The sequence below is a fragment of the Podarcis raffonei genome, chromosome 4 (assembly GCF_027172205.1).
Source record: "Podarcis raffonei isolate rPodRaf1 chromosome 4, rPodRaf1.pri, whole genome shotgun sequence".
Classification (NCBI taxonomy): domain Eukaryota; kingdom Metazoa; phylum Chordata; class Lepidosauria; order Squamata; family Lacertidae; genus Podarcis; species Podarcis raffonei.
In genome coordinates, this window is record NC_070605.1 from 48,373,998 (window position 1) to 48,518,176 (window position 144,179).

The 144,179-nt window shown below is 39.8% G+C and overlaps 1 protein-coding gene and 2 long non-coding RNA genes across 4 annotated transcripts; 1 reads left to right on the plus strand and 2 right to left on the minus strand.

The window, feature by feature from the left end:
- Positions 1-25,630: 25,630 nt before the first annotated feature.
- NRIP1 (nuclear receptor interacting protein 1) lies at positions 25,631-99,662 on the minus strand. 2 transcript variants are annotated; one of them, XM_053386501.1, is made up of 3 exons: positions 99,554-99,662; positions 41,574-41,758; positions 25,631-29,544 (listed from the first exon to the last, which is right to left on the minus strand). In XM_053386501.1, the coding sequence occupies exon 3, from the start codon at positions 29,190-29,192 to the stop codon at positions 25,683-25,685; it is 3,510 nt and encodes a 1,169-aa protein (XP_053242476.1). In that variant the 5' UTR covers positions 29,193-29,544; positions 41,574-41,758; positions 99,554-99,662; the 3' UTR covers positions 25,631-25,682. The 2 variants fall into 2 exon arrangements, with proteins under 2 accessions (XP_053242476.1, XP_053242477.1); XM_053386502.1 differs by lacking the exon at positions 99,554-99,662 and adding an exon at positions 99,215-99,300.
- A 4,287-nt stretch (positions 99,663-103,949) lies between these two features.
- On the plus strand, positions 103,950-137,935 carry LOC128412926 (uncharacterized). The gene is made up of 3 exons (XR_008330192.1): positions 103,950-104,883; positions 136,169-136,227; positions 136,636-137,935. It is a non-coding gene; the product is annotated as an uncharacterized LOC128412926 (long non-coding RNA).
- On the minus strand, positions 120,412-127,741 carry LOC128412925 (uncharacterized). Its single transcript, XR_008330191.1, has 3 exons — positions 127,687-127,741; positions 126,150-126,283; positions 120,412-120,511 (listed from the first exon to the last, which is right to left on the minus strand). It is a non-coding gene; the product is annotated as an uncharacterized LOC128412925 (long non-coding RNA).
- Positions 137,936-144,179: the final 6,244 nt, after the last annotated feature.

Sequence of the window (144,179 nt, forward strand, 5' to 3'; positions counted from 1 at the left end):
AATGAGTAACAGAAATATATTTATACTTTCCAAAACTTGGATATAAGCATAAGAGGAAATGGAAGTAGGCAACGATTCAAGCAGATGGGAGATCATACCAAAAAGGGTGTGGGCCGTCAGGAAACAGCAAGCAAAACCATGCTTGTTGACATTCGGTAATGCAACATAATACACAGTGCTCTGGAAAGAATTTTTTTAATATGGTGCCATACTATAGCCAAAACCATCTCCCTTGTCCTTGATGGATTACACAAATTTCCCTCTGTCTAAAAGCCCATAATTTCATTTCCTAGACCCCAGAGTGATGTGCTTCTTCAGCATGACATACTTTCCTATGGCCTTTTATTCTAATTTTCTATAATTATGATCATCATTACTCACTGTGACAAGGGTCACTACTGTCCTACTTCTGCCATTCTGCTCAGTTCAGACAGGGCATCCTTCTAATTTGCCATGGCCAGTGATGATATCACCCTGGTGTGCTGACTGTCAGGAGCCTATTCAAGGAGGGCATTGATGGATGGACAGCTGAAGCACAGGAGTGGATGAGCCAAGCCTGCTGTGGCATCCTCAGAAGAGCCCTTTTCAAGGAGGGCAGGAGAACCCTTCCTTCCACCTCAAGGAAGAAAAGGAAACTGGAGCCAAACAAGCTGTGTTAGCCAGGGAGGCTGACCCTGGTCACAGGACAGAGAAGCTTTCCAGGCTGCTCTGGCTTGGTCAGGGTAAGGCAAGCTGAATCCTACCTTGTCAATTATGTTAACTCCCTTGAAGTAACAAAGACTTGGTGAAGACAGAGAGCCTAAACCTTAGTGGTGTGTACTTCTCCTGGAGGAAACTCATCAATCCATATGAAGTAGAAATCTTCTCAGTTCCCAGCCCTCAGATCATGCTATCCCATAAATCAGGCTTCCTCAACCTCGGCCCTCCAGATGTTTTTGGCCTACAACTCGCATGATCCCTAGCTAGCAGGACCAGTGGTCAGAGGTGCTGGGAACTGTAGTCTCAAAACATCTGGAGGGCCGAGGTAGAGGAAGCCTGCCATAAATAATTCAGATGTTCCATGATCTATCTCCCGTAACCAGCAAGGAAAAACTATGAATGGATACTGGCCTCATTTGTATCAGCACATTGCAAAAGAGACTAGTGCTCAGTATGTCAGTTGACCCAGGCTGGTAATTGAGTTTAAAGGTGGGATGAAACTGCACTCATCCTCCAAGCGCCAAAGGATCAGAGTTGTGGCCTGAGCAACCTAGAAGAATACTGGATTGAAACCTAAATAACGCTGACAAGTGCAGGATCACAGAAAATGGATTTGCCTAAACAACAAAACCAAGAACTTACTTTCTCCATGCCTCCCAGAAACCCAGAGCAAGAGCATTTGTTTAAAAACAATGGCAACAGACAGCGCTTCAGTATATGGGAAAATAAGTGTTTGGACATACTGACAATAAACAGGACCAGATGCTATGCATCAGTTGCACCTGACAATCTTGGAAATGACTCCTGGGAGAACATTTCAAGTTAGTCAGAAGAAATACAAAATTGTTAGACACCAGATCAGTACTTCAACTTCTGCAGTGTTAGCACTTTAAGGTTGAGAAGCTGCATCCAGATTTATACCATTTGAAGATTTGGCAGGTAGCAGCCAAGAAATAGAATTCATCTTTACTGGGCATAATAATACGTCTAAAGATATCTTTCTATAGCAATTGTGCCATCTCATTATGATCCGTTATCCACTTTCATTTCTCATTCCATCTATTATTAAATTAGGTTGTTCAACAATGTAGCTATTACGAAGTTATGGACTTCCATGTCCCCTTTCAAGGCAAAAAGGCTCTCCAAGATTTTGCAATTTGGAATTTCAGGTCTGCCACTGCAGCTAAAGTGGATGATAACAAAATGCAGCTTGATTTACATTTCAAAGCTTTCACTGAATATAAAGCCGCTCTATTGGCCTTTAAGCACTATATCATCTGTGTCAGGCATATTTAAGCAAATTGTTGGCTCTCTTAATGCCATATTGAACACTGCAAACTGCTGATGTAGTCTTTATGGCTACATCGTAAGCTACATAAGCTGAAATTGTGTTAGTCTACATAGTGTTTAGCTATGCTCCTTAAAGAAATGGAGCTATCATTTCTACCTGGTTTTCAGCATTGTCCAGCTATCTTTGTCATCGTTTTGTCATTATCACATCTTTTCTGATGTACTTCTAGTCCAGCACTCTGTTCTCACAGTGGCCAACCAGTTGTCCATGGGAAGCCCATCAGCAGAATCTGCTATTATGGGCTGTGTCCGTAAGACACTGGACTCCTGATTAAGTAAAACACACAGTCCCAAAACCATAGAACTTTGCTATTTTTCTCCTTCTGTAAACATGGTTAGTTCTCTTGTCAATATTGATATGTATAAGTGTTGTCACATTTTGCCTGTGCTGAATGATTATCTAGGTGCTTCACCAAAGTGCATGTTTCTGCATGAAGACCTTTCACCTGCCGAACAGATGATCAGCTTTCACAGCACTGATGACTTGTTTGGGTTTAAGGAGCAGGTTGTCTCCCGAGACAGATGGATGCCAACAAACCAGGAACTTGCCACACCCTGACTCTTCAAACAGCTGATCAGCCCTTTCCAAGTGCCAACCATCTGTTCAACAATGCATAGAGTTCTGAATACAGGATTCTGCCCCCATCCCCGCTTTCCAATGCCGAATTCTTTAGTCTGTGCGAAATTCGATCAAGGGAGGTGATTTTCCAATAGAATTCTGTTAGCTCTCAGAAAGATCACTTTTTCTGGTTTGGAATGATTGCAGGCTTAGCAAAAATCTGTGACCATCACAAGCACTATATTGACATAGGGCTACATGGGAAATAATGCAACATTCAAACATGTAACAGTGTCTGATCACTATAGTAAAAATGGAGCAACTGCAATGAAAATATATATAATTTTCTTTCATATTCATAACCATATTCACACCTTGCCTGTGAGGAATGGACATTCATGTGTTAAGCAAAAACAGATAACAGTGAACACGTGTTGAGGTAATTGCCAAAAGAGGCTCTGGTCAACACAAGTAATCATGAAAATTTTTCAGAAGACAGGTTGCAGGCAGAGATATAAGAGCAGGCAACAATATAACAGGAGTCAAACTTTCCCCATCCATTGATATGCAAAATGGGAGAAGAAAGATTGGTTCTTAGCAGCAATCTAATAAATCCAGAAATAAGTAAAGTGGTAAAAATTCAATGATGTGTGAGTTAAATGTGTGAAAGAACATTTCTGTCATTTCAGGATTCTGTTCCCATTTGTTGCCAAACGCCTCATACATTTTGTGTTTTATTTGTTAAAATTTGATTTCTTCTCATTTGTTTTTGTTAAAATCCCATTTCCGTCATGTCTTGATACTTTTGTTTCCTGTTTATTTTTTGTTCCACTTTTTGTCACCTGTAGACATCCGTCCAAGGTCCAGGTTGGACAGGATCCTAAACACCAACAAAACAGCAGAATGCAACAGATGGGCATGATTTGACTTCTGTTTGTGCCTATTAGTTTCCCTCTGGGTTTGTTTTGGATCAAATAGAAATAGACACCATTCAATTCTATTTTCCATTTGTCAAATAAATACACACTCCCACTTTTTCTACTTTAGAAAGCATGGCTATTTCTCTGGTCAGTATTCATATTCATAACTGTGGTGACTGTGGTGGAAATGTGGATGTCCCACCAAAGTTAAACAGTAGTGTTTATGTGTTGAACTGGTACCAAAAGAAGCCAGGTACACTAAAGGGGAACTTGTGGCACTCTCAATGTTTCTGGGCTCCTACTTCAGTCAGACAGTAGGGCCAATGACCAGAAATGTCACACCTCTATCCGGACACAGTGGAGTCCATATGCTGTTGGAGGGCAACAGGTTCCCCATCCCTGGGGTAAAATAAACTTGCTGGAGATAATAGACCAAACACTAATTCATAAGTGTCTTTCTCTCTGTGTTGCCTGAGAAATGGAATTGTTGAATTGAAGAAAAGAAAAAAAACTTACTTCAAGTTGATTGATGTCTGTGTAACGACTTTCATCAGCAATGCTCTGAAACAAGATTAATGCTACTTTTCCCCTTTAGAGGTAGACAGGTGTTATCTTTTCCTATCAGATAGTCCTTGTTCATTCACACTGCTGGAACTAGGGAAATGATATGAATTTGACATACAAATTATGCATCAGTTTTTCAGAGGAAGCAGAAATCGTGTCGATAAAGGGAACTGCATATCAGTAACCAATAGGAAGTGAGGAAATACAGCCTGTAAGCTTGAGCCCCGAAGGAGGCTGATGGACAGAAGTATATGAGAAGCAGGAGAAGATTTTCATGTTATCAACTGTACCTAGAAGCACTGTTTTGTATCTAGCATAGTGGTGCCATGAGAGATGGCAGAGGAAAGGGAAGAATGGCCTTGGTGAGAGCTTGTTTGCAGTACCCCCTGTCCATGAACATCTAGAATCTTTGCCTATGTAGAAACAATAGCTGCCTGTGGTCACTTCTTTCCAGACTTGAAAGTGGAAGTGATTTCTTGTGCTGTTGTCGTTTTGTTCCTTATTCCAAAAAACCCAACTTCCTTTACTTTCTAACAACATCACAATGTTTGAGAGGAATGGTAGAATTTTTGGACAAAGATTTTGTGTTTTTCCCACACTGTCTGCAAAATGGTATAAACTACTTGCATTGTAACTTTCCTTGAATTCCCAGTGACTATGGAGTACCACAGTGACAAACGATAGTATCTGAGTTTGCAGCAGTAAATTGCAGATTGTAAGTGATGGCTCTGAACCTTCAGGAAGTGTAGCAGCATTCATTTATATGGGTCTTAGTAAATGTGACATAGGAGGACTGTCCGAAAGCTAATTGAAGTGGCACAACTATCACAGTGAAGCTGGTGAAAGCTCCATGATCTTGCTGTAAAAATATGATTATGTCTATGACTGCAAATGTAAAGTCATTGCTGCCCATTAATTATAAATTATAATGAAGATCACAGTTTGCAATTTTTGCAGAATGGAAACCTGAGCCAGCTCAGGTCATCATTAGATAGCATTTGACCAGGGAATTCATATGACATATGCCACAATGCCCTGCATATAATTTGAACTGATATGCTCTGGGGGTACAATTACTCTGTGATCCTGAAGTATATAACCTTGCACTGTAGAGAAGTGTTTCTCCAATGGAAATAAAGAGAAGAAATTCATCAGCAGTGACTTTGGAATGATGATTTGTATTTTAATGCACAACTCCCGCTGATAACTCTCATCAACACTGTTTGTCTCAGAAACATAAAAGGAAAAAAAATCACACTGATTTAAAAGTGATCATAGATCAGCAAAGAACATTATCTCTGAGAAAAGTTGCCAAATCAGAATCTATTCATACACCTGATTCTGAACAAGTTAAAGCTGAATAATTTCTCTAGCATCAGTCTCAATAACATATTCCATGCTGAGGAATTAGAAAAGACTTTTGCCAGAGCTACGAAGTCAAAGAGTTTGCTTTCAGCTAGACATGGGCCTTTAAAACATGCCTACAAACATTTTCAGCCAAGGCCTTCTGTTGGGGGGAAGACTCGTCATAAAGAGCTCTTGAGAGGCAATTACATTTGACACATGGTCATGACAGTCAGGCTTGGAACCATTTTAATCTGATTTCAGTTGAAAGTTTCTTCTTTCAGACCTGCCCTGAGCCACTGGGAAATGGGAACTAGAAATGGAAAGCTACGGATAAATAAATATTCCAATTTAGGTTGTCCAGCGGCATGACCACCAAGACATTCCCTCAGTCTCTTAGCCCAGTTCTGTGAACTGCCGCACCAGTCGTCATGACTGCAGCACAGCTAATGTTGAGACAGCACAAGAGAGCAGCCCATTCTGCTGTGCCAATATTGTGAACTGAAATGGTTCAGCCAGAAAAATAGGTGTTACCGTGACAGCCATGGAAAAATACGCAGGGATGATACACAAAGCATGTCTGTTATTTTCAGATCAAATGCCTATACATTCAACAAACCAAAGGCTTACTGCGTACAAGAGCAGGTATCTTTCTTGCTCAGATGAGCGAGCAAGCCTTCTTTAGAAGCTTTTGTGAGGGACCCACTAGGCTATTGGAAGAAAGGGCTATCCAGGCTGGTGTGGCTACTTGTGTGAACTTCTTATCTGACAAGCATGAAGACATGTGCCTCAAGTTCTACAGGTTCTGTAACACAGAAAAGGGGTTAGAATGACAGTCTAAGACAGCAAGCAGGTGGTTTATATAGAGTTTTAGCCACTGTCATTCAACTAGAGTGGGAATACTGATATTTACCAATTAAAAGGTTTGCTTCCAGTGTTCAGAACTGTTCACATATAGATCAACTCAGCAATTCTTACAACAGCAGTGGGAAGCAGACTAGAATTATGATCACCATGTTGCTGATTGTGGGAGGCTGATAGCAGATAATGGTTTGCTTAATACCGCATAGTAGTAGTGGGTTTGTGGCTGGTGTATGGTTTGAGATGTCATGGTTTCATATTATTTATTGAATTTATATACCACCCTGTACCCGCAGGTCTCAGGACGGTGCACAGGGTAAAACCAGAATATAAAGCCGCAAAGTACATAATCAAAATAAAAACAACAACCCAATGTCCCCCCAACACATTTTAAAATGGCATAGGATGTCAATCAAATCATCTCACTCACATATCTCACTCACTTACACAATATGCAAGCCCAACTCTTTGACCAAGAGCAAGGGTGGTACAGTGACAAGAGCCTAGCTCAGAGCGCAAGAAGAGGCTATAGTTACTTTAATTAGTGGCTACTTAAGCCATTCATGAGCCAACTATACTGGTGAACTTCTACTAATAGTTAGTAAGTCATTGGAGTATGAATGCTGCTGACACACAGCACAGAAAGGTGGATTTGTCATGTAAGACAGAGTGTAGCTGTAGCAACAACAGATAGCAACAACAAGTATGTTTCTAGGACTAGGATGCTGCTTGCTGTCCTCCTTATCCATGATTCTGTTCATTGGATTTATTCAGTGATATTCTTTGATGTTCTTTCTCAGCCACACAAAACCGTTTTCTTTTCCACAACACCTGTGCAGTGTATTTATTGGAGGCATAGGTTCAGTTCATATGCTACTGATACAGTACAGTAACTGCTAAAAAACAAACAACAACCAACCAACCAAACACTTGCTTCCATGGGGGTTAATCTCACTTCACAGGAGTAATGTCTGAAGCGCGCGCACACACACACACACACACCACACAAGAGGCAGTAGCCCCATTCCACTGTCCTGCTTCATTGCCAGTCTCCCTGGCCTCTAGGGCCAGAGAGGGACCAGTGGCAAAGCCCTGCAGAACATCCCCTCTCCTTCCAAGTCAGTAAGAAGGGAGGTGTTCCACCACCCAGTTTTGCTGCCAGATGAGAAGTAAGATTTCTCCTCCCGCCTGGTGGCATGGCAAGAATTGTAAGGTGGTTCACAACATGATTGAAAAAGTCAATCATAAAAATACATACTGTACATGTAATATCCACAAAGCAGTAAGTATTTTTTGTAATCAACAAATTATGAACATGGAAGCCTGATGGATCTGTGAGGAGAGAGTATTCCACAAAATGGATGTCACCACTGAGAAAGCCCTTCTCCATATCGTCATGAGATGTATTTCTGTAAGAAATGGCATCCTGTGTGGTAAGGAGGGCATCCTGTGATGTTTGAAATGGTTGGGCTCATCAATATGGGGCATTCTCTCAGACAGCCTAGTCCTGAGCTGTTTAGCATTTTGTAAGCTTAAACTTGGCTTGATAGCAAATTGGCAGCCAGTACAATTCCTTCAGCACAGGAGTGCTTAGCAGCACATGACCTTTTAAAGTAGTGAATCATTTTAGTTTAGCAGTTAAATATACAGTAAGTGGGAGGCATGAATCTTAAGTGACAACTACTAGGTGAGTATGTTAGCATAGTTGAGGCCTTTTCAGTGGTAGCACCTCAGTTTTGCAATGCCCTGTGTCAGGGGTGAGGATCTACGGTATTTTCAGGCTAAAGGCCACATTTTATCTTGGGCTGCCTTCTGCAAACTGAATGCTAGTGAATGGCAAGGCCAGCAGTAAAAAGTGGATAGAGTCACAGGTGAAAATGGATGGGGCAATATGTGTGAATCTTGCCTTTCTATATCCCTTCCACACACAAGTGAGAATTCTTTATACACACATGCACACACCTCCATCCAGTTAGATGAGATGTATTATCATAGTTCAATGATACATTCCATCCAGATAGAGGGACTCAAGGAGAACTTGGAATAGGCCAGGTAAGAGGTGTGGGCAAGGTAAAGTAGTGTGCCTTCAGCATTTGCTGAAAGCTATGAAAGCTATATAGTGAAGATAGCAGATATGCCTCTGTGAGGAGGGAATTCCACAAATTATGCCATTTCAGCACCATGGGAAGAACTCCTTATTTTCTCAGGCCTTTAAATTCATTCCTGATTTAAACACCTTTGTTTTTTATGGTGCTTTCATATGTTTTACTGATCTAATTGTGTATTCAAATGTGTTTTTCCCCTTTCCTGTAAACCACCCTGAGAACATGGTGAAAGGGTGGCATATGTATATTTTAAACAAACAAAATAAAAATAGATCCTGTGCTAATGACGACCAAACGAAGTCATTTAAAAAACAACAACAACTGAAAATCTGAGGCAGAATATATATTTGGCTACATAGTCCTTCAACATCCGTTCATTTTATCACAGGAACTCCAGTGTGAAATTTGAAGTGATTTTTGCTGGAGGCAGGGAGAGGCAATGCTAATTAATAAACAGTCCTAAATGACTGTTAACTTGCCCCACTCAGTAGCCTTATCAACAAACAGGCAGGGAAATGTTTTTAACCAAGATCACCTACAAACCACTTGCCTTTGAAAAGGGTTTCCTTTTCTCTTCCCCAGACAATTCTTCTTGCCCATTTTCCAGCTAGAACTGATATTGTACATGGCCCAATAATGTGCAAAGCAAATCAGACTAACAAGAAACAAAGGCAAGTCTTATTTTTTTGGGGAAATGAAATCATGGCCTAGTTCTATTTCCTGACCCCGGGCAAATGATTGACATTGGAGTAGACGGTGACCTGCTTAGAGTGGTTTAGTGTGTCAACTGCCACCTGGTTTTATGTCACTGGGCATGTAATGAAGCTGACTAAATAAGGCAGAGCTAACCTAGAAAAAGACATCAGACTTAAGTTATATTTTTAGGCTGATTTCTTTTCACATAAATTTAAATACCAACTGGAGTCATTCACTATGAAAGACCGTGCTGGCTTTCTTATGCTATCAGGAAAGATTAAGGGCTCAGGTTGGTTACGTGGTGCTCTGGCTTTGCCTGGCAGATCTCCTTGGTTGGAGCTTAAAATGTGTAGTAAACTAGGCTACTTTTCTTCTTAGATGCATAATGCAGCGGATGGGTCCCTTTTATGTGACATTTTGCTCCTGGAAAATGCAGGGGAAAGGTTGCCTTTCCAGGCAGCGTCAGCACCAATAACTAGGCAGACGGCAGCTTTTGACTGGCGACAGCAAATATTAAATCTATTTTTATTAATGTAATTGGAGTGGTTTCAGGATTTGGCAAACCTACTCCCTGCTTTTTGAAAGACATGGAGAAAGGCTGCATTTTATGGGGTGTGTCCTATATGAAAGGCTACGTTCTCTTCCTCAGCTTATATCATGGCTAGATTTTTCTGCACGACTCAGTCCTTATTACAGACTGAAAAGGGAATGCGGCGTTTGGGTTGAATTGTCCTGTGGCAATATATTGTCTCCTTGAATTCCTAACTGCACATAAAAGGCTGCGGCCGCTGTTTACCTTCTCCAAATAGTCCAAGCTCCAGAATATTTCACTCCTGAAACACACTACCTGGGTTTGTAGTATCCCATGAAGTTGATGTGAATTAATGGGGTTGCCTCCTTTTTCTTAGCCCCTGAAACTTATTTGTGTGCACCACAGAGACTAAATGGGGGTGGATACTCATTCAAGATTACTGGTCTCAAGCATTCCAGGTTGTCTGTTAGCTCCCCATCCCAACCAAGATAAATACGTACTGGGGAGTTTGGTACACTTTCAAAGCAACTTGCTAAGCTGCTCTCAGAAATGGAATATTGCATTATATTGTGGATAGCCAATTTGGTACCCTCCAGATGTTGTTGGAACCCAATTCTTATCAGCCCACCTTGCATGTCCAATGGATGATGGGAGTTGTAGTCCAACATTATCTGGTGGGCATGATGTTTGTTACCCCTGAGATATATGGACCATCCTTGCTTAGAATAAGTAGATGTAAAAGAAAAATAAGTATGAGCATTGAAGCCCACACATAACTAGGTGAGTGGTTATTCACAAGGCTTGCTTTGTGATTGTACTCAATGGTATGGAGCCCTGGTACCTCTTATTTTGCTGCCCATGGCAGCCATTTTCTGCTGGCACCCATCAGACTCAGTACCTCATTTTTAACAAAAATTAAAAGACTGACTATTTGTATGTCAGAACTCAGACTCATAACTCTTGGCTACCCTGTGCACAACCTTTTTCCAGAATGTGGTCCCATATGGGAAAGTCCCACTCGTGTTTTGAAGCCAAATTTCTGGATCTTGGCATGCAACAAAGGCAATTGCAGAAGCCCAGGCTTCGTTCTCACACCCTTCAATTTCAGTAAATGGTGAAGCTATGCACTGTGCAAACTGATGATGATGATGGGTTCCCAGCCGAATAGTAAAAACACGACAAAACATCAAATGTTAAAAACTTCCCTAAACAGGGTTGCCCTCAGATGTCTTCTAAACATCAGATAGTTGTTTATTTCTTTGACATCTGAAGGGAGGGTGTTCCACAGGGAGGGTGACACTACTGAGAAGGTCCTCTGTCTGGTTCCCTGTAACTTCACTTCTCACAGTGAGGAAATCACCAGAAGGCCCTTGGAGGAGGACCTCAGTGTCCGGGCTGAGTGATGGGAGTGGAGACACTTCTTCAAGTATCCTGGGCCGAGGCTGTTTAGAGGGCTTTAGAGGTTAGCTCCGACACTTTGAATTATGGTTCGAAACGCACTGGGAGCTAATAAAGATCCTTTAGGACCAGTGTTAAATTCCAGGTTCAATCCTTGGCATCTCCAAGTAGAGCTAGGAGAATCTTCTGCCTTAAATACTGCAGAGCAGCTACTGGTATTTATAGGCAATATTTAGCCAGATGGACCAATCAATGGTCTGATTCATCAAAAAGCAGCTTCCTACATCCTTATGCCCTAGACTTATTACTTTTGATTTTTTAGAAGCATTCTTAAGAAAACTAAGATTCTCTTCCAGATGCATGTACAGTGGGAAGAGGGTATTTATGAAGTTCACACACTGGCGTATGAAGGGGGCGGGGGAGCACACCACATTGGGTACCATTTGGGGGAAAGGTGCCATTGTGGCCGTGCCCCTGGGACATGTAACCCTGGGACATGCGCCATGCCCCCACGGGCAATGTGCCACGCTGATGCACCACACCCCCGGGACACACGCCAGGCCCCTGTAGGTGACACGCCACTCCCCGCCTGTTGTCCACTCCAGGGGCTGCAGCATGTTGCTGCACCACTAAGTTCACATATTACAAGGACTGGAAAATATGTGTGAATTTCTAAAGAGCCCAGTTGGCTGGATGTAGCAGGATAGACTGTACACAAAGTAAGAGCCAATGTACATAAATAAGTGATTATGTAGCTCTCACAATGTGAACTGCTGCAAACTTCCATTTGGAGATTAGCAGCATTACTACCCAATCCTACTTCCTCCAGTTTTCACTGAACACAAGTATACACAAACAGATTACTGGGGTTAGGGGGTGGGAGCAGAGAGGAGTTGAAAGCAGCCAGTGCTTGTTCATGTGCATCAGCAGAAGTCTTGGCTCACTCCTCTTTGGGTTACATGTGCCCACTGTAAACTGCCTGCTTAACCCATGATACAGATTCTGCTTTAGCCATATATACATTTTCCCCATAGAACAACAGTCCTATTCAGACAATGCTCAGCAAAAGAAGAACATGGATACAGTGAGGCTGTAGGGCCATATGTTTGGTACCTTATTTTTCCAGTGAGACTGAAATGATTAGATTACAAATTTTGCATTCACTTCCACTAAAAATCTGATTAACCTTGCAGTCTCAACCTTGCATTATTAAATGGTTTCTTTATTTTTCCTAATCCCTGTATGCATTGAAATATTGTCATGAAAAGAAAATATAAAAAAACATTAAAATAGGCATATTATACAAATAGACACAATCAAAAAAGTCTTACAACATTCTATTAATTAACAACTTAGATAATGGAAAATATGTTATTACAAAAGGTGGAGTTATGGTAAATATATTTTATGCCTACAGCATTGTTACTCTGAAAGTTCCTTGGCCGGCAGTATCTCCCCTGAGTTGGTGATTAAGCCGATTAAGGTTTTGAAAATGGTTACTTGAATGTCCCATTTTGCATGATTTTTCCCTGTAACTGTTAGCTCTCTATGCAAAAATAACTATTATGCCTTTCTTTCACTGTCAAAGATCTGGTTCAGTACACCAACCCAAATCCCATAGTGTTGTTTTTTTAAAACACACACACAAATACAAAGCACAGTAACAAAAAACCCATACCCCTCCCCCAGTTAAATGACCATAGATTGATTAATTGGCAAAGACCTGAGAGAAGAGGATTTATTTATTTATTGCCTGGCACCTAAAGCTATGTAATGAAGGCACCAGGTGAGTCTCCCTGGGGAAAGCATTCCACAAGCAGGGAGCCACCACAGAAAAGGCCCATTTTCATGTTGCCGCCCTCCAGACCTCTCACAGAGGAGGTATACAAAAATGGGTCTCAGCAGGGTCAGTTCATATGGGGAGGGATGGTCCTTGAGGTGTGTGGTCCTGAGCCATTTAAAGCTTTATAGGTCAAAAACAGCACTTTTAATTGGGTCCGGAAACTAGTTTGCAGCCAGCGCAGTTGGGTCAGGATTGGTGTAATATACTCAAACCGTCTTCCTGGTAAGCAACATGGTCGCTGAATTCTGCACTAGCTGAAGTTTCCAAGCTGTATTCAGAGGCAGCCCCACACAGAACATGTTGTCATGATTTAACCTAGAGGTTACCAGAGCATAGACAACAGAAGTTAGGCTTTCACTGTCTAGATAGGAACACAGCTGAGCCGCCACACCAGCTGCAGCTGATGGAAGGCACTCCACACCACTGAGTCCCCCTGAGCCTCAAGCAACAGTAATGGGTCCAGAAGTACCTCCAAACTCCCTCGTTCAGAGCAGGCCTCCTCTCACCCATCTGGTTTCGGGAACCACTACTAACAGTTGCTTAGTCTTATCTGCACTGAGCTTCAGTTTATTGACTCTTATCCAGCCAGACTCTGAAGCAAGACATTGGTCCAACACATCCACTGCCTTACCTGCAGATATAAAGGAAAGGTAGAACTGTGTGTCATCAGCATATTGCTGATCGTTGGGTGTAAAGCACCATTTGCCAAATCTGCTTTCAAAATATGACTTTTTTTCTGTTTCCAGTCCCGCTCTTTTAGTATAGTGTTGATCCCATTTTGAATTTGGAATAGGATTTATTACTTTTTCCAACATGCACAGGGTTAATTTTTGTTTGTTGTCAGTGCATGGCTTCATGATGCTGCCGCCACTCCCCTCTGGCGTCTTCCCATGTAATGCAGGTGGCTACGATCATATTACAAGGAGATTATGAAGGGCTGCACAATCTTTAAAACGTGTCTCTCGTTCTGTCCATCATGGTCATTTCAACAGCTCTAGCTGCTTCACAAAGTGGATGTTTCCAAATGATAAAATACAAAAATGACTGGAACCATTCCAAGAAGTTATTAAAATAATGGAAGTTCTCTAGGATCTCATCCCCATTATTGGCTGCTGTTACTTCTGAACTGAGGAGCTGAAAGAATTGAAGGACTTCAGAAGGTTTAACTTTTATCCTAGGCTACTAGTCTTTCCAGTGCACCATCATCATTTGCAGTCCAGTGCAAGAGAAAACCTTGGTTTTAACTAGCATAATGATATGAGATTGGGATACCTGGGTTTAAATTTATGCTGGCTCATGAATCTCATAGGGTTGTGTGGTCATGAGCAAAAACAGCATCACTCAATTGAAACTATCTTACAGATTTGTTGTTAGGAATTAATGGGTTAGAAATGTATGATAGGGCCAGGGTCCCCTCCTCCTTTGCATCCGTTTGTTTTTCTCAAAACTATTCCATTTTCATAATTCAATTTGGCAGCATCCAGTTATATTTGCACAGGCAAATCCTTGTGCGAAGCATGCTATCAGCACAGTAAGGAATTACTTGCCTAAGGTAGCAGATAATATATTCCAATTAAAATACAGCTAGAGCCAAATTCTAAAGAAGAGCTGATACATCAAATCCTTTATTAGATTGAATGCTGAACCCTGAATTTATTACACTGCACAAATTCCTAGGGTGGAAAAGGGAAATGAAATATAACATTAATGGCTTTGTTGGGCATTAATAATATAATATATGTTTTTTCCCTAATGTTTCCAGTTAGGACAAAGTCTTATTATGTGCCATTTTAAAAGAAGCTTCAAAATGTTGCCAATGTGCTCTTTCACTTTTTTTAAACATAAAACCCACTAATGCTGTTTAAAATTGGTTCACGATATTTCCGCAGGAAAAATGTATTGTAAAGGTTACATATTATAAGAAACCGAGGTTTGCCACTGAAAGAACTCCAATGGCAAGCTCACCCCTTCATAATATGTAGTATGACTCCATTGTGTTATGTATTTCTCTGGCAATGAAGCTTTGGATCATTGACTGCTACTGGTGCTTGCAGGAAAAAGTTAAAAATAGTCATGGCTGAACAGAAATTAGGGCCACATTCACACCATACGTTTAAAGCACTATGAGACCACTTCAAGTTGTCATGGACAAAGAATCCTGGGAGCTGCAGTATGTTAAGGATGCTGAGAGTCTTTAGGACACCACCCTCACAGAGCTACAATTGCCAGTTTCCTGTGAAGAGGTATTGATTGTTAAAGCACTTGAGAATTGTGGCTCAGTGAAGGGACCATATAACAGTGGTCCTAAAAGAATTACATTGGCTCCCATTTCTGAGCACAATTCAAACCGTTGGTGCTAGCCTTTAAAGCCCTAAATGACTTTGGCCCTGTATACCTGAAGGAGCGTTTCCACCCACATCGTACAGCCCAGACACTAAGATCCAGCTCCGAGGGCATTCTGGTGGTTCCCTCACTGAGAGAAATGAAGCTACAGGGAACCAGGCAGAGGGCCTTCTCTATAGTTGCACCCACTCTGTGGAACACCTTCCCATCAGATATCAAAGAAATAAATAATTATATGACCTTCCATAGACATCTGAAGGGAGCCCTATTCAAGGAAGTTTGTAGTGTGTGACATGTTGTGTTTTTACAATTTTTTGTTGGGAGCTGCCCAGAGTACCTGGGGCAACCCAGTCAGATGGGTAGCATATAAATATGTTGTTGTTGTTGTTATATTAGGGAATAGGGCTCTCCTCAGCACCCTTAAAAAACTACAACTCCTGGGAAGACGCAAGATCTATCCACTCTGGAAGAATGGCAGATGAAACTGATTGACTGTATGGGATTGGCAGAAATGACGAGCTGAATCCATGACCAGGGAGAAGAGTCGGCAGAAGAAGATTGGAAAAAATTTAAGGACTACTTACAGAAATATTGTAAAATTAAGGAATGCTGAATGATGTTGGATTGAAATTGAGTGGTTTCTAGCTGTAATGATATAAAGGAACATGGATGAAAAAAAGGGTTTGGATAGAAAACAAGGTGATATTATAAGCTGTAATGCTTTAAGTTAAGGATTTGCTGAACAAATAATCTGAAATGGAATACAAGAAGGGGAGGTATGAGGAGGTCAGAGAAATTTGTTATTGAAAAGTATGTTTTATGAACTATATGGTTTTTTTTAATCTCTTTGTTTGTTTTTTGTTTGTATAAAAAATTGGAAACTTTAATAAATATCTTTTTTTAAAAAAAAACTACAACTCCCAGAATTCTTTGGTGGAAACCTTACTGTTTAAGGCTGTTTAATACTGTTTAACTGCAACAGTAGCTAAATAATATGTGGGTGGATTTGCTGGTACGATGTCTTATTAACCATTCTTACTCTGCATAGTTATATAATAGCATGCAAAAACCATTTTTATTACTCTTCAACCATATTGTACTTTATAAATAATTAAATGTGACTTCCTTGTAACCAATCAATGGGGTTTCACAATTGTCTGCACAATTTCCAATCTCAGTAGAGGTGTGTCCGCAAAATCCTGCTTCCAAGGGCATGCAAGCTCTACCTATATTTAGGTGACACTTTTCAAGAAAAAGTATCCAGTTATGTTTAATATGTTTACGGATGACTGCCGGACCATATGTGATTGTTTTGGAATCCCTGGTACAGGGATTACAGTGGAGCTTTTTTGAGACTTTAGCTTCACCTCCTCCAAATAAATCAACATTTCCAGGCTCTGGTCTATTCTACTGGGAACTGGATAAACGAAAATGACAAGGTCAGTAGATATTTTAAGCATACACATCTAATTATACGAAAAACAGTATTAATGAAGACTGAAAGCAAAATTTATAAATATATTTCCCTGGAGAATTGCACATGGAGAAACTAATCTACAAAAATAATAAGCCAAGTCACTTCATTTGATATGAACCAGGATGTGATGCTGACATAGAATCATAGAATTGTAGGGTTCGAAGGGACCTCAAGGGTCATTTAGACCAACCTGCTGCAAAGCAGGAATCAACTAGATCATGAATGATCCAAAGCACTTTCACATTCATCAGAACTTTGTTATTTTGGAGCTATTCAGTTGCTTAATGTGTGCTTCATTCATTTAGATGTGGATATTCTATTCACAGGGCTTCATTACTTCTTCCAAGGAAACAGGAACAGATCCCATGCTGGGAGTCACTATTCACTGCAGAATGTACATAGAATTAGACTCACAGTATCTTGCATAGCAGGCAGGCACTTGTGGCAGGGGTTTTTCCGTAGTAGCCCCACAACTATGGAACTCAGTTTCTTCTGAGATTAGGCAAGCTTAATTACTAGTGAAGGACTCGTGGCTTCAGGATCTGGTGATGATTGCAGATTTCGAGATCTAAATGTGGAGGGAGGGGTTTTTAATGGGGGGGGAGGTTTACAGGGAGGAGGGGAGACTTAACTCATCCCCTCCACAGCTGTAGCACCCTGAAATCACCCTTGTGATGCCAATTAGGCCTTCTTTTCAGCCTAATTTTCCCTGCAGGCCCCAGGGAAAACCTTTTGTGTCTCCAGGCACCACATTGGTGACCCATGCGCTAGGCTATTGTTATTTCCTTCCCTTTTCTCATCCCTTCATCTTTCTTTGGTTTTTCTATTCCTGCTTTGCCAGAAGCAGAGATTTCTGAACTTGTTGATCTGCTATATTGGATTGGTAGGTATGTTTTTCTCTCTTTCAGACTTAATGCTAAAACACTAAGGATGCTTTTAAACTAGATGGGCTGGAGGAAATATCAGAAGGAGGTAATGTAAGACATGGCAATCAACCAACCAACCAACCAACCAGGCAGTCAATCAACTGACCATCTTAGCTGTGAGTCCTGAGGGACTTGCCCCCTGCCTTGCAGGCCTTTTCCCACCTGGCTTGGGGTGGCAGGGCTCTGACTGACTCCAGCTACAAAACCTGCACCTGTTGAAGAGGCCAGAGACCATCTTGGTTGTCTCTTAGTGCAGACCCAGGTCATCAAGCCTGAACTTCCACAGCCACTGCCCACCATGAACCACCATTGGCAGGTTGGGCAGCAACAGCAGCAGGTATGTTCTGTGCTTATGATGATATGTTATTCTCTTCTTAATTATGCTGTTTTACATCTGACATCCTTGAGTAATGTTTTCTTTTTAAACATTTAAGATAATTTTTGCTGTTAACTTGGCTGCGTTAGATGTGCATTCTAACCCTAACCCTAACCCTCCTTTGTAATGTTTTATTTTGAAATCTTTAAGATAATAGTTTAGTTTCCTGTTAATTATGCTATATAATTAATGCATATACTTAACTTTCTTCAGTAATGCTTTATTCTGGATTGTTTCACTGGATATTTTAATGTGTTGTAAAGCCCTTTGAGATATTTTTCGTAAAAATATAAAGTGGTATAGGAATGAAATAAATCACCACCACATTGCTTTATTATAGTTCTCATTCTTTATGCATATCAACACTTGATTCCTTTATAGTTTAGTCTTAGTGCTTTGCCTTGCATTGGAGTGCTTGGATTGAATTTGTTTTCTGTACTTCTGGAGTCATTTGGGCCACTAATTTTTATTATCTACTGTTTCTATATTATTTATCAATAAACTATTTAATTCATTTCAGTTATAATCTTTAGTCTATGGTCTTTCTGCTTTAATCTCTGGGGTGCAAATTTGAATGAAACTAGACCAATTATCTCCAGCTAAGATACCAGCATGCTTACAGAAATGGTTACACTTTACATTTGAGACATTATCACCTCACTCCACAGCTCAAGATTTCTGTTTTTGGGGAGCTGGGAGGGGAATAGTTGTGGCTGGGTGCCTTTCACTTCAGTGGTTAAACCAAATCTACTCTCAGTTGTGTTACAATATATACCAAAGAATTGTAACAGAAGTCTTTACCGTTCAAAACATTGAAGTCGGTAATCAAAAACAAACACTGCCTTTGGCTATTTTATTAAGCTTTCCTTGTAAAATGTTACTCTAGCTAGCATGAGAACTAAAGTTTACTCCATTTATTATAACATTCGTAGTAATACTGTGCAGTCAAGTGCAAATGATCTTCCGCCTTCTCAATTAAGAGAGTATTAAGACTTCCCTGAAGAGCAATAAACTCCTTTAATATGACAGGGGTACAAGTTCATTTATGCGCTTCTTCCAAGGTGCATTTCCAAATCTGTGTGAAATTCCCTAAGCTCCTTATTGATTGTCAAGGCGAATCAAAGCAGCTATGTTTTCCTCCGTTGGTGTTTAAATCATATCCCATAGGAGATAAACTAGGAGGAACTTTGTTGATACAATTCTTTAAAAATATTGCTGTTGCATCATTTCAGAAATGCTGTCTTGAGTGGCCTGTGAAGTAATATTCATGTATATCTGCTTCCTAGACACACATTTCTTCTCCTGTTCAGTATTTTACATAGCTACCCAACCAATGTGACGTGCCAAGAACAGAGTGTGCATGCTGGATTATCATATAAACGGACCACATGGTCACTTAAAACTAAAGGCTGTGCACGCTCATATTGCCCCTGCAACTATGTGCTCCAGAGAGGTGTCTGCTTAGGAGGGGAAGAAAATTGCTCACTTGCAGGCAGAAACGGGTTCCAGTTCAAGATTTCAGTAATATGATGTGCAGTGCTCCTATTCAGGGTTTCAGCAGGAGTGTTTCCCCAGAATTCTGCATTCCATTCATCCTCTTATGGTTTTCCATTCTTGCCCACTTCCAACAGTGAGCCAGCATTCCAAGGCATACTCTGTTCTCATCGGACTGTTTTGGGTTTTCCCCCAGCCAAAAAGGGTTTTCCCCTTGATTCCTTTCTTCTTCTTTTGGTTCTTGTGCAGACTTCAAGGTTTCCCCGAGTCTGCTGATGCCTCATTCTATTGTGTGGGTCATGCTGTTTTGGCTACGTAAGGATCAATATGAGCGTTGTCACAACTTGTGACAATGTATCTGTTTTTATTTTGCTTGAATATATTTTTCTTTAACTTTTAATTTCAGAAACCTGGTTGTTATTAAAATTCAATTAAAATATTTAGGTGGGAGGAAACACTCTTGAGCATTTCGTATCAGTATATAGATTAGCCAAAATTCAGTCTAGAATAAACCATGATTAAACCCCATTGATTTCCAAATCAGACTGAATTAAAATCACTGGTGTTTTTAAGTATAGGCAATGACCATTTTGTGTGTGTTCAGTATGTGCAAAAGCCAGAAGTGACTAAAGTGCAGAAAGGGCAAACATGGTGTGATGACAGGACCTAGCAATCCCACAAGTCTTTGCAAGTTCAATCCCAGGAGGCCTTGCACCAACCTGTAAGGCCTATGCAGAGAAAGCGGTTTCAATGGTGTTCCCAATATACACATTTCGCTTAAATGCACAGTGCCTCAGAACATAAACCCTGCGTTAATGGGGAGTTGCCTGTATGCAAAATTTGTGGCAAACTGTATCTTTATATGCTTGTACAATTTTTTCTGAGGCCTGTTTTACAAGTGAATAGCTGAACTGGAGCCATGCATCTTGACCCCACTCTGGTAATCTACTGAATATCAATGGTGGTGCATACCTTAAAGAAAGAACTGCAGTGTAAATGGATACACTGTGTGACTCTGCATTCAGAGAAACACAACTTTACTCAGTTTTTTTTTCATTTGGATAAAGCCTCCTGGGCCACAAAACTGTTTTGTACAGCTCTGCTTCTCAAAATTGGGGTGCCTAGAATCTAGCTCAGTCAAACCATTTTATTTCAGTGATCACTTCTCTCTTTTTTTGCATTTGGTGGTTTTGCAGAATAACTGCAAAAGTAGAACGCTGCAAAACAGAAGGAAAGCATCATCTTCTAGCCCCACATGATGATCACAAAGACTTGACCGTATGCATAGCAATGGTCACCTGAAGAACAAATGACACCTCTGACATCTACTTTTGGTGGCTATGAAGCAGCAGCAGATGATAAGAGGTCCACTCCAAGTACTTTGAAGGGGAATCATGCTTGAATTAGAGGGCAGGAGCTGAATTTGTTGCAAATGGTGGCACAATTCATCTTGCTCATACTAATACAACTGTACTCAGAAGCACAGACTAGTAAAATGAAGGTAGATTAGCTGGTTGATTGAATAATCATAGGGTTAAAAGAACACAGGCCAAGCTCTTACTCTGGGTGGACTCCATGGGATTACATGGAATAAGTTGGACTGCTTGTGAGTTCCTGATCTAGGAGGAATGGGATGCGGTATGGACTGTATGTATAGCCTATACCCGGGACTTATGCATGTGGCTACCACAAATATGCACAGCTGTAACTGAATAGAAATCGCTGATCTTCAAGCAAACACACACCATCAGGGGAACTTTTGAGCAAGCATTGTTAGCCTACTTACTGTCTGGACAATAAATAGATTAGAACTTCAAAGTCAATGCATTTTTGTCATTTATTCAAATTTTCTGTAGGAAGTAAACACTGAAAGAATTAAAAAAAACCTCACACTGCAGTATGTACAGTTTTGTGACATCACATGAATAAATCATTTCCTAATAAAAATGAGAACAGTTAAATTAGTGAAACTCCACAACGAAAAGATTGCATAAACCCCAGAATTCTTGTGTGTGGTAACGAAACCAGTATTGCACATCTAGCAATACCAGAATAGAATTGCAGTGGTTTGAAATGGAATAACAAAACGTTAATGTTTGCTGTTGGGGGTGGGGAGGTGCTCTTTACGTTTTAAAAAATGAAAAGGAAAAAAAGATTGACTTTCCCCCCAGACCCTTTCATTTGAAGCACATTCTTTCACAAAGCTAAAATACCACAGCAGAAGTCATGTCCAGAAACAGAATACAATTGTGTTTGATAAACATCTGGTTTGACTTAAGACATATTTGCCATTGCAGAGATGCATAGGGTCTCCCATGCATTTTTCATGCAGCAGGTAATTACAATATTAAATAAAACATTTTCTATACATTCTTCCAGACTTGCAACTGTATACATACATGCAAAAATTTTTAAACCTATGTGATCATATTTACATTTAATATATGGAATATACATAACAAAAAGATTAAAATGTTTTTTCCTTTGCATTAGATAGAATACAAAATATGTATTTTTTCATTAAAGAAACCACTATTTACATCACTTTTTTAAAAATCAATTTCAACATGTATGTGTAACAAGTCTATATATTTACATATGTATACATATACATATATATATAAAATATAACTTACCAGTTTACTCAACTAAAATGCAGCAGAGATAAACTGGCAACATTTTGTTGTCATTAATGACTGCTCTATCACATTTCACTGATGTTTTGCTGGGGGAAACTTAAATCATTTATTTCAAAAAAATGTAAATTAAGCACTTTATAATCTATTTTTTAAAAATATATAGCTTAAGAAGTAAATACATGGCTGATTTCCCTTTCAAACTGTTGTGTTCTATCTTCAGAGATGAACTGCTCTTACAGAAATGGGTTTTCAGGGTAATCCTAAACATGCTCAGAGGTTTTACTGAATTCCATCAGATTTCCTTTCAGGTAAGAATGCATAGGATTCCAAATGTGCCACCCAATCCTACCCATGTCTATTTAGATGCAAGACCCACTGTGCTCAATTGGGTTTACTTCTAAGTGTGGAAAGGATTGCTGCTTTAAGTCATTTTCGCTAGTAAAATATAGTGCCCATGTTTTTCTGAAGTTCTAATTTGTGTTTGCCTTTACAGAATGAAATGAGAGAAATGTTCCGACACAGGTCCATTTTTCCTCTTTCATACTATGTGGGGAAGGCAGCGAATTATTTTTTCTTCTGTCCTTATGATGAAACTCTTAACTTCATTCATCCTTTTAACTGTACCAATACAGGTCTCTCGTTGCAACTACAAAGTTGCAGGCCCATGAATTTAAATCTGCCTCCACTCATGTAAAATGGGGGCTGGGCCTCCACTTTGAACGAAAAGGGGTTAGTGGTTGAGAAACCCAGAACTCACCCCCCTCCCTTTAGTTTTTCCTCTTCTTCCTCTTCCAGGTAGACTGATGGATTAAAGTCCTGCTGAAAGAAGCCTTTGGAGAACAGCAAGGGGCTAAGTGTAGGTGTACCTGCATGTTGCCATCAGTCCCCTATTTTACACACAACTGGGGCAGATCAAAGTCTCAGGTTTAAGCACATAGCTATGCATCATAGTGTATAAATTGATCCTGTGTCACATATTACACTGATGTATACCTGGCAGGTGTGTGCTTTGTATTCAGAACTATGTCACATGGTTACAAGCAAAGCATGGTCTTGCCCCACCTTGTTTCCTAAACTACATTTTACTGGTTAAGGCAGGTAATTACATATCTAAAATCTTTTTGAAATGATGTGTTCTACCCCATTATTGAGATTTGTGGTGTCAATGAAATACATTACTGAGATGAAATGTACCAACTGAACTGCTGTCATTATAAGGTTCACTATGGGGAAAATTAATCTGCAATGTGTATTTGTCTATAAATACAGGTAAGCCAAGCTTTTAAAATATTTGTGCAAATAACTCCCAAGAGGAATATGTAAACTGTTAACTATCAGAATTGTCATCTCTAGCATGTGTGATGAAAAGCCCACCACCCACTAGAGTATCTGCCTAATTTAGAATATAGAAATGCAGTGTCTATGATTATACCAAGATAGTATAAGACAAAGGCAACTTTTGGCCCACCAGATGTTGTCCCAACAGCATGGCGAATAGTCAGGGGCAACAGGATCTGTAGTCCGATAACTCCTGGAGGGCCACAGGTTGTCGATCCCTGATATAAGGTAACAGTTGTTTGTCATGAAATTAAAGTACACCTGAAGGTGCCATTGGCAACAGGAATAGAATGACTAAATGGTGGGATACAACAGAGCTTCAGCGAATTTTTTCATGCCAATTTGAACTGGAATTTTCCTATAAAGACAAATTTGTATTTCCTCCAGGGCTATGAATCTACTTGGTCTGTCGTTCTCTCTCTCTCTCTCTCTCTCTCTCTCTCTCTCTCACACACACACACACACACACACACACTTTTTAAATATTATTATTAATTATATGTTAATAATAATAATAAAGCTGTGATACTTTGTAGACTAACAGCTGGAACAAATATTTCTAATACATTTCTCTACCAGGGCAAAGACACAGTAGACACAGGTTTTACTGAAACTAAAATTCAGTACAAACTCAAAATATCCTACTTAGGTAAATTTTGTCTAAGAAGTTGGAGAGTGATAAACAGAACTTTTAAAAACTGCCATTCAATTCTTTCAATTTACAATACTTCATCTCCCTTAATTCTGGTTTATTAAATATTAATTAATTTACCACAAACGATCTTTTCACTGACCACTAATATCAATACATATGCCACCTTCTTACCAAAAAGCCCTCTAAACATGTCAGCATTTTCAATACTTCAGTAGTGCTGTAAAGCAAGACTGAGCTGATGGGAAAAGATACCAACGTGATGCGTTACCTATTCTTTTTTCTCTCTTAAACAAAATGCAACATTGATACTGGAAAAGTTCACTAATGTGTTCCTTGACCAAGCATAAATGGGGAGAAAATGAAAGTGGGTGAGGGACTTATATTTTGCTGCCAGGATTTTGCAAATCTAGCTTTATAAATTCATAGCCCAGGTTTTATATTTATTTCAGCTGAGTGTCGAAGGGAAGGCATTCTCCAAATGCAACTAGAGAACGTACATAATATATTTCTTGTGGTTCTCCCAGATATTAAAATGCAATCAAAAGCCATTAGGAAGCACCCAAAGGTTTCATTTCTATACATTTCTCCAGTTAACACTGAGGATGATTACTAATATGCTAGAGTAGACTAATGCCTTGGTCTTAGTGTTCCATTTACAAAAAAAGGGGTTCTTCACATTTCATACATGTATGAAAACACAAAATTATACTGCCCCAGTGCTTAAAGAGTTTCAAAAAGGAAAATATACCATGCGACAGGATGAAATGCTGCAAAACACTCTGCCAGCAGTGTCAGCTTTATGCATTGCATGTGTAATACTAGTAGTGCCAAATAAGTACCTTTTTATAATACATAACCCAGAATAATTGCTGCTACCTCTGTATTTCCCCCCTACACTGGCTCAGATATTTGTAAATAATTCCACCCGTGTGGTTCAGCTTCCTGCCATGTTTTTAACTGGAACCTGCTGGTGAAGGGAAGGGAATAAATCCTGAAGCGCCAGGCAAAAACTTTTGTCTATAACCAGGCCTATACCTATCTGTGGCCTTTTAGAATTGGGATGTCTTTTAATGTATCTATGAGGGGATTTTTGTTTGTAAGTTGCTTTGGGTTGCCCTAGGCAAGATAAAGCCACTGACCAAATTCAAGAAATAATAATAAAAAGTAATAATAATAATTTTTTAAATAGAATAAATCATATACATGACATCCAAGGTCCACAGGAAAATCATCTGCCATCATTTGTATGATTTGAAAACATATCAGGAAGCTGAACCCCATGGTTTTAAACCTTTGCACAAACACCAGCAGTCAGTTTTCTTATGAATTTTGATGTAACTAATAACTTGTGATGATAGGTGCCTGGTGACAAATTTCCTGTAAAGCAAAAATAAAAATAAAAAATTGCTACATGTATTTTAAATATCAGCAGAAAAATTCATCAAACAAAACCATGTTTCAGTTATACCATGCTTTTCTCAAATCATGCTAGATTTATACAACACTTAAAAAAAAAAGCAAAGATTTAAACCTGACTGTAAACACTTCTAATATGATTATAATTTACTCTGGTTCTTTTTTAATTGTTAATACTTTGTCTAAGAGTCCGTATACATTTCCATTCACATTGTGTTGAAGGGACACTTTATTACTTGAATGACTACTGTAAGTATTTCTTACATTATGAAATGGCATTTTACATTCTGCAACAGGCGATAACTCTTTCTTAAATGTGACAACAGATGAATGTTCTGTAAATGACGTATCACTCCAAACATCTTTGCCATGTGCTTCCTGAATATTAATGGAATTCCCACCTTTCTGTAACATGTAATATAATATAGGATTAGTTTTGGTCAGTCTTGGGGAATCTCGCTCATGTTCATTTTTGTCCGTATCTGTGATGACCCATTTTATAGGCCCCCTTTCTCTAGGTACATGGCAAACACTAAACTGGTCACATTCAGGTTTTGATGAAACTGTGCCTCCCAAATGTTCAGTGAAGGGAGAACTGGCAGGACTCCTCATTGCAACTGAATACTGAAATGTTCGGTGATCCAAACAATTGGTTTGCTGTCCAGGATTCCCCATTAGCGTATGTACTGAAGGGACACTGAATTCAGTTTTGCTGTTATTTGTGAGGTTATTTTTTGTTCCTTTCTTTTTGCCATCAGTTACTGCTGAATTATTCCTATGCTGAGGCACGTCTTTTTCACAATTTTCTGACAGAAGCAGTTGTTTCAACACGTTAAATCCTTTGCTTTCTCTAGACCAACTCCTATTTTCACTTTCATTATTTGAAGCGTGACCTGAAGGGTATTTTAATTCAACATCAGTTCTGCTAAATTTCAATTCTTTCTGGTTGAGTCCAGGACCATACAAGGCATCTGCAGAAGACTTATGATTGTTTGCAGCATCAGATATGTTACCTTTGTTACCTTTTAGCAATTTCAAATGACCTTCTGAAGGTTCAGGATGCAGCTTCCTCTTCTTTGGGACTGTGCTGGGGCTTTTTGATTCCACAAAAGTCTGTTCCGCATTTCTGTGGCTCCTGTCCAGTTCATCTGCAGAATAGCTATCTTGACTCTGCCTCAGCAATCGACTTAGTAGGCCATTCTTTGAAAAAGAAAAGCCTTGAGGTGAGAGAGGGTTGGGTTTAAATTCCTCTGAGGCTGGAGAAGTAGCTGAATGTCTCTCTAATGAATGAGCTATTCCATGATATTTCTTGCTAACACTTTCCCTTACTTGCTGTGCATTTGGATTCTGAAGGGCATTTGATTCCTCAGAAGGTTCAGCTTTTATTTTTACAGTCAATATTTGTTCATTCAAAGCCTTTTCTGTCGGGTCTTGTAAACTCTCTTCTTTTGAATGCATCCTCTCCTTTGTTTCAGTCATACCTTTGTTGGAGGTTCCCAGAAGCAGTTGGAGGACAGTGCGTCTTTCAAGTAGATTCTGGATTTCTGAACTGGGAAATCTTTGTTCAGCTGGTAGAGGCTGACTACTGACAATTTTGTTTTCCTCAAGTGCACCTGATGCATTAGTAATCAGGGAGCTATTTAATCCATCTATCAATCCAACTGGTTTCTCTGGGTTTAGAGTCATCATTTGTTTGCCTGTCTGCCTTTGCTCATCTATTGACATGGAAGACTGCATCCCACATTGAGCTAAGTTTTGCAAAAGTTTACTTGCACTAAAAGATGGATTTGTTTGTACAGTTTCATTTCTGCTCTGTTTAGTTCCTTGAATTTCTTTGTGTACTGTAAGATCTATCAAGTGTTTAGAAGCTGGATTAATTAGTCTTTCAGGCTGTATGATGCAAGTGTATGGTGGTGAATTATGTTTGACCAGTAAAGGAGAATGGTGTGAAAGGTTGATGGGGGAATCCGCTTGTGTAGAATTTAGCAGAGGAGGAGTGTTTATTGGAGTAATTTGATTTGTACTAGAGCAATCTGTCATAGGAGTTCTGTTACCCATTGCTAAATTAAATTTTGTCACATCAGCTGAAACTAATGCACTCTCAGTTTCTGTGATTTTCTCAACATTGTCTTCATTTTTATGGCCAAGTAACAACTGAAGCAAAGTTACTTTCTGATGTGGATTGAGTTTTGCATTTTTAGAGGGACTTTTCTCTTCTACATTTTCTAGACAAGGAACTTTTGAATCCCAGTTGTGAAGTATGGATTGGGTTAAATTGTCTAGAGAAGCTGGCTGCGCAGAATCTGGTTTATTTGTTTTCTGTTTGAAAGATAAGTCTATAGGAAGACAATTAGAATGAGAACTTTCATCATCACTGCTGTCATCTTCTGTAAAACTTGGATTGTTGTCAGAATACTCATCAACCGTAGTTGGTGTACTACTCTCCTCAAAAATACTGGACCTTTCATTCTGTTCATATCCTTTAGTCTGCTTAGTAGCACTGTGATTTTTAAGGAGATGTAAAAGTAAACTACTGTTGGTAGGTGGTTTCATATGATTTTTTTCCATCGTTGTTTTGTAGCCTATGCTTTTAGGAGATGAATGAATTACCCCCATAGGACTCTGAAAATGTGTCATATTGCTTTTGTTGGTTATTGATTTGGTTGAAGATCTTACCTGACCATTAGGATGGCTTTCAATTCCTTTTGACAGTTTGAAATGGCCAACATCTTTCGGAACACTTTCTTTTAATCTTGCCATAGCAGCAAGTCTCTCACTTGCAATTTGACTTGCATTTTGTGCTTTTAGAGCATGTTCTCTGGAGTACTGCTGCAAGTGCGCTTCACTTGAAAGAAGCAAGGCTAGCTGACTACAAGCCACACTGGGTTTAGGAGACGTAGCAGGACTGGACCTTTTTTCCACCATGCTTGCAACAGCTTGTAATCTTGCAGCACAAGACAGCGACTCACTCATCACCTTGGAACCACTTTGTCCTGTATGCGAAGATTCTATAAACCGATCTTTAACCAGATTAGTTGTTAGCTCAGGCAGACCAGTCTCCAGCTTTTCATCTTTTGCTTTGCTCTTCTTCAGGAGAGTCTTCAAGTGACTGGATGCAACACCATAGCACCTTAAGTCTTTCTCAACTTGCAGAGAATCGTGGCTAAGAGAATACCCTTGCTCCTTGAGGCTCTGCCTAATCTGTTGTGACAAAGCAACGCTCTGCAGCCTAGAGCTGAATGACTGAAGCAAAGAGGCCAGTAATGTGCTATCCTGTTTGCCTTTAGGCACATTTTCAACCATGCCAGCTAACAAAGCTTCTTTTTTCCCATTTAAATCCACAATAGAATCAGACAAGCGTCTTCTCTTTGCTGCATTCCAGTCTTCAGAAGACTGCAATAGCCTTGCCTTTTTGTGATGCAGCATGCCAGAACCTTGATATGTATGTGTGTTAGCAACTGAACCATCTCTCTGACAGCTGGGAGATGTATTTCCAGAAACCCTGAAGTTCTGATCTTCTGCACCAGGCCCAACAGGCTTTTTGTCAACCGCAGAACCCGAACCTCCTGCTGCTTGATGCATTAGTAATCCCTCTAGGTAAGTTAGAACAACGGAATCCTGGTGCATCTCAGAGACAAGCTCTTCTCCATGAGTCATGTTCAATACAAGTATCCACAAAGGCTCCCTTTTTATTCACTTTAAGGACTAACTTGTTATTGGTGAACTGAGATTCAGATTAATAAGCAAGTCTACTGTTGCCTACAAAATGTGATGCAGAACAGGTGCAGTAGTCCTTGATTGATTCTCTCATTAAGTTTTTGTGGAAAACTAAAAGTTCCATTTTTATGCATCTCTGCTGCGGTATGCACATGCATTTATGAAGGTGATCCAGATTGACTTATTTAAAACATGGTTCCAGAGGAAACATATTCATATTCTTCTAGTGGATTTCTGCAGCTGAGGTTTTCTTTTTTCAGTCTTTTCTCATCATATTGTACATGGCTAATTCCTATGAAGCAAAAAAGAAAAAAAAATCAGCAAAAGTATTTTGAAGGTACCAAAATTGTATTCAAGCAAAAACAGAAGCGCATCACACAGCTCTGTAGTCTTTTGATCAGCTAATTCTTCCTGAACAAACCAGCGCCTTGCACTTTTGTTTCCCTATAAAGTGTTGCTTGAAAGCCCCTCTTCACACAAATGATAGGTTACAGCAGGCATAGGCAAACTCGGCCCTCCAGATGTTTTGAGACTACAATTCCCATCACCCCTGACCACTGGTCCTGTTAGGTATGGATGATGGGAGTTGTAGCTCCAAAACATCTGGAGGGCCAAGTTTGCCTGTGGCTGGATTACAGTTAATAGAATGTCCCAATACAGGCATTGAAAAGAGGGGGAGGGCACAATGGGCTGCACAGAGTCAGGGACAAACTGAAGCACCTTGGCTGTCCTGTCCCCTGCCCCAACTTGAAGCCATGGAATGACGGCAGAAACTGGAAAGCAAGCACTTGATGTTGGTGTCTGCCTTTCTTAACAAATACATGATTCAGATAGAGTTTACTGTGATACTGGTTATCATCATCATCATCTCTGAAAGAGGGACACCCCCTCTCTCTTTGGTATTCACTACTATACATTGTATTGTGTGTCACCATTTGGAAATGATCATGAAAGAGAAGAACACGGAGGCTTTTATGGAGCCAGCAAACTGCTAAATGTACCCAGTCTTCCAGAATAACAGGCTAAAGATATATCGGCATGGATAGAACAGCAAAGGATTTGGGCCACAGTCTAGAAAGGCTACTTTCCACCTATGGCTATGTGCAGATTTTAATAACTTTTTTTTGTACAGCCAATCAATTGGTTAGATTTATATGGAAAGGTGGGCTGCTCTCCAGCCAAGTGAGTGGGCACATAAAAAACCCAAAACTGACTGCTAACTTTGTTCCTCTGGACTTTTATGTGCAAATAAAGTTTTTTAAAAAGGGAAATGGTAAGCATTAAAAAATTCAAGATAAATATTTATTTCCTAACTTTAAAATGATGTAATATCTTTTCAATTTTTTATAAAGTTTAAAACAAGTCTATTAACAAATCTCAGTCATAAGAGCCAGTGCCTAATGAATGAAGCATTAATCTAAAGAGCATGAGAATCAGCTAAAAATCAAAGAAAATAAACATCAAAATTAGTGTCAGTTATACAAGACCCACCTTATACCTGTGACTGTGAATTATTTTAACCGCTAATAATAATAATAATAATAATAATAATAATAATAATTTCTGCCTTCTGTAGTCCCCACCATAGTCAATACCAGCTGCTCCCTCTGCCTCAAACAGATGGTGGGTCAGTCCAGATGTGATACCAAAGCATGATTTGTTACAGGAACAAGCCCTGTGTTCATGTGCTGCTTTCCCCTCACATTTAGTAAGAATAGAATAAGGCTTAAAAATATGTTGTTTAGCTTTCAGAAATGAGGTGGCTAGTTTCAAGTCCTATTTTTAAAAAAATTGTAACAAAAACTCATTAAACTGACTTTTGTAGAGTTACTAGATTTTAATATGGAGAAATGTCATTGTTCTACAAAATAAATTTGTCACTGAATGTCTATAAGTACTCCGAAAGTGATTCATGTGTTATGAACTGAGGCTGGTATGTGTGCGTAACTGTTCACACAAATGATTTGCTTGCGTGATGCGTATTCATAAAGGAGGTGACTCATGAAAGACATGGTGGGAACTTCCATGAGCAGAGAAAATGAGTATGTCAGCTTTTTAGAAGTTATACTTCAAATACTGGCTTGTGGAAACAAGGCGTTGTATCTTTCCTCTCCCCAAATCTGTTCCAGGGAGTCCTCCAATGCATTGGAGCAGACTTTGAAGGGTACACTTTGAAGGGAAAAGAGAGCAAGAAGATCCGCTAGGCAAGTGAAGGTACGATGTGTGAGCAGAAAAGCTTCTGCACATAGTCAAGCTGTTTCAAAACAAAGGAAATTATAAGGACATGTTTCTACAGAATTCTTTTATGAGTTAAGAGTTCTACTAAACAGTGAAAACCTTAACTATATTATACTAAATTCATTACAAAAATTGCCATACGAGTAGTGATTTGTATGTGCAGTCTACTATTTTATGTTTGCTAACATGTCAAAAAAAGGGGGGCAGAATCAGTGATGGAGATCTGAATTCAGGACAGCAAGAATTCACGGTAGTCTTGCAGCAGTTTCTCTGACCTCATGTGGAGGATTTTTCATTAGTATGTTTTGATAATACATAAAAGAGATATCAATAAAACATGTAAGATTGTGATGTTTATGACATTAGAACAGCATAATTACCAGTCAACAACTAATATTTGGAAATTTGAAAGTGCTGAGATGATATGGTCCTAGAATATACAACTGTGGTAACGCTACCGTCCTTGGAACAGGAAATAACTTCCACCATATTTTCACACACCCCTTTGTCACCACAATATAGGTATCCTTGATGCATATCTGGTTCTCGATCAAGTGATCCTGAGATCTCAACCTCTGGGTTAGAAGAGGGGGCTGAACCTAGGGCAGATAAACCCTTCTGCCCTCTTTTTTAATTAGGAGAGGACTAGGTTGCATAAGCACTATTTTTCTCATGTATCTCTGGATTGGGGGCAGTAATGCAGTACAGGAAGAAAAAGGTTATTTAGCTTAAACATTCACTCCAAGGACACACACTCTTAAGTAATTTATCAAATTTATGTTGATAAAATGTCAGCAATTTTGAGCAAAAGACATGATAGATAATCAGAAAGTTGTGGCCATAGCTCTTAGTAGAATGTTTTATATATGTCTTCATGAATGCTACGGAAAGAAAGTAATTACAAAATAGCAAGAAAGGGCTATTTATCTTTGCTACTTGTTCTATTAATGATAGTTTTTGAAATGAATCTTACTACCTAAGTAGTGGAAATCAATACTGACACATCTGCAAATATCAGGTTTCCCACTCAAATCATTCTGCTAAGAATAAACATTGTACTCAGTATGAGAACTTCACAACCAATTAATTTGCAGCTTAAATGACTAATAATAGTGTTATTAATTGGGGGGTGCAGACTCCCCATAATCCTAACTTTAGTAAAAGGAAGATTTTAGCTAATATTTGGAGTATGGAAGGAAGATGCTAGGCCAGTGAAAAATATAGGCTGAACCAGTAATCCTGTTCAGAAAATGGTTGCTAGTGATGCCATTAAGAAACCCAAGTACTGGGCCATTAAGAACAACTGACCATCCAGATGCTGTCCTCCCCGCCAACGAAGAAGTGGACAGCAACAGAAGAACTGAGAGAGGGAGGTTTCCAGTGGTAACAGGGGGTATGATGTCACCACAGGAAAAAAGGTATCCTTTTAAAACAGGTTTTGCAGCAGGTGTTTTGCAGAAGAATAATGAAAGGCACTGGTTGGAGGAAGCTGCACGCAGAGCTGGAGAGCCTGGTCCCCTTCTGCTTTGGACCCAAACATGCCGAAGCTATGAGAGAAGCAACGAGAGACCCTCTTGCAGTGTGTTGTTCTGCACTTCCTCCATCAAAACTCAGGTTATAAATGTGTGTGCAAAGTAAACCACATTTCATAAAGACAGGGCAGTTTCTGCTGCACCTCATTCCCAAGGAACAAAAATCCTTGTTAGGGGCCCAAGACCCCTGGAATCTTGTTACCACTCAGCAGAGATTGGGGTGGCCTGTAACACTAGGAATAAAATGGGAAATTGTTTTTAACCATATTTCCTTCCATAACATGCTTAAATCAGACGTAGCTTAGGACTGCACATTCTAGCCAAAACCAACATACAAAACAGGGTATGTGGATTTAGGCTAATTTTACTTGCCGTAAGAACAGCTTTCTGCTGTTCAAGGCTGTTATGGTTCCCACATTTTGCACTTCAATGGAAGCAACTGGTGGGGGCGAGAATAGTAGCCAAGTGTTAAATGTCACAGGGAATGATATGAGGAACATATTACAGAGAGTTTATATGTGTACATATGAGGGAGAAAAACACTGTGTGGATTATTGAGGAATTAGCAGCCTGCTCTTCATATTAGGAAAATGTGACTACCGTATTTTTCGCTCTATAACACGCACCAGACCATAACACGCACGTAGTTTTTAGAGGAGGAAAACAAGAAAAAAAATTCTAAACGAAACAGTGGATGTATGATTTTTGTGGTTCATGCTGTGGCCACAGACATGTGATCTGACAGTGAGTTTGGAGTAGCCCAATGCAAAAATCCTGAGGATCCATGTGGATCCATGCTTTGTAACCACGTTTTAAGTGGGGAGGGAAGGAAAAGCACTCAAGGGACAAGGAGCACGCATGGGGTGTGTGGAGAAGGATGCTGCTAATAATGCTATTTAGCGAGCTGAGTGGGGAGGAGAGAGGGACAGAGAGCCTGCTTGCTTTAAAGGAGCCAACCGGACAGGAGCCGCTTATACTCGTGTAAGCGGCTCCTCTCCTCTCCCGCTTTGCTCCTTTAAAGCAAGCAGGCTCTCTGTCCCTCTCTCCTCCCCACTCAGCGGCTCTTCTCCCGCTTTGCTGTTTCAAAGCGAGCCACGGAGGAGGGAAGGAAGGGGAACCATGGATCCTCTGCTCACGACTGCAGCAGAGCCCCCACCCCCCGCCACCCGTAGTCATTCCCTCCAAAACACGCACAGACATTTCCCCTTACTTTCTAGGAGGAAAAAAGTGAGTGTTATGGTGCAAAAAATACGGTATAAGATTAAGATTATGATTTAACGTTAGTATCAGTATAACATTCAAATTTCAACTTTAAGTCATCTCTATTCTTAATTATTTAATTATAATTGCATTATAATGTGTTGCATATGAGGCCTTCTTAGAAGTGGATCCCTTGCTTATGGAATGGTAGGCCTGCCTGGTGCTGACATTAACATCTTTTCAGCAACAGACAAAGCTTTTTCTGTTTTTCTAGGTATTTGGTTGTTAACATCTTTTGCTTTGGGGGGACATTTTAGCTGGTTTGAAAAGTGAAGCTTTACTAAAACATACACAATTCATGACACCATAGAAATCTGTTTTGAAATATTGATGGAAAACATCTAGTTATTAAAATGGACCAGTTTAAATTATATATGAATCAAAATTAATAATTTTTTAGAATTAGGAAATGTATTTTGACATTATTGTGTTTCAGTACATTCCAAAGTCTCAGTCGATGCTTGAACAAAGTTAATTACATGATCATTTAACTTCAGTGCTAAATTATTAATAGAAGAGTAAAAATATAGATAAGAATGCATAAATAAATGTATCAAACTCAGTTATAAAAATGAATTTGAGAGCTGGAGAAGACTTGATCACAAAGTATATGCGTGCGCGCACGCACACACACACACACCCATTATTGACAAATAATGCACATTTTGGAAAATATTCTAAATCACTATAAATAATTGTACTCTTCTTAAAAATATTTTATGATTACTGGAAAAAGAACAAAAATTAATAACTGTTTTGAACTTTTAAATCCTATTGAACAATTATTAAAGTTGCACTAAAATCCTATGGTTTGTCTACTGCTAAAATAGATTTGACATATGCATGGTACAAGTTCAAGGTCACTGATCAGGAAATAAGATTACAAATAGGACTGATGTAACAGCTGGCTTCTGATCAAAGCTTCAGGGATTTTAATACACTTACCAGAAAATACACTGCATTTCCTTATACAGTGTAGTTTTTAAGGTATTATAAACAAATCCATGTACTTATTTTCTGTAGCACAGCATTCAAAACACAACATCAAACCCAGAGAAAACTAGTCTATGTTAATGAAAGAAGTGTTATTTTCTGTCACAAGCTATTGTCTGAATAAGGTAGGTAATCTATTGATTCATTCCAACCTACAGTTCTATTGTTAATCCAAAGCAGCCTGTGCAAAAGTGAAAAGCAGTTTTGCGTGACCACAGGATGCTGCATGCCTATTATGACACAGCTCAGTGTTGAATAGGTTCCCCACCACCTTTTAAAACAAAGATCTCTGACATGGTTTGTGTGGGTCCAATGGTATCATTGAGATCTTCCCCTGGTGCCCATGAAGCCTCTGAGTTTTTGCACCAACTACCCCATGATGATGGGATGGTTATATTCTCCCCCACTTCCCCCCAAAAAGGAGGTTTGAAGAGTGACATTGTTTCCAATTTCTTCTTTCAGATCTTTGGGCTAAAATCAACAAGTCCCGCTAGACGCAGTGTTTCTCAACCTGTGGGTCCCCAGATGTTGTTGGACCACAGCTCTCATAATTCCTAGCCAGTCATCAGGGATGATGGGAGTTGTAGTCCAACTACATTTGGGAACCCACAGGTTGAGAACCGCTTCACTAGAGGAATGGATTCCTCCCCATCTCCTTATGCAACCTCTATACCCCTCCCCAAATCTGTTCTGGAGGGTCAGAAGAAAGCCAGAGCAGGGTGCATGGCAGGAGAGGGCAGACTGTTCCATCTGGCAAGAAGAAATCCTTGCCCTGACAGAACAATTGCCTTGGCACAAGGCTGAATTCCATCTTGTGTGTTTTGTCAAGGCTAAAAAGAGTAGTGACCCTATTACGTTTTGGAACAAGTTTCAGGAGAAATATATATAAAATGTTAGAGACTTCCGGGGTGGCGCCATCGGTAACGGCGGACTCCCTCTGAATTGGCGGGACCAGCTCCACATGAAATGGGTCTTTTCCGCTACGGCGAAGCGGGGACCCTTCTGGAAATCACAGGCGGATGAAGCCTGTGACCGTGGGACTCGGCGGGCACCCTTAGCGCCCCCCCAACCCGCAAAGGAACCCACTAACGGGCTCCGAAGCGACGAGGGGGAAGTGGCGCGGTGCTGTGAGTCAACTGCTTTTTCTGCGGAGCGAAGCTATATAGCCGTTATCGGAGAGCGCTGCCTTTTTCCTGGGACAATTTGGCATCTAAAATAACCATCCGTGAGTACTGAAACACTGAATAATTGGACTTGAATTAAGAACTGGCGAAATAGAAAGGAATTTGGACTTAAAATTTACACTAATTTGGTACTGAAACGGGAAGGTCTAAACAGGAAGTCAGCCTTCCGTTTCCTTGTAGCCAGAACAAAGCAAAGACAACGTAAACTAGAGCTTTGAAAATCACTTTTAAAGGATTGGCTTTCATCATTTAAAATCGCTGAACCCCCCTTCGGCAGCAGGAGAAGAAGGGGGATCTTTTTTGGGCTGTTTAAACCTGCAGAAGTGAGTTTAAAGCAAAGTAAATTTCCACCGTCCTGATCCTGGAGCGGGGTGTCAGAATTGATGTTTGAAGCTCATTGACCAGAAACAAATGTCTCTGACAGATAGTTAAGAGAAGAGAAACATAGTGATTCCATTGTTTCCTTTCGCATTTTAAAAGAACAAATATGGACAAAATATCACAAAAAAGAAACTTTGTTGCTATTGTTATCAAAAGAAAGAACAACTAGAAGCTTTCCCCCTAGAGGGGGATTGTGAAATTGTAACTAATTCCTGGGAGCTTGCAGCTGTCTCAGATTACAACCGTGGGAAAGGATTTGTTACCTTGCAGGACAATGTCTTCAGAAGCACTGTTGGGTGCTTTCTGTAAAATAAATGCCCTATTGGATCAGTTAAGCCAGAAGATGGATTTAATGACTAATGCGGGCAGAACCCTTGAACAGGTAGTGGGAAATTATATGGAGCTCACCCAGGAACTAAAACAGGAGTGTGCCATGACAGAACAACTGAAAGAAGAGGATGTTGTTGAATCTTGGGCGCCAGAGATGGAGGGAGCAGCGGCCCAGCAGGAACATAAATTTTTGGAGTTGACAAATGAACTTGGAAAAAACCAGACTTGGAAAGATAAAGTTTGGTTAGGTTTGGAAATGGGGGGCTGGATAGACTCCCCTTTACAGGGAGATCTGGACTTTTCGAGTCTGGCAATGGGCCGTCTGATGTCTGGAGCTGTGGGGGCTCTCAATTTTGGAGGGAATCTGGAACATGTTTTTAAATACCATATGGAGTCCAGTCTGGTCTATGGAAAAGGGGCTGACTTGTTGGAAAGGGTCCAAAACATTACCAAGCTGGAGTTCCCGAGAATGAAAGGAAAATATGAAGAAGAGCTGCGGAAGGGACATGGAAGAGACTTGAGGGCCTCGGATATAAGGTTACCAGGTTAATGTGCTAGATTAATAGATTAAAAAGGACTGACAAAGCCCGGGACCAGGAGGAAGGGACGCTGGATGAAGATTGGATTGTTTTGCTCTTTTTTTATATATAATTAAGATTGTTCTAGAAAATTAATGAATGTTAGAAAAATGTTGAAATGAAATTACTTGGCTTTTGTAAAAATGTCTAAAGAATTAGGTAAGAATGTTAAGGTTAGGAGAAGTTGGTAAAATAAGATTTAAGCTTTAAATTTTAAGGTTTCTATATGATAAGATGAAAATAGAATTAAGGTAATGTAATGACAGAATATTATGAACTAAGGAAAGGATTTGCTGCGATTATTATTAATCAGGAAACAAGAAAAGGGAGGAGGAGGAGGTCAAAGAAAGAAGGTATTGAAAGTGGGGAATCTGAGAATGATGGTTTTATTTTTTTATTTTATTTTTCTGTCTTGTTTTTTCTTTGTGTGTGTGAAATTTTCTTTTTTATTTTTTTTAAAATCTTTTTTCCAATAAGTATCATATATATATATATATATATATATATATATATATATATATATATATATTTAATACAATTTATCTGCACTGTTGTAATATGATAATTCTCATGCCATGTATCATTATCTATTTGTACACATAGCCTGTGTTTTTGTTCTCACAACCAGGGACAATAAAAATAAACAGAGGCTTTGGGCGCGTTTGGGGAGCACAGAAGGTTACAGTAAGGAAGATGGGAATGGTCACTGTGAGAGCCATTTTCCATCCACAATATGTTGGAGACAGCCCTATATTTGATTAATGGACAAAAAAAAAGTGAAAGGGTGGGGAATCAAAGTATCTTAGGCACAAATGCTACAAGCAGATATATGCTGGATACAAGTCAACTTCAAACCTAACCAGGAGGTTGTTGTAAACCAGGATCGCTCATCACAACACAATGTAACTTGGATATTGTAAAAGTGAAGCTAAACTTTGCCAAAGTCTAGATCCACCAGCACAGGAGGTGGAAGGAAGGGGGAGGACCACATTAGACCAGTGCTTTGCTCTGACCCATTCACATAGCACTAGACTACAAATGTCTATCCTGTACCAGTCCAAAGGTCACACTCACCAATTATTCTGTAATCATTGTCTTTCAAACTGTGAGCTCTGGTTCGGGGGAATCCATTTTTTAATAAATCAAACTTAAACATATCATGTAACTGATGATACTGTAACCAAGCAGTAACTTGGCTCCTTAAGTCTTCCACTGGGTTCAGTCTGGGTTCCCTCCCTGTAAGGCCCAACCATTCCCTATAGGTCACCCATTGTCTATCCATATTAACTCTCTTAATTGCAATTGCTTCAGTGGGGGATAGCCATAAAGGTGCTTTTCTTCCCAGCAAGTTTTTATATTTATCCCAAACTCTATACAAATCCTTCCTAACAATCTGTTTTGTAAAACCCTTATAAACTTTAGCTTTCCCATACCAAAGACATGCATGCCGGCCAAATTTTGTATCATGGCCTTCCAAATCTAAAATGTCTGCATTTTCAATTCAATCCATTCCTTTAGCCAACACAAGGAAGCTGCCTCGTTGAAAGTCTGGCAGGGCAAAGCCTCCTCTTTTATATCTGTCCAATTTTTATGTTTAATTTGTGGCTTTCCCGCCTGCCAGATAAATTTAGAAATATATTTTTCCCTTCTTTGAGGCTACTTAATTTACTTAAAAACAGGATAGATTGGAATAAGAACAGGAGCTTAGATAGAATTTCAGCCATCAAAATAAATGTGTAACGTAACAGGGAAAGTTTCATCCTTCCCCAAATCTCCAACTCCTTATTTCCACAATTTTATATTTTGAAATAAGTTGAGGTTCCTCACTGTCAGCCAAGACCTCACAATTATTTTTAATGCAGTACTAAGATTACTAACCACCCCTAACACACAAACAAACTCCAGGTTCTAGCTCACCAAGAGAAAAGAAAGTGTGCATGGAATTCAGCTCCATGTTGGGTGGAGGAACAAATTTTGATAATCTTTCCTGATCTCTCCTAAATTCAGCATGAAAGTGGTGAGACTCGTCAGTGAGTAAGAAATGTAGTCTCTTGATGTATTGGGAACAATAACTGAATCAAAGGCAGTATTTGCCACCCACTACCTCATCATAGCCTTTCAATAAGGTTGATGGGAGGAGAGCAAAACACTGTCTCTTAATCTGCAGGGCATGTTCTGTAAATATCAAGTGGCAGTGTTTCCTACCCCATCTTTTTTTCCCTGTTACCAGTGCTTCTCTAAGCTACTGACTCCAAGAAGAGAGGAACTGCCTGCCAAAGAAAGAATGATCTCTGCAGTTCCTGAACGCATACTTAGGCTGTTCTTGAAGTCAGCAAGTGGGAAGGAGTGGCACTAACTATACAGAAAATACTGAAGATAGCGGTGCTAGTGGAACTTGCTAGACATAGCGAAAAAAGCCACCGCCTAGCACAACTGTTTCTTCCAACTACACTGGGATAGGTATCATTTATTTTAAAATATTTATAGGCCACTTTTTCTGAGTCAAACTATCAAGAAAGCTTAATGTAATAACAATTTAAAATTACAGCTTCAACAATAAAACGATGGAATAAGAAACACAAATGCAATTTCTACAAATTGCCCATAACTTCAATAAAACATCAATACTAAAATTCTAACGCTCCTACAATATAAAACACAATTCCAGCCAAGCCATTAGCTAAAAGAAGCACCTTAAAAATATCCATAATTGCATTGCCCTCATCAAGACAGGTGGCTGCATTTTGAGCCAGCTCAAACAATAGCAGCACACAGGAACAAAACAAACAAACACACTTAAAGCTTTTGCAATTAAAGTTTTCCCCCAGAAAATACTTATTTCCCCTTCCTTGAAAAGCACTACTATTGACCAGAAAATTGAGCCACCACTTTATGTGGTCCTCCTTCGTAAGTACGATATGGCAAGATGTAAATACTATAAATATTCCCAATTTGCCATGAATTCATGATCTTTTAACTGTATTGCTACATGAAAAACTGACAGAGCACAGGATTAATCATTAGCAGAAAAGAAAAATATGCCATTTGCCAGCAGGGAAAAATGAGCAGGGCTGGAGTGGCAGCAACACATTTCCAGTGATGGTGCTGCACTCCCCAGGATACGTAAAGCAGTGATGAAGTCAAGGGAGCTCCAGGTGGCACTGCTGCCAACTTAGAGCTCCCCCAACCTTAACCCACTGCCACTCCATGCTCCATCATCTGCCACTGCCGCTATTTACCCTATGCAATCTAAGTAACAGTAAAAGTCCAAACAAAAACATTCTCCAAGTCACCAGTCAAGACATACAAATTTGAATTTGATACTGTGTTAAATCAACAGCATTACCTAGTATGGGTTCCTACCTACATGTATTTTTAAATGACAAAAAGCATACACAAGTTGTGTGCATAAATTGCACTTAACTGTGTGCATGTAACTACAGAAATTTAAGTAATAATCAACCCTAATGGTCCTGAGAACACCTTCAATTTCTAGTGGTTGAATTAGATTTGGAGATCCATGACAAATGGAAAAAACAAAAACATCATTGATGACCAGAGAGCTTTTGAATCATGCCAGTTGTAATAAATAGGATTCTACTTCTGCTGCAGAGCTAACAAAGGGACTTCATAGAAGAATAGCATGCAGCTCTCCTTATGGACACAGCAGTAGTGAGATGTTACAGTTGTGGGGTGACGGCAGGCAATATCAACATACTTCACTTGTGCCTTGGCATGAGCTGCTGACATAAGGGAAGCTTACCAAAAATAAAAAAAAAATCCACCCCACTCAAGTTTATGTCAAGATTGTGGAGTCTGGATTACCTGATTTTGTTTGCAGAGTTCATCTGATGATCCTCCTTTTGTTTCTTTTTCTGGACTTGGTTCAGACAGCTGAGCATGGACAATCTGCCCCTTTACAGTTTATGTCTTTTTCCTTCTTGGAGGCTACTGATGTGTTCATGCACTGTTTTAGTAGATGTACATATGCCCTCAAATACCTCAGTAATCTGTAAGAGAAGAAAGAAAAAAAGATGTTGTAAATTATGCAGTTTAGAATTTTAAGCGTTTACAGTGGTACCTCGGGTTACAGACGCTTCAGGTTACAGACCCCGCTAACCCAGAAATAGTACCTCAGGTTAAGAAATTTGCTTCAGGGTGAGAACAGAAATCGTGCTCTGGCAGTGGGAGGCCCCATTAGCTAAAGTGGTACCTCAGGTTAAGAACAGTTTCAGGTTAAGAACGGAGCTCCAGAACGAATTAAGTTCTTAACCAGAGGTACCACTCTATCCTATTAAGCAATGATATACTGATACCAACTTCACTCTCATCCTGAACCTCAGAGGAAGAGGACTGGTGCTCAAAGACAAATCATAGATTAATGGATTATAAATTGTAAGCTAACACAAAATGAGAGAGGATATAACTTTGATATTGCTTATATAATGTGGAAGTTAAGGCATGAGCCTAAATGATAATGTTCTGCTTTTTGGTGCATCAGTGAATTTGTAAAGAGTAATAACCCTTGTTTTAAATGGATGGTTTTTTAAATCTTGGAATGTTTCTTTATTTGGTATTTTCTTTCATTGCACGTCTATTTCCCGCCAGCAGAGGACCACTAGCTGGATATGGATAGGTGAGAGTGTGAAGTATTTGCAGTCCAAAAAAGAATGGACTGTAGGGCTCAGGGAATAGGGTATAGCATGCAGTGCAAGTCTAAATACAGAGTGTGCCTCCAAATATTGTGGGATTCCAAAATAAACCCAGGTTCACCAGCAGGGCTTTGGTAGGCAGCCAGTAATCTGGAGTGTTGCTCTAGCAGTGGTCTGGAGTCCACCATGACCTGAAATAATCTCTACCTCCCCAAAGGAGCTCTGTTTCTGAGATGTATGCTCCAGCAGGGCTGTGGTATCTTGTAGCCTCTTGTACTGGTGTACTGGTAATGCCTGGCAATTGTTTTCTTTCCCTACTTTTTTATTCCTGCAAAGCTGACATGAATCAAGACCTCATCTTAAAAATTCCTTAATTTGTTGCTGCTTGAACAGACGATCAAGGTATTCGTGGAATCTTTTAAGTTTTGCTTGGCATGCAAGATAAACCACATTCTTATACTAATTACATATATAATTATGTGCTCTTCTTTAAAAGCAATTGCATACAGTTACAAGGAAATTTCTTCATTATTCCATGTTACGTTGGAGGTATTGCAGAGGTACAAAGAAGGTTTCAATTGGCACTTTCTGTATCAAGGTATCTTCAGCTGGAATGTTTATTGGAGCATTGAATGGAATGTGTGCAGTTTGGGATTACTTGCATTTACAGACATAAAACACTGGCAAAACAGAAATATTAAACCAGCAAAGAGCATTGGACACAGAAATATTTCTCATTCAGAATATATTTTCATTTTCTTAAAGTAATCTACGACTAGTTGAATATACAGAATTGACATATATGTGGCAATATTCGTGGAGTAGACCCTCTGAAATAAATGGACTTAATTACACTGATTTCCCTGGGTCTACTCTGAGAATGATAAGTCAATCACCCCAAATATTTCCAGAATTTTTAAAAGCAGTTATTTTTTTAAAAAGAAAGCAGCCAACCCTACTCATGGCTGGCATGCTGTCTCTATTCCCCAAATGCTAGATACTAATTAGCACTAATTGACAACCTGGTTTGCTTTCTCAGGAAAGCCAGGTCAAAGATTAAATAGGGATGGAGAAGAACTATTATGTGAGCCATAGTTTATAGATGTGACAAAGATCAATCCCCGAGACAAAAACGTGAGAAGTCTAAAGTTCCTAACCACTATCTGGAAGAATAGTTCATTAATGATGTAAAATATTGTGTTTTTCCATCTAAATTCAAAACAGAATTTAGAAAGAATCAACCTACACCTTGTCTAAATAATTTAGAGAAAGATATAAATTACAGTAAAAGTAGTTGAAGTTGTAGGAAATCCTTCATTTTTACCCTACTGGAGGACATCCCTTTAAATTTAGTAAGAAGGAGAACTTTACCCAGTGCTAAATCAAGTGTCTGTAACTTTATCTGAGAGACCACTTCCCCCTATATTTAGGCTTTGAAATGATCCATCTCCTAAAAGAATCAAGGTCAGAATACTCAGTACTCAGCTTAAGCAGTCCAACGAAGATAAATGTTCTCTATTTTACTGTGCTTCCTTCAATGTCATCATGACTATACACTTTGTAACCCAGGTCCATTACCAGAGGATTATCTTATCTTTTTTCTTCTGAAACATCAGCCTGTTTTCACTGGTTTAAACTTTGTTCTTTAACAAGAGACAGGTGCTTAAGGTTTATTTTTGGTGAATTCTAAGGTAATATTCAACCAACTTTTGGTCAGAGTAGACTCACTGAAATTAATGAACATGGCTAGGTTAGGCCCATTAATTTGAACAGGTCTACTTCAGAAGGGCAGGGTATAAATAATAAAATTGTTTGAACTCTGCAAACACTCTGGACCTTTGTCTCTCAAGTGAAAATTGACTTGATTATGGAAGTCTGGAGTCTGAATATAACAATGGAAAAAGCTGGGGGCAAAACATCATATTTCTTTTGTAGTTTACATACAATTTAACCTTAAGGTTGTATCCAGTGGTGTCCCTTGCACTGAAGGAAAGCCCAAACTGGGCTCTGTAACCTGAACAAGAAGAGAAGGGATGCTGATTCCTTCTTCCTCCTTGAGACAACCTAGTATGCAGTTCTGAAGAGTTCATCAACCCTTTAGAGTAGACCTTGGAAGTATACAGGAGGCTGAATCCAGAGAAGATTCAAGATCTTAAAGAGTGAATCAGCTAATATTACCTCCCTGATCACTCTGCTGATGGAAGCCTCATCTGAATCAAATGCCGTTCCATCACTGTAAGAGGTATCAATGAATGAAACCCTTGATTTTGTTTATTTTTCATTTTTGTTCCACATTTTAACCAAAGGAAAGTTACCACAAGACATTAAAAAGATTTAAAACACACCAAATACTGCAATACTAATGTCACAACCAGAACAAAGTACTATAAATTAGTAGTATAAATAATGGAATTCCTTCAGCAACTTTTCCAACTCCACAACTAAGGGCTAAAAATGTGTTATGTAGCAAATCCAGTATCAGATTTCCTGATGTTCTTTCCTCTAACTTTTAAAGAAGCTGTGGGGGCTCCAATTTTCACTCAATCAGTGGCACTAAGGAAGGGGGGCATATCCTTCACCTCCATATTTTTCTCTCTAAATTACTACCCCCAAATCTGTTATTAAACCAGTAGTGGGGAAAAATACATGTATCTGTACTGTGCCTACATTTTCTCCACTGGTGAGCTAATAGCAGCTTCAGGAAGAGAGAGTTGATTTTGATAAGGAAAATCATGTGGGAGTTGGGAAGGAGGGGGGAAAATCACTCCTTTCCTTTTATGAACAAAATTAGAGCTCCTGTGATTGCTTTCAAATGGGGAATGTAAGAAATCACAAATTTGCTGTGTTACATCTGTTTCAGCCCTAAGACCTAGAGCAAACTGTGATATTTTTAATATGGTCAAAGATGAGAGAGAACCTTGGCTTGTATAAACCATGGGCTAGGCTAGCGGCCAGCAAACTATTTCAGCAGGGGGCCGGTCCACTGCCCCTCAGACCTTGTGGGGGGCCGGACTATATATTTTTTTTTGGGGGGGGGTAAATGAATGAATTCCTATGCCCCACAAATAACCCAGAGATGCATTTTAAATAAAAGCACACATTCTACTCATGTAAAAACACCAGGCAGGCCCCACAAATAACCCAGAGATACATTTTAAATAAAAGCACACATTCTACTCATGTAAAAACACGCTGATTCCCAGACCGTCTGCAGGCCAGATTTAGAAGGCGATTGGGCCGGATCCAGCCCCTGGGCCTTAGTTTGCCTACCCATGGGCTAGGCTCTAATGCAACCCTTTACCATTGTCTAGGCTAGTGGTAAGGATAAGAATTCATGCTAGATAGTGGGGAGGAGCCAGAGGAGCCAGAGGAAAATAACATGAATCCCAGAACCCACTTTTACTTAGCAGTGCTTAATTACATCTGTACTGAGCATTAAGAAAAGAATAAGTGAAAAAGCTGTGAAAGCTGTGTCAAAAACCATTGACCAATCTACCAAAATCTCTACCCATGGTATAACAAATGAGAATTTTCAAATTACATACTAATTTGTTATCACTATATTAATTTTTCTAAGGAAAAAATTCACTGGTAGATATCAACAAATAATGCAAATTCTATGACAACAGAAGGACAATCTGGTTAGAGTAATCTCACATAGGCTGGTCAAGAACCAAGCTGAGCAGCTTTGGGGAAAGGGGGAATAACAACAGCACCAGAAATGTGGTAGCTAAAGAAAGAGGGCAGGGTAGGGCCAATGGGTTTTGAAAACCTGAGCAGATAGGTGGAAAATGTGGTTTAAAGCACAGAAGGGTAGAGGGCTTGTTCATTTTAACTGCTTAACATTGCTTTTCCAGACGCTCAAAAACATACACAGAATCAGTTACAATAACAATTAACAAAACAGGCCAGTAACAAAACAAATCTACCCAGAGTGTGTCAATATAGAAGTTTCATTCCCCCTCTGAAATTCTAACTTGCATGTAAACTTCAGTATTTCCTCAGGCAACTGCTTTCTTCCTAGCTGTTGATATCTATACTCAATAAAAGGATATAGCAGTTAGTGATGTTAACAGGAGAGGCATTAACTGAAGATAGGCTACCAAGTATTAGTCCCAGGTCATGAAAGCCTTTAAAAGTTAACTCCAGCATCTTGAATTGAACCTGAAATAGTGACTAGTGTAACTGGTACAGGTACACAGCAGCATTCCAGACCAGTTGAAACTTCAAGGTTCTCAAGAGCAGTCTCATGTAGAATGTACTTTAACAGTGAAGCTTAGCATTGAGCATGGATCACTGTAGTGACAGGTAATCTATCCATAAGAGGTGGCAGCCTATGAACCAAGTACATATGGAAAAAAGTGACTCTGAGCAATATTCTTTAAAGCTCCTCCAAGCTTCTCCAAGCTCCTTATCTGTTCAGTTCAGGATACCATCCTATTACAAGCAAGCAAATACTCTCTATGCTACGAATTTTCTAACTAATATCATCTCCATCTTTGTCAACCAGTCAATGTCTGTATTGGGTTCGAAATTGTTTTTAATTGTTTTTATACATGCAATTTTTAATCCAGTTTCCATGATCTTGCCCCTAACCTCAAAAACAGTTGTACAGTTTAAAAGTTCTCCTAAACTCTCATAGTTCCATGAAAAACTACCTCGGAAGGTGCTGGACTGTCGTTCCTTGGACGTCCATCTGTCATGGATGCTTCAGTTGAGACTCCTGCATTGCAGGGAGTTGGACTAGATGACCCTCAGGGTCCCTTCCAGTTTTACAGTTCTATGATTCTATGAAGAGCTTGCTGGATCAGGCCAACGGCTCATCTAGCCCAGCATCCTGTTCTCACAGTGGCCAACCAGATGTCTGTGGGAAACTGAACCCAAGCACATAAGCACTCTCTTCTACTGAATACAATTGTCTGCCGCCTTATACGTGTTAGATCTACCCTTACACAGCTGTAGTGGATCTCTGGCCTATAAGGCATTTAATAAACCTCCAGTGCAATATTTAGTCCTATTCACACAGTAAAGGAAAATTTAGGGAGGGTAAAGTGTGCAGAGAATACACATGCCAGTCCTGTTAACACGAACCTTTAATCACATGCAAAATATTATGACAATCATATATAATTTCATAGTATCGTAAGTTGTAGAGGTGGAGGTTACCACAAGGATCATCTAGTTCAACCCCCTGCAGTGCAGGAATCACAACTCATTTGTATTATACAAATATCTCGAAGTGACTTGCAAAATATCAAAATATACAGAATGGAATATTTAAAACAAAACACAATATTAAAGTAATTAAAGCATAAAACAGTTCCTCTATCACCTTCCAAAACAACAACACATCAGTCTGACCACCAAAGAACAATCTCCCCCAAAACAAACAAAAATACCACAAACTGCTGCAAATAAAACTAAGATACCTGGGAGAATGCAGACATCTTTGTCTGGTCCCCAAAACATGTCACAGTTGGTGTCCAATGAACCTCCCTGAGGAGGGCATTCCATAAAAAGGGGGCCACTAGTGAAAAGGCATGTCCTCCTGTTGCCACCATACAAACTGCTGCCGGAGGGGCACACACAGAGGATGCCATCAATGTTGAGCTTAGGGTCCAGGCATTCCATAAGGCATCATATCCCTAGTCATGTAAAACTTTATTGTCCAAGACTCAGAAATCAATTGGCAGTTGTATCAGAATTGGTTTGGTATATTCAGACCATGCGGTTCTTGTTTATAAACTAAATTCTAACCTAACCTAACCTAAATTATGAACTGTAAAGGAAGTCACATGCATAACTCACTACAGTATTCCCGCCACATGTTTAGCACAACATAGACAACTGAGGCCAGTTCATCTGCATCCAGATAGAGCCACAGCTGGTCAACCAACCAAAACTGGTAGAAGGCATATCTGTAATATGGAGGCCACTTGTGTTCCAATGTCAAAGATGAATCAAAGCTGCATACCTCAACCTTCACGAGTGCCACCCCATATAGAACAGGCTGCACACTACTTATCTGAACCAAGGCACTTACTGTCTCTATCTTGTCTGGATTGAGCTTCAATTTATTGGGCTCATCCAGCCCATTACCACAGCTAGACACTGGTTCAGAACAACATAATCTGCACTCCCAGTTCTGACAACTGCTTCAGAAGCATGCCACAGACAATATCAAAAGCTGCCGAGAGATCAAGGAGAATCAACACAGTCTCATTCCCACTGGTTCTATCCAAGGCTCTCAGGGCCATAACCAGGTCTGTATAAAATGGATCCCAAAAATGCTTGGGTCTCTTTTGTGACCGCCCACTCAAGAATCTTGCCCAGGAAGAGGTCAATATTTATTCAGTTCTTCTGGGTTCATGGGATGTTCTTTTTTTAGGAGTGGCTCATTTAGGAGGCCCACACACCCCTATGCCTACTTCGGTTAGGTTCATCATCTCCCTGGCCCAATCCTACCAGATTTAATAAGTCATAAGGAGCAAGGAGCAATTACAGTTTAAATGGAATTCTATGTGTGTCCTCAAGAGAGATGTGTTTTTCTGGAGTTCTAGCACAGTAATAGACACATTGACTTGCATACATTGACAAGGACAAAACAATATTATACTGTAGATGCAGTACAAAGCTTTAAATTTTATTACAAAATAAATAAATACAGTACTTAATACTAATTTGAAAAATTACTGGAGGCTACAAGATCCATTGGAAGCTGTGTTTGATGGGTGAAAAGCTAAATAAATGGAAGGAACTAGGAAGTGGAAAGTATTTGGAAGTAAAATTAAGAGGTATACTTCCTGTTGCATTCTTAAGATTGTATAACATTATGTACTACCAACCCACAGTAAATGGCCTCTTCCAAATCACTGTTTTGGATATGCTTCCTAATAGAAAGAAATTAATGCCCCAAATCATATTTTAAAATTATGACAAGAAGAAATACAGATATAAATATATCTGACTGACACAAGATTATCTCTAATCAAAATGTTCAAAATCTGTGATACTCCCAGTATTCCTATGGTCTGATAGAAATTAAGGTATGTTCCACAAATAAATAATGATTCCCTATAAAATATTATAGGAGGTAGTTGCCAACAACTGAAACACAAGTCAGAATATTCTTAGAGTTTTGAAGTGGATTTAATGACTTTTGCTCCTTTTGCTTTTTTCCCTAGCAGATTAAATTGTATTTAAAAGAAAGTTAAGCTCAGTCCAGTACAATTTTATTTGTATGTTTGGGCAATAAATAAATCCCCAAAAAACACAAACACCGAATAATTGGTTCAAAACAATGCAACACTTATAATGTCCAACAAAAAGTTATTAATTCATTTACTTATATTTATATGGGTACTGGGTAGCTCACAGAAAATTAAAATAATGAAATACAATATTAAAAATGCAATTTGAAACAGTAAAAGTAGCATAAATGTTCATTCTTTCTGGCAGATACTAAATATTGGCATGGCAACTATCTTCTAACTTACAAGTTTTGCTGCATTTACCTGGAAGTCCTATGCACACTTATTTTAAAGCAAATCCCATTAAACTCAGCAAGGTTTTCTTCCAAGTGAACATGGATAGAACCATACTGTTGGTTTTATTTTTGATAGCTTTGTCATTTTTCAAGTAACTACTCATTTATTTCTATTGCATGTATTGCTTTCAGTTGACAACTTGTGCACCACAGAAACAGAGATTTAAACAACAAATTACATTACTTTGAAGTTGAGCATAATTTATTTGTTATATATGTATAAGAAAACACATTATAATGGCTTGTCCACACTTCTGATACTTACATTGTTAATGGGTTTTTATACTGAGTAATTTTTAGCTATTCACACAATTACAAATCAAATCTGATTCTAAACTCTAAATATGCCCTTATTACAATAATCACTCTGTACATCTATAAAACATTAGCTTGAATGCAGAAGGCCATATGGTACATCATAACAGATCTTTGCCTATAGCTTTCAGTAATCAATACTTCATTTTCATACATTGTATTCAAGCTAAACTTCTTAATATCCATGTCAGTTTTGCCATTTACTCCTAATATCTTAAATGTTTCTGCAGATCTTTAGAGATGGGATTGCATTTCCTTGTGAAGCTATTGCTTGGGTTCTCTATCAGATTGAAATGAATTACACAAGCTTGCAACCTGTCCCTCATCTTAACTGCCTGTGATTTTCTGTATTATCAGGTTTGAAATAATTTAAATGTTTTAACGGAGCCAAAAGCAAATATCCAAATAATTACAAACACAACTTCAGCAATGTCAACAATGGAGTACTCTACAGAGATCACTATGAAACAGTCTGAATCTTTATTAATAGAGTGCTGTGCACTTCCTGTCACACAGATAACTGAGATCAGCACAGGACTCAGGGAAAAAAAATACAAATGTATTAACTGATGAGATTTATAGCTGACTCGTTGGAAGAATGGGCACTACAGCATTTTCTTTATAGAATTACAGGAAATTATGGCAAATTAAAGTTAAAACAAATTTTAATTTTCATTATCTACATTTTATATCTACCTAGAGAGAGCATATTTTAATGGGGAAAAACTCTTTAGCATATTAAAGCATGCAGCATCTACCATTTGTGAGCATCTTTCCCTTAATTTCATTCTCTGAGCAGCACAGTGTGCAGTAGCAGTGCAGTGAAAGGCAGAAAATGTTAACTTGATAACAAAACCATGTTCACAACCAAATATTTCTCCTATTCCTCTGCTTGTTCAGAACTTACAAAATTACTTGTCATTCCATCCATCTCTGCATGTTGCAAAACACTGACATACATTTTTGTTAGCATTCCATTTATGTTACTACTGGAATATACAGGAAAAAACGTGCCTCATTACAACTGGCTACATAGTTTACTGTAGTGAACAAAGATACACCCTCTCATACTTTTCCATTCCTTTATTTCATTCCTTTACCATATAGCCATGTGCCAAAGAAAGAGCTTAATGCTAAACATTCCTGGAGTGTGACAATAGGTAATACAATAAAACAGATTACAACCATACCTTTCTTTCACAGCAGTGGTGCCAAGCACAGGTACACTGTAGCAATCAATTTGTTCTGCAGACAGTAAGGCTTTCATAGAATACTAATGCAAAATCTCTTTTCTTTCTCCTTCGACTTTACTCCCCAATGCCTGGGTCCCAACCAATACCAGGAGGAGGGCGGAATGTCTTCTGCTGAGATAACCACAACTACTAATCAAGTATACGTGTACAAGGGCACAGGATTAAGCCTCCACCAAGCTTGACTCAGCCACTGAGAGTAGCTAAACACATGCACAGCAAGGTCAGAAAACACACACCTACTTGAGTGAACTAATTCATCATACTTTACTATTGATGGCTTTTTACCTCAGGGAATTAAAATTACTTCCTAGCGAGATGTGAGGATTTGGGCACAGGAGCAGCCAACACTAATTCTCTTTTCACCAAAATGACAGGCGGCGAAGTGTGTTTTCTGTGCAGAATGGTTGACAGTTTTGAACCTAAAAAGTATTAGTAATTCCAGAAAAGCATAAATTAAATGAAAGTATGCTCCTAACATTAGAACTGACATTAACAGATTTCAGAAGAAAATTTCTGAAGGAAGCAAAAACAGAACAAAACACGCCAACTGTCAATTGCCAATTGTTATAAATATTATAAATATTTAATATTGTCTAAAATTAGGAATGTCAAACGTTATGTCATTCAGCCTGGTGTTTATCAGCATGGAACAAAGTTTAAAACACTTGTAAAATCATCACCTTTACAAGCATGTTTACTGTATATAATTAGAAGCTGGGTTTTGCTTTTTGCTTTTTCTTTTGGCCTGCCAAAGTTGGGATAGTGTGCTTTGATTCTTCACAACACTTGATATCACCTGAATATTTACACATTATGTAGATTCACCAAATCACTTATATGTAGCCTCTTTTCTGTTATCCATAAAGTTATAATAAACCACTAGATATGTGCAATGTTGGCTACACATCTGTAAACTGGAATTTAACATGTTAAAATATTCAGCAGCAACTGGATACCTGGAATTTGTCAAAAGCTCTTATCAGAAACTGTAGTATTTCCTAGGCAGTAAGATTGAGAATCTGACTCATTATCAACAGAGCTTTATTACATGTGTGATCTGCATGCAGAAAAAAAGGGGGGAACCCTCATATCATTTGGCATTTCATCTCCTGTAAACTGGCAAAATACTTTTGAAGTATCAGTGCTTTCGGTGACAAATCATAAAGGCAGAAGCAAAATCAATACTGATCAGTTTGTCCTTGACATAATGACCGTGTCATCAGGCTATTGTCATGTGATATCATGTCATTTCCCCCACCTGGCTCATGACCTTGTCCTTTAAATGACCCAAAGCTTCCCTGAAGTAGCAGGAGTCCCCTCCCCGCTGTCTCAGCAAGGTCGAATGGGTCAGCATGTCCTCATCTATAATCCACCACCATTTGTCAGCAGGGAGGCTGGAGGAGGCAGGCTTGCTACAAGGGGAGAATGCCCAATTAGGCAGCTGTCACACAAAGCATAGGCTGCAAAATTATCCCCTGTCAAAAGATAGAGCAGCTGCGGGTGCCAATTACAGCAACCTTTCAACCCTTTAGGTACTGGAAACTACACAGAAGTAAATGAAGTACAATTAGTGGTAACAAATCGATGAATTAGGACAGTAAATTATAAATTATTAGCAGGTGAGCCTAGGTCTCACATACTATTAAGGGCATTCTACACCTCAGGCAAGGGCAAGAAGGTACAGATTTCACACTGCCTATCTGTTATCATTTTATACATTTTCTTGCTCTGAAACTCCATCATTTTCTTCAAATGTACCTGCTGCTAGAAAGGAAGCAGGAAGTGGGGAGGGGAGGGAGGATAAGAGAGCTTGGACTATCAAATACTTAGTTTCAAATCACATACAGAGGTCCTATTCACCAAAACGCAAATTACCTATTACTGCATTGTACCACAAAAACAAACTATGATACAGGTCAAAAAATGTTCAGCGTACTATGGGTTGGGATCCAAGGAACTTTGGGTTTTGCTTCTGGAACAGAAGCAATGTCACCTGGCAGACTGACAACTAAACTGCCACTGACATCAATGAGAAAGGAGGGTAATTTCCTCAAGTCCTCTCGTGTGGATTCTAACTGCCATCAGGTCCACCATCTCAGGGGAGGACTGTGTGACAGGAGCTGTCCTGTCCTCCTGACTTAAACATCATCACCTGCTCCTGGACAGACTGCTTCCAGGGAGGCACTGCTCTTTATCAATCAAGGGCAAGGCATTCACAACCCTAAGAACTTGTTTGCTTGAGCTTGCTTTTTCCTCCTCCCTCCCATTCTTTTTCCCCTCGTGTGTCACGTCTTTTTCAATTGTGAGCCTGAGTGCAGGCACCATTTTAGTACAGGTTTTTGGAAACTGCTGAGAACCTTTCTTTCTTTCTTGCCAAGGGGCAGAGCAGAAGTGTATTTAAGAAATAAATAATAAACACCTTTAAAAAATTAAAGGTACTTTCAATAACAGTTAGCCTGAGGCCTGCTATTCAATGAATAAAGTCAACAATCTCTTGGTGTACCAAGCCCTTTGAAAGCTCATCATTTCCACCAACCTATTAAAATTTCTTAAGTTAACTAGCACTTAAGTTAGTTGTCTTTTAAATTAGAGTGTACTGTTAACTCTGTTTTGTTTCATATTCCAAGTATAGAAAAGCCTGCAGGCCCTCAGTCACGACTGGGGTAAAAAATATTCTTGTGAATGAATAAAAAGCAACTAAAACCTTAGGAACATCTTTAAGCCTACAGTTTAACAATTATACAGATACATAAAAGTAAGTACCCAATCACCTCTACCAGCAGTAAACTATTTTAGTGGTTTGCTAGACAAAAGCACTGCTGGGAGCTGCATGGCGATGCAGATGTGAGAGGATTTCTCATTCTTACCTTTAGGTACCAGGAGGAGGTGGTAGTGATGCAGAATACTACAACCAACATCATGGAAGTGTCCGGTTGCAGAGTGGATAGTTGTCCCTGCTGGTGTCAGCAAGCTTGCCTTGCCCAGACCAGACAAATCACAAATCACTCTATAAATGTGCATTTACACAGCGCTGGGTGTGGCATTACTCACAGCAAGAACTCCCCTCTCTCCAATATTGCCATGCATGGTGATTTCAACTAGTGAGCCATCTCACCAGCTGCCATGCCACAACCATCATCTCCTACAATAGTATACATCTTCATTTAACAAGCTGCTTTCATAGCCTTCCTTACAACTCAATTCTCTTCTAATATTCACTTCTATGAGAGCTTCTCTGCCTTAAAGTCTCTAGTATATCACTCTAAATAAAGCACTACAATATGCAACCCAAGCATGAAATCTAACCGTTACAACTCTGACATTTCCCTATTAATTTTACATCAGTCATAAAGTGTTATGCTAACCCCTCCAGTGATACATATTTCCAAGAAAATGAATATATATAGTTTCCTAGCCAAATGTATTTTAAAAGGAAGATGATGTGGTGGTAAGGAAGAAATAAATCAAAAGAAAAGAAAAATAATGCAATATGGTATAACAGATAAAACGGCTGAGAATTGTATACTGGGCCCATAATGGACCATCATATACATTCAGCTTTATTGCACTTTGTTACACTTTGTTTCTTCTTACCCATCTGCCAAGGATGTTGTGCACTTAAAAGTTAAGATTTGCAAACTACAGTTCTCTTCCTCTTTAAGCACCTTCTATCCCCTACCTTGATTTCTATATGACTCTTCCATTGCGATTTTCTCAGTACACAAAATATTGACTGAAATTTCTTCAAGCAACAATCTTCTCATATATGAAATGGCTGGACTTCGAACAGCAATAAAGTAAATCACAACTATCTCATAAGCAGTACAGTATTTTCCTTGTTCTATAAGATTCTAATAACCATCCCTTGGAAAATTCTTTTGAATTTTCACAGTTCAGATGTAATGGGCCATGACAACTGGAGACTTTGCTGTAAATATGAGCAACATATCCACTATGGTTCTAAACACGGTTAATCAAGGTTGGACACATCTTTGGAAGAACCGTATGTAAACTTACAATGAAGGGGTTAATGTCTTTAGAATTCTTTCCCCATCATACTTCGGTAACTATCTCTTTAAATAATTTAAATCCTCTCCATCAACTACAAAGCTGTTTTGAAGCCATTTAGCTTTGTTCTTTACATGTGTTCTAATTAAGAAATGACCTTGACATCACACACACCAGAAATCCTGGATTATTTCCTACAGCAAAATCTAGGAAGGGAAAAAAAGGAAAGAAATAAAAGGGAGGGAGGGAATCGCACCCTGTATCTCTTTTAGTAAAGAACCGAGGAAGTTGTTGGTTGGCTGAATGCTGAAGCAGTTTCACTGCATCATTTCCCCCCCTGTTGTTGTTGTAGAATGTCACAGGGCGGGTTAGTGTGACCTTGAGCTGCATCAGCGGCACAGCAAGGGTCGAGATGCCTGCAGGCGCCCTTGTACTGGATTTGCAAGACAAAAACCTTCAAACTGGCTGAAGGACATCTTAAATCTCTTCAAAGGTTTTCTGAACTAATCTAGGCTGCTCTTAGCCGGATCTGTGCCAGGCTGAGAGGCAAAATTAAAAACAAGGTCTTTGACAGGATGTTGTCTCCTTTTAACCCTTCTCATGCAGAAGGCAGCATGTCTTGGGGATTCCAAAAATACAGTTTAATAAGCAATAGAGAAGCACACATTTGACATACAAAAGCAGCATTCTTTCATAAAAGATTATATAAGCAACCTTTTAACAAAAGGCTGGCACTTCTATTAATACTGAATATGCAGCAGCTTCATTGCACAACATTTAGTTTCCTTCTTAAAACACAAATTGTGTCATTATTCCTCTGGGTTTCTTTCCACGGAATGCTACAATGGCAGACTTAGGTTATTGGTCAGAGGAACTGACAGTTCAGCATATTCCTTGTAAATTTGTTAGTCAGTTTCTCTGAAATGCCATGACTCTGTTGAACATTTGAGATATCAGAATGAAACTTGCTGTACAAGTCCAGGTCATGAAGTCTGAACACTAGCTCCATTTTCAAGGAGGATTGGGGGGGCACGGGGGCATGATGACATCGACAAAGCAATTCACAGGTTGACAAAGCGTAGCTAGGCTTCATAGGTAATAATTCCTCTTTCTTTCTAATAACTAGTGAGTCTTGCCTTCTTTATTCCAGAAGAAAAACAGATATCTCCCTTTGACACTTGCTGTCCAGTTAACAGTTTTACAGCAGAAGAGCAGAGAGTGAGGTGTGTGTGTATGTGTGTGTGTGTTTAGCATACCCTCCCATCCAACCCAACCCAACCCAAGACACAGCTTGGAATCACAATGCACAGCTTGAAGAAAAGCAGACTCTTTCTCCCAGCGCTCCTAATGCCTTTGCAAATATATTATTCCTATGGTGGTGTATATTACTTTCCCTATTGCCAGAATTAAAAGACATGGTCACCACTGGTGCCCTGTAACCATATTTAGGGATCCCTGCTGACATCTCCCTGAACAATTGCAATAATGAAAAAGGGGGAAAAAGAAGTCTGTATGAAGGCTCAGAACAATGCTCTGTGTCACAGAGAAACACGATACCCATTTTTAAGGCGTGCTTGTGCAATGTCTCACTTGAAGATTCAGCTATCAGAATAAAAGTTGGTGAACATATTCAGGACATAATTATATATTTAATGCACACCCACTTCCCTTTTCAAGAGTGCTAGGAGTGACTGAGACATTTACGAAACTGTGCATTATTAGAATAGGCCTGATCCTACACATCTTAATGAAAAGTGCACAGGACCCCTTGTCTAATGGGATTAGGCCTTGTGTGAGCATCTAGGGCAATCAGAACTTCATCATGAAAAATATGTGACAGCTATCAAAGGAGATGGGAATATGTATGAAACACAAAGGCATATAATATGGTTTATTTTGTATGCTTTGTGAGCAGTAGACAAAGAGAACCCACTGATAAATACAGTTTATCACACCCTCTTCCATCAGAGACCCCACTGATTTACGTGTATTAGGAACAAAGTCTGATTCAAAACTACAAGCAGACATGCCATACTCCTATGCCTAAAGAACAGAAATGAACTGGCTTCTTGATACAAATAAACAATATTCCCAAGAGAAGCATCACATATATCCTTAAGATTGTTTCAGCGGTGGTGTGCTGGCTCAGAATAAGCCAGACAGCTTATTCTGGGCCAGCACACAATGGGCAGAAAACAGCATTACAGAAGTTTCACGTCACAATGGACAATGAAATCATAACAAGGCCTTTTTTAAAGCTCAAAACTACACTTTGCCCACTGAGGTCCAGAGACATCTCAGTACTCAGGAGTAGCAAGGTACTTTTATCTCTTGTTATAAGGAGCTGCTGCATCACAATGGTGGTGTCTGCATCTCCCCATTTTTGTTTAGTGTTAGTTATATTTAAAAGCCTAGATTATAACTTGATTGACTCTTGGCATCAGTTCTTGTTCCTGTCATACCTCTGAAGGGGGAACAAGGAGCTGATTCACACTTCTGCTTGTCCTGCACCTAGAAAGCATGGGTCCAAATGGTTTTCCACTTGTGCTGTGCTTCCTGGGCACAGATATGAGCAATTTGCCTTTGCGCTGCTGCTTTCCCCTGGAAAACCCACTCTTTAAGAGATAAATAGGAACAATCAGCCGATTGCCATTTGCTCTGATTCAGTGCCAGACCATGGGTTTTCCCCAGGCGAAAACGGTGGGACAAATAGAAGTGTGAATGAGCCAAGATGAGGAAGCTGTAAAGGTATAGACTGGGAGGAGGTCCTCTAGGTGGTGTTGTAAGGGAAAGTTTGGCTTCTTGGACCATGGTCTCCACACTTCACAGTGGTTGGCAGGAATGTGTTTGCTAAGAGTCTCATGAACCTTATCAGGAGTACTTTAAACTAAATTCTGAGGGGAGGGAGGCAATATTACAGATGGCAGCAGAACACCTGGTACCAGGGATAATAGCTTCTTTGATACATAGGAAACTGAGCTGGTGCTACAGAAACCTGCTAAAGGGCAGGAAACTACAAGAAAGCAGCTGGAGAGAATGACGAGGTCTAAGTTGTCTCTATACAAATGCACAGAGTATGAGAAACAAGCAAGATGAAATTGAGCTCTTAATATATGATAGCCTAATAGGCATTACTGAAACCTAGTAGGATGAGACTCATGACTGGAAAGTATAAATTGAGGGGGATAACCTGTTCAAAGTGAATAGACCAAACAGGAAGGAAGAAGGGTACACTTATGAAGAGATCTATGACCTGGACCATGGAAGACAGTTTGAGAGTATATAGGTAAAAATTGTAGGGGAGAGGAAAAACAGTGACCTTACTGTGAGTGTCTGCTCTAGACCTCCAAGCTAGACTGAAGACTTGGATGATACCTTCCTATAGCCGATTACTAAACATTCAAAAAGGAAAGATATAGTAGTCATGGGAGATGTCAGCTACCCCAATATTTGTTGGAAATGTAAGGTACAACCTCCTCAATTGCCTCACTGACAATTTCGTTTCCCAGAAGGTAGAAGCAGCAGCAAGGGGATCATCTATCTTAGACCTGGTCCTCACCAACAGGGAGGAACTGGTCAATGAAATTAAATGAAAGTACTGGGAACCTTGGAAATGATCATATCCTCTTACATTTCATGATACAGCGGAAAAGGAAAGCTGAGTGTAGTCGGACAAGCACTCTGAACTTTAAGAAGGCTGATTTCAAAAAGCTTAAGGAACTATTGAGGCCAAGATGCATGGGAGTGCCTTATGGGTGAAATAATGAAGGCATAAAAACAGGCAATTCCAACAAGAAAGAAAAGTGAGAGGCATATAAGAAACAAATGGGGTTGCATGTTGCTTACAGATGAGCTGAGATATGAAGAAGGGTATCCGGAGGGTAGGACCCAAACCAACTGATTCAAGTTACAAGAAAGGAGATTCTGACTAAGCATCAGGAATAACATTCTGATGGTAAGAGTTGTTTGACAATGGAACAGACTCCCTTGAAAGATGGTGGACTCTCCTTATTTAGAGGTTTTTAAGCAGAGATTGGTTGGCCATCCACCATGGATGCTTTAGTTGAGATTCCTGCATTGCAGGAGGTTGGACTAGATGACCCTTGGTGTCACTTCCAACTCATCTGACCATATTTTTAAAAATTCAGTGCAACGCTTTTTCACACCCATCTGCAGACTCACCAAATCTTTCACAGAAAGACTTCCATAATGATGCTGCAGGGTCCCTGTCTTCCTCTGCAACGATCTAAAATTAGTCTGCAAACCTACCTGGGAGTACACTCCACAGAACATGAGACTTTCTTCTTAGTAGACATTTATATATGGTTACACTGTTAGGCTACTACTATACATGGGTTGCTAAGGCAATCATTTGCAGTTTAGAAATAAAAGCTATTTTGGTTTATTGCTTTTAAACACTGATATATAACAATTGTCTATCAATACTTCTATTCTAACATACTTTTACTATTGAAATGAGATTAGTTTGTTATGTGTATGAATATCTCCAGTTAAAGATTCTGTGATATAAGGAATCAGCAAAAACTCCTTAGAACCTCTCTTATAAAGGAGACACACCCACATTTCTAAACATTTCAGATCAGTTTATCTGTTCTTTTTTATTTACTGGATTCTTTTCATCCCCTTTTAATTTCTGCAAAAAAATCACAAGGTGGGGTCCCCAATTGTCTTGTCAGTGTTTGAAACTCAAAATGCTAATAAAAATAATATATGATCCCTTAATTGCCTTGTTGCCATTACATTTACTGTACAACCTTAGCACATAGCTTCTACCTACACAACAAACACAAAATAAAGGCTTGCTGGGATAGACAGAATAGCCTGGCAGGTTACTGTACCAAGTGTATATTGGGATACAGCCAGTAAAAGAGGTCACAGCTGAAATGCCACTGCACTGCAGCAATCCTTGGTTGTCAAATCAACCCTTTGAGCATACATTAAAGCACTTACAAGACTGATTGAACTGAATGAAAGCATGATCAGGTCTATAAGTAATGCAGGGATCAGAAATAGCAAGAAGCCATCCTTACATACATTCCTAACGTCGGGCTTTGTAATAATTATATTTGACTGATTATGCTTAAAGACAAGCATATTTTGCCTTTATAAAGAAATAAACCAGATGGGAACAAGAAGAAAGACCTATAGAATGTTATCTATACTATACAGTCCATTAAGAATGGGTAGTGAAAACTAAGTAATATAACAAGTACATCTAATCAAATAAATCTCAAGACATGGGGCATCTCTTTCCCCAAGAAATCCCTTGCAAAGCCAGGTTGACACCCATCTAGTCTAGTTATATGTTTTCAGTAGTGGCCAGCTAGATATCTTCGATGAGTTCCATAAGCAAGACATGATGATGATAGTCCAAACAAGTGGCTTAAAATCTTAATCTGGTTTCCAGAGGTAATGTGCTACCTGGAACATGGACTCTCTCTAATTATTGACTTAACGTACACGAATTTTATGTATATGCTTGCTATATATATATATATCCTTAAAATTCTTATAACAATGAGATAATGTATAGACCACATGTCTGAGACCCACAGAAAAAGTCCTGAAACCATTTGTCGCTTCCAATTGACCTCAAATATTTCTCTGCAAAGTCGAAGGAAATGGGGAGCCTCCCCATTGTCTCTTTGCTCACAAATCCTATCTCAAAGGCACATTTAAGATATGAATAGGGTGAACCTGTGACCTGGATTCAGGAACTGAGTAGTTATCATAAAAAAAGAGTGGCCAGGATGCCCAGATAATCCAATCAGGTAATCTGGCAGACGGGATAAAAACAACGTACTCAGATTTCGGTTGGAATCTGCCCCTTGTCTGATGTACTGGGGGTTGGTCTTGGGCTACACCCCTTCTGTGATATATGTAAGATGTATAGAGGGGTGGTCTTGGGCTCCAGGGTGGGCAGTTCAAAAGTCTATATAAGGCCTTGCATGCATGGTTCCTCCTCATCCGTGTAGGGGAGCACCCTGTTGCAACAGCTTTAATAAAGATCAGGCTTACTAGCTGCTTTGCTTCTCAATATTCTCTGGTTGGCCTCTGTTATTTTCTCCTACTGATGGAGAACCTACAAAGGACTCTATAAGGGCTCTTGTGTACCATGTAAGGCAAAGGGAGCAGTTTTTGTTTACAACATCATCCTATTGAAAATGAGCTAATCTGGTTGTCAACATCTGTACTTCTGCGGTGAATACCACAAATAAACTGTTTGTGCATTTTGATTAAGTGTTACAGCTCAAAGTCTGCCTAACTGGGTAGTATTCATGGTGCATAGACCTCCTTGTGTCTCCCCTCACTTCTTGTTTTATAAACTGAAACTCAGAAATTCTTTAGCTTTCTTCATATGATTTCCGCCGCCCCCAGCAGTTTTCATTTTCTGTAAATTTTGAATACTTTTTTAAAATTACACTTTATTAAGACTTTAAAAGGACAACAACAGTAGTAAATCATAATATAGTATCACTTAGCACACGGGGGGGGGCGCACCCAGTCACCATATTTTTTAACTCCATATTGTCCTTTTTGAGATTAGGCAACCAGATCAGATCTTTTGCACAGTATTATATGACAACATCTATGTGGGACAAGAAGCTACAGTTAGAACTGGATATGGAACAACTGATTGGTTCAAAATTGGGAAAGGAGTACGACAAGGCTGTATATTGTCTCCCTGCTTATTTAACTTATATGCAGAATTCATCATGCGAAAGGCTAGGCTGGATGAATCCGAAGCTGGAATTAAGATAGCCGGAAGAAATATCAATAACCTCAGATATGCAGATGACACAACCTTGATGGCAGAAAGTGAGGAGGAATTAAAAAACCTTTTATTGAGGTTGAAAGAGGAGAGCGCAAAATATGGTCTGAAGCTCAACATCAAAAAAACGAAGATCATGGCCACTGGTCCCATCACCTCCTGGCAAATAGAAGGGGAAGAAATGGAGGCAGTAAGAGATTTTACTTTCTTGGGCTCCATGATCACTGCAGATGGTGACAGCAGTCACGAAATTAAAAGACGCCTGCTCCTTGGGAGAAAGGCGATGGCAAACCTAGACAACATCTTAAAAAGCAGAGACATCACCTTGCCAACAAAGGTCCGTATAGTAAAAGCTATGGTTTTCCCAGTAGTGATGTATGGAAGTGAGAGCTGGACCATAAAGAAGGCTGATCGCCAAAGAATTGATGCTTTTGAATTATGGTGCTGCAGGAGACTCTTGAGAGTCCCATGGACTGCAAGAAGATCAAACGTATCCATTCTTAAGGAAATCAGCCCTGAGCGCTCACTGGAAGGACAGATCGTGAAGCTGAGGCTCCAATACTTTGGCCACCTCATGAGAAGAGAAGACTCCCTGGAAAAGACCCTGATGTTGGGAAAGATGGAGGGCACAAGGAGAAGGGGACGACAGAGGATGAGATGGTTGGATGGTGTTCTTGAAGCTACCAGCATGAGTTTGATCAAACTGCGGGAGGCAGTGGAGGACAGAAGTGCCTGGCGTGCTTTGGTCCATGGGGTCACGAAGAGTCGGACACGACTAAACGACTAAACAACAACAACAACATATGACAACATACTTGACAAAATACTTGTTATTTTGTTTTTCATCCTTTCCTAACAGTGACTTTGCCTTCTTTGCCACAAAATACTGAGTTTACATTTTCAATTACCGGTAGCTTTCTGCTAAGAACATGATTTCTTACAACTCATCAATGTATCTGAATTTCTTTCCAACAGCCTTAATGGCAGATTTGGGAAGGGAGCAATTTACATTATCAAAAGAGCATGAGACAAAAGGGTTTAAAAACCTTCTCCCAGTCACCTTGGGGTGATTAGTTTTTGTTTTAAAGAAAGCACCAAAATTCTCATCACAAATAAGTCATACCACAGGTAGTTTGGCCATAACTACAGAAGCCTTTGGTATGGGACTTTCTCAAGTAAATTCATTGGGCTTAAACATGCTTAACACTGTGCTAGATTGCAAATCTGCAGGATCACACCCATCAGCGCACTTGTTGACAAAAAAGTATTCTGAAAAGCCGGTGCTATCAAGCAAGCCTTTCCTTTGAGGAAGCTATGATATTGTTCCTTAAGAACAACTTGTATTTTTTATAAGTTTCATAATTTTAGCCTTAATAATGTTTCACAAAAATGCTGCTGTCACTCTCTAGATGTTTGGCTAACAGGTTGGAGACTTCTTGTAGCCCACCCCTCCCATCTACCATGGGATTTTTTTTTTTTAATATAATGGTGTTACATTAGGTATCTTCTAATCCTTCAGGAAAGAAAGTTCATTTTCACAATAAATTACATATTTAAGATAAAAGCTCAACAATCTTGCTACTTGGGCTGCATATGGAATGTAATTCAGAATTGTAAGTAAGCCCCATACCTATCCCACAGCTTGCATACTCGTCCTACTCCTACAGCACAGTTGCAAGGGTAGTTTGTACCCCCATTTTAGATTACCTGGAACTGTCCAAATCTTAAACTGTAGTTAATTTTAACTATGTGAAAACTAGCCAGCTTCATAAGGAGGGCTTGAAATTGGCTTGTTTCCACGAACTATAATTACGATTAACCACTGTTTGTCCAGGTTTAGATAAAGCAGCAAGCTGTGATTAGTTAACAATGAAACCAAAAGCTTCCAGAAATGTCTTCGCAGCATGCAGGGTGGGGGCAGCACACATAGGCCTGTAATTCTTTACAAATGCCATCTTTATAGCCTGTATTTGAAATAGTTATTTGGGTGCATTGCCTGAAAACAATGATTCATAAAGTATGAGGAAATTTATGACATATTTTACAGTAGCATTCATTTTTGTGATCCGCCTACTTCTCTGGCTAATTTCCTAGTTATAACATATTTTAATATTTTTTTTAGTATTCATTTTCATATATTTCACGATGTACTCTTCACATTACTTCTTTGAATTGAACATACATTTACAATTGGTTTTCCAGAGACAGTACACGTTGTTTTGGGAAAGAATCGACTCAACTCCTTTATTGCTTCTTGAAGTTTGGTGACTGGTAAACATTGCAACTTAGCCTCTACTGAAACAGTTTTGACATTCAAATGGATTAGACTCTCCAAACTATACCTTTCATCTTTCTTTTATATGGTCCTTCCATTCTAGAGTTTCCTCTTTTGAAGTTAAATCTAACTGTAAGATTTTCTGGGTACATTCACTTCTGATTGCTTTGTATTCATTGTTTCCAGTCAGATAAAAAAATGCTTATAACTTAATGCCACATCCTAGGCACTATTTAGTCCCCTCTCATCTTGTTGGTGCCATTGCTAATTGTTCCAAGGCACAAGTATTTTGGGAGACAGAAATTCTGTCTCTGTCATAGCCAAAAGTTAGCTAGCTAGTCAGCTTCAGTTTAGTTGGAAATATCTCTCCCTGCCCCTGCTTTGACTGCATCCCTGATTTTGTCTTTGTATTTCTTGATTACCACCAGATAACTGATTTTTACATTGCTCTTTCCCTGCGATCTAACTGGATAATGCCCTAAATGATCTGCCTGTCTCTCATGCTTATCAGATCCGGGCAATACCACTCTGACATGGAATCTAGTAGCTACATGACAAAATATAAGGAGGCTTAGAGTTTGCTTTGCTATGTTAAAATCTGGGCTCATTATTCGTTTTTCCCAAACAAACCACAAACTGTAACCAGAATTTGTTGTTTGTTTACTACTATAAAGCACGCTAGAAAAGCCGTTAAAGTAACTAAATAAATACAATGTTTGGATAAATCCCATAGACTCTAAGATACAAAGTAAATCTTCCCAGTGAAATGGTTTTCGCTACCAACTTTCATCCTGACTTGTGCTGTTGTTCTTCATTATAGTCAGAGATAACTGTATTCCATTGATCTTCACTTTTGTTACCAGGAATTTAATTGTCATAGTGTGGTAATTGGCAGCCACTTCTCTGCGTTCCTGTCTAGTTTAACTGTTCTCATTGTCAAAACCCATCCTCTCTGCACTTTAAGGACACAGAACACTTAAGAGGAATGAGTCACCAGATGCTCCTAAGCTCCAGTCAGCTTTACAAACTTTTTGATACTATGTGCCAAAAGTCTGGTTTAAAGCTGGGCCAAAATATTCAGCCTAGCCCCAGGCTGTCAGTTTCAAGTTGTGGGGCAAAAACAGCCCTAGAAGGTTATTGCAAGAGTTGCCTGATGTTCCTTGATTTTCATCAAGCTGGTTTCTCTCTCTCTCTCTCTCTCTCTCTCTCTCTCTCTCTCTCTCTCTCTCCTTTCCTCACTTTCTTAACTGTCACCTCAAGAACCATTCTGCTTTGACAGTAGCTCCAACACTCCGCAGAGAAGGCCAATGCTTTCCCACCTCATATAAGAAATAAAGGGAGGAAACCACCTTGTTTTATACAACAACAGGCACACATACTGACAAAAATGAACAATTATGGACTATTTGCCCTTAAAGTTGCCAAAAATGAATCCCAGAGAACACAAATCACTCTGTGAAATGGGGAGGGGAGGTATTCTGCCTTGTTTTAGATATAGTTCAAATGAAACCTCACTAGCTGTTAAAAGGCAGAAGTATATTGCTTACACCGCCAATTTCCTCCCTCTCTGAAAAAGCAATACAGTGGTACCTCGGGTTACAGACGCTTCAGGTTACAGATGCTTCAGGTTACAGACTCCGCTAACCCAGAAATAGTACCTCGGGTTAAGAACTTTGCTTCAGGATGAGAACAGAAATTGTGCGGCGGCAGTGGGAGGCCCCATTAGCTAAAGTGGTACCTCAGGTTAAGAACAGTTTCAGGTTAAGAACGGACCTCCAGAACGAATTAAGTTCTTAACCTGAGGTACCACTGTACTGAAAAGCACTGAGAACTGCACATTTACCATATAACATATGGTTCTACCCTCAGCGATAGGTACACTTTGACAGAAAATGGGCTCTAGTGCCAAACAAATGTAAAGCATTTCTAGCAATACAACAATACCATCAACCTATTGAAATTCTAATTTTCTCATGTATCGGCTTATTATATGGTACTACAGTGGTACCTCAGATTAAGTACTTAATTCGTTCCGGAGGTCCATTCTTAACCTGAAACTGATATTAACCTGAAGCACCACTTTAGCTAATGGGGCCTCCTGCTGCCGCCGCGCCGCTGGAGCATGATTTCTGTTCTCATCCTGAAACAAAGTTCTTAACCTGAAGCACTATTTCTGGGAGTTTATAACCTGAAGCGTATGTAACCTGAGGTACCACTGTAGTAGCATTTTAATAAATATCGTTTCTTCTTAAAAGTCAAAGGCTCACTACAATAAACACACACCTACTATACCGCAATACCTTTTATCTTACATATAAATATTCAATATAATGCTTCTCCTGCATACTAAATAACAGAGGTGGAAATATATCCAACTCATATAGACCACCCACCTCTGTGTATTCAAGTTCAGGCATGTCCAACACGTAGATTGTGATCTACCGGTAAATCACAGGACATCTGTGGTAGATCACTGGCTCCCCCTCAAAGAAGCTAAACAACTTTGGCTCTCCTAAAAAAAAGCCCTGCACTCCCCAAAAATGGGGCTTTCCTCCTCCCTAAAAAAGCTCAAGAACTTTGACCTGAACCCCCAAAAAGGGGGGTAGATCACTGCCAGTCTTTAACTCTGTGAGTAGATCGCAGTCTCTTGGGAGTTGGCCACCCATGAAGCAGATGTTCCCAACACCAACATGTTGCACAACCCAGGTAGAACAGGTTGAATTAAAGAAAATATAGGACAGATTTAGCCAGACATGAAGAGCTGCCAGATTTCATGATGCCAAAAGTAGATGCCAGAAAACAGAAAAGCAAATAATCCATTTAAGGGTGAAGTCACACTGGCCTCAGGCAGGCTTTTAAAAAAGACATTTTTTAAAGCCAGGATTTGCATAGTGAGGTTTCTGACACTCTGGGAATCCTACAAAATTTGATATTAAGAGAACTGTAGATAGCCGAAATTATTTGGAGGACACAGTGTAAAGGAGTCAAACCAATTCTAGTGAAGTAGGCATGTAAATTCAAAATAAGATAATGGGTTTTTGCTCTGAGATGTGCGGCTTTCAAGAAGCAAGCTGGCCAGAGAGCAAAACAAACAAAAATATTATAACGTCCAGAAATCCTTGTTTAAAAGGAATATACAAGAAATAAAATGCCATTATACACAATTCTACAAAAACAATGGCTAATGTGACAACCAACTTATTCAATCCAAATATTGTCACAGTTCCTATTTTCTCCGGTTATAGCTTTAAGTGGCAATTAATGAAGGAATACACATTCACTGAATTAGCTAAGCACCAGTCAAGGCATACTCATATTTGTGAAAATCATCACTTGACTAAGACACCTATAATAGTTCTTAAATATTTTATTTGAAGCTTTTTCTCTCTCTAAGTCTTAAATAGCAAGGCAACTTGCCCTGGATTTTTCTGTAAATGATTCTTTTTAAAGGTATAATGAAGGTATTGCACATTATTTTGGCAGAAGTGATAGATGAATAAAAGAGTGAATTCATGGTCCCCGCCCCCCAATAAATTTGTACATCACCCTTCATCCAAAGATCAAGGCCTCAACATTCTAGCTCAGATCTACATGAAGAACTTTCAAAACTAAGTTTCTCAGGGTTGCATCTAGATTTCCCGAGTTCCAATTTACTTGGATATCCTGATGGGAAAGACCTGCAGATTCCTACTGAAAATCAGCTCTATAAGGTATGGGGGCTGTGCTGGGAGCTTAAGTACAACCTGTGGAACTGTGTTACACAATGAGAGCACTATGATTCTGAATTAGTGTAGCAGTACAGATGACAGAGGGATGCAGGTGGCGCTGTGGGTTAAACCACTGAGCCTAGGGGCTTGCCGATTAGAAGGTCAGCGGTTCAATTCCCTGCGACGGGGTGAGCTTCCATTGCTTGGTCCCTGCTCCTGCCAACCTAGCAGTTTGAAAGCACGTCAAAGTGCAAGTAGATCAATAGGTACCGCTCCGGTGGGAAGGTAAACGGCATTTCTGTGCGCTGCTCTGGTTTGCCAGAAGCTGCTTAGTCAGGCTGGCCACATGACCCGGAAGCTGTCTGCGGACAAATGCCGGCTCCCTCGGCCAATAAAGCGAGATGAGTGCTGCAACCCCAGAGTCCGCGACTGTACCTAATGGTCAAGGGTCCCTTTACCTTTACCTTTACGGATGACAGATATTCCCATTTTGTCAAGATTGCTTAGACTATTCTCTGTAAACAACAATAATAAAAACGGAATCCTCAATTTTAAAATATTTGTGTGTTAAGTTTAAATGAATAGATTGTCAGAAAATACTACCATCTAAGTTGGGCACCCTAACTCCCTCTTGGAGTTGTGAAGGTGCACCCATCTTTGCCTTTGTTGTGGGGATGGTCCTGTGGGAATGTAATAGGGTAAGGCCACAGTTCTAGACCTGTACCTAGTTTAGAAAGGAAAGGGTGTAATAAAAGGAGGTTCCAAGAAATAAATAGTGCAAGTATGTATATGTAACACAACCATTGTAGCATTTTCATTTTTGGAGCCTCAAGAATATAAATTGAAACTGCAATTAGTCAGATGTTGAATCCAAAATATTCCAAGAAGTATCACATTTGAAATCAATGAACTTTTGTGCCAGTAAAAAGTGGTCTGTGAATTGCTAGTTTGTATCTATCTATCTATCTATCTATCTATCTATCTATCTATCTATCTATCTATCTATATCTCCAAGAAAAGCCACTTACTACCATAGCTTTTGATTAATTTGAAAGTAAGTAAAGACAGCTAGATAAAGTTCATCCAGGATACATTTGTGTATAAGCAGATTCAAGCTACTATAAACAAGAAAACATAAAGGTGACTTTGAACAGGTTTCACAAAATTATACACAGGCATTGCCTGAGATCACAAGTAAATAGTTAAATCAAGCAGAACTGTGGCATGGAATGGCAATAAAAACCACAAATAAGGTACCAGAGAAAGTGAATGAAGGAGAAAGTTTAAATGAGATCAAGACAGGTGCTTAGATTAGTTTCTAAGTTAAAAGTGGACTCATAAGCTCTAAACAGGCTTTCTTTCTTCATAGCCATACCTTCATGAACAATGCATCAGAAAAGGAGAGCAATTAAACTGAAATGAAGCCAATAAGATTGCTGAAGAAAGATATAGGAACTTATATGAAAACTAGACTTTAGTAACTGAATCTTAAAAAATAGAAAAATTTAAAAATTGTCCAGCAGCACCTTAGAGAACAACAAAGTTTCTGTTGGGTATAAGCTTTTGTGTGTATGCACACTTCTTCAGATACACTGAAACAGAAGTCACCAGACCCTTATATATAGCGCAAGTGTGGGGTGGGGTTTTCCCAGATGGGTAGTAGGAGAAAGCTTTTTCCTGTAGGACTAATTGCAGTCGTTAACAGTCATCAACAGATTTACCATACCCACTGAGTCACCCATCTCCTACTACCCTTCTGATAAAAACCCCACCCCATCCTCCCACTACATATAAGGGTCTGGTGACTTCTGTTTCAGTGTATCTGAAGAAGTGTGCATGGCATGGAAGCTTATGCCCAGAACAAACTTAGTTGGTCTCTAAGGTGCTACTGGACATTTTTTTAAAATTTTGCTATTTATTTCGACTGCATCAGACCAACACGCCTACCTACCTGAATCTTGAATCTAAAAGTGATTCCCCCCATTATTATTTTTAAAAATTATATCCTAAGCCTAGGGAGCCATAAGAATGACTCCCCCACCATCCTATCATAAAAGCTGTAGGTCAAATCTGCAGTTTCATTTCCAATATACTTAGCTTGTCACTCTGCTTCTGAGAACAGAGCAATCTTTGGAACACAGCCATTCTGTACTATAAAAGTATGCAGCCTGGAATCCCTGCTTGACAACCTTTCCCTATCTTTTTTAGTGCTGAGAGGAAGTGCTGCATTCCAGACAGTACATAGCTAACAGTTCTAGCTACAAACTCCCACAAGTACACCATTCCACAAGCGCACTAGTTTTGATGTTCAATGAGTGGTCAAAAGCTCTACAAGGACTTGATTCCCCATTCAAGACAAACTGTTCAGTACCTGTTGCCAAAAGGATATGACTAAGTGTCAGGCAAACAAAGTATTCTAGAAATGAGTCTCAATTGGGGGGGGGCACCCATTTTCTGGCACCTCCATCTTGTGGCCCTCTAGGCTCCTGCCCTCCATCATGACTAGGGAATGAGGCATGTCCCTTCTAAAACACAGAGTTCCTAATTAAATCCTGTTTAGCAAAAAGAGAAATCCACCAGCAACAGCCATCGTTCTTGGCTCCCAGAAGGTGTCTACCATCTCCCCCAGCCTCCCCAAAAGTTCCAAACAAACCATTTGTAAACCAAAATCCACTTGGATCCGATACTCTTTTATAAATGACACTTGTGAGGCTGCATTTGACCCTCTTAAGCCCAACCCGCATCTGATACCAGAAGATGCCAGCACCAAAGGTTGAGAGTAATTTTTGCAATGTTAATTTGGATTAAGTGTGGCAATGGGTAGACCAATATTCTGATATAGTGTTTAGTTTTGATTCTGAGCTCTATACTGGCTGCTTCTCTCCCTTCTTTTTTTACATATACTTCTTTCGAATATACCGCTTAATTACACTTCTGGGCTGTACTGGTTTCTGCACACTCTCAAGAACTGGTGGCTTAGGCTGCTGGGACTACACTACTGTCTTCCATCCAAGCTCCACTAGGCACTCTGCTCAAACTTCTAATAGTTCTGCCAGCTGACTGGGGAAGGGGCCTTGCAGGGGTACTATGATGGCCATGACAGCAACTGGATTCCTCCACCAAGGCAACGGGAGGAGCCTGTGAGCCTCACCTAGCTGCCTAGAGCAATGGAGAAATGGTCTGGGGAGCACGTGGGAAGGCTCCTAACCATTCCAAGTCAGAGGCGCCATTTTTGTACCCGTCTGGGCCCTTGGAAGGGCCAACCTAACCAACTCCAAGGCATGCCCTTGGCTGCCAGTAAAGCAGCTTCAAACTAAAAGGATGTGTTCCCTAGGGCTAATCTAAGTCACTAAACGAGCAGTGTATTCTATGCTAACTGTTCCAATGTTAAAAACTAATTAACAAAAAAGAAGCAAATGATTTTCATGCAACACTAGGGCAGATTCTAAGAAACAAATCAGAATGAAAGAAAGTTTAAACAGACAGGGAACTGCAAAATTCTTGTAACTAGGACCCAACCATTTATTTTGCTATTTCAGGCTGGTTTTGAACTAAGGTTTCCCAAGCAGCTCCATGACAAGCTACTTCTGTTACAGAGAAGAGTTTCAAAAGGTCATCTAACTTCATGCGCATCTCACCGCACACTGAGAAAACTAGTTATATGATTTTGCATTCTAAGAATTCCTCTATGAGAATAATTACTACAATATTATTCCTGTGATCTAATGAATTTAGTTCGCATTAGATTTTTGTTGTTTATGTATTAACAAACAAAATCAAATACACTCCTTTGCCATTTACATGCCCCTGAGCCCACTGGGAGTTATTTAACAGTAAATCTGTGTAGGATTGTGGTATACGCTTTAAAACAGGGGTCACCAATGCTTGCAGGCCAATGAGCACATTTGGAATTTTGAGAAAGTGCTATGGGAACCACTCACTATATGGCTACCATGGGGTTATGGCATTATGGGGCTGTAAATAAATTTAAACATCTGGATGTAATGATAAACTATGGTTAATCCAAAATGGAAGAATATGCTTCCAACATTCTCATAGTCACACTTGAGAAGGTTTGGAGGAGAAGGGAATGCAAGGCCATTCTGTTGGTAATCAAGCTAAAGCTTGCCCTTGTAATGTTAAACCATGGCTTACCAATATATTGAGCTGTATGAATACATATTTAAAAGATTTGGAATGCGTAAAATATTTTTTAATCCTTTGAAAGCACAATAAAAATTAAGTCCTACTTAATGCAATTGAATTTACTCCCAGGTAAGTGTGGATAGGATTGTGACCATGCTGTGGTTGTTGAAACAAGCCAAATATATGGTTTGAATCAAACTAATCACTGCGGCTCTTCCACACAATTCTATACTATAATTTAACATTACATCCGAACTGGATCTTTCACATTGAACTTTTTGCTCTATTCCACCTCTTTTTCTAGTACAGGCATTTTACGTATGTTCAATTTGGACATGACTGCATATATGTGCAGTGCTGGGAAATAATTAAATAAATCAATTTTAACTGCAACAAGGGCAAAAACAGCCCAAAGAGAGTGGGAAAACTGCAAAAACGGCACCAAAAGAACAGGAAAATGGCTAGAAATTCCAGGATTCCACAAGCCTTTGCATAACCTTTGTGGCCTGTGGAGAGTTGGGTGGATTTTTGTAATTATATTACATAATGTCATTGGTGTCCTAAAAAGGCTCACACATAAATTACAGTTGGTTTCCGAAATAAATAATATGAAAAATATTCCCCATTTAAGTGAACAGAATCAGAAAGCATTGACCCCTTAAAAATGAATTGAATTATCACATTTGTTGTTTACAGCTGGATATACTCCTGCATTTTACAGACAAGCGAGCTACATGGTGTGCAGTTTGCCTGGAAAAATGATGCAGAACATCTACTATTGATATAACTTCCAACAGTTGGAAACTATTGGGAAGTCTGAATATTTGGTACCTACACTGACACAAAGCAAACATGTCATTTTAAGAAGAGAGACAGATACTACATCAATTATTAAGTATTCAAAATATTAAATTTTATGACAGTATTCAAGAAAGAAAGGAATTTTCTCAAGCATATTCAATATTTCACCTTAAATTTTCAGAAATCAGTTTCATTATTACAAAAAGCTACGTGATGGTAAAAGGATCCTTTTAAAGTGGCTCATTACAGTTGCTGCCAGAGCGGCTGGGGAAACCAGATGGGGGTGGTATAAATAATAATAAAATCATCATCAACATCATCATCTGCACCTCCAAAGGAAGGCTATTCCATAGGTGGAGCTCTGCTGCAGAGGTCCTTTCACATATCACCACTCCCTGAACTTCTCCTAGCAGTGGACCACAAGTGAAGCCTCTCCTGCAGATCTTAAGGCGTGGTCAGGATGGTATGGAAGGAAGAGTTCCTTCAAATATTAGTGACCCAAGTCCTTTAGGGTTTTTTTCCTCGCCAGACAATCCATGGAAATGAACTTGTTACAAGCCCCCTTACCAACAGATCCCCTTGCCTATCTATAGCAAATACCAGTTTGAGTTTGTGTGTCCTGCCACGTGCATTTGTATTTTAATGAACTAAGACAACCCCATGGCTGTCATGGAGGCTATGAAGTTCTGAGCTGGATCTATAGTGATAGCCTTGATGTGGAAACTAAAGTCTAGTTAGTTAGTTAGTGAATTTGTATACCACCCTTCATTCGAAGATCACAGAACAGTTCACAGCATAAAAGTACAAAATGAAACACAAAATACATAATAAAACATAAACAAAAGCAAAATAAACCGATAGTCCCCTTCCCACAGAAACATTTTAAAGTCCATAGAATGTTAATCAGCCAAACGCCCAGGTGAGTCTCCCTGGGGAGAGTATTCCACAAACAGGGAGTCACCATGACCGCCATGTGTGGACTCTTCAAGACAAACTCTGCCAGGTAAGCTGTCAGGCAGTGGGGCAGGCAGAACATCAGAAGCATCCCTATTATGTCTCTCAGATCCAAAATCCTCAAATCCAGTATCAGAGCAAATGGCCTCCTTACCAGAGTGATATAAATTTTATAGACAGCAGTGAAATAACACACCCTACCCTCCCAAACTGTGCTGGTGATACTGTACTATCTAACCAGGAAAACAAAGCTAAGTCAAGAATGCGATTTACACATGAGCATGACACTTGAACAGTTGAAGCAATAGCAAGTGTGAGACAACAACCCTGGGACACCTTTTGATGTTTCAAATAATGAGATCATGTCAGTCTGTTTTCAGGGAAAGTGGAGATCAAGTGTGTGTGTGTGTGTGTGTGTGTGTGTGTGTGTGTGTTTGGTTTCCACAGGTCAATTTCATATTGATTGTAGTAAAATATCAGTTGGTGATCTGATATCTAATTCCCAATAGCTTTCCAACAATAGGTGCTCTCAGTCATTTAAACAGCATTTCTACAGGCACAAAAATATGATACTTTTACAAATTTGGGACTATTTCTGAACATGTCTTAGTCACAGATTCACAGAGTTGGAAGGGACCACAAGGGTCATCCAGTCCAACCCTCTCCAATGCAGGAACTTTTGCCCAACCCATGGGGGGCTCCAACCCATGATCCTGAGATTACGAGTCTCATGCTCTACCAACTGAGCTATTAACTCCATATGTAATTCCACCACAACCCCTTTTAATTCAGTGAAGGTTATTACTCTATTATCAGAAAAATAAACAAAAGATGTCACAATCATAGTATATGTCAACATGTATATTCTGAGTTCAGAGAAAGAAAGAAACAATATTGCATGTCAGTGCTGTGGTGCATAGGGAAATCACTTGCAGTGGCACGATATGTGCATGGCATTTCCATTTATTTTGTAGCCTCTGCCTAAATTACTATGTAGGCAAAGTCTCCTTCCCAACTAAGAAATTTTAGGGAGGCAATCTTAATTACAATCTGCTGGAAAAATTATTTCTTGTATGTATCTTTATTATTCATAAAAAGCCATGCTTGTGAACATTGTTGTCTGTTCACAGAGCTTACTGAATGCACATAAATTGTGGGGGCTGAGTCTGCCGTCATAATTCTGCATTCTTTTTATGTACAGTATACACACTTAGGTTGCATTAACTGCCATTCTGAATGCCATATAGTAGGGAATGGAACAAATGAAATAATTTACCATAGGGATGGCTGAAGTGGTGCCCCCCAGATGTTGCTGGACTCCAGCTCCCATCAGCCCCAGCCAACATGGCCCAAGTTCAGGAATGGGCGTTCTCTAGATTTGCTGGACTACAACATGTTGGCTACTCCAGGCCTGTCACGTATACTGTTGCTAGTTTGCAACTACAGCAATACACACACACAAGAATCTTGTTTTATGTATTGCTGTAGTTGCAAAGTAACGCTTCAGCAGAAAAAATAATGCAAGTTCTTTTAAGCTACACACTGAAAATTAGACAGCCTTTCAAACAGCTTGTCAAAGAGTTTGGAACTGCTGTTTCAAGGCAGATTAAACAAGTCCCTGTAAAGAATTTTAGCTGACGTCCAAGTCATTTTAATGCATTACTTTAAAAATTGCTGATTACTCTACTTTTGTCACTGCTTGCTTATATGGCAATGTAAACATGCCATCTTATGAAGTATATCTGTGCCTTTTGAGGGAATGCATTAAGAATTTAAACACATTGCTAAAATAAATATTCTTAAAGACTACACTTAAAGTAGTTTCATAGTATTTTAAAATTAAACGCCAAACATTGATGGTTTTTTTTCAAAGTCTGAAGTTTTGAAGTTTAAACCAGCAATGTATTAACTGGCATACTGTGACAGATATAACTATGCATGTGAAGGCTGCACATCTCACTTGACCTCTTATGTCTTGAACTATTAGGGTCTTCAAAACATCCAATTTATCAATCACAACTGAACTGCAGAATTTCAACACCCTCCATCTCTGTGCAGCGAATTACCATACTGGTCCTGCTTTAACGCTAATAATTTCCAGTTCAGTAACTCTTCTGAATTTTTTCTGGTCCGGTCGTTTATATCTAACTGGTACAAAGCATATCTATTTCTTCATTGTAGTTTTCTGCAAATGTTAAGTTTAATTGCAGGGGTGAACAGAAAGACTTGAGTTTCTTGCAAGATCCCAGGATACAGAGAGGGTGAAGTAGAAACAAAAAATCTTTAAAGTCAAACAGATTAATGTAGCACAAGCTTTTGCGAGCTGGAGTCCACTTTATTAGATGCATCTTATTTATATTAGTTTTCAAAGTGACATACAGTGGTACCTCGGGTTATGAACTTGATTCGTTCCGGAGGTCCGTTCTTAACCCGAAACCATTCTTTAAAAAAAAACCCAAAAAAACTCTGAAACCGTTCTTAACCTGAGGCGCGCTTTCGCTAATGGGGCCTTCCGCCGCCGCGCAATTTCCATTCTCATCCTGGGGCAAAGTTTGTAACCTGAGGTACTACTTCCGGGTTAGTGGAGTTTGTAACCCAAAGTGTTTGTAACCCGAGGTACCACTGTGCATTTTTTTTGCAAGATGCCATTATTTTATGAGCTTTGCTTTCTTCATGGGTTTGTGTAGTGGAAAACTTGTAAATGGTGGAGGGAATATGACAACTTTTTTGAGGTGTCTGTTATAGGGAGACTTACTGAAAACAAGTGTTACTGATGAATTCAGCTATTTTATCATGCCTTCATGTCGTAAACCATTCTTGAGTATGGATAAGATACAAATCAAGTGACTTGCCTTTATCTACCAGTGCAATTTTCAAATCTTGCTACATATTTTTGTTGTGAAGTCACTTTTGAAGTTTTCAGGTCAATCCTGCTTACTCAGAAGATATATGTACCCAAATATCTAAAAAAACCAAGCCTGCCTTCTTCCCTATAGACCCTCCCTGGTACAGAGATAAGTAGAGGGGGACCTCTTAGTACTTCCTTTGCTCCCTGTTTAATAGGGATTTCCCCCAGATCAGTATATAAGGTTGCTATTTATGCTGAATTATTTTCTACAGAAATTAAACTATACAAATTTTATTTCTCTCCTCTTATTCCATCTCTTTTTCCAGCTAATGAATGGAAATCCTTGAAACCCTATCATTTACATTAAAATACTTGAACTAATTGAGCCTCACAGAGTATGCCATAACATTCCAAGATTACTGTCACAGCATGTTTCAGTGGTCAGGGAAGTGGTCATACAAGGGCTGAGCTGGAATTATAAAGCAGTGGAGACATAAGATGCTTAAGAGACAAGGAGTAGCGCACTGGACTACCAACACTTCCTGCCCTGAATCTATCATTTTCCTGTATCCTAAACGATGACTGAATGGTATTTATGTAACAACATTAAACACATTTAAAGCTTCCTAGATTCTCTAACTAAGGTTAACTAATCAACTACCTTCAAACCCTGAGAATAATGCTGGTTAAACTTACAACTTAATTCATTTATTCATATTACTGTGCTACTTTCCAATCTCTTGGTTTTCAGAATGACATACAATAGATCAAAACAATAAATTTATTAATAAAACACAAACAAGCCACTACAACATATGCGAAAATTAGGGACTAACATGTTTTAAAAGTTTGACAGAATAAAAACAAACAAACTTGCAACTGTTCGCCCAGAACTGTTAAGAGGGCAGGTCGGGAAGATTTCCCATAGAAGGGCATTCTACAACAAGCAATCAGCTGTTAAGGCATCTACAGTAGTATATACGACTTCAACCACTGAGTTGGGTAGAATGTGAGGCCACATCAGGTAAGTCGTAGCTAAGCTGTTGCTACCATGTTGCATTCCAGCTAATCCTGACCAGACCAAAGGAGTACTACATGCAGTGTTCTAGTCTAAGACACATTCCTCTGAATATATACTTGTTTTATACATGTGGCAGGAGAAAGGGATGAACCTTTTTCAATAAGATACATAGTTCTGGTGAATCACATGTGCCATGTTCCCATAGCTATGCCTGTAGTGTGGGTTATCTATATGGACATTACTCACTTTCTAGTCTATTTCTATGGATTTCTAGAGGTCTCACAGAATGGAAGTATGCTGGGAACTAGAATGCAGAAGGGTCAGCTATGTTGCGGTAGTTTGGTTGCCTAATGGTTGCCATCACGTGGTATGCCACATCTTGCTTACAGGGAAGCCACAAATTATGCTGCTTCTCTCTTTGGTTATCTCAGAGCCTCCCCTTGCAGAGACGAGAGAGAGAGAAATGATGTCAAGAATCTGGTGGCTGCAGGAGATGAGAGTTGGAGGGAGCAGGGTGCCAGGTGCCACATCAACCCGACACCGCTCCTGGTGAGCGAAATAGGGCTGGGTCAGGGAGAAAGTTCAGGAGGAGGGAGATCAATTCATGGTCTCATTCTCCAGTTGCAAAATTCATAATGCATCAAGTGTCCCTGCTTCCATTTCCCCCCTCTCTGCTTTACATACACCCACCTCCCATTTTAGGACCTCTCTTCAGGCTGCATGCCCACTTCATCAAGCCAAACAATGGCACTTTTCAGCTTGTGATCTGGTGAGCTACAAGGGGGAAAAGCTGTGCTGAATGAACTCTATGTGTGGCAGAGTAGATTTGGGGGGCATGGAGAAGGGTGGAGAAGGAATTGTAGCGGTTTGTGTTCCGAACATGTATAGAGCAGCCAGGAATATCTTCTGGGTAGTCAACAATAGCAGGTGAAAGAAAGTAGAACGTGACAGAAATAAAAGATTGAAACATGTGAAAAGAGAAGATAGAAGTCGGGGGAAAGGAAAAGACAGCTGGTGACAGAGGACTGTGAAAGAGGACAGAGTGGCAACAGATAAAGGAGTAGGAATATTCAAGTAAGAAGGCAGAAGGGAAGCGGAGAGAAGGTGAAAAAACAAAGGCAAGGCAGGTGATATGGGAACAAAAAGTGCCATAAAAAGGCGCTGCCAGAAATAAAAGTGGCAAAAGTAAGAGGAGATGCAGAAAGCTGAACCTTCTTGGATGTTTTTTTCGGTAGGAAAATGCAAACATAATGCTGATGATGACTTGCCCTTTTGCTCATCATCAAAGACAGCCTTCAATGAAGAAGAAGAAACCCGGAAAGCAATACAACTGGTTAAAGGGTCCAAAAGCTTCACCAACAATAAACGAGCAATTATTAAAATTGTCACTTAATTATACATACGTGTTCAGAAACAGGAGCCGTTACTCCCATTACTTCAAGTATTAGTTGTAAAGGTATTGAACCTACCACCTAGTAAATTCCAAGACAGATAAATTTTACACAGAATCTAAAAACATCATTTGTTCCTACTTATTATCCTTGGACCTCTAGCCCTGCTATTAGGTGAAGAAAACCTTGTCTTCACCTAATGTTTGATTAATAATCTGTAGTTTTTATTATTAGCATGGTTTTGTTGTCTTGACTTCTCTTTTAGCAAGAGAAGTTGTCTCAAATGAATATATTTAGTGTATCTTCATTACCCTTGGCCTCTGCTTTTCTTAGCCCTGTTTCACTTTCTTCTGCTTGTCTTGTCTAATTTATATAAATGGTCAGTTCCTAACGTAGGCCCCTGTCTAGGGTCAATATACTAAAACAGGTGGCAAATCAACAACGTTGACAATGGACACTCACATACATATATGTTACTATAAAGCTACTTAGCATAGATATGCAATTATGCAAAACAAAACCTCAGTAAGATGTTCTCCTTACCAACTGCAATCATCTTGCATTCAAAAAAGTCGTAAATATGGGACAACTTAAGAAAAACTATTTGCTGACCCCAGGGAAAGGAATACAATAAAACAACTGAGAATAGTAAATGTTTTCTCTTTATGAGCAAAGTATGGGGGTGGTTTTTCTCCTTCTTTTCTTCCTTTTGCAAAGTCAGCTTTTTCATCACATTTGTAGTTTCAGTTATGGCAGAAGGTGTCTGTGTGGCCTAATTCCTCTTAATAAGAATGCATATGGTAATTTGATAGCAGATTTAAGTACAGAGTCTATCAGGATTACTGAAGAAAAAAGCCACATGCTCGAATCTCATCCCTGGAATAGTATGATAGCACTCTAAGAATTGAAAAATTAATCCATCCACAATGAATAGAAGGAAAAGGTAATCAGTGGCTCAACATACTAGTCCCATCAACTGCAATACACACCCCTTCTCATTCCCTGATTATAGTCTTCTACCACTTTGTAAATTCATACAAGAGCAGTTGTGCTGTCTGACACAGTGGCATTTATAAATTAGGATGGCAATCCTGTGTATATAATTATGTTTATGTAATTGCCAAAGATTTCACTGTGTCTTCCCCTTCATAACTACAGTTGCATTTGCATGTCATGTCATGAGAAGCCAAACCATGGCTTAGAGTAAATGTGCTGGCTTCCAAGGAAGAGATGATAGCTGCCTTTTAGGTCAGCCCAGCCCAGCTTGGCTTAGCATGTTGTTCAAATGCAGGTTTGTGATAAAGGTATATCTTCTTATTAGGGTTACAGCTCACAAACCCAGGTTTGGACAACACACTAAGCCAAACCTTGGTTTATCTGCTATCCTGTGCTAACCTAAAAATCCCAGAGAGGGGGAAAGCAGGCGAGAGCTTGATTTAGGGTGTGGACAGGAACCATCCTGAGTTAGTCCTGGTTCTCTAACCAGTCTTGGAATCAGAGGCCTTGAATCCTCCTGCTGCTGCCAGTCAAAGATCAGGTTCTGATTTTTCCCTTCCATGTCCCTTACTAAAAGATCTGATGGGAAGTAAGAAACAGACCGCTGGTAAATCATTCCCTGGTTGGAAGCCGGGGTTCCTGTCCCTCAACTGTTACCTGGAGGCAGCCATTCCATCAGAAGCATATGCTTTATCAAAAGATCACCTGTATCAGGCACCTCCTACCCCTAATCTATGCCAGTTGGTCATTATCAGAACAACTGTGCAAGAATTGGTACCTGACTTTGACTGATTAGACTGCAACGCTGCAGGAAGGAACTGTCTTATTTTTATTGACTGCATGTAAACTACTCTGGGAACCTTTCTGGTTGAAGAGCAGGGTAAAAAATGCTCTTAATTAATTAATTTAAAAAGTTCATCTTTGGTAGCCAACATATTCAGACTGTTATGAGGTACCATACAAGTTTGCCCAGGAACTATGATAGAAAAAAGGAAAAAACCTTCTTATTTACTGCATCAAAAGGCATTCATTTAGTGGATAAAGAGTTAAAAATTGTATCTTGGGTTCTTGTTGTTTTAGCATGAAAATAGATTCAGTGCTCTACAAGAATGTTAAAGAATACAAATACATTTCTTTAATAAATAAAAAAAGTCACAGCACTCTGAGGTGAAAAAAATGTATTATGTGCACTACCAAACATTTCTGTCTAAATAAAAGCATTACCAAACCATTTTAGGCAGTAAAATTTAACTGTAGCTGACCTTCTGTATTAAGTAAACAAACCTTTCTAGCCAGTGTGCTTCCCTCTGAACTCTGCAAGATAATAAGCAATACCTTAATTACATTCATTTACATGACTTTGAAATTGTTCCAGACTGAAGTCAATGCCTACAAGGTCATAGCTTATGGAGAAGTAAGGGAGACACAGAAAGATAATTAGGGGCAATTTATACAATACAGCTGTGGAAGTGTCTTCTTCAAAATTATTATGAACAAATAAAAAAAGGGTCTACATTTTTCATCTTAGATAGAAAATAAACATGTTAATAGCAAAATTATATAATAGATTTTCCTTTCTTGAAATGAGAAGTGCTAGAAATTAGAATTTTTAATACCCAACGACTAATGCAGCAGTCTGAATATTTTATGCGAATATGATAATAGTGCAGGCTAGAAGGCATGCTTTAAAAACAAGGTTACTGGACGTCAGATCTGCTGAACACACAGTGCACAATCAAGTTCATTAGTATATTAGTTTAGTATACTGAGTAAGAAAAACTAGGAGTGTGCTAAATCCCAAAGCTAAGCAGGCCACTTCAGACAAATTCAGGACCCGTTTGAGTCAAGGTGGGATTCCTCCAAATTGCTTAAGAGATTTGGAGATTCAGGTTTTTTAAAAATGCTGCAGATAGTAGGTCTTCAAAATTTCTAACATTTCCCCCCAAGCTTGCCATATAAGATAAACTCCAAAATGGGGAAAGAGTTATTTTGTGGACACCATGTCTAATTGTGGGAATAACTGTACCAGAGCATTCTGTCACAGTGCTTTGAGACAAGGATGTTAAAGTAAGGGATCACCTTGTTCTTTATCTGATCAATGCACATTCCTGAGGAAAAACCACAATATTCATGTGACTCAGCTCTTTAGTTCTGTTGATACTTATGAATTCCTCAGCAGAACATTAACATGCTACTACTGAGTACTGTAACGTACGGTACTTAAGGGATATCTGCTACAAAATATCATAACCTACTGCATCTGCTAACGGGCAACTCATTAGACTATCATGTAAGCGTCTCTTAAAGTATTTATCTTCAAGCATTAGCTATAAAACCAAATAAATTTCCCTCCAGATTATCAAAGAAGGCTGAAGCAGGTTCACACTGATATGCCTAATTCAAATTTCATGGCCAAATCGTAGCTTGCATGTTGGGAAGATATTGCAGGTTTGTATGCTTCAGCTACCTCTTCCACTTTCCAGTTCACAGCATCTCTAATATTTGCTGCTGCACTAACACCATTGGAAACACTAAGTATGGAATAAAGTTTACTCAGCACCATGCAACTCCACTAGGTTACAATTATCCCAGAATTATCCCTTTCTTCCTTGCACCTACTCACGTGATGCATGAAACGCTTCTGCTATCCTCCTATTCTGCCTACTATCACTTACCTTCCCCGTCCCATTTTTAAAGGAAGTATTGCTTGCTGCTTCTGCACACAAATATGGATTTGATGTATAAAGCAGAGTTGCTGTGCTATCAGATGTAAGCATATTTCAAGTGCAGCGGAAGCAGCAAATATTGAAATTAAGGCTGTCATATCCATCAATTAATTGGGTGAATTAATTGATTAAAATTATTGAACTCTGTTAATTGGGCATTGCCCTTATGTCATTCTTCTGGAGTTTCTGGTTTTCTGTCCAACCACCATTAACATCTTTTTTAAAATAAATAAATAAATGCCAAACTCTTATAATCTGTTACACAAAATGAATTCAGCTTCAGTTCTAAATTAGATAAATAAAATACAAAGTAGTTTATAGCAGCAAAATCAACATTCCCAAAATTCCTATTCTTCATTCCATCAAATGCCATAAGTATTTTCAAGCAATTTGCCTGGAATATACACCACTTGTAGTTCCAGTAATCTCTGAGTTCTGTAAAGCATCCTATTGCCTCCATGCCTTTTGTACCATTTTACAATCATTATTTTCCCGTAAAACTGTGTAAAGTCTTAGGCATAAAAACACTACTGCCAGCCTTTCTTTTTTTTAATATGTGGGACAGTCCTCAGAACTTTTGAAATATGGGTATCAGGTGGCCTTTACTGCAACAAAATACCTAATTCTGCATAAGCCACCTCACTATTTACTAGTTCTTTCACATCCAATATGGTCACACAGGTCCTTTCGTTAATGACTCTTTTAACTATACTTGGATCCTGTTTTACTGATTGGTATCCAGTAAAATTCAACACCGCAGACCAATTACTGTATCAACAATGTCATCATTGTTCCCATGTAGAAGTATACAGTATGTAGATAGTCCTGCTTTCAATTAGGCATTTCAGCTTTTCCCTTTCGGTTCAATATGGTTTTAATTCTTCTTTGGTTAATAATTCCCTTGTATATGTTTATCATTGTATTTTATTAATTTCCATTTATAAAACATATAATTGAAAATAAAAACAGCAATCAAAATTAATCCATTCCAATATTTTCAATTAATCAAAAATGGGATTCATCTTATTGGCTTCTCTTTAGTACACCATAGTTTTCCAGAATGTTCAAATAAGGCACAGTATGGTTACTGCTACCTGCAAATCAGTTAAAAAATTATAAATCTGAACACTACCAAGGCATCTAGAAAGGTAGCCAAGTCACCACTGTTTCATCACTTGGGTTGCACTTTTAAAAGTTGTGTGTGGGAGTTAATTCCACCACTGTTACAATGGTTGAAAAAGGTGTGTGTGATAAAACTCTCACTACTTTCCCCACTGTTCTCTGACAGGGCTCCTGCAGTTTGAAAAGCTGATTTACCTCCCTCTTCCTAATCTAGGCTTCTAATTAGCCACTCATCTGGCTCTCCTTTAGCAAATAAAAATTACCTCAAGGCGGCCAGACATCCTGCTGTCACAGTGATACAGCTGTGCATGCAACCACAAGAATGCTAAACTAGGATTGTACACCAAAGCAACTGCATACTTTGTGGTATCCTCTATTGCACCTTAAATACATATACATATTTTAAGGGACAGGAAAAGAAAAGGTGACAGGTGTACTGGCTCTATAGCAGAACCCTGTGTGAACAGAGAAAAATCACCATCAGTGAGCTGGAATTCTCTTTTCAGGAACTAAAAAAGATAAAAAAATCTCACTCTAAACTGGATAAATGTGCAAACAAAATATGGCAAATTTGGTTCAATGTAAATAAACATGATGCATGCTGGGATAAAACAATACTAACTTCATATGTACACAGGTGGGGTCTGAACTGTTAGAAACTAAAGAGAAATAAATTGAGGTCATGAAGGATAGCTCAATGAAAATGTCATCAGTGTGCAGCAGCTGTGAAAACAGCAAATTCTGTGATAGGGATCTTTAAGGAAGGGGTGAAACTAAAATTTCTAGTGTCATGGTGCCCTTATAAAAATAGATGGTTCATCTACACTTGGAATACTGTGTCCTGTTCTGGTCTTTCAATCTCAAAAAGATATGTTTGAGCTAGAAAAGACACAAAAAAATTGAAATATGAATAATCCGAGGACTGGGACACTTTCATTACAAGGAAACACTACAATGCCCAGGGCTCTTAAGTTTAGGGGCAAAAACAACTAATACGAACATTCAGGGTCATGCAGTAAAATTGATGTGCAGTAGATTTAGGGTACACACACAAAGAAGTGCCTTTTCAAATAATACATACTCCATTTATAGAATTCACTGCCATAAGATGTCACAAGATGGTCACTGGCTGAGATGGCTTGCAGATTCATTGAGGAAAGGTCTATTAATGGCTATGAGTCATGATATAAGCTCCAGATTCAGAGGTGATATGCCACTGAGTATCATTTGCCTCGAAACAAGAAAGACAGAGAGCTATTGCCTTTATGTCCTGCTTATGGTTCCTAGAAGTGTATCTCCTAGGTCACTCTGAATGAAGAGCAAAATGATGGACTAGATGAAGTTTTGGTCTGATTCAGCATGACTATTCCCATCTAGTTTCACTCAACACTGGAGGAAGTCACTTTATAACTCTCTCCCCTGAGTGGACAGCTAGAGGAACTGTGCTCCAGCTACCTGTTGCGTTCACACTGAGGACTTGAAAAACACTGGGCTTCATATTTCCTCTTCCTTCTCAGCAACCTTGCCACTGCTGCACTTTTTTCTCCAAAACTTGTCCTGGAGTAAGGCTTGCCCTAAGTTGCTAATTGGTCAAAGGATGAACAGCACCAATTAATAGCTCTCATGAGCGCAGCTTCTTGTAGCTACATGCCGCTGCTGCACACTCAAACTCACCTCTTCAATTCTACCCTTCTCCTGCTTCTTTTTGATGACATAGGCTGGTGCTCCGTAATGCCAGTTTGAGGTCTTAGCTGCTACTCCGAGCATTGAGAGCAAATGGATCCATCCCAGAAGCCTCTTTTGTATTCTATCCTTGGTGCTTCAAGATGGTGTCAGATTAGCAAGGCAAATTCATTGGAAGGAATCAAAACTTTTAAAAACTTAGAAAACTCATATAAACCAGCTGATCAAATAAAAGTTACAGGCCTAGCTGAAATACATAAATATTTTTACAACATACTTTTTCCATTTTAAAGAACTAGTGTGACACTGACATCAGGAATCAATATTTACAGGACTACCTTAAAATGGATATCTGTTTATAATATCTGTTTGTTGCTATCTTTGAAGCTCTGGAACAACAACACACAAATGCAGCCAGAGAATATTGCATAATTTGACCTTTGGTTGATTTTAATTAGGATGAACACCCTTAACTGTGCAGAATCCTTGAACATTATATTTAAAAAATCACATTTATTACCCCAGTAGTGTATTAATAGTCTTGCAGTAGAAGAGATGTTATTTTCTAAACCTACAAGTCATATAAGTGATAAGGTATGCAGTGACTTGTTGCACTGCTTATTTTATTTTAAGCTCATAAGAATCCATCTGACACAGTAGTTAAGCAGCTGGTACACCGAGATCACAGAGTATCTTGCTTTTTGGTAGCTTTTTGTTGCACCCTCATTTCTATCAGTATCTACCTTCTGTCACTTCATAATTCTTGAGGCAAGTAGACTGTTTAGTACAGGGGTAGGCAACCTAAGGTCCGCGGGCCAGATGCGGCCCAATCGCCTTCTCATTCCGGCCCACAGAAGGTCCAGGAATCAGCGTGTTTTTACATGAGTAGAATGTGCTCTTTTATTTAAAATGCATCTCTGGGTTATTTGTGGGGCCTGCCTGGTGTTTTTACATGAGTAGAATGTGTGCTTTTATTTAAAATGCATCTCTGGGTTATTTGTGGGCCATAGGAATTTGGTCATTTCCCCCCAAAAAATATAGTCCAGCCCACCACATGGTCTGAGGGACGGTGGACTGGCCCACGGCTGAAAAAGGTTGCTGACCCCTGGTTTAGTATGATGTGACTGAAGATGGTAACATAATAAATAGGATTGAATTAAAGATAAATTCAGACAGCATACAACCTTTTACAAATATCCACCCACCCTTTATAAATAATAAAGATGGCACCATGAGTCATTCACTAAGCTAAAATTACCATAAATATTATGTGTAATGAGTTGGAAGATTTAAATCTCCACCTAGTCTATATATGGACTTGAAAAATGTGGCCCTAGATCAACCAACCCATTGGAAAATCTATAAAACAGGGAAGGACTAGCAAACAGCAGTGTTAATGTATAGGGGAAAGGAGAAGGGATGGAACTTTGAGTGTGCACACAACATGTACATGTACACACACACACACACACACACTTCTTTCCAGGCACACTTTCATACCAGTGCACATCCCCTCATGTCCACTCACATGTATGCACACACAAAGGGACAGAAACCTGACAGCGTGTATAGAACAGATTCTTTGTTTGGTCTGTATACCCAGGTGAGTTCTTTTTTATCCATCCTCTGGATCCCTATCTCTCTGTGGCCTTTTGCACATAATGCTAAGTCAATTTCAGTGTGAATGAGCTAGCATGCTGGTGCACTATTAGAAAATACTTTGCTCCGCTGCTTCTGCTGCACTACCAGAAGCCACTATCAGGTGTGTAGCTTGGCATTATGTTTGAACCCTGGCTCCTAGTTTGCCAATCACAAACAAACCATGAGCCAAGAGCAAGCCTCCTGGTCTGTTTGGAATGAAAAACCATGAGCCTTGGCTTATATGTAATGCTAAGTCAAAGTATGGTTTAGGTCCTGGTAGCAGCAGGAGCAGCTTAGGAGCAAGGAAGCCATGATTTTTCCAACTGTATATCTGCATGCTAGCTTATTCACACTAAGCCATAGCTTTGCTTAGCATTAATGCCAGACCACTGTCTTCCAATCCCTCTGACCATCTCTGAATCCACATTCCCCTTTCCTATCTATTCTAGCCCTATCACCAGTTTCTCCACACATGCCTCTGTTACACAGTTAACCTCTTCCATCAACACCTAAGAGGAAGGAAGTGCTTTCAAGATGCTACTAGGCCTGGGCAATATATCAATATATCACCCAGGACTGCTATGAGGGGCAGACCGCAATGATGGCTTCACTTAGTGGTATATCGCAAGGTGCAACCGCCGCCTCCTGAGTCCCTCTGCTACCAGCGCCCAGGTCACTGAGGGAAAAACAAGCTGGAGCCGGGTACTGGAGGCAGAGGGACTCAGGAGCAGGGCAGTTTCACCAGCGATATACCACTGAGTGAAATCACCATGACAGTCAGCCCCTCATACCACAGCAGAGGGAGAAACAAGCTGCATCAGCAAGGCACCAATACAGCTTCTTCCTCCCTCGCTTCTTGTTCCTCCCTTGCTGAAAAGCCTCAGCCAAACAGTTTTACAGAGCCCCCGACCTGCCACCAGCTAGTGATATACCACCATACCACAATGTTTAGCTGGCGGTATACTATGATGTCATAAAGCACTTATCACCCAGCCCTACATGATACTAGGCATGTAGGCAATTTGCTAAAGCGCCTGTTGCAGCAGCAGAATGAAGCATCTTGAAGGCACTTTCTCCCATTTCAGTTCAATGGCAACGCTTTTAGAACTGAAAAGGGGACGCAGCGATAGGCAAGTAGGTGGGCAGGCAGCATATGCACTCTAGTCTTACAAGCTGGAACATTCTCATCCTGGCAGCTCAAAGCGAGCGTTTGCATACTAACGTAGGACATTTTCCTTTGGAGACATCCAAAGAGGGTGGGTTGTTTATGTTTTGGGAAAGCTTAGAGTGCTACCTTCACAACAGAGCATTTTTAATAGATCAGAAAAATCAATATTCATGTGCATGCATGCACGCTAAGAAACTTATTTCCGTATTAAAAGCCCTTAAAAATTTCCTACAAAACAGCACAAGTTCAAAATGAGAAGGCTTCCCACTGATATCTATCTTGCCACTGAGAGAACAGGATTGTGGACTAGATGGGACACTGGCTCTTATGTTCTTAGAATTTTAGCAAACATACCTACAGCAGATCTGTTCTCTTTACACCACCTGCTTTGGCGGTTGAGAAGTGTGGTTCTTATTCTACCTGCATATCCGCAGTTAGCCTTAGCACAAAACAGTTGACAGTTAAAGAACTACTAAGAAAGTGCAACATTCTTTAACTGACATTTACGGCACTGGCCTTGGACTTCTAATCTTTAGCAGACAGGCACACAAATCAATCCATCAGCTCATAAAGGTGTGCTTTCTTAACCTCTAAAACAGATGGGATTGGCTAGAAATGTCTAGCATGTCAAACTGTTAATCACTATTGCCCTTTCCACAAAATAACTCACTTAAGTTGAGGCATGGTTGCACTGTAACCGACATTAGTCTGTGGGAAACCCATTTAACTGTCACATACTCCTGCCACTCCTGCTCTCCCTTAATTAAGCCTAATGCCTTATAATTTGACCTTTTGTGCCAACCTATTAACCCTATCTAGTACAAGTTCAAATATGTTAAACTAAAAACTTGCTGCAAAATATTAAATGCCAACCAAGCTGCAGAAAACAGAAGTGTTATGTTTGTCTACCCAAGTATGATAGGTCTCTTCCATACACAACCCCCCCCAATAAAAAATGTAGAAGAGTGGGAAATGGCACTGATGCAAGAGTTGCATTCTTAAACTAAAGACACAGCACAACTTAATAGAATGTACTGTTGTTAAAACTATTTCAATATGCTTCTTTCAACAATATCCCTGCCCTGCGGAACTTAGCTGGCAAGTTGCCTATCAATTTGGAAGTGAAATGAGGCCACTCAAAAACAAGTTAGTGGTTTCTCCATACTTGTGGGACTTCCTGGGTTCACAGAAGCAGATAAATTTGAAAATTAAAAGAAAAAGGCATTTTAATAGATACACACACACACACACACAATGGTCCTATGAACTTTCAGGACCTACACATGTTGAAGCCATAGAAATCCTGAGCTCTTTAGCGCTATATAGCACAAGGAGATGAGGTTTCAAAAGGGTGGGAAAGAAAAAGATTGTCCTCTGTGAATTCCAACACACAGCTAGAAACCTGAATTGGACTATTCCAGTTAGAGGCAGTGATACACTAAAATATTTTGTTGCAGACCCTCACTTACAATTAATATCCTTCTTCCACCAGTTATCAAACCTTATAATATCAGCATATGTTAATGAAAATGAAAATGATTACAGCAGCACTATTGTGTTATAAAAGTTTTAATTTCCCTGTTATGGTTCACCAATACTAATTACATTGTTCCTTAACAGGACAATATATTTTATTCCATATCAGGGATATCATTTGCAAATTTAGGAGGTAGTATAATCGAGAGAAACTCTTGAGAGTCCCATGGACTGCAAGAAGATCAAACCTATCCATTCTTAAGGAAATCAGCCCTGAGTGCTCACTGGAAGGACAGATTGTGAAGCTGAGGCTCCAATACCTTGGCCACCTCGTGAGAAGAGAAGACTCCCTGGAAAAGACCCTGATGTTGGGAAAGATTGAGGGCACAAGGAGAAGGGGACGGCAGAAGATGAGATGGTTGGACAGTGTTCTCAAAGCTACCAACTTGAGTCTGACCAAACTACGGGAGGCAGTGGAAGATAGGAGTGTCTGGCGTGCTCTGGTCCATGGGGTCATGAAGTGTCGGACACGACTTAACAACAACAACAAATGAGAGAGAGAGAGAGAGAGAGAGAGAGAGAGAGAGAGAGAGAGAGAGATTGCTATCGAGGCTTCAAAATGCTTTCAAATAGAAGACAAATAGTCGTCCTGAGTCACTATAGCTGACAACTGAAAATTATTAGTTTTATCAAACTCTGACCAACTTCACAAGTTAAAAACGTAACAATTTTTTTGCACTAACATTTGAGTCAGAAAACTTCACAGTGCCATAAATCTACCAGGACCTGATTCAGCCTGTTTATTTGGTTTATATTTAGAAAAAGTATGCAATGTTAATTTTACTTGATGTATAAATAACTCAAAAGTTTATTTTAGATGTCTGAACCACATGACAATATGAAAGTGTTTATTGGAGTTTTAAAAGAAAAAAAATTATTTTCCAATAGCTAAAAGTGAACTAATTATTTGACTAGGATTGAATATTCAACAAAGCACACATCAGTGTCGATTAATACACTTATCAGCCTGGTTTTGTTTTTTCTTTCCCTTGCAGTGTATTAAATGGAAGAGTATTACTTTTGGCTCTGATTTTACTTACGCTCTGGTGAATTCATGACTTGATTTTTGCTTGTTTTACTTATTTTTGGTTTTAATTTAAACCTTCCTTTTGTTTACACATAACTATACTGTCTGTGTGTCTGTGATATTGAAACTAGATAGATACACAGTAGTTTATAATTTTGAAAATGTATCATTTGGCTGTTATTGGACCTATTCATTATGTTACTAATTTTATGTATTTTTAGAATGTTTTTTATGGGAAATGTTCTGTCCCACATGGTACCAACATAAAGTAATTTAAACATTAAACAATTAATGGTACTAAATACAATCTTATGCAATGCATATTAACCATTCCAGTTATTGCTATGCAGACTTCACACAAAACAAGAGTGTTGAGTAGTCATTTGACTAAAATATTTTTCTTGGAACTACTTTAAGTATGAAGGCCTTCTTTTTACAGTCTTCCTTTCATGCCATCCTAAATGCAACCTATAAATTCCTCAAGGATTCTGAACTTATTATATATAAGAGTCAGACTACAAAAGTATGCATATATGTTCCCCTTTTTTAATGCATGGCTTAATCCAGGGAAAGCTAAGAATTTTAAGTTCCAATGGAAAAAGCTGAAGCATGCACTTAATTTCCCCACCAAAATGAATGGGACTTTAAACTGTGTTTTATATAAAATGTATATAAACATAGGTAAATTCACATTCTTACTAGCCCAGAGCTTTCCAAACTTTTCATGTTGGTGACACACTTTTTAGACATGCATCATTTCGCGACACAGTAATACAGTTTTACTAGCAAACCAGAGATTAAAGTACATCCCTTTCCAGCATTTGTGCAACAAACCTACTGACTGCAGTTGATACACTAACGTGTCATGACACACAGTTTAGAAAGCTCTGTACTAGCCTAATAAGAGACTATTAAATGTGGTCATGCTATAGCTACAGCTAGGCACTTTGATTTTAGTGGAAGAATTGTGGGTGTTGAAATCATTTTCACTGCAATATGGTGTAGTGGTTAGAGTGTCAGACTAGGACCTGGAAGACCAGGGTTCAACACCCCCCCACACACACACAGTCATGAAGCTCAGTGGTGACCTTGGGCCAGACGCTGAATTTCTCTCTCTAACCTACTTCACAGAGTTTTTGTGGGGATTAAATTAGGGAGGGAAGAACCATGTATGCCATCTTGATCTCCTTGGATAAAAAGGTGGAATATAAATGCACCAAAAAAGAAAAACTAAATATACTCAGGCAGTGTTTAAAACTCCCATTGTTCTAGGCGCATTTTGTGACAGGGAATTTCATTAATGCGAGCAGTCTGAGCTCTGGGCACAGTACTGCGCCTAAGATTTCAGATTAAAAGTGCAGAGTAGAAGGAAAATAGGACCTTTTTCTGCCTCCCCACTTCTAGCTACTCTCTGAAGACTGGAAAAGAGACCCTCTTAAGAATATCAGGGGGGCGGGCAGAGGAAGGACTAGACCATTTGAAAAATGAACATAACATTTTAGCAGCAGTTCATTCATTTTCACCTTTGTATTCTCATTATAAAAAAGCAAGCCTAGAAATTCTGTTGTTCTGCCCATAACCTAGGTTTAAGGTGCCATTTAGCTTCTAGCTTTCATATCCCAATTTCTAACACTGCACTTAGGTGCTTAACTTTAAAAGTGGCAGTACTCTGATGGCAGGGAGTTTAAGTAAGGCCCCTTTCCCACACTGTTCTGAAGGGTTCCCTCTCCTGTCCCAGTGGCAATAGATGACCCCATCAGTGTGAGCAAAGTCTGAATCCAACCTAATAATCAGACACAGTTTTATAAACTTTATACACATTATTCAGTATTCACAAACCAATGCTCAGTTGGGAAGTCATCAAGTTTTCAGATCTAACTGAACTATTCAAGGCACTATACAAAAATCTGTATAAATTTTCAAATTACAAAAAGTTCAGAAAACATCTGTTGGTATATTAAGTTATTTTCATCTATTGTTTCATCTATTGTTTTATTTGTCATTTACCTATAATGTGATATGGATTGGCCGAATCTGTATTTCTGTAAGTTCGGCCTATGTAACAAAGTAAACAAAGATGTAACACAGACAACCATAAAAAAAATTCAGATTTGCACTCATCACAAGCACACAACAGCACTTTGAACTGATTACTATTGGCTGGGGACACGTGGAAAAGATGTGTGCATGCATTCAAATATGTACATGTGGGGAGTAGGACCCCAGTGCAGGGATAAAATGAACAGCTATTTGTGCTTCCATATATAGGTAGGAAGGGTAAGTGGGGGAAACAAATGGTTCATCCATATTCCTAAAGATCCAATTGCTCCTTTTGCCTGAAAAACGTGGGGTTATGTTAGCTGCTGTAGAATGCTGTCCTTCCCCATATCTCAATAGTGCAATGTACTTGATCCCACCAACTCACCACAAAGCTTTCCTTGTGAGAGTCAGCACTGAAATTTCTCCTCAAAGGTGAGTCCCACATGTAGTTCCTAGCTACAGAATTACAACCCCACAGAGGAACTCCAGTGCCTGATTATGTTCCTGCTAGCCAGTGCCAAATGGGCAGAGCATACCGTCCAAATAGATGCTCCAAAATTATGAACTTATTTCCAGTTTGAGATTTCATATTCTGAACCAGACTATCTTCCAGATGAAGAAGAACAATTTTGTTTCAATTGCGATGTTAGTACAGGTGGCTTTAATCTATAACACTGTGGGAAATTTTTACAGTTCACACTTTAGTTCCGCTGTTAAAGGATTTTTATTCAATACTTGCCCTCAGGATAATGATCTGTAACTAATTTTCTTTTCTTTATAAATTCATCTTGCAATTGGAAAAAAGAATCCAGATTTTTAAAAAATGTTGGGCAAATTTACTGCAGTTTTAAGAAAAGACGGACACGGACTTAAGTAGACTACAATGCAACTACAGGATCCGTCTTTCCACTTTTGAAATTCTGACGTTGAAGGGGGGGGGATAAGCACATGCATTTTGCAGAACTGATTTAAGGAAGGTATGTATTTAATCAAAATAAAGAGGAAATACACAGATTTTTTAAAATGCTAAGTGCATATTAGGTTGATCTACCTCTTCCAATTTGGCAATGTCTTCTTTGGAGGAAAGTGTAGAGTATAGCTCAAATAAAATAAATAGGAAAATAAAATACAATATCGACATGCCTTTTTATACACACTGCTGCTGTTGTAAACAGCTTGCCTTAAATTCTTCAAAAGAAAAAAATCATTTGCTTGTTGTAATCTGCAACTGTTAGTTAATATTTTACATATTAACATGTGACCAGGAAAGTTGTATTTTGAGCATGCATGTAATTAAGTGTGCACACGCGTTAATTTTATTAAAAACATGAACAAAAGTGCAAATTACATACATATACTTTAAAAATGACTAGGAGAAGAAACAAGTTGGAAGAAAGAACACAAGAAGATTCTTGATAAGACAAAGGGTCTATCTAATCTGTTACTAAAAGACAGATGCCTCAGGCAGGTACACAAATTTGGCATGAAAGCCTTCCTGGGTGATATTCAGAAATATAGTCCCAGAATGTGGATGTTCCATTTAGATATCATGACTATCAGCCATAGATAAACGTAATCTCTATTAATGAGCATAATCCTTTTTTGAAGCAAAAAAGCACAAAACTCCACCAGTCTCGGTCTCTAAAACAAAAATTATGTAACAAGTAAATAGTGTGTAAATAGTTTTAAATGGTCCTTAAAAGATGGTTTATTGACTAGATATATGTTGTACTAAAAGGACATTCCTGTTTCCATAGCTCAATCTGCCTCCATTTACTATATAAAAATAGAAAATAATAATAATAATAATAATAATAATACAAAGCATTCATTTACAAAGTGCTTTACACAAGTTCTTTCAATAATCCTAATAATAATCCGTAAGAGCAGGAAATGGGGAGATGGTGGCTTGCCTAAAAGCTAACAGTACAATCCTATGCATGTCTACTCAGAAAGAAGTCCCACTGAGTGTATGTGAAGGCAGCATTAAGAAGCCAATTGTTTGCCCTAAAACAGGGGTCAGAAGGGGGGCGGTCCACTGTCCCTCAGACCTTGTGGGGGGCCAGACTATATTTTTTGGGGGAAATATGAATTCCTATGCCCAACAAATAACCCAGAGATGAATTTTAAATAAAAGGACACATTCTACTCATGTAAAAACATGCTGATTCCCGGACCATCCGCGGGCCAGATTTAGAAGGTGATTGGGCCAGGCCTTAGTTTGCCTATCCATGCCCTAAAAGAAGCAAGACTGAGAAGTGTCTTCTTTTGCCTTCTACCATTCTCTGTTCTCATGACAGGAGACATTGGAAATGCTTTTCAAATAGCACGGTTTATAAACTTTCTTGGTTCTGGGAATCCTTATTGTATACTGCAGAGGAAACCCTGAACATCTGAGACAGACCTTTTGCTTGTTGAAAAAGATTCTGACAAATGTCTCAGGGCATTGGTTTTGCCTTTGGTGCCTCATTGTTATTCCACGCGAACTAAAAGCACCTTCTACAACATTGAAAAGTACCATTGGCTGCATGTCACAAGAAAACAATAATTGGCATGTTTTAGGAAGATCTGTCTGGTATTATACAGGTCTCACATGCCTCAGCAAGGAAAGCCTAATAAGCTTCCAAAGAAATTCATCATTCATCAAAACAATTTATAACTGCTGCTCTACAACTAAAAAGGTATACAGAACCAATGTCATAGGAAACCTCTATAAGGCCCTGACATTTTCACTAGCATACAGTAGTGGAAGCCTAAGGCATGACCACCAGGCAGGATACAAAAAGAGCTTATGTAACATCAAGTAGTCTTTCATTTTTATTTTCATAACAATCTGTATTTGTTGAAAAAAGACATATTTTTTGCACATTTTCTTTTTACAAAACACATCCTAGCACTTCCTTTATCGCAGATCTAAATACCATTTTCGGTGGCTAAGAAGTGGTATAAAAATCAGTAAATAAGATAACCATTCAAAGAGCCAACACAGAAGTAAAATGCATATTTGCATTTAAGATTCATTAAAAATATGTACATTACATCACATGAGGGGAGGGGAAGGAGCACAGTAGACAAGGAGGCAGAATTTAACCCTTCCCTTCCTTTTTTTAAAAGCTGGTGTTTGCTGGGGGGGGGGAATCCCTCATTGGAAGGAAATCCTCCATTAATGCCAATGTAAATAGCTTCAGAGGAGAGATTTTCCTTGAAAATCCAGCAGGGGAATAAAGAATTATATTCCCCTTCCATGCTTTTATGATCACCATAATGATTATCTTCTCCAGCTGATGCAATGTCTAATTGAAACAAACAAATAAACAAACAAACAGCTCAAACAAATGAAAATAAAATGCCACATCTAGTTTAGACCAGTAACCTGGCACAGTTCTCATACTTCACCTTAAAACTGAGTTTGAAAAACAAGATACAAGAAAGGAGTTAGAATTTTTCTCCAGCATTTTCCCCCCAGAATAAATGCAATACATACAAAATACCCAGGTTCAAAACACATGTAGTATTTCCAGACCCAGGACTAATCATCACACTAAAGTGCGAATGTTTTCTAACCTCTATGTAACAGGCACCATAGATTAATAAACTTTTGCATCTTTTAATTAATAACTCTCTCAAAGTTCCCATGGACCTTCCAAGGGGATTTTCAGAGCTCAAAACACAAAGAAGACCTCAGAACACAGAAAACTTGCACATGCCCAGTAAAAATTAATACATGAATTAAATTGTAGTATCCTAATTGATAAATTATGGATATGCCAAGCGCTCTTGCTGCATTTTTTAAAAGTTTAGTCTATAAGACTTTGCACTTTTTCCATCATGCTTCATTCTCCTGAAAATTATAGCCTCTTGAGATTTTATATTATTTAATGAGATTTATTCACTTTATCAATAATAATCATAGTGTGCACAACAGCATTCATTCGAATTTCAACAACTTGGATATGGTTTGTGAAGGAGGGACCTTGTAGTCAAATTTAACTTCTGGTTAAGTAAATTAGCAAATGAAATTTAACAAGCTGAATGGATGAATGTGTAAAATGCTACCATTTCACTGTTTAATGTTTTGCTGATGTTTTCTTTAAATTGTCTTCTGGTGAATAAGGAGGAACAGAATAATGACCAAGATAATGGAGGGCACAAGACTTCTGTCCAAAACAATTGTGAGAAATCTTGAACCTCTTTAGTGGTCAGAAGTGGAGATCAAATGCAACCAGAGAAGACAGATTACAGGATACAGTGCAGACTGCAATTTATCTCCATGCAACAGTAGCATATCATGCAACCATCACACCTTCCATTTCAATCTATTATCAATTTGCAATGAGGAATTTACTCAAACAACAACAAACTATGATCTTTCTTTCACTGAAGAAAGGGGGGAGCCAAGCAAACTTATTAAACTTATACTTTACATTTGAATTTAGCTGTTTGTACCACGTGAGCAGTCAACCACCTACAAGCATTTGCAGACATTAAAAATAGTCATCAGCATTCTCCCTTCAAACATCTTTATATTCAGTGCTCTAACACTTACATCAGAAACTTTTAGTGATGTGTCACACATAAGTTTAAATAGAGATCCACTCAGATCGGCCGCTAGAAGAGTCTTTATTTTACAGGCTAAAGAAGAATATTGACCTCCAGAAAGTAACCTTTTATTTCTGAAATTCAGCATGTTGAATTGGTACTCTTTTCCTAATGAATTATATGATTTAGCCGTACAATTCTGCATGCAGCCATGACTTACTAATCTGTTTCGATGCCAATTGAATAAAGCATCTCAGCAATTAGTTATCACGGAACCAGTTAGTTATGACTTAAGACACACAAAATAGATTTTCAGAAACTTCATCTTGCCAAATAGAATACACTAGAGTACACCTGAAAATATGACAGGGTTTTAAAAGAAGAAGCCAATGTATCAAGGATTCACAATCATGTCAAACAGGGATACATTTAATTTAAAAAAAATTAAAGTCTCTTAATACCACTTCTAGAGACCCTACCGTCACAGAACAAAATTTCTGCTCAAATACGCAAACTATTTGCAATGACAGCCCAACTTGTTCTTTAGAGTTAAGTATTTCCAAGTCCATTTTCCAATTTCTCAAATCACAACGAAGAAGAAAACACTTTAAAATATTTATATCTCTTAGGGTGAGAAAAGTAATCAGAAGGATATAGAGTGCGACCGAATGTGGTGGTGCTTGCCATACAGACGAAAAGGGAAGGACAATATGCAGGGGAAAGGGATGGAGGAGCGTAGCATGATGGAACTAAATAATGAGAAAGCACCTTTTCTGGAGGATGGGGATGGAGTGGGAGTTTGTATGTGACACAGAAGAGGGGGTGGAGGGGGGACTCTACCCAGCCGGTGTGCGTGTGCATGTGTGCGTGCGTGCGTGGCGATGGAGAGGAAGTGAATAAATAACCAAGTGAATAAATAACAGGAGGTGAGCGCAGACGGAAAGGAGGCATGGCCTTGTCTAGTGCGGTTGTGCAGGCAATTAAGAGGAGGTGGAAGCTTAGCAAGGGATGGAAAGAGACTTTGGAGCGAGGGAGGGAGAGGGAAGGAAGGCGGACGTTCGAGCCACACGCCAGGTTTTCCTCTTCCCTTCCACATCCCGCAGAGGAGCTGCTGCTGCTGATGGAACTGCAGCTCCTGCGCACAAGACTTCGTGGCTCCCTGAATAATTCAGGGAGGGGGGGGAGAGAAAGGTCCGTCTCTCAGAAAGAATGCAAAGCAAGAAAAGGGGGTCAGCAGAAGGAAACTACCCACTCCGCTTGCCCTGCCTTCCCACCCACATTTAATTGCCGGTCAAACTTTATTTGTCTAAAATGCTTCGCGACGAGGGAGACGGGCTGCCACCGGAAATAATCTCTCGCTCCTGGGAGACCCGAAGTCAAGCCCGGGTATTGTTCCCTCGTCGCCGGAGCCCCATCCCTCTCTCGCTCCCTCCCTCTCCGGGCGCTCGCTGCTTCTGTCAGGTTGCCAACGCAGCGCCTCCGCTCCCCTCCGTCTCTCCATCGAGCCCCCAGCCGCCGCCGCCGCCACCACCGCGGCCATTTCCCATTGCTCGCCTCCCCTCTCTCCAGCGGCAGAGGCGGAAAAAGCGCCGGCCTCCGTGGCCCTCGCCAACTCACCTCGCCGGCCCCTTGCGCGGCGACCGCCGCTCCCAGCCGCCTTTCTCCCGGGAAGCTGCTCCTGCTCTCCGTCTGCCTTGGCTCGCCTCTCGCCCTCCTGTCCGTCGGAGGGAGAGCTCCGAGCGCGCGCGCGCGCCGCTGCCGCCTCCTCCGCCTCCTCCAAATGCCACTCCTGACAAGCGGGCGCGAACTCCGGCGCTGAGTTCTAGCGCGGAGAGCTCCGGCGAGCGGCGCCTGAACGGGGAGGGGAAGAAGCAACTCGTAAAGGCGACGCCGCCTCAGACGCCCGCCCAGCACGCAGATACACAAAGCTCCCCGGGGACGCCGTCCTCTCCGGAGCAAGAGCTCGGCGCCCGCGCTGGCAGCAGCGCCTCCGCTCTTTCTCGCTGGTTCGGGGCTCTGCTGCAATGCCTGTGAGGCTGACTTTCAAAGCCTCACCCGCAGCCCGAGATCCTCCCTCCCCTCCCCTCCTCCCTTTCCACCCTGTCAGCCCGTCCCTCCCCTCCCCTCCCTCCCTCTCCCCTCCTCGCCATTCATCGCTTGAGCCAAGTTTCTCCGGTTTAACCTCTTTCTCTCCCGGCAGCCACAGCCAAGCAGATGTGCGAGGCAGGCTCGCCGAGGAGTCTGCCTGGGAGCATCTCTGCAACTGGAGAAAGACGAGGCTTGAAAATAAAGTTGATGTTTGACTGTAAGGACAATAGATAGACAGGCCAGCTTTGCTTGCTTGCTTTTTTTACAGGGCACGCATGCGATATATATATATTTAATACAGTATTGTACACTGTTCTGAGCGGGCGAGGGGGGAGGGGACAGATCTTAAATCAAGGATATTCAAATCCTGTTCTGAGCGCTGTCAAGCCCCAAAGGAGGGAAGCTTTGCATAATTGCACCATATAAGCAAAAATAAGTCCTGGTGTTTTGCATTGCGATTTTTTTTCTGGAATCGTTAATGCACACCTTTGCTGTGTTGGGTTCAATGTTCATTTGCAGACTCCAACCATGAGTGTGCGGAAGGTAATAGGACTCCAGTCAACAAATTTAAACACATTTTAAATTATGCTGGAATTCATTATTTAATATCTGTTATGTGTATGTCTTGTTTGAAGCCTTTCAAGTTCACCTCTAAGCTTTCAATTGGGAAACACACGCCCCAGCTAATAACGTGAGGTCAAGAAGGACATGGAGTTGTCTGATATCCTATTTTGAAACATTCTTTCAAGGTTTTCTGTCAAGGGTGCCCCAGTATTACAGAGCCTCGACCAAGGTCTTGGTGGGGTGCATAAGTCCATCAGGATGGGTGAGGAAACATAAATGGGAGAGACTCAGAATATGAAGAAGACTTCATGTCACATAAGTTTGGCAGGTGTGGCTGTTGAGGAGTAAGGACCAGAACTGAACTTGGAAGCACCTCCAACTACAGCTGAACAAACTAGGAAATTATGGTCTCTGTTTGTCCAGACCTGATTACTAACAAATAGAAATAGATTTGGTTGAATTGCATTATTTCCTAGAACTTTCAAAAGAAAAGACCATACCTAAATATGCTCTCAGCTATTGAAATAAAAATGTGGCCCAGATCCCTTTTTAAATGTGTCAAGTACCGGTAGTTGTTTTCAACTGCTTTTACTATTTTATTCTTTGATGGTTTCTCTATTTTACAATCAGGTGATGTTTAAATTTTATGAAATAAATGAGATCCAGAGGTGTATGTGTATTGGGTCTGAGTGCACCTCATAGTTTCCATCTATTTGAGCACTCTCCAGCTTTCTCAAGAACTTCTGGAAAGTAAACTAACAGATAACTTCTATTTTGTATGTATACACCTTTATTCAATCACATCCCTAGATCAGACAGTGATAGAGTGATGTATAGCTGCACAAGTTTGTTCTTGCTTTTTGTTTACGGAACAATTATTTGGGTTAATTAATTGTGGCAGTGAGAGAGGGTGATAGGTGAAGGATCCAGCCTTGAAGATCTCTGAGTCCTTATTACTACCAACTCAATATGCCTTGGCAAATGTACTGTAATACCAGTACACCAGTACTGTAATACTGATATCCCTTGCTAGTAAATAACAGCCAGTGGGACTCCTCTGGAGTAAATAGTTTCAAACATAATATTCATTGAAACAATGATTTAATAACTCTCCCAAGAATGATGGCACAGTCTGATTAGTAAGGATGGCTAGACATGTTTGAGATCATTTGAGGTAAAGGGCCAATTCAGACACTCATAAAGGTTCCTCTCCCTCTTCTAAAGCCCTGAAACTAGAAGCATTGTGGAGTGAAGATGTGATATTTCACTTAGCACAACTGCTGTATAGTGGGATCAGTCCATGGGAAATAAAGTTCTGTGGAAGAATATGGATTGTCCCTAAATGAATTTAGAATTAGGTTCAAGATAATTTTATGAAAGGGCAAGAAAGACTGTTATGTATGTTCTACAGATTAAAACTGAACCTATTTCAATCAGTGGCTAGAGTGGAACGTTATAAATTCATTTGTGTGTTGTAAGATAGCAAAGGAAGGAGCCAGAGAGAAGCCAGGGGGTGGGGGGAGAAAAAATAATTATATCCATGGCAGAATTAATTTACAGTTTTACTGTTATTGCAGTATTTAAGAGGTCGAGAAGGGCAGGTTGCGATTTAGTTAAGGGAGCTCTGTTTCATTTGTCAAACAGAATGAAGTGTTTTGTATAAAGTATTGTAACATGATGTGGTGACCTTAATGCATGACACTGAGTTCATATACAATGTAACTTATCGTAGATGTCATCTTCATTAAGTACAATAAGAATAGCATGTGAAGTAAAAAAAAAAAAAAGTAAATAGAAATCATTGGAGTTTCAGATAAATGTACTGAGAGGTAAGTAATAAAATGCGAACATTTGTAAATCATATAGAAACTGTGTGCCACTGTATATAAAACTGGTCCTAAACAGACCACGACAGATGCAAGTGGTGGCTCCATGAACCATGTTTCCTCTCTTGCCACAGTTCTTTGCTTTTCCTCTCAACAGACTCTCAGCATTCTGTGACCCCTAAGCATGTTCAGTCCTTATTGCTTTGTTTTGTGGCAGAACAGCAAGTGGAAGAATGATTGGAATGGAATTTTGTGCTGTGTTAGAATGAGTGACAGGCAAAGACTATCTGTTAGAAAATGACAGTGGAGTGGTGGAAGGGTGTGGCTGTCAAAGAGACAGAGAAGAGGGGAGTCAGGCGAGATGAATGATGAAACCATACATGAAAGAGTTAACACAATTATTAAGAAGTTACGTTAGGCTAGGATATTAACCAGCTGCATTCCACTGCTGTTTATGTGTAGTTTCTCATACTAGCTTCACGCCATACATATTGGAGTCCTTAGTTCCTAATTCATCTCTAGCTATGGTGTGAACAACTTTGCATAGGATAAAGCTATCCCACCCATAAATGTCCCCTAGTATGTACACAGATAGAAAAGAATGGAAGACATGCTAATGCAAACCACCGGGGGGGGGGGAGAGTGGTGAAACACACCAAAGAAAACCTAAGGTGGTAATGTGAGCACACCCAAATACGCATAGGCTCATTGGGCTCAGATGGAACAATCAAAGGATGCAATGGAAAAAGAAATTAATGAAAATATCAGCAAGTGGAGAAAGAGTTGAACAACGCAAATGGCTATCATTTCAGACCAGGAGGCTATGTTTATTTTATTCCTCTGGGTGTTTGCAGACATCTTTGATTTAGAGACCTTGCTGTTGTGCAGCAGAGAAAGGCCTTTGCCACCAAGAGATCTGCATCTAACATGGTTGAGAGTTCATTCTTGTTTCCAAAGAGACAGTCACTGAGAATGAGGATTGGGAGTCACAAGGAGAAATTGCTAATTGTGTTTGTGCAAACTGATTGGAAAGAGGAAAAGAAGAAGATTGTCCCAGAAGAACCCAACTATGCTCGTGACAATGGAGTCTGAAGATTCTGTTTGACCCAGGTGGTGGGGTGTTCAAAGGATCCCTGCAAATGGAATATGACCCAGTAGATCTTCTTGCCATTGTTCCAACCACAATTGAAGGCATTGTTTTCCTATGATGGGTTAATGCATGTCATAATTGCAATTCACAAAATTGTCCTTTGCTGTCATGGGATACCACATTTTGACAACTCACGGGGGGGGGGGGGCGGGCGGAGGAAGCAAGTGACAGAAGGGTAAGTGGGGAAATGATTGACAGTGGGAGAGTGAGACTGAATGCTGGGTGGAGTTAGAGTGAGTGACAGGTAGAGGCTGTTGGTTGGGAAAAGGCAGTTGGGCTGCTTACCACAGGGAGAATGAGATGAGACAGCTAATGGAAGTGTTTGTAAAAGAGTGAGCATAGTTAAGGAAAAGAGTTACTTAGGATAGGATACTGGAGCTACTGCTCCATGTAAGTCATTATGTGGTGGATGCCCCCCCCCGCCACCACAACATTTTTGTTGTTGTACTGCTACAAACCTGGTCTATGCTGATATCTACCTTGTGTTTCTCAGTGGCCCCATTTTGGCTGCAATCCACAGCTATGAAAATTGAAAAGCAACGCTAGAATGAATAGCAAACTAATCCATAGTACATTGTTGCTAATTCTACAATTTAAGTGCTTAAATATAATGGTTGACGGTATCAATATTACTGAACAATTAGCATATTCTTTAACTTCTAGTTTGAAGCATTTTGCAGTAATAGTATTATTAAGGAAGTCACTCTACCATGGTTATATGTAGCATATTCTTATATTTGCTTCCCCTCCGTCACCGTCTGCATGTCCTAATATGCTTCTGAAAGACACTGTCCTCTTTTAGCTGGATAGCTGTTCTAAAAATATACTTCTCACTATTCAGAATCAGAGAGTTCTGCATTATTAACACATAGATCAGACAGCCATGATCTGAAGTCGTATAAGCAATAAGGAAAAGATCTGAATGCTGGAGTTTTTTCATTATGCGATCCTGTAAGCTACCCTTTAATGCTACAAGGAGGGTTTCATATACAGTACTTGCAGCATCTTGCTGACTTGGTTCATGTCTTTGGAGTTTACATAACACTGTCTGTTCTCCTTTCCCTTCCATATTACTCTGTGCCTTCCTCGGGTTTGGTCAGCTACATAAGAGTGCAGAAATAGTTGAGATTAATTGCACCCCCTTCCAAGTGGCCAAAGCAACACACAAAAAATGCTTGCCTATAAAGAACAAACAAACCAGAATAGTTGTTACAACACAACAAAGTTTGAAGAACTGTATGCAGTGGAATGCATACCGTAGAATGCAAATGAGCATTGTGATCACAGTTGACCCACAAATGGGACTGGCATTAAAGTGGGTAAGTTCAAATTTATTGTGTTTATTTTTCAGGTTACAAAGGTGACACACTAGATGTGCCTCCTCCTAAGCTTTCCGAACTGGTCCTTTGGTCAGTTGCAGAGTTCCACTGTAGACAAGGGAGGAACACAGACAAAAGGACCAAGATAAAAATTTTTTAGGACCAATCCCTTGTCTTCCTCTAGATTAATATGTTTAAAAGTAAGTACCCGCTCTATGTTACAATGATGTCTGCACATGAGACATAAAGGCTCACAGTCTTAACCCCACAATATGGGAATCCCTTGCATCATGCGTGGCACTGTGGTCTAAACCACTAAGCCTCTTGGCTTAGTTTGAATCCGTGCGACAGAGTGAGCTCCCATTGCTCTGTCCCAGCTTCTCCCCACCTAGCATACCTATGCAAGTAAATAAATAGGTACCACTGTGGTAGGAAGGTAAACAATGTTTCTGTGCACTCTGGCACTCATCAAGGTCCTCCGTGTGCCAGAAGCGGTTTAGTCATGCTGGCCACATGACCCGGAAAGCGGTCTGCAGACAAATGCCAGCTCCCTCAGCCTGAAAAGCGAGATGGGCGCTGCACCCCATAGTCGCCTTTCACTGGACTTAACAGTTAAGGGGTCCTTTACCTTTGCCTGACCCAGCAGGCTTATGTTCTTCATTTTTTATTATTCAGGTGCCAATAATAGCCACATTCATTATCATTCTCACCAGTGATACCTCATCTATAAAACAAAATCTTATAGTTTCCCCCCTGCACAGCTGGTGAAGAAATGTGAGCTTGCAAGCATTTTATAATGATGCACACATACAGTGAGACAGATGTACAGTGTACATGTGGTACCTTGGAAGCAAATTCAATACACATTATTTCTGTCAAAGAATCCTTCCCCCTCACAGTTACAATTTCCAGCAACCCTTAAAAATGATAATGCCCAGAATTCTTTGAAGGAAACAATGTGCTTTAAATGTATTTTAAATTCTTGAGGTTTTAAATTTTGGAGTTTTGATTTGTTTTAAATTTTGTATAGTGTGTATGTTATTGTTGTAACCCTCTTTGAGACCAACATGATAAAAAGTGTGATGCACATTTTTAAACTAAAATGATGTGTGCACAGCCTAAGCCATGTAGAGAGAAAACATTTTTCTACATTGCTTTACACAGTCTCATAATCTAGGAAGTGCCTGGGTCAGTCACTGTCATGAAGATTTCCTTGCTGATATATGGTGGGAATACTTTAATGAAAGCTTTCCTAATGCTTAGCATGTTTGGTGGCTCTCTGGGTCAATTTGACCAGAGGGTTTGTGTTAAATCAAAATGTTATTGCATTGGAAATAAAGCTTTGTCACGATTATAAATCTGATTAAAGGCTGGAGGGTCAGTATAGCAGTCTGACTCACCAAACACCAACTAACAACTGTCATCACAGGGTGTTTGTTCCCACTACAGTAGGTATGTAAGGGTTTCTGTCGGCCTTTCCATGTTATCAAACAGCTGTCTTTGCACAAGTGATTTCTCTTTGAAAACTCTTTGATAAGACTACAGCATATGAAGAGAAGCTGCTGTAGGATATAAGCAGGATCCAAATTCAATTTTGTATAGATTGCAGCTTTCACTCTGAGATTTAATGAAGACAGACGTATTGCACTTGAGGAAGAAGAAAAGCCCCCAATAAACATTCATCAAGGCGTAGGGTCTTGCAGTACAGATAGTCCCTTCACAAAGAATACAAATTTGCCCTGTAAAAAAGGCACCACTTCCCAAATGCCAAGTTTATAGACCTCACTAGCAAGGCATAAGTATAGTGAAACTTTTTTTTCTGATCCTTTCTTAATAATTGTGGTTTTCTGCAACAAATGTACGTTTGCTTCTCAAACATTTCCCATCCAGATTTTATTTCTGTAGGGTGAAATTCTATTTCTCTGCTACACAAACCATAGTATTTGTACCTGTGAAAATGCTGTGATCAAATAGTGCCACTGATGTCTTTAGTGATGGAAGGCAAGCACCTGCACCATTATTTTGAATTTTTTATTATGTGACATCATGGGTACTGCCATCCTTATTTATACAGGTACGTTGTCAAGGAACCATGACCAACTGCAGCTCCCTGTTGAATGCCCAGTTTGTGTGCTATCAATATAGGCATTTGTACAATTATTTATTTGTTACATTTGTATATTGTCCTGTTCTTTGAATGCCCTCCTGCCTAGCACGCATGCCCCGGGCACCAGCAACTGACGCTACGCTGCTGGTCAGATCAGCAGGAAAATAGGTAAGGGTTTGAGCTCTGACATCACCAGGCAACAGGTCCCATAAAACACCTCAAACTTCTCTTCAAGCCCCTAAATAAAAGATGTTTAATGGCACGCAGTATTTCTCATAATTCAGAAGCGGATGCTGGTTTACCCCCTGCTTCGCCTTTGGTGGCTTTTTAAATATTTTGCCTAGACAGCCAAAATACCTAACACTGACTGTCATTCTGGGTAGTGCCTGTGAACAAAACCCCTACTGTTAAGTAGCTGTTTTTCACAGTCACAAGATTTGCATTTTGACATTCAGTCACAATAGCTGGCTGCATTATATGATTATTTGGAGGTTGCATTGCCTATCCCACAAGGGAAACACGATGTACTGCCTCACTGAAATCAAGGAGAACTTTGCCAGTTATTCCATAGGATGCCTTAAGTTTAGTTGGCACATAACATTGAATGAAATATAAATGAGAAATGGCTTTCAATTAACAGCAATACCTCATTCTCTTTCCACTGACATTTCACTAGATCTCAGTGTTCTTCTTGACTATAATCCTACATTGGCTCTAATATTTATCCAAAAACTACCTGCAGTAGTAGCCTTCCACTAATGTACTTACATCTGTATCGCCATGGGGTTTCATGTTGCTTGCCTTGTCATTCAGCATGCCTAAGCTACCTTTATGCAAGATTACGCATTGCTATGAAATTGGTTTCATTTACGTGTTGACTCACCAACCCATCTATCATTTCAACCAGCTATTTCCAAGAGCGCTATTACCACATAGACTCACTGGGAAGTATGAAAGCACAGATGATTGTAAATTTTCTGCAGTTAAAAATAGACAAAACAGAGTTGTTTATAACTGGCTCTTTTTACCATCTCAGTCTCTTAACTGACTCATCCTTAAAATCCAGTCTAGGTTCACATTGTAAAGCCCATTTTGTGGGTAGTCGGGTTTACTTTGCTTCCTCCTTATATAGTTCTTGTCCGCCAATCAAAATCTCTTACAAATAACTGGAAATGATTCTGAAATCTTTGCCTTTCCTCTTGTCATTCATGTCCCATTCTCATTTTATGATTGCAACAGGTAGCCTGTTAAATTGCCAATTGATCGGAATACCAATCTCTCTTTGTAGTCAAAGATGTTTCTCTACTAGGAAATAATAGTGTATTTCAATGTTATATAAAGATGTGAAGAAAACAGGGAACAAATGTGTTTTCTACTCCTTCTCTGCATCTATTGCATCATGTAAACAGAGAATAGAAGTTTTTGCATTTCTCCATGTGTGATCTTAGAGGCACACATATATCATGGTACATACTGTACCATACCTGCAAACTATATTGCCATGGATTGATCTATCTATCTATCACCTATCTATCTATTTACCTATCTATCATCTATCTATAAAGCTATAAACAATGAACAATTTGAGTGATTGTCTACAAAATGTTGCCTGTAAATGGTGACAGTCAAAAGGTCCCCTTGCTTGGGTGACTCATGCAGCTAGTACAAAACTTTCTGTAGCGTCAACAGACACTACAGACCACCATTTCAGAGCAATGCTAATAGCTGTTCTTTGCTTGTGTAGAAATCAAAGAACTGGGCTTTTACACAGGAATTACAGTATCATCAGTCTATAGAAATGCAATTTGTCCCTGTTTTACAGGATATTACATGGCTTTCTATCACAAATGAATAACTAATCTTCATCAGTTAGAGCACAAAGTAAACGTGAGCTGTTTCCAGCTTTGCTACTGTATTAATAATCTTGCAACAAGAGTTCAGCTCTTCTACCTTCTGGGAGGGTATTATTAACAGACATGCGGTACCACTTAGTGTCACCCAGGGGTCGCAATAAGGGTGCCTGAAGGCTCTAGTGTGCCCACCCATACCTTCTATGGCACCGGTGAAAGGTATCGGTAAATATCTCTTCAAAAAGCCCACAATGCACAAGAAATCATTTGTTCTTCCTGCTTAGTTCCTGTTTGCAGTTCTCCTACATTGAACACACACACCCTTAAACAAGTCCATATTTTATTGGATGCTGGGATTGGGCACCCACCCTCTAAGCTGTTTTGAACAGAGGAGAGGTGCAAAGAGTTTCTCTCTGTGAATGAATGTGGCCATGGCTGATATAGGTGTCTTTCCCCCTATTGATGGGGTGCCTTGTGGGAGGCATGCCACCATGATGTGGTCATCTTGTACCTTTTTCTGCTCTTTTACATAATCCAATACTTTCACAGCATCCATTTTGTGTATTGCCACACAGCATGGCAGCCATTTTGTGACTGGCATCCATGACACTGACTCATATTCTATCTATAGGCTCCTGCTGGCCCCCAAAGGTTGACATGCAAAGTCCTAATCGTAATAGGATTGCAGTGCAATCCTATGCATAAAGTAAAGTTCATTGTGTTCAGGTGGACTTTTGTGTATTCAACGACCAACTCCGCAATGAGCCATCAACAGGCTGGCTACATGGGGAAGATAAAAAGGTAAAGGTACCCCTGCCCGTACGGGCCAGTCTTGACAGACTCTAGGGTTGTGCGCTCATCTCACTCTATAGGCCGGGAGCCAGCGCTGTCCGCAGACACTTCCGGGTCACGTGGCCAGCGTGACAAGCTGCATCTGGCGAGCCAGCGCAGCACACAGAACACCGTTTACCTTCCCGCTAGTAAGCGGTCCCTATTTATCTACTTGCACCTGGGGGTGCTTTCGAACTGCTAGGTTGGCAGGCGCTGGGACCGAACAACGGGAGCGCACCCCGCCACGGGGATTCGAACCGCCGACCTGATGATTGGCAAGTCCTAGGCGCTGAGGTTTTACCCACAGCGCCACCCGCGTCCCATGGGGAAGATAGCTGGTGTTATTTCTAGCCATGGCTAAATTCATGAATTTTTGAGTTTGCACAAATTCCAATGTTTTACTGATTCTAGAGGTTTGGGAGGGCTTGCAAAAACACAGTAACTCTGTTGCTAATTTAAACCTGCATTATACTGCTTAGATTAGAAAGATCATGCCTGTACTTTTTAATATGAAACATGTACATGGGAATACAGCACTATCCAGAGAAATAAATGGATTGGTTTTGCACATCTTTCTGATCCAAGCTGGATATGGTCATGGGAATTCAATAGCAATTTTGTCTTTAAGATGTTGCCACAAACTTTCTGATGATCAAAGACATGGGCTGAGATCTAAGACCAAACAGCAATAGAGACTACTTTACAACATTTTTGCATTTGAAGTGTTGGAGTGAGAGTACTGCTACTGTTTGTTTGAACAAGGAAATGTATGAAAGATAAGATCATGAATTAAAATAACAGAGAGTTAACAAATGTTTTGTGTGAAATATATTTTCACAGTAAGGATTATGTGTTAAGTTCTTTGAAAAATCCATTTTAATACCTGAGATTTATTAAACAGTAAAACAATTCTTTATTTATTTACTAGAAATTTTAATGTTCTCACCAGCAAAATGTTTCCTTCAAAACCTTTGGATACTGTCTTTTTCCTCTGTCTTTTTGGTAGATAAACATACAGCAAAAATCCCATTGTCATTCAAGGTCATCTTCACTAGTATAACCTGTTTACATTCTAAATATGGCTAAAGTTCAGCATTTTCTTAATTGACCTAGAATCATAGAATCATAGAGTTGGAAGAGACCACAAGGGCCATCGAGTCCAACCCTCTGCCAAGCAGGAAACACCATCAGAGCACTCCTGACATATGGTTGTCAAGCCTCTGCTTAAAGACCTCCAAAGAAGGAGACTCCACCACACTCCTTGGCAGCAAATTCCACTGTCGAACAGCTCTTACTGTCAGGAAGTTCTTCCTAATGTTTAGGTGGAATCTTCTTTCTTGTAGTTTGGATCCATTGCTCCGTGTCCGCTTCTCTGGAGCAGCAGAAAACAACCTTTCTCCTTCCTCTATGTGATATCCTTTTATATATTTGAACATGGCTATCATATGACCCCTTAACCTCCTCTTCTCCAGGCTAAACATACCCAGCTCCCTTAGCCGTTCCTCATAAGGCATCGTTTCCAGGCCTTTGACCATTTTGGTTTCCCTCCTCTGGACACGTTCCAGTTTGTCAGTGTCCTTCTTGAACTGTGGCGCCCAGAACTGGATACAGTACTCCAGGTGAGGTCTGACCAAAGCAGAATACAGTGGCACTATTACTTCCCTTGATCTAGATGCTATACTCCTATTGATGCAGCCCAGAATTGCATTGGCTTTTTTAGCTGCCGCGTCACACTGTTGGCTCATGTCAAGTTTGTGGTCAACCAAGACTCCTAGATCCTTTTCACATGTACTGCTCTCAAGCCAGGTATCACCCATCTTATATTTGTGTTGATAAAAATGTTGAATAAGACTGGGCCCAAGACAGAACTCTGTGGCACCCCACTAGTCACTCTTCTCCAGGATGAAGAGGAACCATTGATGAGCACCCTTTGGGTTCGGTCAGTCAGCCAGTTACAAATCCACTGAGTGGTAGCATAGTCAAGACCGCATTTTACCAGCTTCTTTACAAGAATATCATGGGGCACCTTGTCAAATGCCTTGCTGAAATCAAGGTAGGCTACATCCACTGCGTTCCCTTCATCTACCAGGCTTGTAATTCTGTCAAAAAACGAGATCAGGTTAGTCTGACATGACTTATTTTTCAGAAATCCGTGCTGACTATTGGTGATCCTCAGTGGGAGAGTTGAGTATATGACAATCTCTCATTGTAATCCAGAGGATTTAAGCCTGAGCTAGACATGGTTCTTGATCTTATTTGGAGAATACTCTGCTTTTCAGTCAGCCGTACTCCTAGAGCAGTTTACAGATAAAATTCCAGTGTTTAATTAAACACATTTAAAACTGATAGATCTAAAAGGCTTGAGCAAATAAAATGTTCTTCACCTACTGGTGAAAGAAAGAGGAAACTCCCTGGGCATAAGTTTCAAAGAGAGGGAGCCACAATGGATAAGGCCCAGTCATTAGGGGAGGTGTACAATTGCAGCCTAAAATAAATGATCCCACACCTCCTCCTCTCTTCCCTAGAAACAGGCAGCCTCACCTACATGCTGAGATAATATATGATGGGGCGTATGAAGGTGTGTGAGTTGACCCAACCTGTTACTGACTTGTTTATAGGCCACACCACCATCCACATGTGTGAAGGAGCTCTATTCAAACAGTGTGGTATATGTGTAGCGCTCCTCCACATGAACTGGGGACATTGGGTCACTGGAAAACCTCCATGCATGTAGAGGCCCTTCACATGTTGGGTGAGGACTGATATGGCCACTGTACACATTGGCAATGGAAACAGAGCTTACAATCTCCCTCACATGCTTACAATCTCCCTCACATGTTCTTTCACATTCACATTGTTTTTGCACCCCAGCTGCTCCACTTAGCAGGAAAGCCACCCACAGCCAATTGCCCAGGGGGAGTGACCTTGTTGCTCCCCCCTTTTCATGCCACCCACTTCAGGGCTGCGTCAGCAGGGTTGGTGTGTCAGTAGTGACCCACTGTCAACAGCAGCCCACTGGAAACTAGCCACAGATATGGCCATGTTCTTGTTCTTCACAGGCAGGGTTCCTTCAAGTGGCTGTTGTTTTCCAGGTACAGCAGAAAAGGATGTGAGAGGCTGAGGTTATTATCCATCTCTAGGCTTGCCATACCTCAGGAAAAGGGGGAAGGGGGATTTTGCTGAATCGGCAAAATGTCAGGGAAAACCCGGATGTATGGCAACATGATGGAAAACAGCTCCAAAAGCTTAAGATCACTGTTCTGGGAGGAGGTTTTTCTCTAAAAAAGCTCAACAATTTCCATTTGTTCTCAAAAAACCCACAAAGCTCAGTAAAGACTGGAATGCAGTGTTTGCACAGACGATATTAAATTAGATCCACTGAACCTCTATTGCTTGGTTATCCAGGTTTTTAGCACAACTTATATTTGATGGTCAGAGAAAGGAATAACATTTTAAATATTAATAAAGTAACTAAAACATGCTATTTAAAATTGAACATATTAAGCAACAAACATACTGCACAAAGATTGACAGGCAATCAGTCAAGCATTAATAATGAATGCTTATGCACATTAAAAGGTCCTACATCAGTTCCAAATAGCAAAACCTAGAGGGATTTCACCAAACCATATCAAGACAATAAAAGCCCACCCCCCTGCATGTGCATGAACAAATAATTTCAAACTGGTTTTAGGCTTAAGTGGTTCTCCTCAAAATCAGGTATAAAAATGTTAACTGGCAGTGTTAAGCAATATTTCGCTATGTATGTTTTGTTGTCAATTCTGAAAGGTGTTTTAACATATTGTGCTAAAGTAGAACACAGAAACACCAATATTATTTTTTAAGGGAAAAAATCTGAAAGGTTTACTTACCCCTAGGATATTACCATACTTGGCAGCACTGGGTACAATTCCACTTATAATGATAGAACTGAATAGTCATCACTTTTAATGGATCAAATCTACGCAGTCCATCAGCAGTGCTGTTAAATCTAATCAGAAGTTGGGTTGTAAAATTAATGGCCCTGTATTCTCTTTAAAAAGGGAGTATTTTAATAAATTTGGATCAGCACCGTATTTTGCCTCTCCCCCAGCATCGGTGATGGTAAATTTCAATAGCGTTTGAGGGCTCAGTTTAAGCAAACATCCAATAGAGTGACTAACAGGATGATTGTATCAGAAAAAGTACTGTCTCTGTGTTATATATTAATCAGGTTTATAGTCCAACAAAATGAGTGAATATTAAACTTAATCTCTTAAAATATTATCAGCCAAAGTAAAATAAAAAAGCCAGGTCCTGAAAATAGTATAACGAATTCTCTGGCTAAAAAAATTGTGGCATATCATTTGCACGATGGACTTCAACTTGGGCAAATGGAACTTGCACTTCCTCTCCTTCTTCTTGCAGTCTGCTGTGCTCCACCAGAATTTGCTCCAGTAGATTGTGGAACTTTCTGGAACAGTTCGAGGGGAAGGGACACACAGGGGCTGAAGTGGGAGAAGGCGAAGTGCTGTCATATCCATCAGTGTGACGTTGGAACTCACCCTAAATTTTAAGCCTCAGGAAATATTTTTAGAGCAGTATAAAAGGCAGAAACACTAAGAAGATAATGTTGTTTATAAACCGTGCAAGAGCAATGATCTTGGGTTAAAACCATAAATGTATGGATATGGGCAACTAAGGGGAAAGTGCTTGAATATATTTGAAAAGAGATTAAAAGTACATTCTCCTGCTAGAATTTTCAGAAGGCTTCTTGAGGAATAGCTGTCCTTAGTTGGATGCTGTCACATTACAGTCACTCTTTCAGATCCTCATGGATGAGTCTATTTCAAAGCAGCTCATTTTAATTCTTTACTTTGCTAATGAACTAGAACTGCACCAAATACTTGTAATGATGAGTTGGTTTTGTAAAACAAAAACAACCCCCCCCCCTGCTCAGGCTGACTTAGGGTTCAATTGCTATTGTGGGAATCTATTTGTGTGTCCATTAAAAAGAAAAGCAGGTATTTCTTTAGCATTGACAGTCAGGTGGCCAGGCCTTGAATGACTTCTGTGGTATGATGGCTAATTATAAGAGAATATAATATTGATGAAAATTAACAAAATAAAACTAAAATAAATAGTGTGCTAATAGACTAAGTGGTAGATGGATGATGGGGTGGTGGGTTAGAAACTCAAGAAGATCGTATTGTGATGTGAAATAACAAATATTACCATTTTCTTTTCTTTCTTCTGGATAATCCTTTTGTTTGTTATTTCTTTTTAATCTCAGTAAAGCATTAAAAAGAGAGTCAGGTGGTCAGTGTGCAAAAAAGAGATAGGTAAAGGGCCCCTGACCATTAGGTCCAGTTGCGGATGACTCTGGAGTTGCGGCGCTGATCTCGCTTTACTGGCTGAGAGAGCCGGTGTACAGCTTCTGGGTCATGTGGCCAGCATGACTAAGCCGTTTCTGGCAAACCAGAGCAGCGCACAGAAATGCCAGTGTGGTGTAGTGGTTAAGAGTGGTAGACTCGTAATCTGGTGAACCGGGTTCGCATCTCCGCTCCTCTACATGCAGCTGCTGGGTGACCTTGGGCTAGTCACACTTCTTTGAAGTCTCTCAGCCCCACTCACCTCACAGAGTGTTTATTGTGGGGGAAGAAGGAAAAGGAGAATGTTAGTGGCTCTGAGACTCCGGGTAGTGATAAAGCGGGATATCAAATCCAAACTCTTCTTCTTCTTCTACCTTCCCACCGGAGCAGAACCTATTTATCTACTTGCACTTTGACACGCTTTCAAATTGTTAGGTTGGCAGGAGCAGGGACCGAACAACGGGAGCTCACCCCGTCACGGGGATTCGAACCGCCAACCTTCTGATTGGTAAGCCCTAGGCTCTGTGGTTTAACCGACAGCGCCACCCGCGTCCCTAAAAAAGAGATAGTATACAACAAATCAGTATATAGATTACTTCCACTTTTCCACAAATACCACTAGTGTGGTTTTATTTGTACGTTTCTGGGACAGAACCTATGCATTTTTACTTATGTATGCCACAATGTACATCAACACTGTTCTAGAAATATTTTCCCCCCCCCTGTTAATAGTACTGGTTATTTTAATAAATGAAGTGAAAACTTGCTGATAGGCACAACAGATATAGTAAGTCTTATGCAGAATTTGGAATTTGCTAAAATTCCAAGTCATGCCAAACTCTGTGAGACTCGTTTCAGTAAAGCCCTTCAATTTCCAAAGGGATGATTTGTGAGCTGTAAAGGGCACAATTCTGGCTCGCTGCCACTCTTGTGGAGGGTGGGGAACTTGAACATTGAGCTGCGTTTGATTTCCATGCAGTTGCAGCCCAAGCTGAGTAGGCGGATCTGCGGGGGAATTTCATATTATCAGACATATTTCCAAGGGATGAGATGAGATGAGACAAGAGAAAAGGTGTAGGCAAGTTGGCCTTCTATTTCCAGCAACCAGCAGAACCACCATGCTGATTGCTGTAATCTGCTCAGCTCCCAGCATGCAATCTGATACTATAAGTACACCCTAGCACTTTTGTCCCTCCAGGTTGCAGACTGACTCTCAGGGTTGCTGGGCTGCAGCCCTGTGCGCTTGTTCTCGTAGGGAAGTAGGTTAGGAGAAAGGTGGCATGGCTTAATGACACGGAGGGCTCTTGCCTTGTCACACCAACCTAGCATGCATTAACATTGTTTGATAGGGCTTTTGAAGGAATTGTGTGCATTCAGGACAAGCAATGTGTATGCATGTGTTTGGAGCCTCTGCAGACTGTTAGAAATACCATTGGAGTGTGCAACCCACAAGAGTCACATTGGGTTTCTTTTTTCCCTTCTCTCGTGGACTCACATGTGCACAGACAGCACTCATATATGTTCATATACACACTGCTGAGAGGTTTAGGATCTTTGGCATCCCTGTCTGCTATCTGCCTTCAAATCACCTTACTGTTGTGTGGATGGAGCCTGCTGAGGAGTTGAGTATCCTGTACTTAGCAACTAAATTTGCATGTGTTAATCTTTTAGGTCAGATGTGGGTGAATTCAGGATATGCCCAGATGACTTTCTGCAGGGAGCTGGAATCTGGCTTGTTCCAGGGTCACCAAAGCTCATCATAGAGAGTCTTATACCATATTAGTTATGCCAATCTTATACATATGCCATGATGACCATATCATAAGTTCAGATTCACACACACATTCTCACACAAGTACTAGCCAGTGGACTTACTTTGTAGGGGCATGCAGCAACCACAAAATGCCCCTTGTCTCTGTAGTGTTTGGAAGCAACCTATTTCACAAATGCTGTGTCCTATGCAGGCATGAGTCAAACCAGTTAAACCTAAAATTCTGTTTTCACACCCACTACCTATAATTGGAAATCGAAAAATGGCTATAAACTTTCCACCTTTAAACAGAAGTGGATGGAATTTGCAGACAAAAGAGCTCCTCCAGAGTGGATCAAGCCTACCAAACCATAGGCAAATCCATTCAGGGATTTTTGTGCAGAGAACCTTTAAAGCTTATTGAAAAAGAAGAAAGATTTTCTCACACATTTTAGAATAAAAAGAGGAAATAAATCACATGAAAAAGCCTACAACTGAAGTGAAAGAGAAAGAAAGTGAAATGATCTGATGAGTTTGCAAACTCATAACCCAACTAACGTAAACTGGGGTGGGGGGTGGAGTAAATACCGGAATGAAAACCAATTGATTAAGAGCTTATTTTTAATTTTTGTTAGGAGACAAAGTGATTGGGAAGGCAGCCAGTGTTCCACTGCTCTGCTGTCTGGAGCTGGGAGTAGAACAATAACCATGTGAAAAACACACTCTTTATTTCATGGGTAGGCAAACTAAGGCGTGGGGGGCACATTCAGCCCAATTGCTTCCAAATCCGGCCCGCGGATGGTCCAGGAATCAGCATGTTTTTACATGAGTAGAATGTGTCCTTTTATTTAAAATGCATCTCTGGGTTAGTTGTGGGGACTGCCTGGTGTTTTTACATAAGTATAATGTGTGCTTTTATTTAAAATGCATCTCTGGGTTATTTGTGGGGCATAGGATTTCATTCTTTTTTCTTCTTCAAAATATAGTCCTGGCCCCCACAAGGTTTGAGGGACAGTGGACCAGCCCCCTGCTGAAAAAGTTTGCTGACCCCTGCTTATTTGCGCTAACATTCTCCCCAAATCACTGTGATTGGCGTGCTCTTGGAAAATAATTTACTATGATTAAAACCTAGACCTCCCTGCCAAAACAAAAGATTCCCCCATCATTTCTCCACCCCCTTTTCATCTCCACCTCCTCCTCACTCAAGCTCAAGGTGTTTCCCTCATTAGCTTGATTTCACTTTTTAAAAAAATGAAGTGGTCACTTTATTTTAAATGGCAAAAAGCAGCATTTACAGAGCAAACTCAGGACTTGAGGGAGTGCCTGATCTGACAAGATAAATTGTTAATGGCACAATATGAATCAGGAATGTGACAACTTCACCTGAATCACCTCTACCTGAATCATTTTTCAGGATATGCACATAATCAGTGTACACCCCTAGTAAATACTCAGCTGGTAGGGGCAGAATTTTGCCTTATATATTTAGATAATTTCAATAAGAGGTCCATAGGTATTGCTATTTTTATTTATGTTTCAGGAAATTCCAGATGAACACTTGGAGTGTGCATCAATGACTAATGGGTAACCAGCATATATTGCTAAATAGTTGCAATCTTTTTACGAAATGAACATTTCAAGTTCAGAAATGTATTTAATGAGGCTATACAAAAGATATAAAATCTGTCTCTTTATTCCTGCCAACACATTTTCCCCCCTCAGTGTTTTACTGTTATTTTGATTCCTTGCAATTCCCAAAGTTGACTCTTTACCAGACTCTCACTATGTGAATAATTATCACATCTTCGTTTTAGAACTTGGCCTCACACCCTTTAGCCTGTTAATTATCTTCTGACAAGACAACCTAGTCTCTTCCCACTGACATTCATTTCACTCTTAATTCTAACTGCCCCCTTTTCTGTTCTTGCATCGAACAAATTCATAACCATTGTTGTTGTCTGTTTCTATCAACCAACCTACAACTGACTTTTCCCTTTTCAGTGTATTGCTGTGTTTATGCCGACAAGACTATGTTATACAAAAGGGAAAAAATACGAAAGGAAAAACTGAATGCAGCTTGCAATGCAAATTTATTGCATCTCACATCTGTGTGGGTTTATTTAAAAAAATCAGGATGGTTTATGCAAGCAAGTTAAAATTAGCTTGTCAGCTGATGCAAAGATTGAAGTGGACTGTGGGCTGTGAAAAAATTGGTTAAATTTGTTTGTCTTTGTGTGTCACAAGACTCCTCATTGTTGCTTTTATGATCACATGTTATTATCCATGTACAACCTGAAGTTTCAGTCCTATATCTACTTACCTGGAGTAAGCAGTACCAAAATCTGTGGGACTTACTTCTGAACAGACATGTATATTATTCGGCAGAAATACTAATTTTTTAAGGATCATTATAAAAGCAAGCAATGTCTTCCAGTTCTCACTATCAAACTGCATTGTTAGAGGTTTCTGTTTCTAATTGACTTCTGGTGTTGCATAGGGCACCACTGAAATTTTAAAGTCCAAAGTCTGCCACTGCTGAGCAGCATACATTTTATTGCTGTGTTATGTTTTTCTCCTGTTTTTGTTGATTTGACTTGGTTGTAGTTTTCTCTGTGTGTGGTTGTAACAGCAACATATAAATGTTTAAGCAAATGAAGAAATAAAATGGCTGCTATGAGAACCAGGCCTTTGTTGAAGCAGCAATCAGCTGTGTATTGTATTAAAACACCCAAAAGCTCATAGCTCAATAGGACTCAATAAAAAACAGTGTTGCAAAGTGTGTGGTTGGTAACATGACCCCAAAGTGCTGCTTTCAAGTTGTGAAATTGCCATTATATTATGGCAGTAATGGCTTCGCATTAAAAACATTCTTGCTCACCAAACTGCTTCTGACAGCTAGCAACATTTTGGATCCTTCAATAAATGTAATTGAAAATGTGTTGGGTAACTAAAATACTCCCCCCAGAAGTGAGTGGCTTCAATTATATTTATTAAAAAGATTCAGAATTGCTTTTCTCCCATGCAGTGTAATTATAAACGACAGAGAACAATCTGCTATAAATGTAGAGCAGCTTTGTAGGCTGTTATGACAACCCAAAGGAAAGGAACTTGCGGGTGGGGGGAAACACCCTCCGTTCCCTTGAAAATTTTCTTTACTATTTTTAAAATGTCAGTAAATTTCTATGAATATAAATGCTTTCCATTTTCACATCTATTTAATGCTGAGCAAGTAAAATCTGCTAAACATGTTTGTCGCAATGCACTGCACAAATTGTCCTCTTTGGATTTGGTCCTATTCTCCCCCACCCCATTCCAAACGCCTATTGAATTCAACTACTTTAGAGAAATGTGTATTTTTATGCAAGAGTAGTGCACGATCAGCGGCTTTTTCCATTGCCCGAGAGATGATTAAAAAGTAGATAGATTTGAATAATAAAATAAAAGGACTGTGCTAAGCTTTTGAGGTTATACCTCAACAGATGACAGGACCTCTTTTTTTGTAACAAGTGAGATGGTTGGCTTCTTTGGTAAAAATTTCTGCTTGCACTGTATTCATGCCATGCTTTTGCTGATTGAAGAAAGAACAAGCGAGAAAGCACAGAACATACTATATGCATCACTGGAACTTATTGCTTTATCTTTATTGCATTAGAGTAAATGACCTTTTTTCCCTGCTGCCAAGTCAGTCATCATATTTTAGTTCTGCCCTGAATCCCTTGTCAGGAGCTGAGATCTGAATCTGCAGAAAATAACAAGAACAAGCTCGGTAAATGCCTCGCTTTCAATTAGCATACTCAAAATATCACACTGTTCCTTCCTCACAGTTTTGTAAATTCACTTTTACAAGCAACTGGCAGCTTTACAAGTGCTTGAACAAGTTAATTAATCCTATCTATGGGAGAACCCTAGCCACATAGTAGAGTCAGGGTTTTTCCCCTGGCTGGAACTCGTTGGAACACAGGGCGCCATTGCCATTCTAAGAGAACAAGGGAGCTGTTCATGGTGGGTTTTGGAACCTCTTTTTCTAGAAAAATAGCACTGAGTATAGTTGCCCACATAACCCTGCCGTATATGGCTACTTGCAGGATCAGTCCACCCATATCACCCTCACTATGCAACAGACAAAGCAACATTTGGATGTACATTGCGAAGCCATATAAAATTTAATCACATGTGCTAGGAGAATCTCAGCAGTGGTCACTTCATAGCTTTAGTAAAATAATAATAAATAATAATAATAATAAATATAATAAGCTTTGAGGGAGGGCTGTAGTTCAGTGATAGAGCATCTGCTTTGCATATAGAATGTTCCAGATCCATCCCCAGCATTTCCAGGTAGAGCTGGGAATGTTTCCAGCCTGAAACTGACTGCACACATCACATCAATGTCAACTGCACCCAGGTTGGTTCACTACAGGTGTGTTTACTTTACAAGTGGACTGGTGCAGCATGTGGATTTCCAGCCTAAACAATTTAAAGTTACCCTGCACTGGAGAAAGGACAGAAGTAGTAGAAATAGTTGTAGCTTTGCTCGTTTTTAAAATCAGTATTTAAATTTTGGCTGGGCCTTTTCAAGGCATGGTTCAAGCATTTGTTCTCCTCCCTCTTGTCACTCTTTATGCGTAATTCACCATATGTGCTTAGGGATGAATGAATTGAGGACCAGTTACTAATATTCTCACCGGTTGCAGTTTCGATCCCCATATGGGACAGCTGCATATTCCTGCATTGCAGGGGGGGTGGACTAGACGATTCTCAGCATCCCTTCCAACTCTACAATTCTCTGATTCTATGATTCACCACCTTCCCAAACCCACAGGAAAAGAGAAGATATAGCTGAATCTTTGAGTCCTGTTTTGTCTGATTTGCTTTTAAAAAACCAGTGTGCTCTTCTGAAGAAGCCTCCCATTTATGGATCTAGGGCTCAGGGTAATTCTTGTGTAAATATACAGAACATAGGCTTGCATTCAAGAAGCTTTGGAAAACATTGCCATGTCCATTCCTGTTCCAGCTTGTGGCTTCAGTGGGGATGAACTTGAAAAGCACAACAAGCAGAAAAGAAGGCTACTCTTGGACTTGAATCTGCCATTCTGGTTTTGTAGCAACACAGCTTGTAGCTTTGACTTTTGCTAAGCAAAAAGGAAACCCTTTGTATATTTTTCAAAGACGGAAGCAGTCTGGAAAGGAAGCCTCTTCTGACCTTGCTCTTCAGAGGCAAGAGTGCACGACTGTAGGTGTGGGAAGATAACTTCATAGGAACACGGGGCCTCTGGGGAATTGCAGAGATCATGTTATTTACTTTGATCTGTAACCCCCCAGAGCGAAAACTCTGCCAAATGTGCCCCAGAGAAGGTGAGGGCGGCTGCTGACCTAGTGCAAAGATTCCATTAGAAAGTAAAATTTCCATCTCTAATTCAGTCCACCACTTAAGGTATAACTACACAGCAGTCCTCAAAGCATCCTCAGTCCTTGCCAAAGGCTGGCCCACACAGGAAACAGAAAAACCCATAAGACCTTTATGAAGCATGTGACCTATGTCACAGGACAAGGTCTTGGCATGGAAGGAGTAGGGGGGCGGCTATTTCCCCCCACGTTCCATTTCAATCTAATTTTTGCAATTCTTGTTTTCCACTTGTGTATCAAGCTTGGGTCAAGCAACTTGCCATAGCATTCTGCCTGCTATTCCTCAGTACAATTTTGCCCACAGTGCTCTAACATCAGAGGGGTGAACTGAATTGAAAAGATAGGATGAATCTGTGGTAGCTGTTAGCATTCCATTTAATAGATGATTTCAGAATGAAGAACTTTCAGAGCTGATTGCGGCATTTGCGAATTGGAGTATTTGCACGGCAGCTGCAATTCAGACCACAAGCACCTGCCCTTCCCTATGGTGGCATAATGCACCTTGGAACTTCCTGGAAACTGACAGGTAGCTGGAGCCTTTACTGTGGCCTGGAGCAGAGTGGAGCTTGCATTTTAATAAGGGAAGCAGTGGGACCAGAAAGGAAAGCAAGGCAACCGACGCTGGAGAGAACAGCAGCGTGTTACTTTATCTGGGACTCGGTTTCCGGCTTTCCTCCTCTTTCCGAATGGCCCTCTCATTTTTCAGTAGAGTCTTAACTTAGCTTGCCATACGCTGCCTGCTGCCCTGGCTGATATGAAAAAGCCTGGGATAAGGCATATGTAGGATGCTGAGAGAAAGGAGGTAACAGCTGAGTGTAGTAAGCGGTGCATTCTGGCCAAGCTGTACCCGAGATGAAAATGATCTATCTATATTGGTTGGCTATCAAAGCTTTGGTCACTATAACCTGACTATTCTGAAGCAGTCTGTTGGTGCATTTGCCAGATAGACAAAAGAAGCCAGAATCTGCATGAGTTTTGAAATTTTAACTTGGCTGCTCTTAAGAACATAAAAAGAGCCAGGTGAATCAGGCCAATGGTCCACCTAGTCCAGCATCCTGTTCTCACAGGATGGTACAAGATTTCCACTCCTGATTTAAAACAAATTGCTCTTGCTATCTTGGGATCCTGTCAGGCCCAACACCCTGGCCAGGCAGTGTAGAGAAAGCTTGTTATTTGGAGTGTGTGTGCTTTGGGGCTGTTTTTGAGCTAGTTTCCCTTTCAACATTTAAATGCACGTAGGCACTGGTTTTCTTTAAAAGGAGGATCTTTTCTTCTTCTTTTTACATTACATTTCTGTGTCTTGAATTTTCCAAGCTATGCATAGTCCACATCATTCCTCTGACCCAGGTGTCAGACTTGATGCACAAATAATGTTGGAGGTTCTTCCTGTAAGGGTATTGTATGGCATTCCAGCACCTGGAAAAACTATCATGGTAGTGGCATACTGGGCTCTTTATACATCTAAAGCACATTTAAGCCCTGCCTCCAATCCTGGGAACTGTAGCTTGTTAAGGGTGCTGAGAACTGTAGCTCTGCAATGGGTAAACTACAATTCTTTGCATCCATCTAAACCCAATCTAGTTTATTTCTATCCCCGAGCCAATATTTCACTGTAAATCAGTTTCCATTTATCTCATTTCAGCTTTTACAGTCTTGGACCACTGCAGCTCTTTTCATCCAGGCTTCTTTCTTCTGGATGTAACTAATCAACTGCATTAGCCAGTTTTACCTATCTGCATTACTGTATTTCCACTTCTCCGCCTAACTTCTTAACCAAACCAAAGTTGTGTTAATGTTCTGTTTTCCATTATTTGATAAATTTATTTTCTGTCATCTATACATTATTTGTTTCTTTCTCTTTTTAAGTTTTGCTTTCCTGGGTTGGTTTTTCTAAACTTCCTGTGACCTTTAGAGCTTCCTGGTGAGAACAGCTTCTAAAACAATCAAAAAACAAAACGGCAAAGTGGTTGAAACTGTTTCATCCCTTCACATACATCTTATAATTAAAGGAACCACAGCTTCCTTTTGCCTCGCATCTGTGGTGCCAAGGAGCTACAGGGGCAGTGGTCTGCTTGGCACTGCCCCTTTCATAGTCTGGCAACTGAGACAAACCACTAATCGTGCTTTGGATTGCCCAACAATGAATTGGGCAAAATTCATTGTTGTCCAAATTTAGCATGTCCCCATGTAATTTCAATTTATGAATGAAAATAAAGTCATGTTTCCTTAAAACTCTAACAGAGTGTTTGGAATACTTTCCAAATAGAATATAGAAAAAACGTTATTAATCAGCTTTCAGCCATGTATTTAACTCTTTGCACATTTGCTTAGATTGATTTTAAGTTTACATTCTGGAGATTGTGCTATATATCAGGGTCTCTCACCCACCCCAACCAAGCAGCATTATTTCACAGGCATTAATGAAATGCATTATAATTTCTGGTATGTTACCATAGTAGTTATTTGAATATGCTTTCTGTATTTTCTAAGCTTCCATGAGAGAACCAAGGATGGAAACTCTCTCCACTGCGTGGGCAAATGATCTAAACAAGCCATTTGTGGCTTATCTGCAAATTGTCAGATCTGCACAAAGGACACAGCCAGCAAGCCTTCAGACAGTGAACTTTGAACCTTGGCTGGACCTTGCACTAGTCAGCACAGTAACAGGAAAGCCAGCAGACAGATTTTGAACTGAGGTTAGAAGGCTGCTGTAGGGTTATGAGCAGAGTAACAGCTGCACTTTGCTACGTGAACTTTGTACTTAGACACAGGGGTACTTAATCTCTATGACAGAGCTCTTTGTTTCATTACTTATTAACATTCCCTTCCCGAGTAAAGTTCTTTTGGTAATGAACCTTTTTTGAAAGCATGATTTACACAGATGAACAGATATGGACTATTAAAAATAGCGTGAGCAGCTTTACCAGTTTAAATATTATACCTCTGCATGAACCTTGTGGACTTTACTGTTCAAAACCCCTTAAGGCATCCTTTTTGGTAACCATTGCAATGATAATGATATTTTATGACATGCTATTTTCATGGAAAGATTCATACAATAGTTGTAGTCCATCTTCAAAAGGATGGCGAATCGTTCAATAGAATGTTGTCATCATTCTTTACCTCCTGCATTTTCTTTTGTTTTTTAATTAAGAAAGGTGGAAACCAAGAGAATAATTCCTCATTGATTTCTGGGCTCAGTTTAAGCGTTCCTCTTGTTTTGCGCATGGTAAAAGACTGTGTATACACATCATTTCCCACATGGTATGTTCAAGAGGAATGCCACATGGGGCAGTACAGTGGTACCTCAGGTTACAAACACCTCGGGTTACAAACACTTCAGGTTACAGACTCCGCTATCCCGGAAGTAGTACCTCAGGTTAAGAACTTTACCTCAGGATGAGAACAGAAAAGTGGCAGTGCGGAGGCAGTGGGAGGCCCCATTAGCTAAAGTGGTACTTCAGGTTAAGAACAATTTCAGGTTAAGAACGGACCTCCAGAACGAATTAAGTTGGTAACTAGAGTTACCACTGTAGTAGCCACCAACTTGGATGCATTTAAAAGAGGATTAAAGAAATTCATGGAGGACATGACTACTAATGGCTACTAGTCATGATGGTTATGCTCTACTCCCACAGTTGAAGGTAGTAATGCTTCTGAATACTAGTTCCAAAAACTGCTGGAGGGGAGAATGCTCAGGTCCTTCTTGCAGGTTTCCCAAAGGCATACTGTGGGAACAGTGTGTATATAATCAGCAGATTCAAATGTAAAAACATTAAAAGCAAAGATAAAACTGGGTATTTATTTAGACTTTTTTTAAAAAAAAAAAGTCTGAATGGGCTCACATTTTTCTGCAACAAAAGATTATGACCAAACAGTATGTAGGAGGAATAACACCTTAGGAATCAGTGATTTAAAATGTAACGAGAACAAAATAAGAAGGCTATAAACATTACAATATTTATGGTTATTACCTGGAAAATCTTCAATGAAGAAAATGAATTCCAGATACAGTGTTTTGTCTCCGTCCCACTCCAGAATGCTCTCTTCCCAGAAACCATTCTTCATTGAAAGAAGTAGTTTGTCATCTTTCTCTCCTCCCTCTATGCTGAAAGCCAAAATCAATTTGTGTTTGTTATTTATCTGAACAGGTGGGAAAATTAGGAAAAGACACCAGTTGGCTGTAGAGAAGGTTTAAAGGCTGGAAAGCACATTTGCTGAAAGTGGAGAGGATATATAACAATGGGTGGGATCCAAAGTTGTATAAGCAGAACTCCAGTCATGCAAAAGCGCTTTCCCCACCCTGCTTCCTTACTGCAATCCCTTGTGCTCCCTGGAAAGTCACTCTGAAGGTCAGAGGATGCTCTGGAATGATATAAGTTGTGGCAATGGGTGATACAGATTCTACCTGGGAAACAGGTATAGTAGATTGTTCATTTGGTACTATCAGGGACAGAAATCTGGTTCTTTTATTTGGATTGCTTTGTCTATGTGCCAGGCCTTAGTCATTGATATATGTCATAAAAGGTCCATAATTTGTACCTAATGCTATGATTTGATTAATGTTCAATGCTGGCATAATGCTGACTTATTTGCAATCAGTATAGATTACTGCTGAGGAAAAAGCCTGGTTAGCCTAGTCTTTTCCAAGTAGAAAAGCAAACCAGCCTACCTCAAGTTCAGTGGCTCAGTTCAAACACATTGCTAAAACTTGGATGAGCTTGGTCATGCCTTGGGTTCAAGCTTTCTCTTCTCTCCTCCACATAAAACTGAAGTTTGCATATGACAACTAAAGAAAAGCAGAAGCAGAATGGTTTCTGACCAAGGGAACAAGGCTGGACAAGCCTTGTGTTCACATGTTCCCCCTTCCCTCTCCTTTCCCAGAGCAGCCATGAGGAGGAGACTAGAAACACCCACTTCCTCCTTGAAACTAACCACAATTTATTATGTCCAAAACAGGTCCTGTGATTATTTTAAAAATTATGGGTTTTTAAAACATGGCAAGATCAAAAACCACGGCTTGATATTTGAATTTTTTTTCAATCATTCACAGCTTAAATTAACCACAGATTGTCTGGTGCAGATAGAACGATAAACAATAAGGTAAGTCAATCGGAGGATGGCCACACCTGGAAAGGAGAGCACTGCTTCCTGAGACCTGTTATTTCAGGGCTGGGGGCCCTGTGGCCCTCCAGCTGTTGTTGGGCTCCAAATGCCATCAACCCCAGTAAGCATGGCTAATGTTCAGGGATAATTGGAACTGTAGAACTGTAGTTTAACATCGGGGGGGGGGAGGGGTCAGAAATTCCATACCCCTAAGATAATTGCTGAAACTGAAAACTGAACCGGCACAGTATTCTGCACGTAAAAGATGTGCTCTCTGAGTGAGCTTTGTTCCAAACACACACACAGAAAGACACCCTTTGACTCCACTTATTAATGCATTTAAATAACTTGGCACTTGCCTTTGACCGATGTCCTGTGTGAATGATGGTAACAGCGGATACTTACAAAGGGTTAGAAGTGCATTGTATAGCCCAGCTGAGGATGTCACATCACAGTATGTATCACAAGGAAAGCATACTATGTGAAAAAGGCCTTTGCCACTTCACTGGCAGGCTGAGCGATCAAACACTGTGCATTTAATTATTAGCTAAATGCAAGGCTGAGGATTTCAAATTAAACAAAAGAAGCCATAGGAAGTGTGAGAAGTTGTGACCCTGAAAGTCACTTCTTAGCTCTGTATTCAAAAAGTGGCCTGCTCATAACTTTCTAAACGGCAAAATTATGTTTACATACAAATTGCAGCTTAATTAGTAGAATAGCTGTACACTTCATTTAGTGCCAAAGGAGCAAAGGGTATGGTTAGTAATACAGATTGGAAATTGACAATAAAGCCTCCTAGTTGTGTAGGACAACCAATGCATATGAATATCACTCTCATATTTTTAGATATTAATTTGTCCATGAAAGACAAGGATGAATATATTTTTAAGAAAGGTTATTATATTCATACCTGCACACCTTTACAGGGTAAAAAGGATTCAACATATTTTATTTTATTATAATTATTTATTATTACATAGCATCAACGTTATGCATAGCTGGATCGTTCTAGATGCAAAATATGTCTTCTGCATATTAAAGGTTATTTCAACTTCATAGAATCATAGAGTTGGAAGAGACCACAAGGGCCATCGAGTCCAACCCCCTGCCAAGCAGGAAACACCATCAGAGCACTCCTGACATATGGTTGTCAAGCCTCTGCTTAAAGACCTCCAAAGAAGGAGACTCCACCACACTCCTTGGCAGCAAATTCCACTGTCGAACAGCTCTTACTGTCAGGAAGTTCTTCCTAATGTTTAGGTGGAATCTTCTTTCTTGTAGTTTGGATCCATTGCTCCGTGTCCGCTTCTCTGGAGCAGCAGAAAACAACCTTTCTCCCTCCTCTATGTGACATCCTTTTATCCTTTCTCACTGAACAAAAATGGGCCCTCCAAACTCTATTTGCAAATGATGAATTAAAGGAATGAGAGATCGAAACAACTGAAAAAAGAATGGTGAGGGTTGTGATTATCATTTATTACAACAGTAAATGGACTCTTTCAAATGCACATTCAGAACAGTGCTAGCAGCTATTTTCTTTACACATGGTTCTCTAGGTTCAGTTCATATTATTCCATTAAAAAATGGTTCAATCCATATTTAATTGTCATCAACAGTACAGAGTACTGGCATCTTTTTCTTTTTAAGCTGTCCATGGCAGCAATTATGTTGCCACACATGGGACTTTTATATGTGTACTGGCTCCTCCTCCTCTTCTTTCTCCCAAAAAAGACTGCCAACACCACACCAAGACATAACACATATACACTGCTACTGATTTAAAACAACAACACACATCTGCTACAAGGACCCTATAATCTAAATTCAAATTGAAGATAATTGAGAGAAGAGAGAAAAGGAAGAAGAAGGACAAAGTAACTGGACACATTAAGCTGTTTCCTCTGGAAGTTTGTCATTGTATACCAGTGAGTCTCTAAGGCCACATGACTGCCTTTTTGCTGCTACAGGCTAACAAGACTACTCTTCTGAAATTAACAAATATAGCCATTCATGCATATGTTTTATTCAGCATCAATCCAATTCATATAATCCTGACAAAATGCTGCTTAAAAGCTTTTTAGCATTGGCAGTGTAACTATTTTTAGATCCATTAAACATGATTCAAATTACAAGAAAGGAGATTCCAACTAAACATGAGGAAGAACTTTCTGACAGTAAGAGCTATTCGAGAGTGGAACGGACTCCCTTGGAAGGCGGTGGACTCTCCTTCCTTGGAGGTTTTCAAGGAGAGGTTGGCTGGCCATCTGTCTGGGGTCCCTTCCAACGCTACAGTTCTGTGGTTCTGTGAAAGTGCAGGCATGTTGATCTTGCCATTTCCACGCTTGTGAATAGCGCATTATAATCACAATGTTAACATTTGCGCATTGTTCTTTCTCTTCACATCGTATTGCCTGTGCCAGGCAAAGATATCACAATTCATAATGCTTCTGATGTTGTAGACTGAAATTACAATGGGACGTCAAGGGAATTAGCTCAGCTTGAAGGAAAAGGAATGAAATCCCACCCCCATCCCCTTTCCTTTTTGTGGATAACATGAAGAGGAGAGTCACAGTTTACATCTTAGTGGTTTCAGTAAATTAGAAAAGTCAAACATAACAAGAAGCAATGCAAAATAAAATTCAGCATGCAGAATTTGGCTTCATTGTTACTTAACAGTTATGTCACTGAGAGACCATTTCAAGTCTGTGACTGCCGAAATCGCAGCCCAACTGATGCACAAGCCATGCATAATGTATTACATAACACTATATATTAAGTCAGCTCTAGAGTGTTAATATGTCATGAAAGTTAATTCAGATATCATACATTATGCAAAAGAGAAAGAGATGTGAAAATAGACCTCCCCCTCCACCGCTATTTTCAAGAGGTGTCAAGCAAGCTATTTCAATGTCTTCCCTTAGGGTCTGACCTAGTAGGATGCAGAAACACTAGTCCGATGCTCTTTGGAATAAAGAAACCTTGCTCAGATCTTGACATTCATACACAGCAAAAGAAGGGCTAAACAATGGCCGAGATCAGAGCACACACTGCCCAGCAAATACGGCTTTAACATAGTTTTAATACCGTAATGAAGTTCTTTCAAACACCAGACCAAATGGTAGTCAGCAGGCCTACATTAGGCGAGTGAAACTGAGATCTCAGGCAGCTGATTTTGGGTGCCATGTTATTGTTACTGCCAGGGTGGGGTGTTTGTGGGCTTTTCATTTTCAGATACCTAAAAAACTTGACTCACCCAGGGTGCTAAACACCTTGACTCTCTCTGTCTCTCTCTCACTCTCTCTCTCACTCTGTGTAGGGGGATGCCATTTGTTGTTTTGTCTTGGACAGCAAAGCCAAAATTTCTTGGGCTAGCGCTGCATTTAAACAGTGCCACTTCAGAATGCAGACTGGGATTTAGACAATGTCTCACTAACAACAACAACCCAACATATGGTAAGCTAACATACCAGGGAGGAAGCTGTTTATTTGTTTGTTTCATAATATTTATAGACCACTTGATCGTAAAACAAGACCTCAAAGCTAGCCTTTAAGTCTTCTCACTGACACCTAGTTTCTTATGTGTTATAAGAAATTAAATATTTTTGCTGCAATGTTGAAATACCTACGGTGAGCTTGCACCTGTTGTCTGGAGTGGTAACATCTAGCCATAGATTTTCCACCTCGGTTGCTGTTGCTTGTGGGAAGAAGTAGGCCACAGGGAAATGGGTTTTTGAAGACATATGTTGAACCTTGCCTTTCTGGACATGAGGCAGCCTGTTGCCATCCTCCATACAAAGTAACTGGCTAACCCACAGCAAAAACTATGCAGAAGATAAGCTGGGAAGACAAGTTAATTACTTCATTCCATAACTAACTATACACTGATCAATGCCAAATTTATGTTTTATATTTTCTGTGGTAAGTCTTGGCTCACTGTAAAACATGTGGTTTAGAATGTAATACATCTTTCATTCTTGCTGCCATGGCCCAAAACATAGCAGAGCTTAATTCATCTCCATTACAGCCCTACTGGACCCAATGATCTTACAACATGAAATGCCATTTGGCTGTATAGGTACAAGCATTTGCTTAGCCTCAAAACACAAAGCCAAAAATAAAAATAAAACTGGTATATGTGGTTTTGTATCAGTGACAAGGAATAGGCTTACAAGAGAGATGTATTTGAACAAGTGCACCTCAGTGCTTATCAGAATCCTAATGAAGGTTTCTGCCTTTTTTTAAAAAAAATAAAAGCTCTTGACTTCCATTGCCTTGACTACTGCACGAATGGCAAGACACAGACAAATCATTATGAAAAAGCAGCAGAGCAGAACTTACCAGCAGAGAAAGGGAAGCTATAATTAATCTCATTCGTCTGATAGGCAGGTCACTTTTATTATCCTCCACATATTATATATCAAGCCCACATCTGTCCTCACTGGCTAAAGTGGCAGTAAAGATGTAAACCTTCCAAAATCTGCAATCTTAAAACTGGCAGAGCCAACCTCTGTGTTTCCTTCCTGTGTTTTTTTGCACATTGAAAATGCACAGTACCCTCTCCCCAATATGGCATTTTCCTTATATGGCAAGCTTGAGGATAAATTGTTGAATTTTTTTTTTGGAAACATGCTATCTGCAAAGTTGTTTTTTAGATGTCCAAATCTCCACATCTCTCCAACTCATGCCAGAGGGACCTTGTTTGCTTCACGGTGATTCAGAAAGACCAAACTTTGGTTTAGAAAAGCCACAAAGCTTTCCAAATCAGCCCAGACTAACTCAGAATTTGTCAAAATCTGATGTACACCCCCAGCAAATCATATATAGAGTGAGGCGAAAGAATGAATTAAGTAAACAAGAAACATTGCTGATTACTGGGTGATCTGAGAAAATGACTCACAATTCAGAGTCTAGCTTTGGAATGAGAAATGGAGAAGTATTGTAGGATTTTGTTCCAAGGATCAAATTTCTTTCACCCCAAGCCATCGCCCTGGCAGGGAGCTTTGTTTTGGCATGGGAGAAAAGCTGGCACCTCTCCTTCACCTCTAGTTCAAGTCCTCTGATTGAGTGCTTGCACCACACAGCTGCTTAAATCAGATTCTTACCAGCTATGCGGATTAGTCCAATTAAAGCAGCTTGAGCCACACAATTTATAGTCAGAGGCTGACATTTATCAAGGTGCTCCACTTTTCACACACACACACACACACACACACACACACACACACACACACTCAATGTTTACTGGTGCTCTCCAGTTCAATGGAAGTTGACAGAGAAGATGCTCTGGTAGTCTAGAATAGCCTCGTTGCACCTATTAATTACTGTGTAAGCCTTGACAGCAAGGACTACTGGGTTGTTGCCCATAACCACATTCATTTGCAAGTCACTAATATTCTTCTCTTCCACATGAAACAGGCAGCATGCTAACATGAAATGCATACATGCTATGTAACAGGAAGAAATTGAACTGGATATGATCGCTATGTAATTAATCTCTGCCTGAGTTCTCTATTGTCAGCTTTACAATCAGTCTGGTATTTGTGCCAGGTGACACAGGGGTTGGAAAGAAAAGCAGTTATTCAAACAAGCGAGGGGAACAGGCAGGGAGAGGTGTGGATTTAGAATTCACATTGATACCCAATACTAAGAATTTGTCAAGAATGTATAACCTGCTGTTGAAATGGAATACTCAGGATGAGACGGTGAAATCTGCTATGATTAAATGGGCGCAAGATATTGGTCATAACATTATGTTTGCTGACTGGGAACAGTTATGGACCACCGGTATAAAGTTTACGGCATGTAATGCCTTGAGAGAGAACATTATGAAAATGATTTACAGGTGGTACATGACCCCAGTCAAGCTTGCAAAAATTTATCATATGCCCGACAATAAATGTTGGAAATGTAAGGAAACTGAAGGTACTTTCTACCACCTTTGGTGGACGTGCCCAAGGATCAAGGTATTCTGGGAAATGATTTATAATGAAATGAAAAAGGTGCTTAAATGCACGTTTGTGAAGAAACCAGAAGCCTTTCTCCTGGGCATGGTAGGCCAATTGGTGTCAAGGAAAGATAGGACGTTTTTTATGTACGCTACAACAGCAGCAAGAGTACTATTAGCGAAGTATTGGAAGACACAAGAACTACCCACACTGGAAGAATGGCAGACTAAGGTAATAGACTATATGGGACTGGCTGAGATGACCGGCAGAATCCGTGACCAAGGGAAAGAGACGGTGGAAGAAGATTGGAAGAAGTTTAAAATTTATCTCAAGAAATGTTGTAAAATTAATGAATGTTAAAATGTTTTGGGTAATGCAAAAAAGAATTGCAGTAATTAGGAATTGGATATGAGAAATAAGATCGAAAGAAAGTATTATACTGAAATTAGGGGATGCTGAAAAAATTGATAACAGGGATGCAGAAAGGGGAGGTATGGGGAAGTCGCTGAAAGAAGGCTTAAGAAATGAAAGGTTAAGAAATTATACGTGTTTATATGTTTGTATGTCTTGTATTGTGTTGTATTGTCTTGTATTATGTGTGGAAAAAACCAATAAAAATCTTTTTTTTAAAAAAAAATAGAATTCACATTGATAGAATTGATAGGATTCAGTATACATTTCATTCAGTATATTTCATTCAGATGTTAGATGCAGATTGTACAAGATCATGGGAAAGTAATAAGTGTATTCTGCATCCATCATGAAATCTGTAGTGTCTCCATAAACTTTTCTTTTTCTCCAGCTATAACCTCCTACATTCTGGGAAGCACTAATCCAGCTTGTGTAGCACACATTGCCATTGTCGATCACTGATGTTACAAAGGCAGGGCTGACTGCTGCCAGCCACATCTCTATCCTCAAGAAGTGGTCTCCATCTGCAAATATGATGCATCTGGAAAAAGGCATTTCTGAAAACAGCTGTCAATTAGACACCTGGGTGCTGAATTCCAATCATAGAACTGTAGAGTTGGAATGAACCCCAGGAATCACAGCTAGAGAATCCCTGACAGTTGGCCACCCCAACCTAGACAATAGCAACCCATCTGGGAACCTCAAGTGAAGCAGCTTAGGGTCTCTGTTTTTGAGTGGTGTTCAGTTGCATGCTGATAACTTCTGTTTGGGCAATTAAAGTTGATTGGGAATTCTTCTGCAAGTAACCCACATCCCCAAAAGATTAGATAAGGAAAGTGACATTGTCTGACTTCTTGCCCCTGCTTTATCCTTGAGGGCTGAAAAAGTCCATAAGTCGCAGGCACCTCTGTGTTTTTCAGAAGCCCAAATGAGTCCTTCACTGCCATTGTGTTCACCTTGCCTGGATGCAGCTTCAGTTTATTCTTCATCCACTTGACCACAGCTGCCATGTACGAATTCCTAGCAAAGGTTGCTGCTCCCACATAGGTTAAGAATATAGATAGATGATAGATAGATGATAGATAGATGATAGATAGATAGATAGATAGATAGATAGATGATAGATAGATATAGTCATTCTACATTACTAGCGAGACTTTACCTGCAGCCTCTAGATAATCTGTCCCCCATCTCTGAAGACCAGCACAGAAATGCTGAAGGGGGAGCTGAATAGTCTCATAGTACCACTTTCTGTATTAATTCTAACAAAAGATTCTTCATTCTGGTTCAACTCTATTTCAAAAAAAGATTGTCATCACAAAAGAGGTCTAGTAACATCACAAGGGGAGGACAGCAGGTTTTTTGTTTTGTTTCAGTATGCCCTATAAGTGACTTCTATGAAACTATCTTAGTAAAGTATACTGTTTATAGTCAGTGGGGAGTTGCTCCTTTGATTACGCAAACAGTGCCATATGAGATACATGTATTGGAGCATGCAGTGCTGAGTCCAGCTGAAACCAACATCCTTGGAATAGATTGGATCAGCTATCTAGTACTTTTTGCATTTTTAGCTCCTGAATGGCAGAGCAAAAGGATTTCACCAGAACTTTAACTACCAGACACTGATTCAGCCTGTGAGTTTCCCCAACCTTTGACCACCAAGGGAACTATAGGCCAAATAGCTAGATCAGCAAAGGAGCTTAGACAGAGCAGTACAGAATAGATTGTGTAATAAGGCCAAACTCCAGAACTGATAGCAGGTCAGATGCTTCTACAACTAACTACATTGCCTCTTCCACACCATGACCATTCATAGTCCCCCACCCCCTGAAGTTTCATGAACACCAGGCTGGTAGAGGCTGGACCAACAGTAAGCATCTTATTCACACAGAAAGCCAAATATAAACAGAAAACAATTTATAAATCAAATTTACTGTTACAATATAAAGAAATGTTTGCTTTTAATCTGATGTTAAAATTGTATTAAGTTTGTTTGCCTTCATTTTAGTAAGCCACTTTGGGGGCCATTCTGTTTGAAAAGTGGTTTATGTTTTAAAAAAGTAAATACACAGACTTTGCAAAGCTGAAGTGACATGCAAGTGCTGTTCAGTAACCTCCATGTGGGACCATAACATTCTCTGTCCAGTGCTAGTGCCCTCTTTGAAATAAATGAAAGCTAATTTGTTAGTAACAGTCCTGTGGCAGCTGCAAAACAAATAAACTTCAGTCTTGGTAGACCACAGAACATAATTAGCACCAAACAAGCTTCAGCCATCCATTTTGCTGAAGGATGAAGGATTTTGTGGGAACAAGCATTTAAAGTTTTAAATCAAAATGGGTGGTGTTGGGGACTTGCCAGTGATTTCCAGTAGTAAATGTGCTTTTGCAAATGACTAATCATACAAAGATGACCCAATACTCTTTTGCATCTTTGGAAGTGGCAAGTACATTAATTCTCTGATTAATGCTCCTTAAGAATGCCCACTTTTAATTTCGTCTAAACTGTAATGCTTTTGCTTTGTCTTTTGCAGGGGAATGTAAAACAAGTATATTTTACAGCCAGTATGTGACTGTTATGTGACATGAAATCGTAAGTCCAAATTTAAGATTCCTCAATTCAAATTTTAGAAATTCAAAAATTAGAGTTTAATGTATTGTATCGCATGGACCCAGTTCTTCATTTTTTCTTTGGCAATCACTTGTAGCCAAGTAGGATTATTTTCCATGAATACAGTCTTAATGGTGTGCCCGTAAATGACTGTGGAGGCCAATTCTGAATCCACATGTCCTTCCCTGGTGGGGACATCGGTTTCTGGGTGGGAGTTGATCATGGTGAGGAGTTGCCAAATATGCCATCCTTTTATCTTGTTTCTCCTTTTCATCCTGAGTTTGTGATTCTTCAATATCCAAGACACCTTTGGTAGAGGCTATTCACCAATTCGAGAGCTTGCAGGTCAGTGTTCAAATTATCCATGCTTATACTGCTTCTTTTTTTTAGATTTTAGAGTGTCTTTAAACTTCTTTTGTTGTCCGCCGGCAATTCTCTTTCTATTCTTAAATTGGAAATAGAGTAGTTGCTTTGAAAGATGATAATCTGATAATCAGGCATCTGAACAACACGACCAGTCCAGCAAAGTTGATATCATTGCTTTGACATTGGTGATCTTTGCTTCTTCCAGTACACTGACATTAGTTCGCCTGTCTTCCCAAGTGATATGTAAATTTTTTCGGAGACACCATTGATGGAATCTTTCAAGGAGATGGAGGTGGACATGCTGCTTACAAGAGGTGGAAAAGATGCTCTGGAATGAAAAGGATTTTGTACTGCTAGCTTCAAATATACAAACCAAGCATAGGCAGAGACAGTTTAAATACTTCTATAAGCATCAATCCAGTGGCCCACATCAGATCAGCTAGGAGGGACAGCCCAACACCTCAGGAGATTTTGCCTTTAGCTTACTCAGTCCATCTCTGTGTGTTTCTCTATCAGTGCCAAACATGTTCCTTTTGTTCTCTGCACATAAATCTAGCTTGCATCATTCTAGCTGGAGGCTGATGTAGGAAAGGTGTGCCACATTCTCCAAACTTCCGATAGTTTCCCCTACATTCAGAACATTGCAGAGATATATTGGTGACAAGAACCCATATTTTTACAGCCAGATCTCATAAAGAGTTGTTTACTATCCATTAAAGAATATCAACTCTACATTATCTTGCCTGACAAATGGTATGGTTAGACCAGTGTACAACCTTTAAACTTTAAAACTGCTAAATAAAAAAGGAATTTAAAAAATATCCATTTTGAGCTGAAACTGACTATGTCAGCCATCAACATTTAACTAAGATTGAGAAAACTAAGTCTTGACAGTGGCTCTGAGCCTTTCTTAACTCACCTCCGCTAAGTCCAAAGCCTTCTGATTTTGTGCATGGCACAACTTTTGCAGAATTTACAATGGGGGCAAATTACTTTTACTCTGGGATAAAGTACTTCCCAGCAGTGCCAGAAATAGCCAACAGTTCCTACAGATTCTAATTAATCATTTCTAATGACGGATTGTAAGTAGATTTGTGGTTCCCTCAAACTCAGTGTTGCATCAGCCAAAGGCAAAACATAATGGGCACAGCCTACAGAAAAATAAACATGCTTACTTACTGTTGAAATCAGAGTGAGATAAGTTCTTAAATGTGTGCTTGTTCCATTGATTTTAGCAGAAATTAAATAGACTTTGTACTTTTACTGTAGTCTGTGTATTTGATCCTTCGTGGTAAATATGTATCCAATAAATGTGTATTCAGTCTATTGTCTCTATATGCTTTGTAATAAAGATGTCTGGTAGGCTTGGGGTTCTCTGTATCATGCCTGTTCACCTTGAATCAGTAATTCCTTGCAGCCATAGAGCTCCCAGTTCCCTTCAATGGAGAAGGATGTTTTGAGGGCATCAAGCCAATGCTATGAACCATAACAATCCAGTAGACCCTGTGAAACTGTGAAACACTGGGAATTGTGAGAAATCCAGTGACAGAACTGCCATTTCACTGCTTAAAACTAAACTGGTCAACATGGTCTATTGAGGTTGAATATTGTTTCACAAAAAGTAAAGAAGATGTGCGTCTCATTTTCACGGGGAGATTTTTTAGGTTTTTGTCAAAAAAATTCAAAGCCCTCTGTGTTCAGACATCTGACTTCATCGCCTCTAAAGCACCGTAGATGCACAACCCTTCCTCACGCCTCCCTTTCTCTCTCCCATTGCACACTGGCTTCTGCATGGAGATCCTGGTTTACATTTAGCCAGAATTCTAAAGGATCTGATCAGCTGTTAAAAGATGTTAATATGAGGAGAAGCTCTAATTCAAAGTTTGAAGAAATGCAGTACAAATCCTAACCTTTTTCTTTTTCTTGCATTTGTGCCAACAGGTTGTTGAAAAGTTTTTCTTTCTTTTTTCTTTTGCTGTAGGCAAGGTTCTCAAGCTGCCCTTGATTTTGAGCTACCAGCCATAAACAGACAAAAGAAACCAGCAATGCATAGCAGTAAACATCATAGCTACACCATTAAGAACAGAATTATCAAATAATAGCATAGTTTATGACTGAAAACCAGAAATAATCTGAATTTAATTAGTATTTTTGCTAGACCTATGAATTCAGGTACTTGACTGGGGCCTATTATTATTAATTTTATAAAGACATTTCTTTCATTATTCTCAGCAGACCATCTTTCAGTTCCATGATGTCTTTACACATGGCTTTCAAAAGAAATGATTCAATCTGCCATTCAACACAGCTTGTCAATGGAAGAAATGCAATTTTTTTTTAAAAAATGCTTGAAATCACTTGATTAAACAACAATAACACACACACACACCTTATAGCTTTCTGATTCATATGCTCCTTCATTGTAATTTTTTAGCTTGCGTCAGGCAACATAATTAGAGAGATGGACAAGCTTCCAGGCTCAACTCAGACTGGGTCCCATCATTCACAGAAAAAGTGGAGACCACTTAAGGAAAAAAAACACCTGAAGAGTTTAACACTTGCTTGTAATTGATGCTCCCTTGTGAGGCCCCCAAACCTCCTCACTTGCTGGCTGTACAGAAGGTAGAGCATGGGAATCTTAATCTCAGGGTCATGGGCCCCAGGTTGGGCTAAAGATTCCTGCATCGGGGAAGGGGGTTGGATTGCATGATCTTCATGTTCCCTTCCAACTCTACAATTCTATGATTCTATTTCCACAGCTGCTGAGGCCTCAGTGGACTGGACGTAGGGAGAAATAGACCTCTTTTGCACTACTTTAGTTTTCTCCATCCTCATCGTTTTGCTTTCTTTCATTCTCTCCAGGCTAGCCAACCCATGGGTAATTCCCCCACTATCCATGCATTTGGTACTGTCATGTATGCCCATAGAACTCTTACAGGGGGGCAGACCTTGGCCCAGTCAGAATCCTCCCCTGCTTACAAACATATGGAGAGAACCAGATGCAGGTGTGGAGGCTGGAGCTACAAGCCCTCACTGCATCTACCTCCGAGTCTATGAATGTGCAATGATGGTTGTGTTTACCCCTATATTCAGTTACTTGAAGCTGCAAGTATGGACTTTCTGCCATGTGCATGAAAGTTCTGTCTGTGGTGTATGGTCTGTGGTGGCTGTTTCACCTGTGCAAGTTATCATTTCATGATGCAGGCATCAGATGACGCATCTATATATGTGAATGCATCCTTACTCTAGAGTAGCTGTAATCCCTTTGAAAGTACCATCTTTAGTGAGACTCACCCTGAAGTAAGCAGACTAGACCTCCAATCAATAATGTTTTTCTAAGAGCTTAAATATTGTTTTATTTTGAAATATTTGGAACTTGTTTTGTTGTAAGCTGCATTGAGCATATTTATATGGGAAAGCAGCATACAAATTTTAATAATAATAACAATAATAAGGCTTGAATAGGGCTACAGCCTCTCTCAAACTGTGTAAAAGCAACAGCTGTTCAGTCTATATTTGTGCTTCACACTTATTTTTCCAGCTACTTTTTAACAGGGAGGAAATATGCTGGCAATATTTGCATGTGAAGTTAATGTTCTAGTCTAGCTATATATGTTTTATACAAAAATCATTATGGAAAGTAATGTTATTCACTAATAAATCATGTCCTCAGTTGGCATCGTTAGCACAGCTACGTGTTGACCATTCATCTTTTATCACTCTGACACAGAAATTAGTAATAAAGCTTTAAAAATTATAACAAGGGTACACTAGGGAAGTACTTCAAAGAAAGCAGCACCAAATGTCTAAGAGCATTTGTGATGCAAAGTAAGATGGCTCTGGTAATATCTGAAATTCTCTGCTGCATCCGAAGCCATTGATGAAACTGTAATGTGGGTAACAGAGAAATAGGGATGCCATTAAGGTTCTAAATAGATGCTCTCAGTAATTGCCCTTCTCTGCCACTGTGGACAATTTTAGATATGTTCAATGCTATTAAAAAGAAATGCAATAACCGTCGTGCAATCTGTGGGTAGGCTATTGTCCTTGTTACACTGAAAGTACAGTGGTTTGTTCAACTGAGCCATTCCCAAAGTTTAGACTTCACTGGTAGCTGGTCACCAGGACTGACTGAGGACATTTTGCCACTAGAGGCAAAACAAAAAGTACTCCTTTCTGCCTCTTTTGCTGCGCTGTCCCCTCCTTCTTTGCTTCATGCCCGCCACCCATGCACTCACCACCCATGGTCACTAGGTGCATGCACACAGCAGCAGTTGCTCAGTGGAGAGAGAGGTTGTGAAGGTCAACAAGCACAGGGCATGTTCCACAGAGCAGAGGTCAAATTTACCATGCCTCCCAACTCTCAGGAACCTGCCACCCTGAGGCAACTGCCTCACCTTGTCTCATAGGTGGGCTGGCCCTGCTGGTCACCCAACACTCTCTGCTTCCTTACTGCCACTAAATAGGCCTAGTAGGAACAGAAGAAAGGTTTCTCATCCTAAAACAAACTTTCTCTTATGCAGTTGTCTCTAAATGATTACACCAAGTTGTCTCTTGGTTGGCAGTACTAAACTGGTGAATTAAACTGGTGTTTTAAACTGGTGATACAGCATGAAATATCACCATTTACAGAATCAGGGTCAAAACTGCAGTTCAGGGCCAGCAATGGCTCCTTTACAGAAGTTAAAATAGGAAGTAAAGACCACGATGTGCTGTTGTCCAAGCAGAAGAATGGAAACATAAAACCAACATAAGCAAGAAGCTGGGTTAACCTTCAGTATATTTCAATAGCCATGCTTCTTTAAAAAAAATAGGTAGGAAAGATAAGACATGCATGCTTGAGGCTGAAGAAAAGACTGTTTGTACCTAGCACATTGGAGGAATTGTTCAAGAACAGTTCAGCCATGTCAAAATATGACCCTGTAAAGCTGCCAAGGGTCACACAGTCCTCTAATCATCTGCTGAGTTAGTGCTAGACATAGAGGTTGAAGCCACTGGTGAGTTGCTTTAACTTAATGCACCTTGCTGTTTTACAAGACTTTGCAGAAAGTTTTATCCTCCCAGCTCAAGAAGAAGGAAGCTGTCCAGTGGGAGTTAGATAAGCGTTTTTCCATGGGCTCAATCAGACATTTGATAACTCCACCAGAGTCAGCACAAATCTGATGCATTGTGGCATCCTCAAAGCATGTGCTATGTGATATATTTTGGTCTGCTGTTCTCATGTAGAATGGATACCCACATATATGCATGTGCTAAAATATCTGGATTTCTTTGTATCTTTGGTCTGAAAACAATAATCTAAAATCCATACACAAAAAGGCATCTCCAGTAAACACAAACTATATAAAGATAATGTAGTCTGATACAATATTTCATGGAAATGTGACGTTGAAATGTTGGGACTTGTTTCTCAGTAAATAAATGTATAAGAGAGATTTAGCTGTAAATTTGTCACTAGTTCTTTCACTGAACATATCTTGACTGTGAGTCCTGAACGACTGGCTCCCTGCCCTGCAGGACTTTTTCCACCTGGCCTGGGAGGGTGGGGCCTCATTGATTCCAGCTCCAAAAGCTGAGGCTGCTGAACACTCTTGGCTGGGACATTGTTGAAGGGGGTTATTGTGGTTATCTATATTATTTTTTATATTTTAGATCTTATTATGATTTATGTGGAAATTGTTCAATTTGGTTGTTCACTTTTTGATGTTTTATTTATTGCTTGACTACTTTTGGGGACGCGGGTGGCTATGTGGGTTAAACCATAGAGCCTAGGACTTGCCGATCAGAAGGTCAGAGGTTCAAATCCCTGTGACAGGGTGAGCTCCCGTTGCTGGGTCCCTGCTCCTGCCAACCTAGCAGTTCAAAAGCACGTCAAGTGCAAGTAGATAAATAGGTGCCGCTCCGGCGGGAAGGTAAATGGTGTTTCTGTGCGCTGCTCTGGTTCGCCAGAAGCGGCTTAGTCATGCTGGCCACATGACCCGGAAGCTGTATGCCGGCTCCCTCGGCCAGTAAAGTGAGATGAGCTCCACAACCCCAGAGTCGGTCATGACTGGATCTAATGGTCAGGGGTCCCTTTACCTATACCTTTACTTATGTTATGTTATGTTTGTAATTATGTATCCCCCCATATTGTAAGCTGCCTTGAGCATGGTTTTAAATATGGAAAGGTGGCATACAAATAAAATGCACATGTGCAGGATTAAGATCATATAATTGTTTCTCTGTTGTAAAAATGACTACTAGCCACAATGGCTATGTTCTACTTTCACTGTTGAAGGCATTCCAGCTCTGCATACCAGTTGCTGGGAATCACAAGAAGGGAGAGTACTATTGTTCTCAGGTCCTGCTTTTGAACTTCCTATAAGCTCCTGGTCTAGATGAGCCTTTGGTCTGATCCAGGAAAGCTCTCATGTTCTTAAAAAAAGTAAAAAAGGACAACGTTTCTCCCGCTGTCCCATTTGTTGGCAGTAGCTTGTAGCTTTAAGACCAAACTGAACCAATGATGGCCAACTAAATATCTGAAACACAATCATATCAACTCATATCTAATCTTGCTGGTGATTTAAAAAGCAAGCAATTTAAAGTGCACCATAATAGTACAGCTTAGGCATAAGGGAGGTGCTGTTTGTGAAAACTTTGGGCAGAAACAAAAAAGGACACACACATTTTAAGGTTGCTTCCCCCCTTTATTTTTTAGGGTAAAATCATGAAAGAAGGCAAATGCGTTCACCCATTCAGGAGAACTAGGAAGAATTGTCCTTATTTTGATTTGTCTTTGTGATGTCATCATGTAGCCAGGCATGATTTGCTGTACAACATCGTAACACCACCACATTCACTGTGACACTCCCAGAAAGAGTAAAGAATGGTGCAGCAGCTGATCGGGTAGAAAAACTGGCAGGGAACAAGGAGAGCACAGATGGGCTTCAAACAATATTTCAATAACCCTAAAAGGCCTTTATCACCCCCTAAATGAGCAAAGATGAATTTACTTGTGCTTGAGATTTTTCTGTGGTTTTTTTTGCTGTTGCAACCTGGACCCTATGCCCAATTTTGAGATGCACCCACTCCTTTTTTTCTGGGGGGACGCAGGCATACACATACCCCTAAACATTTTTTTAATCTACGTTTGGCATCATTGAGGGGCAATATTTCAATATAAGTAGGAAAATGAGAGTACCCCTAAACATTTTTTTAAGAGGTGGATGCACCTCTGAAAGTCCTCTAAGAGTCCAAAATGTAAAAAACAAAGGGAGAAATGCAGACAACTTAGCCAATTCCAGATGTAATCCCCTGTCTCTTATCTGGGAACATCGCCTGGACAGGCCATGATTTAGATCAGAATTCATCCTGGTCCCAAGATACAATTAACAAATGTTTATGCAGCAGGAAAGGATTTCAGAATCACATCTCCTAGGACAATAATTATACAGGTGCATCCTGAGAAGCAAACTACAGAAAAAGAAAGCATGAAGGCATTGATTAAATACTTGATGGGATTCAAGTCCTCCCTTTCAAACCATTCCAGTTGTTTGCCAGGCCTGTTGGTGTTAATGCATAGTGCTGAC

Bases quoted from the DNA above. Each gene is read 5' to 3' on its own strand.
- NRIP1 (XM_053386501.1), bottom strand. From the start codon at position 29,192: ATGACTCATGGAGAAGAGCTTGTCTCTGAGATGCACCAGGATTCCGTT.